The 144,179-nt window shown below is 37.7% G+C and overlaps 1 protein-coding gene across 1 annotated transcript; it reads right to left on the bottom strand.

The window, feature by feature from the left end:
- Window positions 1-60,479: 60,479 nt before the first annotated feature.
- SLC1A3 (solute carrier family 1 member 3) lies at window positions 60,480-124,211 on the bottom strand. The gene is made up of 10 exons (XM_064735266.1): window positions 124,088-124,211; window positions 122,018-122,292; window positions 105,247-105,384; window positions 80,216-80,420; window positions 78,590-78,632; window positions 69,995-70,290; window positions 67,741-67,974; window positions 65,776-65,970; window positions 64,255-64,389; window positions 60,480-63,034 (listed from the first exon to the last, which is right to left on the bottom strand). Exons 2-10 carry the CDS (start codon window positions 122,196-122,198, stop codon window positions 62,830-62,832), a joined length of 1,632 nt encoding a protein of 543 aa, XP_064591336.1. The 5' UTR covers window positions 122,199-122,292; window positions 124,088-124,211; the 3' UTR covers window positions 60,480-62,829.
- Between the last annotated feature and the right edge of the window lie 19,968 nt (window positions 124,212-144,179).

The raw sequence follows: 144,179 nt of genomic DNA, 5'->3' as shown, positions 1-144,179 counted from the left end.
AGGTAAGATGGTATGGGGTTTTGACATACAGTCTTTCCCAACTGCAGTTGCTGGGAGTTTAAAGAAAATTGTAAATTTTGTACTTACTTTTTAAAATAGTGTCATGCAAAGAGTCATTTAGCTGAAATTTCCAGGGTTTGTCTTTTTTCTTTACTATTCCTTTTTTCTCAGTTCCTGCTTCTCCTCAACTCCAAGTGGCAGTTCAATGTTTTCTAAGTTCAAAGTTTTCTAAACAAAATAAAAATATGTAAAAAACCTTATCATCTTCTTAGCCTCTTCAGTCTATCACCATATGAAATACAAGAATTATCTCCTAGGGTCACAGTACTGGATCCCTGTGTTGTTTACACAGATGTTAATGCCTACAATTAAACATTTTCCTTTCAGTATCTTCCATCTTTGACAAATTTTCCAGGTCAATATTCCTTCTCAGAACCATACTTTTCCTTTCTTTTCTTTTATTCTTGGATTCTCATAGGATAATGGCCTGAGTCATACTGAACCGTATAGCAAGAGCCATTTACATTTTCTAGGAAGAAGGGAAGGAAGATGATAACTTAAAGTAAGTGCAAGACGAAATCAGTGACTTTGCTCCAACTTATTAAAGTTAATCTAAATTATTAATTATTAGGCCTTCACTGGTAACCAGAAACGTGTGGAAAGACTTCTGACAGAAGAAATCTTTTTGCATGAGTGCAGGAGAGCTTTTTCTAGAAACCTCCCAAGTGATATGAATGGATCTACAAATTTGAGTTTCTTGTCTGCTTAAGGCCAGGCAACGTGAGTTACTTGTGCTGGTATTTGACAAATCATGAACACTTATATCATAATTTCCTTTAACATACTAGACATTAAAATATTTAAATTTATTGCTGCCGCATGATTTCTTGTCTGAAAAGTGTTTTGCACTTTCAGTTTATGTTTCAACATCAGCCCTGGCTATCTAATCTGGAAAGCACACATGGTGTACAACTGTAAACACGGTCTTCGAAAGTGAAAGTAGAAGCAAAACTAATTTTGCGAAATAACAGCAATAAAATGCAAGATTTTGATTAGAACAAAGTGCAAGTGAGTAATGTCTGATTTTGCTTAGAGTTGGATGAGTTCTTTAAAAAAAGTGTAAAGTAGGTTATTGTATTCACCTAGTGAATTTTGTTGCTTGCTTGTCTTCAATCAAATGTAGGCCCTTCCTTTTCATGCCACAGAATGTTGTGAGCACTGGGAACTTTTGAAGTGGTGTTTGATTGACCTCCTGACCCCTCTCTAAGTAGAAATGTGCTTTTTACTCTAACACTACAGTCTTGCAAGATAGCTGCAGTTCTTTGGGGTTTGTGTTTTGTTGTTTGTTTGGTTTCAGGTTTTGTGGTTTGTTTGGTTTGTGTGGTGGTGCCCAGGAAGTTCTACTTGAACAAGAGGAAGAACTTCTTCACTGTGCAGTGACCAAGCACTGGAACAGGTTACCCAGAGAGGTTGTGGAGTCTCCCTCACTTGAGATGTCCAGGCCTGGATACAATCCTATGCCATGTGCCTTGCTTGAGCGGGGATGTTGCACTAGGTGACACACTTCCAACCTGACCCATTCTGTGGTTCTGTGAATGTATATGTACGAAAATGCACAGTTAGGTCAGGAGAAAAATTCTAAATGCTGCATTGATCTGTGAAGATAAGAATGACACTATTTAATAGCTGAAGTCTACTGGAAGTACGTAGCTCTGCCCCATTAAAATTTTGAGAATAGTTACCATGTCCCTCAGGAGAAAAACTCTAAATGCTACATACATCTGTGAAGATAAGAATGACACAATTTAATAGCTGAAATCTATTGGAAGAACATACACTATGATACCTCTGCCCCAGTAAAATTTCGAGAATAGTTACCATGCCTCTCTAATGTCACTGAAAATATTAATATAGCTTTTAAATATTAGCCCCACTGGATGTAAAGTTTGTCTTGGATTCAAATTTTCCCTTACTATTTCCCTTACTATTGCATTAGAGTTACTGCTTTAATGTTACAAGAAAGGATAAGTGTGAGAAATCTTTCTCTGTTCTTTGAATGCTTACCCCATAGACATGACTTTTCCAGTAGTTCCTTCTTGTCCTTGTTTCAGGAGTTGAGTAAATTGTGCCCAGTTGTTTTATTTCCGTAAAGTAATTAGGCCAATTTGGTGGCTCATTAATTTTCAATAAACCCATTATTTGTGATGAATCTTTACTCCAAATGTCAGTTAGGGAACAGTTTCTAGTTTTTCACCTCCAAACATGACATTTATGATGCTCAAAAAAAGATATGCTGAATGTTTTGATCCAAGGAGGCAAAAGGTTAAAAAAAGGTAAGGTATCCAGAGCTCCTAGGCTGTTACTTTGAACACACTTAGGTGTAAATTCCAGCCTCCTGCCTGGAAGTTAGTTGCTCTCTGGGCACAAAGATTTAGATAAAGCAGGTAGCGTGCGATCCTTCAGTTGAGGTTCGGTCACTCACGGAGCTCGGGAGCTGTGGAATCGGCAGCAAGGGCTCGTCTCCACTAGATGGTGATACAGGAGCAGCTCTGGCTTCCCTGTTTCTGCAGCAGCAGCTTCGCCTCCTGCCATTCGCATTCCCACTCGGGAATAGTCCCGTGAAAGTACTTTTAAACCAACTTCTTCCTTCTTTTTTAAAAAATGGAGACTCTGGTAAGATTTTAAAGAAGGTTGAAGTTTACAAAGCGAAAGGAACTATTCGAGTCCCTCAGTGAATGTGCACAATTTATTAGGACACTGTGGAGGAATATGTGTTTCAGAAATTTTACATTCTAAATGGCATGAGTTAGACAGGCTTTTTTCTACCTCAAAAAGAATGCTTTAATTCAGCACATAGCAATCTATCAATCCATGCACCATGAACGATTCTCTGGAAGATCTTAGTTATATCACAGGCATATCTGTGGAACTGTTTTTCATTTGTAAAGACAGCAGCAAAAGTTGAAGCTGTGAATATATTTGAAAACGCAGGTGGGTAGTTGTATCAAAAATACATAATATAAACTTTAGGCACCTGGGTGGTTAAGGCTGTGGGAAAATAATGGTGAGCATGACATGTAACTAATAGCAATTTAAAGCCTCACACTTCTTTCTCACCTGTGAAACTTCGAGTTTTTTAAATAAACAGGTAAAAATCCTCCTCAAATGAGCAATTTTATAAGTTGGACTGGTTGCAGAGTAATTCCTCCACAGTTCTTGCTCCCCAGTGGTTTCCATGCTTCTTTCTCTTGTTCTCTGCCTGTTATCTCAGTGCTTACTCTCCAGGCCTGATTCTTCAAAAAATATGTGGATTATCTGAGCTGCAGACTGCAATCATGAAAATATAGCAAATGGGAAATAGAAACACTGAATAATAAGGTTAATTTGGAAAGCCTTTTTTTGTTAATTATTTGTGAGGGGCTAAGAAAATTGCTCAGAGAGGTTTAGCAAATAAAAAAATTACTTCACTCCCTACACCAAAAAATTTAAATTGGCCTTTGGCACTTTTTTTTTAATGCTCTACCTAGTTCTCACTGTAATTTCTGCTTCTTATTCAGTTTCTATCTTTATTTTTTATTACTTACCATAGTGTTGCATTTGAGAAAGAATAATTCAAAAGACATCTAGACAGACCCATGAAGACCAGAAAGAAATAATGTTCCAGAGTTTTGTTTCTGAAGTAAAGGATTTTTGGAACCACAGTCTTAGACACCAGATTTCTAAATATAAAACAAACAGATTTAGCAAAGGAAAAAACAAACAAAAAAATGGAACATGAACTGTAGAGCAAGTGGGTTAAAGAAATAATAAAGTAACAGCATTAAAAAAAAGTAGTTAGTATAGAAATTTGTTAGTGTTGAGCAGATAAGTGATTTTTACATATTTTTATTATGTTTGTCACCTTCTGCCAAATTCATTTGTGCCAGGAATTAACTGACATTAGAAAATATATTTAGTGAAATGTAAGAAATCATACAGAGCATTCTGTGTATTTAGAGTTGGATCCATGAAGATTACATGTAATAGAAAAATTAAGACTTGATCTAAAATGGTCCAAGACATTTGTGGGAAATTATTTGACTTTACGAAGCCAAGTTCATGCTTCTCTTTTATTATTATTTATCTACATGTCTATTATTTGTACTTGTCCATGTGTCCACTATTTGCAGGTTTCAGTATCATTTTTACTGCAGTATCAATTTGCCTCTGGTGAACATCAGGCTTTCTAGACTGTAGTTCCAGGTACACTGGGAAAAATTTTATGTTAGTAATTTTATTTCATGATAGTTTTGTTGTGATGCAAGAAGAATGGGAGTTTTACAGGTGAGAAAAAGAAAAATTATTTAGAGTTTTATCTTGAAATAAGCAGGTAATATCAATTCAACTAAAGTGACAAAAGTAATGACTTTATGCAAACTTTATACAGAAATGCACTGAGGAGCAGTCAAAGGCATTTAGAATATAAATCACTAATCCTTGTGATATGTAGAATTGTTGTTATGTAGTTATAATAAATAGCAATGCTGTCACTCAGGACTAAAATCTAGTTTATTCTCTTCTGCGATATGATTTGAGTCCCCATCTTTAAGATGGACAGATGTTTATTGCACTTTTTAAAAGTATTCTTACAAATTCCATAAATACAACAATGAATTAATTCTCTTCATATAGTGACTATTCTGTTGTACATCTAGATATTTGGATGAATTAAGAAACCTCCCTATCATGTTTCCCTCTTAAGTAGACTCACTACATGCAATTGCACACATCATAATTTTCTTCATCAATTAAGAGAATCTGATAATCTGTTGATAATATTCTGTCTTCAGTGGTAGATGCACATATTATGTATTTCCATTTTCAAGCCAAAGCAGTTTTTACTACTACTTTTGGCTAGCATTGACAAAGCAAATTTTTCCATTGAAAAAAGAAATGGATTAGAATAAAAATAGAGCTGTCTGTAAAATGACTGTGATATTGCTGAACTGGCCACTGAGAAAGGGAAATATCTTCTTTCAGACCCAGTCACTGTTACCCGTTGAACTGTGTTGGTGCAAAGCTTGGAATCTTTCCCCCAACAGTGTTTTGACTTGGCAATTTCAACTACCTATAAGCTATATAATGTGAAATTTCTAGTTAGAAACCTTCAGCTCTGTTTTATGAGAGCTACATTCACATTAGAGTGGTTCACTCATGTCTCATTTTAACCCCTTCCAGTACTTTAACAAAAACTTCCCTTTTGTATCTTCAACACTCCTTGCTGGGTGTGGCACTGCCAAATTCTCTGCTTTAACTCCAAGGATCTATCTCATTCATTTATTTAATCTCAGCAAATTTCTTAGGTGCCAAAGTCTTACTCTTGATTGTAAAAAAACCTGTTGTGCTTGTATGAAAGAGAATATACCTGTTATTGTTTATAATAGTTGCTTGTTAGTACAGAATTCCAGCAATCTGTATGGACAATGAGTCAGAAAGCAGCCCCCTCACTCTAAATAGCTTACAGTTTAAATAAACAGCCAAGGCAAGAAGGACTGAATGGGAAAATAATGGAAGAGCAGAACAACTGAAGAGCTAAGTTGAATGCTTATTTTGTTACACTGTTTTCTCTTAATTTTGTTACTGCACCTCTCCTTAAAAATGGAGAGTATTTTATTATTTTTTTTTAACTGATAAGGAGATCTGACTTCCATGGGCCTTTAAGGCCCACATACAGATATTAAAGAAAAAATAACCACCAAGTAAATACATTTAACAAATTATTATTTTGATTTTGGAGAACAAATCTGTACATGTTAGTCGACCAATATTATTTCTACAGATTGTTCTAGTGCGCCAGCAGTTGCTTTACTGTTCACTATAAGATTTTTTCAAAAGTATAAACTCTTCCAAATAAACTACTGCACTTCTAAATTTTGTCTGTTTCTGCTAATACAATTTTGTAACAGATTCATTCTGATGATAGAAAGTTTCACAGCAAAGGGTGAAAACAGTTTACAGCTGTCTTAAAGAATTATTTAGGGCCTGTGCCATGCCCTAAATGGATAAAACTGCAAATACAAGGTCCATGACCAGGACATTCCCAGATGTATTTCTATTTAGGGTTGTTCTTATACCTAGACTCTTCTGTAATCATATAAAAATTATGAGGAAAGCTTCACCCAGCAAAGTCTCAGGGAAGGCTAATGGTGCAAATGCTTCTTTCTCTCTTGCAAAGATAAATCACTCAGCGGGCAAAGTACAGCCTCAGCTGGAGTAAAAATGTTTAATTTGCATACTGCATGTCTGCAGTGGTGAACAGTCCACAGAATATGGAAGAACTATGTGTTATGTCTTTTACTCAGGGAAAAAGCTTATTTGAAAATTGTACCTCTTAGTAGCTACTGCAGACAGTGTGATTTTTCTCTATCTGATCAACAACAAAGCCTAATAAATAATAACATACTGCTTAATTTTCTGTTTCACTACTGAAGTGTATATCCTGCTGGGGAATTTTGCGGCTTGAAATCTGGGTTTTCAGAGAAAATTCTTGCTCATAGTTCTGCAACCATTTAATTTTTCTAAGTTTCCCTATTCTAACTCTGAGTAGCTGGTGCATCAGACATAAGAGGTGTACTGTGCTATTACTGCCAAATCATATTATTTGTCTCCTAAAGTGTTCACAAGCGATTCATTGAATAAGACATAAAAATAAATACAATAATTTACACAACACATAAGAGTAATATTCAAAAACAAGATGCACTTTCTAGAAAACACAAATTTTAAATTATATTAGTTAAATATCTTACTAAGACAGCAATTAAATGAATCATCAAAAAAGAACAAGAGACTTAAAAGATTTTCTTGTTCATCTATAGATGATCTTAAGGAAATTTTAATGTATGTAAAATGTACGTAAATACCAGACAGTCCATTAATTTTTTTCTGGTATTATTTAGAAATACAGGCATAAAAACTAATTAGAAATATTTTTTTCCTAAGGCAATAACGATATAATAATATAAATACACTTTGACACTGGGATAAATATCTGGTGATAGGGTAGCAATGATATTAGCTCAGCTGGACAACTTCTCAGCATTATTGAGCTGCTGAAAAATTTTGCTTGTAAAATTTGCATCAGATACTTCCTGTTTTTAGAAAGGTTCTATTACCCTTAATATTATTACTTTTAACATTTGTTTTAGTGCTGTGTATTCACTAGGTTTCAAACCCATGCTGTCATACTACACTATCGGGAAACCCAGTTAGTAATACATCCACTTGTGAAGTGAGAACAAAAACAAATTAAGCAGATAAAAATCATCTGTTTGACGTAAGAGTAGTTAGGTCTCATGATTCAAATATGAATATAGAATATGAAACCTTATTAGGAATGACAATCAGAGAAGAGGAGTAAGATATTATTTCATATATTGAGGCACACAGGCTTGCTCTGAGTGGCAGAATCTATGAAGTGCTGATAAAAGAGAAAAAACACAAAGGTGCTTTCACGGTCAGGATGAAACATCAGGCAAAGGTGATGAGGCAGATGAAATAGAAATATGCTGGAAATAGAAATAGATGAAATAGATGAAATATGCTGGACTTTAATAGAAGTCCAGCATATAACAAGATGCAAAATATTAAAATATTAAGGTCTTGAAATGTGTTGACAACATTGCTTTTTCAGCCTTAAGAAGGAAAACAAGGTGAAATGCATCTGACAGTGAAATTGTCAGCATAGAGTTCTGACAATTTGAAGATGAAAAGTAACACTGATGATTGTGTTAATGAAATTATAGAAACCACGATTTCTGGGATGAAAATAAAAATACTATTAGCAAAAAATCCTATAGTAAAGGATCAACGCAGAATAAAAATCTCAGGATGCCTTAGAAAAAATATTAACAATATTAAATACAGAAATACATTAAAGTGAAGAAACTTGGAATAATAAAACAAAAAATATAGGACAGCAAATTACAAATTTGCAAAGAAGGGTGAGAGAGTATTACTAGCTATCCTGAATATCCATCAGAATTGCCATACTACAATCCAATAATCAAGCAAAATGTTTAGATGTTTAAATAAAAATATCTTCAGTAAGATATATGAAGTAGTATGTCCACTGTGTTTGAAACTGAAAAAGACTAACATGGAGTAAGGTTTTTTTTCAGTTTTGATGACTGTATTTCATTAAATTTTGGACAAGTTGAGAATCAGCAGAGAAAAATATGCTGCAAAACATGATGCAGTAAGAACAAGCTGCTGGAAAACATGATATGCCTAACATCTTGAACAAAATGAACTTTACAAAAATATGAATGAACAAAATAACATAAAATTAATTCTGGCTGTACAACCAAAGGTAGGATGTCTTGTGTTCAGATATGTAAAGTGTATCTGAAAATGGGAAGGCAAACACCAGTGTTTGTTCTGAGACAAAATCAGAGCTCAGTTTGCAGGAAGAAAGATTTATGTTAAGCATAAGAGGGAAAAAAAAAAAAGAAAAACAAAGCCAGTATTTTCACAATTTGATAATTAAATACTGAAGTAGATGGCCTGGACAGACTGTAGTATCTTTATCACTGAAGATTTAGGAACAGGTGCCATGAACAGTTTAGATCTTGTATTTGGGCAAGAGAATGGACTAAAATCAGTTTCCTTTCAATTCTTTCTGATTCTTATATCTTATATCTCCTTTACAGAATGAAGCCAGCTGTGAGAAAAAGGCACGGAGATTAGCAGGGTAAATGAAGATAGTTTTTGTCTGAATTATTGTTCTCTATTAATGAATTTAGAGATCCGCACTGTTATTTTAAAAATAGAAGATCTGTAGTCTCCAGCTGGAATATAAGTTTACAACAAAGAAAAACCAAATTTAATCTTGCTAATGAGCAAGATGATAATAACTTTGTAATAAATAATTGTATTCTGGAGCTAATGGGATTTGTACCTTTTGGAATGTATTTCATGTAGTTCCACAGTAACAAAAGGAAGGAAGGTAAAACCTGAACTCTTTTTAAGAAGGACTGATTTGATGAAGTCCTTTTATTTAAAACCCTTGTGATTGTACGTCTTGTGAAGTGATTAATTTCTAAGAATCTGCATCAGGCATCAGCTGCAGTGCATGACTTGTAGATGTGAGCCCTAGGCACTGCAATGACTTCTTGAGCCTTGTCTTGACTCTGGGACTACATTTAAAATACTGAACTATGTTAAATGAAATTTAAAAGATGGAGCTACAGTTAAGAAGCCTTTTTTTTGCCAATTACACTGCGTGCATTAGTCAATAATAAATTTTATTGCCTTTTAATGGTTTGTTGGTTGGTTGATTTTGGTTTGGTTTGGTTTTTTGGTTGTTTGTTTCCTTTTTTTTTTCCCCTTCAGACCACAGCAACTCATAGATGGTAGAAGTCTTTCTCAAGTTGAGAACTGTAAGGGGTTTATTAACAAAAGTTGTTTTGATTAATTTACTTGCTTTTGGTACTTTCTGTAACAGAAAGCTGTGAGCTACGTTTCAAATGCTATGAGGGTGGTGGGATAGCATGATGGTTTAGGGACATAAGCAAACATGAAATTTTTCATGAAAATCAGGGTTGTAGATTTTTAACTGCAATGATGGTGGTGCTGATGACTATATCATGTAGGTGGGAATTGTAAGCAGCTCCCAATTTGTCTGCCTTCCTTTCTTATGTGTTTTGGGTCTACTCAATTTCAGATAACACATTTCAGTGACTTCTGTCTCTTAGTTAATGGTTATGATTATCATTTTGGTCTGTGCATTTAATGCATTTGCTTGATGAGTTGTTCAAAAATTATAAGGGGCCCAACCCAAAATCCAATACTGTTAGTAAAAATTTCCTGTGCACTTAAAAGGAAATAGGGGTGGGCTCTAAAGAGGCTAGCATGGCTTTCATGAGCAGCTTTTGTTCCAACAAGCTGTTACAGTTTTGCTCCTATGTCATATAACACAATCTTTGTATGTTTGTGATACTAGCAAAGACAGAGAGCATAGGGGTCGCCTCCAGAATAAAAACTCACATTTTTCAAACACATGACTTTTATTTCTGCTACTTAACATTTTCCAATAAAAGGAAATCGAGACTAATGGGATTTTATTTCTTTGTATATTTGGGCTTTTAGCTGTGGTGATCATTTGAAGAAGTCATCTAATTTATTTTGTACTTTACTTTTCGCAAATGAAGAGAATATACCTTGAATATATTCAAGGATATATTCCTTGCTCAGGAAAAACATTTTCTATAGAAATGTAGATACCAAATGCTGTTATTTTATCCAAATGAAAGAATTCTCATGTAATTTTAATGAAACTTTTAATTAATGCAGTAAACCCAACTGCTGCATATCTCTAGAAGCAACTGTCCTGCTTCACTGGATTACAGATGTATAGGAAAGGTGATTTCTGTCTTCACTTCATCAACATTCACAGTCTTTTTTGTCCCACAAGCATCTATGCCTTTCAGGTATTTGCTTTGTCTCCTTTTGCCCCTGAGAATGGAAAAAATCCTGTGACAAAGCAGTTAAATAGCTTTCTTTCACAATTCTTCTCCATATCATTTCCCATGACATTTACAGTAACCATATTTTGCTCATTTTCATCCGCAGTTCTATAGATAATTTTGTGTATCTTAGTTAACTGTTACTTTGTGGTTCCTTTCTTTCCACTAACCTTATATGTTTAATTTTCTTGTAGTAGAAGATGGCACTTCACTCTTTTTGAGACAGTTAATGAATTTTGGCTCATTATTTAGTGCAAAGGCGAAGATTTTTCTGGTAGAAAACCCAGCTAATAATAGTAAACAGGAAAAGAGATACTTTGTAGGACTTCATGCCTTACATAATTTGAGTATCTGATCTGAGAACTTAGCTAATCCTGTTCCTTTGGGAGAAGATTCAGTGTTTCTTCCAGGGACAAAGTTAGCAAGCTTGGGTGCACTAATGCTTAGTTACATTTGATTGCAATTAATATGTAAATCCTTAACTTGGGTATAAAAATAGTTAGTATCTCTGGAAAATGACGTTTTTGTAAGTAAGCTTTGGCAAACTTTATAAAATTGTAATTTCCCTCACCATCTCAATTTTCATATGTCCAAATGCTTTTAACTTGTTCTTTCTCTAAAAATTGCTTTTTGAGTCACTATTCTACTATTACATCATTATACTGATTTAATACACATTAGAAAATCAATTTAAAATGCATCTTCATTCGTTTTTTAGTTTTGAAGCAACCGACTCACTTACTTTTGTTCAGCTTTGCACGTTGGGCTCAGAGAAGGCTGAACCAGCTCCCAAATGTGGCCAAAATGTGATGGTCACACAGTCAAGAAGAACACCTTTCCTCATTGCCACTGATTTCACTGCTCTGCCCTGTGTCCCTTCTTAACACAGATAGCACCTGCTTTATTCTTTGATGTGTTTGTTCTTGAAGGAATTATTACTGTTGGATGTAACACAGTAGTTTATGAAAAAATATGGTTTCTTGTAACAAGAGACAAAAGGAAAACCCTTACTTGGAAATTATCTGAATCAGAAGTTGGAGCAATTAATCTTTTTCTAAAGAAGTTTTTCTTCTTTAAATTAATTTTTAAAATAATTTATTGGTGTTTAACTAATGCTATAATTTGTTTGAGAGTATTATTCTAATGTTTTCCAGTTCATCTTTGCAATAATTCTACTTTGAAGAAAAAACAGTTACAGGCAGTCAATGAGGGAAAAGGAGACTGGAAGGCTGTGAGCTGAGGGAAGGAAAATTTCAGCTCCCGAATTCTTATGTGTTCCATTGGTGTATACTCACAATTCTTTTTTAACTGAAGCAAGATAATTAATTTTGACCATAAAGTACCACAATTTTCATCACGTCATTACATTAAAAATATTAATTATAACATCATATATAGCCAAAGAACAACCATTTAAAACACTGTATTTTACTGTAGAACATAAATTTCTGTTTTTCTTGACTGGTTTACAGTGCTTTGAAGTCCTCTTGGCATGAGAGGTACTATGGAAATGAAGACGTCAGTTTTTCCTTCTGCTATGTATTGGCATCACAGTACACCTACACAGATGTGATTGGGATTGTGGGATGGGAAACAACATGCCTTGAAGTTAAATTATGGAATCACTGTCATGACAAATGAGGCTATGAAATTAATTACTCTGCATGTTCAATAATGATTTTCTAACACACAAAGTATGATTTTTTCAACATAGTGAAATTGTTCTGTTTATTAGCAGCTTGAAAATGTTACTTCCTAGATGTAAGTTCTAAACAAGAAAATATTATTTTCAACTCAGTAGGCAGAGGCAGAAATCAGCTCATTTTGTTTAGAAAAGACAAGAGAAAAGTCAGGGGAAAAAACCAAGTAAATAAACCTTTTTTTAAAAAAGAATAGAATATACTGTATTATTCACAAAACCCCAAGCTATTTTAAAGTGTTGAAATACTACAGACTTCATAGTGGATTTTAAAACAGAAGGTCAACCCAGTCTTAATTGCAGGAGTTTTTATCAGTCATTTAACCTCTATCTGTGGCAGTTGAGAGGTGCATTCATAACTTTTCTCAAACACATCTAAACCAGAAGGTACTTTCTCCTGTTCCAGCTAGGTAAGAGTGAGTTCACTGGCCGTGAAAGGCGTCACCATTAGTGTGAAACGTGATAATGTAAGCAAATGAAGTAATGCTCCTTAGATTTCTTTAAAACAAGAATAGAGATCGTTGCATCACAGGCTGCAGGGAGAATTTTGCTAGAAATTATTTTAGTATTCAGGATACAATTTGGTGAAATCACGAAGAAAAGGTGTCACTCTCTTCTTAATGAGAAGTTTTGCTTCAAGGGCAAAGGAAGGTAGGATGTCAAAGAAAGTATAAACCTCTGCAGCAGATATATTCCTGACTATCCTCAATTCAAAGGCCAGCCAGCTTGACTTTAAGTAGATTCTCATGTAATCTGTAAATAAAGTTAAATTCACAGTAATTTATTAAAAAATGTTACTTTTTGCTAGCAGTGATGGGCAATTCACCTGATAATTCTATATTTTAAAAGAGAGGTCTAGATATGTGCTCTTTGTAGATGACTATTCCAGTTAAGTTTGCCAATGTTTAATCCCAACTGTTTTTTCTGATTGCTAATAAGGTTTTACTAATAAACACCTCAGAAATTAAGGTTCTAATCTCTCACAACTGTATTTTATCTCTCATGTCTGAGGATTAATAGTGCCTTTGAAACATAGAAGTCCCCCAAAAGTTCTGTCATGCAGAATCTTCCTTGTGTCCATTTGTTTGTTTATCCTCTGGACTACAACTTAAACTTCTGGATTCATGTTGTTCACTTCTGCTATAGTCCTCAGTCATTCCATTACTTCTTATAGTTAACCTTGCAACCTTTAAAAGTCCTTTAATAAGCTCTTCCTAAATTTTGGGAAACAAACTACCCAGCTATTTGAAGACACTTAGCTCAAGTAAGTGTAAATAAATAAACTAAAACATTGGTTTATTTAATCTTCTTGTATTTTTTAGAGTACTAAGGTTCGTATTCTGAAAAGGGAAATGACCTCTTAGTTTTTAAAGACTATAACATTTTATTCAAGAAAATATGATCCCTGAAATATAAGTTGAAGGTACAATGTACAATCATTTTCTTCTGTTAATCACTTATTTAGGGAAAACTCAAAAGTGAGGGTGAAGTAACATCATCTCTGCAGCATTTCACCTCTACATAACAGTTTGAAATTTCCTCTAAAATAATTGTTTACTGGTTTTCTTGAAGGTCAGTCCTATTTCTTCCTACCGTCCCACAATGGGAACTACTGTACACAACCACAGGATAACAATGGTCTCTATTCTCCCAGCAGTTACCAGGGAGACTGAACTAATTAAGAATCATACACATTGGAAGCACTTTCAGTTAGGGACTGGGAAAAGCAGAAATTGTTCCTGAATAAAAAAAATAATAACCATATTTATCGTCATGAAAATTTGAGTTTGCCTCACTAAAACTAGTAAGACAGTTTTCACTCTGGAATTTTAGGTGTCTTACCAACTTTTCTACTGGTATGACACTTGTGCCAAAAATTTTGAAAAATTTAATGAACTTCAGGTAAATATCATGACAGAACTTTGCTTTTAAGCTAAAAATCTTTGACAGCTTTTGATCCTGGTCATGGTAACCAGGATGACCAAAACTCCATGAAATTCAGTGATGTAAGTTAGGGCCCTGAGAGCACATTCAGAACACAAATGTACTTGGTGATTATGGTTATGGTTTTGTATTTAAATCCGCTGAAGATTTGTGTAATTTTGTTATTCGAGTGGAATGTTTTATATCATCACATTCATTGAGTGGCAGCTATCCTAACAACAAGAATGTTAGGAAGATTTTAGTTGGTATATTTTAATGTGAGTTACATTACAAGTGAATTACATTACATTACTAGTGAACATTTTGCAATGTTCACTTCTTCATTCTGTAAGCTAAGAAAATGGCATTATTCAAAATTTTTTACAGCAAGCTAGTATCTTGTAAACACCTAGTCTTTTGAAATAACTCACCTAGCTGATCAAAGGAAGCCAGCTGGTTGAATTTTCCTGGGTTTCAGCAAAGATTTCTGAACTGTCTCTCATGGTATCTTCCTGGAGCTATCCTCCAGCTCACAGCTGAAAAAACCATCATGCCATGGGTAAGCAACTGGCTCATGGTGGGGCACAAAGGGTTACAGTGACTGTAACAGTGACAGTACAGTGACAGTACAGTTACATCTTCGCAACTTGGACACAGGGCTGGAAGGGATACTGAGCAAGTTTGCCAAAGAAACAAAAATGCGAGGAGCTTCTGACTTCCTCAAAGGATGGAAGAACATGTGAAATTCCCAGGAAATGAGTGGGCTGGGCAATCACAAACCATGTGAAATTTAACCAGGGCAAGTGAAAGATCTGGTGACTCTGGTTGTGTGTGTAGCCTGGGGAAGGAGAGGCTGAAGAACAGCACAGTGGAAAGGCACCTCGGGCTCCTGGACAACGGCAAATTGAACACAAGCCAGCAGTGCCCTGGCAGCCAGGAGGGCCAGCCCTGTCCTGGGGCATCAGGCACAGCATCACCAGCCAGGCAAGGGAGGGGATTGTCCTGCTCTGCTCTGCACTGGGGCGGCCTCACCTCGAGTGCTGGGACAACTCTGGGTGCCACTGCATAAAAAAGACATTTTGTAAGAGTCCAAGGAGGACAATGAGAATGGTGAGGGGTCAGGAGGAGAAGCAGAGTGAAGAGTGGCTGAGGTCTCTTGGTTTGTTCAACTTGGAGGAGACTGAGGGAGACCTCACTGCAGCTACAGCTCCCTCATGAGGGGAAGAGGAGGGGCAGGCACTGATCTCTGCTCTGTGGTGACAGTGACAGGACCCAACGGAACACCATGAAGTTGCGTTGAGGAGGTTTAGGCTGGAAAATAGAGTTTGTACAGTTCTACACCCAGAGAAAGATTGGGTACTGGAATCAGCTCCCCAGGGAAGCGGCCACAGCACCAATCCCGGACAATGCTCTGTGGCACAGGGTGCCAATCTTGAGGTGTCCTGTGCAGAGTCAGGAGCTGGACTCCACCATCATCCTGGTGGATCCTTCCAACTCAGAACATTCAGTGATTCTGTGAAATAATGTTGAGAAATGGTTTACCTTTCTGTTTATATTCACATGCATCAAAATCTGTAATGCAAATAAGCAAATAATATTTTTTCTGAAGATTCTGTAGCTGAACCTATGGTTCTGTGAAGGAAATAATTACTAATAATAAGATAATTTTATTTATCAGCTTCTTGAAAATTTCGAAGGCAGTTAGTAAGTGGGTTTTTATTGTATTTAATGATGCAGACAGGAAAAAGGGCTTCACCTTGAAAATTGCAAGGAGAAACTATGTTGAGACCTGCATGCTGAAATCTTGAAGGCAACAATCTCAGCACCTGAATAGAGCATTAGCTTTCTAATCAGACAAGATTAGATGGGAGTTCAGTGTTGAAGGTGTTGAAGCTCCTCATGATGGTTGCGAAAGTCTTCAATTTGCCTTACGTGAAAATTGATGAAGAAATAAGAAGAGGTGCCATACTTATCACACAGAACATAACTATTTCTTCTCAAATCAATGGCAATATAGGTGTTGATACCAACAGGAGAACTGAGTCAATATTCTTTGAACAGCAAAATTTCTTCATAGAATTTCTTTTATTTTAATGTAGCTGGCACATATGACTAAAAAGAAATAAAATTTACAGGAAATTTCATGGACCAGTAAAAATTATCTTTGATCTAGGGCCACAAATATGAGGAACAAACTAAAAATATTTTAGCAAAAAAAAAAAAATTCTGGTGTTCTGCATTAAAAATGCAGGACAACACTCTCTCCAAGTTTGAAGGTGACACCTGCTTTATAATCAGTGTATATCTTGTAGTATTTAAGCAGAGGAACATCAGTTCCAGCAGACTGCAATAATATTGAATCAAATTAGCACAATACTAACCTGCTATCAGTCTTAACTATGAAAAGAATCTTGTGACATCTCAGCATCAGTTATTCTTCTGGCAAATAATTTGGATTATGAAGTACTGTGACTTTTTGGAGGGAATACGGTGTTCTTTAGGGGATTGGTTGAGATGCTTTGTGTTTATACATTTTGCTGTAGAGCAGAAAGATCAGTTAATTTAAGTCAATAAGCTTTACCAATTAATAGGCACACTGTATGAGAAACTAAAATGTGCACTTGGTTGCTGAAGAACTGCTCGATTCACAATGTACCAGCAAATACAACACAACATCTGGAAAATGTCAGGCTATAAACTGAAGCAGTGGAAACACCGAGGATTTCTGGGTGTGTTTATGACATAACTCTTATAGGTGAGATATGGAGTAAACTGAAAGGAGACCCAAAATCAATCATATACACTTTCAGTTCCTGTTACCCAGCATGTCATATTTATGCAAGCACATATGCAAAATCAGTATTATTATTTCATTTCTTCTGATGTATCTAGGCCACAAGCTAGTACCCTTTCTGTATAACTGCATCATTGCCATTGTAATCACAAGTTAAATTCTACTATTTTGGACAACAGCTGACTGTTTTCCTAAGTACTCTTCTGTGGGTGCAGAACACTTATTCTCCATTCCAGTCCTTCTCAGACACCATCTCAGTAGTGTTTCTTTCATCTTCATTCATAAAGATGCAAATATTGGACTTTTCAGAAAGCCTAACCAGCAGTGAGAAAGACGCTGAAAAAATTGTTGTGATTCAAATTGTGCTCATCTTCCTCTCCTTGGTTCTGAAAAAAAATCCACCATGAGTTTCACTGCATAGTTTTGGTGTTCTACAGTTGGAAATGTAACAAGCTTCTGTAATAAAGGACTTCTATGCTTTGCTTGCATATATACATTTGCTCTGCTTATTTGTTTCTGTAGGATCAGCTGGGCTACATGGCAGGATATACTTAGGAGTGAAATCTTTTGAGAAGTTGGACAGACACATACGGGTAGAGCTCAAGGTCCTGCGAGAGATAAATTTTGCTAATTTTAATCACATTAGGCTATCTGTGCTATGTATTCTAAACCGCAATATTCAGATGGAATGATGTTAGTGATTTATACCACAAAAGGCTGTGCTAGTTTACCTTTGTATTCAAGATCTACATGTGATAAGGAGAAATAAGCTACTAGGATTATAGCAGTAAACTGTGAGAATAAGATTGCTTTTTGCCTTTGTCCACCTGAGAATTACAGAAACTATCTGATTATTGCACATGTTGAAATGACTTACAGCTATTAAAGTGAATCATCCTTTCATGTGGGAGAAAGAAAATGAAAACTGAAATTATGCATGTGATGAACACCTCTCATTTGTAAAATATTTACCATTTGTATTTGCTGTTAACCAAATACAGCCATTTGGAACAGCAGTTGTTGGGCAAAATTCAGTAGAGGCCTTTTATTTCACAGCTACTGAGAAGTTCCAAGCAAGGCAAAATGTTTGAGCAGACGACAAAATGCTGCTGAACACCTTCATGGCATGTGTAGTATCTTCTGACTGTTATACTGGTTGTCTGTTCATAATTCTTCTGGGAACATAATCCTGTTCCCTGATTTTACTTGGCATTACCTTTCCCTTTTCTCTGCCTTGTTTTTCCCTTCTCCTGCATCTACATGTTTGCCTGCACTCGTGCATGATTTCTTACTATCCAGCTGAGCAGGGTTGAGGATTTATATACAGCTGGTCAGGAATCAGGATGTGGTTTTTTAAAGTCATTATGTGTGTTTATCTTTTCAGGGTGGTAAATCAGAGCTTGTGGGTTGCACTGGAAATCTGATAGATGTATTCTGGTGTGATGAAATAGGGCTACATAGGAGAACAGTGCCTGCCAAACTTCTGTAGCTTGGGCTTTCACCATTTACTTTGCAGATTCAAGATCAATTTCTCTCACAAATGGTTGCTCATTGCTCTTCATTTTACAAATACATGCATATAACTTTCAACATACATTGTACACATGCATTTAGTTTTCTGAGAACTAAAGCTGGAGTTTTGCCATGTCTCTTTACATCCACAAAAGGTCTTGGAGAGTGTCTTTAAGTCAGTTTGTAAGAAAATTACTGACTTGCGCTGGAATAAATGGATCATTTATAGGAGCCTCTCATAGACTCCCATATTGAGCTTGAAAAGTAATATATTTAAAAAAAAATGTTTATTAACTTTTTCAACCCCCACAGAACAACAGATACATCCAGGTTGGAAGATATCTTCAAGATCAAGTCCAATAACACTACCATAATCACTCCTAAACCACATCCCAAAGTTCCACATCCAGATGCCCTTTGAACACTCACAAAACCAGTGCTTCCATCACTTCCCTGGGCAACTTATTTCAATGCCTAACCTCTCTTTCAGTTTTAAAAATATTTCTAATATCTAGTCAGAACCTCCAAGTATTAACCTTGGAAAGTAGTATTTAACAACTTTCATAAAATGTGCTTAAATCCAAAGATCAAAAGAAATTGTGGCTAAGTGCATAGTGCACTTACTTGGGATGATGAGGCATCCTGACCCACCCACCTGAATAAGAGAGTGCCTCTGCAATAAAATCTGTGGGAAATTCTGAGCAGAGGATGTAAATTGAAGCTGCAATATACATTAACATTGAATTTGAAATCAGACTTTTAAAAGGGCAGTGCTATTTCTTTGATGCTTGGGCCACAATACAGTTATTGTGGTGTCTATAAAGATGTCACTTTCTATAGGTGTCCCTGAGATGGACCCAGGCATATTCAGAGCTGAACTGAGGTAAATTGGTAGAAATGAAAGGGTCCCACACACATATGAATCTCTGAGACTTGTACAAGTACAAAAGAAATTGCTTTCAAAGAATATATCAGAATTGAAGACAAAAGCAGTTTCAAGCTTGTTATATGAAAAATTTAAATAATTAACCAAATTATCTTTGAATTTCTGTGTAACAACTTAAAAAGATTCTGCCCTTGTCAAGCATCCCAGTGGGAGAAGCATTCTAGGAGTCCCATGTTCTCCATTTGTCTGCCAAAATAAGAGTATCCTATTTTATTGATAATTACACTTTTTGTTACAGGGTAGTGAAGACACTTTCGTTTTTGTTTTTAAGTGGTTTACTCTTCCTTATAATTAAGTGTTGATTAAAATACACTTTATATTATGCCACTGTTTCTTTAAAGAGTGACACATTAGAGGTGGGAGAAGCCCATAAAATATTGACAACCTGCTTTGATAGGATCATTCCTCTAGCCAGTTCCTTTGGTATCAAAAGGCCATTAATTTTTCTTTGTTCAGAAGTCACACTGTAAAAAGGCAGTGCACATCTACATAATACACTGTAGGTTGAGAGCTTAAAGAAGGCATACGAGAAACAGACTTTGTTATTATTCTCTTAGAAAACACAGCTTACTGATACAATGTAGGAACCTTCTTGACATTCTCAGCTGGATAATGGGGATTTCCCATGAGTAACTAATTTTTCTGTAATAATTTTTTATAATTACTCAATAAGTGATAATTTACTCATTATCACTTTCTGTTACATTTATACATCTTCAACATTCTGCATGTGCTAGATACAAGATATTTAATTTCTCCGTCCCCTTCCCCTTTTGCTGTAAGGCACTGTTTTTACCTTCAGACAAGATACTATCCTATTGAAATCCTAATAAAGATACATGAATTTGGGTTGTAGACTAACCTTTCCAGACATTGATAAGGCTCTGATTCAGTTACAGCATAGTGGAGACAATCTACAAAGATTTGTTGGCACTGTACCGACACTGCAGGAGCTGGCAGAGCAGAGGAAGGAGGTATGTCAGTTTTCCCACTCACCATTCCGACAGCTAGGCAGATCACAAAGAAAATGTGTGTGGGTACTCAGGGAAAGAACTGATCCTGATGTGGTTGCTGTGCTTGTATCCGCCAATAATTTCCTACATGAGCTTGTCACTCAAGGATGACATTTGTAATACTTGTGAGAATTTCTAATTAAGGTCCGAAGTTCAGCCTTCTGAGGGGGGTTAAATAAGTCCTTGTCTGCAGAAAGCTAGATGGAGACAAGAATCTAGTATGTGTTTGTCTTCTACAGCTCTTCTCATGATTCAAATGGTCCTTAGCAAATTTGACTCCTTGCCTAATAAAGTCCTGTAACAGCAATTCTGGGGCTCGTGTGGGCTGCTAGAGGTCCAATTCCTCGTGTTCTTACCACTTTTTCACACCCCCAGCCCATTTATGGGGCTGTGTAACTGCCCGTGCCTAGCTGTCCACAAAGCAGGTACTTGTAACCTGCATTTCTGAGGAGCTGGCACAAAGTGGTACAGCCTCACCAGCCTGATGTGTGATTAATGCCTGTCTGGACTGTGCCTTGGAACAGGCCTCTCCTCTGTGGGAAAATCCCCAGGCTGTGGTATGGAGATACCAGCTTGAAGCTGGGCATCTTCACATACACTGACAAATATCAAGTTCAGGAAACTCAAGGCCAGTAATGTGTTTGCAAAGAATATAGGGATTCATCTTACCTCCCAGTTATAAGCTGTGTGAGCTACTCATCAAGGAGCTGAACTTAAACTTCTGACTGTTTAAAACAATTTGAATTTGTAACATAGGGAACTGACATCAAGGAATCCAAGGATGTAGGGGAAGGGATCCTTATTGCCAAGCCACCAGTATTCCCACTGTCATTGTTTTGGCTGTCAGAAAGATTGGAGAGGTTTAGAACTAGGCCCTGCTCTAACAAGAGTCTAGATTTCTTTAGTATCTATTATGGCATCCCAAGAGCAATCCTATTCAGGAGAGCAGATCCTGGCTAGAACATTTGCAGCAGGTAATTGCAGGCTAGACACGACAGCCTAAGGAACATTAGAGCATGCAACTCCAAGTCCCCAAGTCCAGTCCATGAATTTTTAGAAAATGTATGTCAGATTACCTGACACAATCTGCAGGATTCAAATACCAAATCTATTTCCCAGAATGAATCCAAAACTCCTTTTCTGAAATGCTGAAATCTGGCAAATCATTTTGAGTGAAGTTTCCCATGAGACTTAGGTATTCATGTAAAAATATAATACATAGGAAAGATGGACAGGAATTTGGAAATAGGAACTACTTGCAAAGACAGTAAAAATTTTATTTTACAAATAAAATTCTGATAGTTTTAGAAAAGAAGGTATTTGCCTATTTAAAGCAGAACATGAAATAAAAGTGATTGGCTACAAGGACAAGTGTCTTTCATTAAAAGATCTCAACACACACAGAGGTGTTAGGCAAGAACATTATGTCATTTTTTTAATGAAAAGAATGCATAAAACCACTAAATTTTCTTTGGAGTTTTCCAAGAACTGCAGAATTTTTACTAAGCAAAAGGACAAAATCCCACTAAGCCAGCAGCAACAAAGACTTGGCTGGTTTCTTGACAGAGATAGGAAGTTCGACAGAAGAGAAGCTTGTGACTCCATAAATAAACTAACTGAAACTGAAGTAGATGGTTTCGGTTGTCATGATTTCAGTGGAGAGATTCTTCACTTTTGAGTGGAAAGGTTGGGGTAGGAAGATGAAGCATAAAGTACTTACCATTCCAGTATTTACCATCACATCTAGAAGCTGCTTAATTACCTTGTACATGGTACAAAAAAAAGCTTTAGTGACTGGGTGATTTATATAAATCAAGGTCCATTACAGATGGTTTCTCCTACCCCCATGTATTGCAATAGAATATAAAAATAATTTTGAATATCTGGACTTTCACATAGCACCAAGAAGGTAATTATATTATTTTATTATTATATTCTAGGTGTCAGGAAGAAATGGATATGCCTTTGTGTTTGCTATAGTAGTCAGATTGTTATTAAAAATATGCTGCTGGATTGCTGCACAATAATTATGAGAAAGCCAGATGAGTTGAGGATTATTATAGACCTGAGTAATGTCCTTAAATTTAAGCATTACATGATGAAAATTGTTCAGGGAGAGATTTTAAACTCTGTATGCCAACAAAAAGTTTTGATAGCATTGGTTATATGTTTAAAAAGGTTAAAATCACAGGAACACAACAGTTTTCTTTGCTATTTTTCCATTTATGTCACTTTCCTTCAGTGTAGCCTTAGTAGTAAGGCACACTGATATAGGTGTTTCAAAGAGAAAGTAATTATTAGTGTGTTCTTCATTCATGATGAACTTGGTGACAGTGGTGGCCTGTATAATGCTGTGGTAGGTATGAAAGAAAAGAGCTTGTCAATGAAGGGCAGCAAATGCCAGACAGAACTGAATGAGATTAATTTGAGACTAAATTATTAAAAGGAGGCACGAGAGAAAGGTGAGGGTGTACATGTGCCAGCTGAGAGGAAGGTTGTGAAACCTTCCTGATACCTAAAAGCATATTTCAGTTAATTAATGCTTTAATTGCTAAAGCTAAATGTTTCCCTTAAAATTTGCTAGAACTAAATGTTTCCCTCAAAATCCTTGGACTGACATTACAAAAGAAAGTGAAAAGGATGAGGAAGAGAAAAGCTGGAAGAAATAATGTTTTAAAAATGGACAACAGGAGTGTATTCTGAATTTACTTCTAAATGAATCCTACTATCTTAATCACATGCTGTCTGGAACTCCTTTTTTAACATTGTCTACTTGTGTTTGAAAAATGCTGAATAAAGTTTTAAAAAGGTTGAAACAGGAAAACTTTCAAGTGGTTGCTCGGGTCTGAGGTCATTGGGAGTTCCATATAGTCTTGTAAAGCAAAATCTACATTTTAGAGAATGATAACACAATTACAGAATTGATTGATAAATCTGAAAATCAAGCACAGACAGAAACTTGTGAGGCATATTTTTGACAAATGACAAATAATGAAAACAAGGAATTGTTTTAACAGGATTGTGAAGGTAATACTACCCAATACACCCAAGTTTTTAGAGCAAAATTTGAAAATCTCAAAAGAAAACCACATAATGATGCAATATGAAGGTCTTTAGAGAGAAATTGTAGATAGTTGCTTAACAGATGATTTTCCAAGCAGCTGGAGACAGGGTAATATTCTGGGGTTAAAGAGATGGAATTGCCCACTAAAATGGCATTCTGTACAAAGTGACATTCACATTTCCTAATTCCCAGGAAATTGTTCTAAGCCTATGTTACACTCACAAACCACTTCAATTCCATCAGATTTAGATAGTCAAGTCAGAAATTTTCTGTAGCTATGAATGATTCAGATTTATTGGTCTGATTTCTCTAATGGATTCTTATCTCTTCTGACAATTAAACTGGGTAAACTACTTGAACACTGGAATAAAGGTGTGCTGAAAATTGTTCTTTAGAATTTATGTTTGCCCTCTTCTGAAAAGGATTCAGGAAATCAGTCAGACTTAAATGTTTCTATGTTAGAAATATGCTTTTATGTTTACCACTAAGACACCTTTACAGCAGTGAGCCACCCTTAAAACTGGAATAATTGTCATTTTCAGGGTCTTGTTTAGAAGACTTTCTGAACATCAGAGTCATCCTTTTAACACCCAACTTTGCCTTTGTTTACAGTATCTACACTTATATCTGCACATAGCAGTATATCTACATACATCAATATAAATGTATATTACGGTATCTACAAATACATCTAGAGAGATATCTGATATTAGTGAGATAAGCCTCTTGCTTCTCTCTTTTTTTAAAAGCTGAAAATACCACTTTCCATTTATTTGAATGGAATCCACACAGTGGTAAGGAAAATTCAGGGGAAGAACAAAGATTTTATTCTGGGGTCTAAGGTACTCACTGCAAATACTCTAATCAGCTTTTCCCTCTGCAGCAGTGTTTGGATGTGAAACCTCTCCCCTTTCTCAAGTTTGCCCTTCAGAAGTGCCAATGTCATGTTCCTCCTTATTTTTTAGCTGTGTATTAGGCAGTGCAAGTGTTCTTGAGGAAGGTTGTTCTCTGGCTGATGCCCTCCCTCTCTGTACCACGATGTTATGGCAGCACGGTGGGGAAGCACTTCTGTGTTTGGATACATCAGGTGCATCCTAATGCAGATTTTCATGGTTAAACTGCTTAGGAAAATAGCACAATGCACAGGGAGCACCAACAGAAATAACATGTTTCTTCAACAGACAGGGTATCTGCTGCTGGTTTTTATTTTTCACAGCCATGTGTGCTATAGTACCACAGTATATGCGTGTCACACGCTCTCCTGGCATTTTGTAAATTAAATGTTTATAAATTTAAAACCAAAATTTAAAAGGTATGTCAACATTTATCTAAATGGTAAGCAGCCTACCACGTCCACATCAGTCCTCCACAAAGGCAACACTTTAATATGCTGTATGCAGGAGAGTTTTTCAGTGAAAATTCTGCTTTTGGACACTGTGCCATCTCCAGGCAATGGAATGCCATACCACTGACAAGTCTGGGTGTTTGCAAGTCATTTGTGCTGGGAGAGGAAGGCAGTTTTGTCATCTGAGTTAAATGAAAGAGTTAAAATGTAGTCTTGATCGATAAACATGTTGAGAGAAAAATTGACAAGTATTTTAAAACCCTGCTTTGTAATTATAAGCTATTCTATAGGATTATATCTAAGCTAAATACTCAGATATTGTAGACAAAATTTCCTCTGTAGGTTCAAAAACTTTTCAGAGTCCTTTTGTTTTCAATTATATATATATATGTTTTCCTTTCTATTATAAGAGCAAAATCTGATATGCTTTCAGGGAAAAAATAAGATTTTAAAGAGAAATACTGAAAAATATTTTATTATTTTTGCTATTTTATTTCAAATACATAGTTGATTTTCTTTCAATTTTTAAGCTAATTTATAACTTTCTTGAGAGTCAAAAAATGACTGGAAGTTGTTTCTTTCTACCAATTGTAATGAAGGCAAAGCACCTTTCTTAGGGAAGTAAATCCTCAGGTGCCTGCCTGAAGCTAGGTTCTTTTTTTTACAAGGGAACAGAGGAAAAAGGGGCTCAGGAGCTTCCCCTGCCTGGGGCAGCTTGTGAAAATACCAAGAAGAATTGCAACCTTTTTGTGGATGGGGCTGGAAGAGCCTGCTTTGCATTCCTGATCCTTTGGAATGATACAGAAACTATGTTTAAACAGATTAACTCTCAGTGTTACCTGAGAACCATATCAATACTTGATCTATGCTGATAAAGAATTAGTCAGTACGTAGAAATTACATTATTTTAAGTACAATTCTGCATTCCTTACTAGAATGATAAAGATTTCGTGACTAAGTTGAAATCTGAACGAGAGAATATGGACTTTAAATACCTGAGGCAGATGTAGGGTGTACAATAAAAGATACATTTAAAAATAAATTATTTTAAGATTAACAGGAAAAATCTAATAGGTGTTTAAAACTGTTAGTTTGTATGAGTCCTAATAAAAAAAGTACTTTTCACATTTTAATGTGTCTCTTTTTAGTACCTTAGTGCAAAATTGAAAACTAGCAATTAATCAGAACAAGAATACCTGCAAGAAAGATACTAACAATAGAAGGTTTCATATTTTCTTGTGGAAATTTGATAATTGGAACTTTGAAATGCACACTTGAGATTGGGATCAGGTTTCCAGAAGAAGAGTCGCATGCAATTTGGGCATTTGAAATTTGGAGAAGAAAAATTATCTATACCATAATGTTTTGAGTATTAACACAAAAGTGCAAGGTCTGGTTCAGTGGAAACTGATATATGTGTTTGAGTCCATGTACTTTGCATGGGCTCAAAAAAGCTTATTCATGATAGACTGGATTTATTTTGCTTTGCTGGATTAAAGGCAGTACTAGAAACAGCAGTCAGAGTTTTTGCAAAGTCAGGTTCTTAGATAGGAAAGTAGGTGTTTCCTACAGCATGATTGTGAAGAATAAAAGTGAGAGCTGGGGAAAAAAGAGGAAGGTTGTTCTGGGTTTGGAGATGTCATTCCTGTCATGTAAATATCCAACATCCATAGGTATAAGCATTTGTAGTGGAAAATGTTAAGTTACTGGAAATCAGAAAAAAGCTTTGGAACAAGAGACTACAACAATAAGTGAAACTACTTTGTAAGAGAAAAACCAGAATACATGACAAATCAATAGAAAAATAATTTAATTATACACCCTAAGTTTCTGTATTGCATTCATAAGAAATATTTTCTCCTCCTCTTCCTCCTCTTTTCTTTTACACTTATGCTCCTTCTTGCTTTGCTTCTTTTTCTTCCTACCAAATAAATATTATTTTCTAATATGTGATTGTTTTGGCATAACATGCTCCCTATATCATCTTAGTAATATATAAATTACTATACTTACTGAAGCTTTATATTAATTTTCTTTGTAAACAGGAGTAAAAAACATGTATTGAGAGATGGATAGACATTTGGAAATTAATGTAAAATTTAGAAATTATTAAGCTCAGAAGAGACTAGATGGAAAGAATGCTGTCAGCATGCTGGGGGATGCTTGCTTCCCCCAGAAGGATAAAAGCTGTGGATCCTGAAACCAGAGAGCTGCTGCTATAGCCTTCCACTTCAAAATAAGAGACACAATATAGAATGCTTTTATGAGGTTAAGTGCTGTGTTTCCTGCAGACTTGAAGCACAGAGGTATACCTGGATACACCCAGGAACAGTGGCAAAAATTGCAGAGCTTCAGAGGCACCACAGTGTGTGCTTTTCTGTGATTGCAGCTACCCCATGCTTCCACAGCCCGTGCATAGAGGCTGACATGGAAATGGCAGTCCCTTCTCTCCTGAAAGTTAGCTGCAAATCAGAATAGAAAAGGCTCTATTCCTACCGCTCAGCCTTCTCCATGAAGAGTGAGGTTTTCCCAAGCACTTCAGGCAATATGAGAGCAATCACAGAATTTCAAAGAGGACAAAGAAGGCATTGAAAAGGGGAGTGAGGAGAGCTTCAAGAACACTGAAAAATAAATGCAAATAAGCTACATTGACCTGTAGAATAAAATGAAGTGATTCAGCTGCTTCTACAATGTATTTTTCACTTCTGAATTGGGGTCTGAAGAGAGGGGCTTTTCAGAGATTTTTGCTTCTGTAATGTAGAGCTTTGAGGACCAAAAGGAAGTGGCATGTGTAACATCACTGAAAACATTATGGTAAAAAAGATATGTAAACATTTTATTTCATTGTGAAATAACTCTTTCCAAGTACTTGACTTGGGATAACAACCTCCTCAGCAATGATTCCAGAAGCTGCTCTGCCTGCTAGATTTACAAGATTGTTTCAGTACTCAGAGTGGAGATTTTTGGTGCATAAAGGATCTGACTCTCAGGGGAAGTTGACACAGATGCAAAAGGTAGGAGTCAGCTCAAGTCCTGATAATTTTTCACAGAAAGCCATGCTCTGAATTGCTCAGGCTGAAGATCTCATTCTATATGAAGACAAAGCGGTGATTAGGAGCGCCCATAAGGCTTTCATAGGTGGGAGCACAGACCCCGTGAGCAGTTTCTAAAAATACAGACCTCTGGTAGTCTGCAGTGCAAACTAAACACTCTCAAGCTAGACTGCAAACAGTATTTTATTGTTTGGTTTTCTGGCTGGAATTGTCTTTCATTGTAGCTAGAGTGAAATTATTTTTCCAAAATGCAAGGATTATGTCACTGTTACAATCTTCTACAGATTGCTTGACAAAGCAGTTACAAAGAGAGCATGGAAAGAAATGTGTATTCCTTTCTTCCACAGGGAGCAGGGAAAATAATCTAGAACTGGTTGGAAAAGTAAAGTGGAAACTTTACTTTTTTCTTTCTTTGATGTCTTTATAAAAGTCACATCAGACCAAAAGTCCAGTTAGAGCAGACTGCTTTAGTTCCACTGAAATCAAAGGCATAACACAAAAGCCTCTGCCTCTGTGTATAGATATTGTCAAAGAGTCTGCTCTATTGTTTAGTTGTTTGATGCTGTTTGCCTTATATGGGTGATACACACAATTTACTCTCTTCCCCTGCCCCCTCGGTGGTAAGGAATGAACCTACACAGCCCCTGAAGGCAGAGGCAGTGAGAGATCAGAACCTGACCAAGTGATTGTTTCAATCATTTGCAAATTGTTCCACAGTATTTATTGCTTTTTTTGGAGTTTCTTGGATCTTCTTTCACCAGTCTTAATTTGAGATAATTAACATTTAAGGAATAGTTTATCAGATCTTGTTTATTTGTTTCAGAAGTTTTTCTTGTGGTTGGGGTCCTTTTCTATTTAATAAGTTACTTTATTTGTAATATTCTCTATAACAAATGTACATTGGTTTACTTAGTAGAATCAGTGGTTAGCTGCTATTGTATTCTGCCTGAGTTTGCTATACCATTCTGTTACTTAGTATAAAACTACTCATTTTAAACAGCACAAGACAAAATTGTCACCTATAGTAGGGTATTAAAATATCCTAACAAAAAATTGAAAGCTTACCCTGATGAACTTCATTGTCTTGAACTGTTAGCTTGCCCATTACCTCGGGTGCAAAAAACAGAGAGATGCAAGACATACATAACTTTAAACTCAGTTTTCCCCTCTTCCTTCTCTTCTGTCTCTGTCTTGCAGAAGATAAAAGATAAAAAAAACTTACTACAGAAATACAAGCATCTCAGTTAAAAACTTCTGATGTTACAACACAAGCAGGAAAAGACTTTGAATGAACTTCCTGTTCTGCTAGTTTTCTCCCAAACAGAGACAATTTTATTAGGATTTATCAAGATGAAGGATGGAAGAATCTGGATCTTATCTAGTTTCAAACCAAAGACTTTACTGAATTAATTAACCTTGAAGATACTATAGTGAAAACCTAAACCATGTATTAAAGCATGTCTACTCCAACATTTTATTCCAACATATCAAGGTTTTTCAAGTAAGATAAATAAGGAGAAAATAAGCAGCAACTAACTTACTGAGATAATAGCTGGATGAAACATTTATTGCTGTGAAATGAGTCACACAGGAGAGTTTCAGAAGCAGAACCTGAAAACAGGTCTGTCTTCATATATATGGTGATTCATTGGAACGTTCAACTGATCTTTAGACCTTCTAAAAGAAAAAGTGGACTTTTTTTTCATTAAAGATATGACTGTATGAAGTTATAAAAAGAAACTTTTTTATTAATTTATACGAGATTGACAATATACGGAATATTTTCAAAAAGAAATTATTCAAGTCAATTGGAAAACCTGATGGAATGGGATGGAAGTATTAAAAAATTACTATCTGCTATTCAGTTTGTAATAACTCTAATTATTATAAATTTTTTAAAAATATTTGTTGACCATAAACTTCATTCAGTATGCAATGCTTTATGCATCTATATTCAAAAAAACATTTAACTTTGGAGGAGTTCAAATAAAATCTTAGTGAGTTAAGAGAGATGACACAAGCAAGACATTTCTATTCAGTTCTTCCTTTCTTAATTTAATAGATTTTTTCTATAATTAAGATAGCTTTTACACGTTTTTTCATCCATAGGTCTTAGAGGATGTAATAAAACAGTATTATTTATATATATATAAATATATTATGCAATTAATTACATGGAAGACATGCTTGGTCAATCACAAATTACTGGACTTAATATAATGGTCCCTTTGGCCTTTAAAATCTTGGTATATTTTTACTTAGTTTACAAATGAAGGTACAGAGGATGGAAATTAGTCACTGAGACTGATGCAGAACAAAACAGAGCAGAGATGACACATCTCTTTTTTCTGCATTGAACACCCTCAATCTCTTGCAGAATTTTGACAGAAATTGTGTGTTCTAGCAAAAGTTAACAGTGTGGCTAGGGTGCCTGGGTGTCATGGACAAAATCAGAGTAGGTGCTTCTGCTTATGGAATTAATAACTCTGGGCTGGTAATCAGCACTTGTTGCAGTGCCCAAGTCCCCCTTGGTCACATTTGGGTTGCAGATCAATAAATTGGAAGCCCATAACTACTCAGCAGCCATTGCAGTGGATGAACAGAACATTATTTTCTGGCAGGAGAAATTTTCATCTGTTGTGCCAAAGGTGATTGCAGCACTGACTTTATTAAGTTACCTGAACTCTATCAATCTGTCTAGTCAGTGACATCCAGAGATGAACTTTGCTATTGTCCACATATATGTGCATATTATGGACTAAATATTGTGTACCTTTAAAGATGAGTCCTGGTGCTACCCTGTGCTCCAGATAATCCTTTGCACACAACTATTTTCCAATAGGGATGTCCTTCTTTGCCCATTTTAGCTACTACTTCCACTACTTTTCCCATTTTTTTTAGGGAAATCCATGCTTCTCCATGTGGCAGCTAACAGGCTACACTAAAAGCCAATTAGGCTTTTAGGATGCTTTGTGGCTAAAGGGGAGAGTTCAGGTTTCCCAGGTGCTCCTAGTATGAACATCAAGGTACAAAATTCAAATTGTCAGAAATGGTCTTTGTGAGAGGTGGGCTTATGCATGTAGATATTTTCCTTTTCCTCTTTGTCTTTCGGCTCAGTAGAAAAAATGCACAGAAGTCCTTTTTATAGTTAATTATTATTGCTCTTTTAATTAAGCAGTAACTATTGTGAAGAGATATTAACAACTTGAAAAAATTGCCATGCAAAGTAACAAAAACAACAAAAAGTCTGCTGAAGTGCTGCACTCTGAAACTTAGCTGCTTAATTTGTTGTGTAATTTCCTCTATAGTAAAACTCTAAATTGAAAACAACTTTCTTAATAATTTTTTTTAAACTTTTTTTAAACTTTTATTTTTTTTGTTTTGGGAAAGGCTACAGAAATTTAAATAAATCACATATAGTTTGCCCTTTTCTGAGGTAAAATTCCTGTCCAAGTATTTGCAAAAGATAATCCCCTGAGGAGCAAAAGAGAAGTCTCTCACTGAGTTTAGAAATCAACAAAAGGTATTAGTTAATTCAGAAGCTTATAGAAGTAGAAGTCTTTCATGATGAATAAATGAATAAGAGTACCTTTTATGTCTGAATAGAAAATTAAGTACCTTAAAAAACTCTGACTTCATTGTCATGTACGTTGGTAACTGAGAGATGATCCCTTTAGACTGTTTTTCAGGTTGTATAGACCAAACCTCCAGTGTGGAATCAAAAAGGAAATAATTGTAGAAGACAGCAATTGAAAAATCATTGTAGCTTCTATTCATTATAAAAACTCGTCTAGCAAATATTCCATCATGTCTCTTGTGGACTTATTGGTTTAGTGTTTTAAATTGCATTTGATGCAGAATCACCTGAAGGCAGTCTGTCCAGATGCAAGAAGTAACTGAGGGACCCCTGTAATGGAAGGGGAAGCCTACAAGAGATGACAAGATATGGAAATAATTTATGCCACTTGTTATTTGAGAAATAGCTTACATCTAAAATCATATTGCAGCTCAAAACAATCACTAATGGGAGCACAAAGCTGTGCCTGTCAAATGTAGAATGTTCCTCTGCAAACTTATGGCATTGCTATAGACCTGTTTGTCCTGTCCTTCATCCTGGTTGTGCCTTTTCATTCAGTCATCCTTAGCAAAACCTTTTTGACTGACTCATCACAGCCAGTCCCTATGCTTTCTCAGCAAAGCAAAGGTCTGTGTTTTAGCTGGCTTGCCGCATGGCTGCTGGGCTTTGGTCTGTTTGCAGAGTTCTTGCAGGCAGGGACAATCCAACAGTGAATTGGCTCTGTGGAGCTCCTGGCTGGCCCAAGAGCCATCCAGCTGACTCCATGTGGAAGGCAGACTGTCCCAGAAGTGTAATGGACAGACTGTCCCTAGGGTGATACTTAGGGTATCTAAAATAAGCATTTTAGACACTCATACTCTCTAAAATATTAAAATGTTCATAAAGTCTTAGCTACTCTCCAGTGTACTAGAAATCAGGATTATGGAATTATTTCCATTAGTAATGGTTGAGCAGTGGCACAAAAAAGTTCTGGTGAAACAGGATGACATTGACAGGGAGGAATAATGCAAATATATATCTACTTGATGTGTTTAACATTTAAAAATATTAATAAAATATTGCTGCTCATAACATATCCCTGTTATCTGGGATCCATCTGTGCATTTCCAGCAAGGAAAGACCTATACAACCTCTCCTATACAACATCTCCCAGACTCATCTGTTGGCAAGAAGAATGTAAAACTGGTGGAATATATCAGCCTTTTCTTGCTTAGTAAGAATCTTTCAATAATTCAGAATAATTAAAATACACATTCACAGCATGGCTACACTTTCAACTTCAAATTCAAATTAATGCTATTTGGTTTTTAAGATGATTCTCATCTCTGTTAACCTGTGGAATCCAGCACACACTTTTGTTGGTGCAGTGAATTTTGTCAAGATGTCTGAGTGTTGTCAAGATGTATTCCACATCTAATTGTCAATTTTATTTTTACTTAGTATCTCTAGAAATATTTCCATTCCTCTTCCATCATTTCCTCCTCACTGTGAGATTTAAGCACGGGTGAAAATTAAGGCTATCATTTACAAGTGAAAAAGGTGTGTGGCTCTTGTTGACGCTAGAGAAGAGCACCCATTAAAATGTTCCTATGTGCACAATACAAAGCCTGTGAAAATACATGCTGGTTAGGCAGCTGGAACATTTGCAACATCTTTGTAACAGCTTAAAAATTTCGTTACTCTGAATGGGAAACTATGAAATCTAAACATTTAAATCAGGATATGCTGTAAGCAGGCTTGGCCATGTGACTCAATCTGTTAAAGCTCAATATCTCTTTCTTCTGGGTTCTAAATCCAAATTCTGTTAAAAAAAGCTGTGGGCTACCAAACACCACAGGAATATTTCAGCAGTACTGGTCTAAGGTGTTCTGGGAGATCAGGCAAATCACTGCCATACTTTGTCCCTCATTCCCATCTATACTATATATATCCTTTTCCATTGCATTTTATAAAAATCTTTTTTCTAGTAAGAGCTACATTTCCTATATGTTATAAAAAGGAAATACCTTGCAACTACAAAAATATTGTCCCATTACATGGAGAAAGGTCTTCATTCAGTGTTCCTGCAACACATTACCTTAGTGATAGGACATGTTGCTAGTTAGTTTTCCCAATGATCCCTAGGATGTGGACCTGAATATTTAATCCTTAAAGGGAGGATTAGAGTCTGAATTTTCAGTGATAAGTAAAAGAAATTAAATATTTCCTTGATTCTAACAGGCTCTTCCATGATACTCAACAGTAAAAGCAGTTTTGTAGCAAGACCTCTGCAGTTCTCCAAGTGGTCATCCAGATTTCTGCTCAGGTAGCCTGGAAGATAATATGGACAGAATTCAGATATTCAGAATTCAATTGACAAATCAGAAATCTTTGCTGTGGCATCGAGGATTTTCTGTTACCCATGAAAGCTGGAAAGCCTTGTTCCCACTGTAGAGAGGTAAACCAAAATGCTCATTACTGTGTTTACATCTGGGCCACAGCCTGAGGCCCTTATTCAAGGTGAGTTTGTCTAAGGAGTAATTAAGGGCTAAGCTGAGAAAACACTAAAATAACAGGGAGAATGAAGCAAGTTTTCTAAGCCCCACATTTCCTGTCCACCTTATGCCAGACCAGCAAAAGGACTTGTTATATTGGTCACATCTACTTTTGTAGCTTTCAGCTTTATTACCGCTGACCAACTCTTTATGTTAGCCACAGACGAAATTTTAAGACTGGCAGGTGCAAAACATTCCTTTAACTATGTTACTTAATAAACCCCAAACTGAAATGGTTTATGTCTTGTTGCTCTTGCTTTGGAAATAGCTTAAGTGCTCAGAAACTCTGTACTTAAAAAATATCCGGTGCATGGATTGCAAACAGTGCAGGGATTATTTTTCTTCTCTAGCACACTGTTATTCCATTTGAAATTAAAAAAAATTTTTGAAACACACTGGTAGACCTTGTGTAATTGAGTTTTTTGAAACGCATAATCTGTAGTTCCATTTAGCCTAGCGGTTTCTCATTAAAAACATTATTTAATGAAATGTTTTCAAAATTCGGTTGGAGAGGGGGAATCTGATTGTTTGGACATTGTTATAGCCATGTTAATGTGCTGAAAACATTTAAAATAAAAGCTCCTGATCTTGCAGGCATTTAGAGAGAAATATTACCTGAGATAACAAATGCCAAGGCTTGCTGCTGTTGCATGGAAAGTAAGGAATAGATATGCTATTGCTCTGCAAAACTCCAAGCTAATTTGTAAGACAGATTCAGACAGAAAATGTGTACTTTTAAAAGGAACAGAATGAGCTGGATCATTTTTTCATTCTTTCACTCCTTTGTTTATGTGAAGTTCTGAAAGGAGAAGTCTACAGCGCAGGCCTATGTGAGAGATTCCACAGGAAGATGTCTTGGCCTAGAGGTCACTGAGTATCATTGCTTTTCCCTTTTCAGTCACAAATGACACAACACAACTCAGCAGCACTCTAAGGCTGGGACTAAAAGAGTGTTCTAAGAAGAAATAGGTACAGTTGGGTTGTGGAAGTTTAATTAAGCTAAATTGATGCCATGGGAGAGCCTTAGAAGTGTGTTTCTTAAGTGCTTACTCAAATATCCTTTAGGGTCTGTCCCTTGAGAGATGTGGTGATTCTGTCAAGACTTTGAAAATATATTGGGAGGGGTAAACAACATCAAGGGACTTAAACACCAGCTGGTACTTACAGCAAAGCAGTTAAAATCTGAGATAACTCATCGTTTACGACTGCAAGTAGAGGATTTTTGTAGATTTAAAAAATACTAGTTTTGAGCAGAAGAAGCTGGTAAGGCTTCCTAGTTCAAGAATGATTAATTTATTTGTTATAAAAACAGGATTTCAGAATGAAGGTAAGTCTTTCAAATAATTAAGTTCCTAAGTGAAAAAGCAGTTGAGATCCTGTGTATGTCTGGTCATACTATTTGTAGTCCTAGTGTATTTTTTGTAATTTTACATAATTGTCCTCTGAAGTGTAGTACAGAGAGTTACATAAACTCAAGCCTGAGCTGCCAATTGTATTAGCTGTTGTGGGACATGCACACCTCCCCTCAAATCAGCACAGTTTAGGTGATGTTTGATTCACTGCCTGAGGGATTGCTAAACTAGGAGCTACAAATACATGGTGTGTTTGTATGTGACTGTAAGTGTTGGCTAATTTTCCTTTCCTGCCAACCCCACAATCTTTCTGTCACTGACACATAATCTGTCTTGGAGGCACTCTCCTCTCCTCATACTGTGCTGTGACTTGAGCTCTGACTACTGCAAGGCTCACTTTGGGAAGAACTGTGCTTGAGTGGGACAGGATCGTGGCCACATTCACAGATAGCAAGTCCTGAACCTTTCAAATTCTGGTGATGGGCTCTTTACATGGAAAGAGCAGGCAATGATGCAAGGTCTAGACCCCTTTCATGAATTAATGGTCCACAATAAGTGTCTTTATTTGGCCCTAGGTGACCAGGTTATGGGAGACCTAAGACATACTTCAGGAACATCGAGTGCTTCAAGTTAGGAAACTGTAAACAGCGTTACAGATTTTTCCTCCAAACAGACTTAAAAATTAATAAAAAGCAGGTACTGTCAAATAAAATCTTACAAAATCAATAACGTGTGCAAGACGTAGGAGTTGTGCTCTGTTGAGTTGTGAGAGAATTCCCATTTACTTTAACTGTCCAATACTGCACCCCAGAGGTGAAAGAGCATTGCCAACATTCCAACATGAAAGAAACCAAAGCACAATGCTCCAGTGCACTTTTGGCCTTCAGTGCTTACTTTAAGCACCATTGAGGACAATTCTGACCATTCAAAACCATTCTGTGTATTGCCATTAAATTCCTGATTTGCATTTGAGAATTGATAGTGTGCTTTGTTTGGGACAAAGGAATTTGCACCTGCAAGTGCCACTGCATTGCTGGTGAAACCCGGCTGACTGGTGCCAGATGGTTAAAAGTGGGATGGGTCAGTAGGTTCTCATCGAAGTGAGTCCTGAGGATGTATCTCAGCTCTGTTTTGACACCTGCCCGAGTACTCAAGCATCAATAAGCAGTGGAATTCCAGCTAGACCCGTGTTTGTAAATCACTTTCATCTTTATTCCCCTCCTCATCACATACTCTTTCAGGGCCTCTGAAGTTTGCTGAGTGGAACTGAAAGCCAAAAGGAGCCTGGAGGCCAGAATATAGGCCAAATTCACATTTGGGTCTCAGCAAGTTTGTGATGTTTCTGTTGTTTGTGTTGCTGGATTTAGCTGCTCAGAGACAGATGTGTTCTCCAGACATGGCACTGCAGACTGCTTGCAAGGCTTGTTGAACCTGGTAGTCTGTGCAAGCTCTGCCAAATCTGCTGGAGCTCAGACAGTGACCAATCTAGAAGCTAAATGCACCTGCGTTACCCCCAGAATTAACTGGAACACATGTATCATACTTATTAAAAGTAATAATGAATGCACATTACAAATAAAGATGAAGCAGAGCCTCCTGATGGGTGTGATTATGGCTTGTGCCAAAGAGTTTCAGATTACTTTTTGTGAAAGGACCAGTGCCATGTGAAAACAATGCTTTTAGCAAGGCCAGTAGTAAGTGTTGTTTGGAGAGCAGAGCAGGTAGTGGCAGAGGTAAATTTTTGTTCCTAGGTCTTTGATTCACAGTGTGACCTTGGCAAAATTAGATAATGCCCCTTTATTTTCTCAGGCGTTTTTCCTCTTTTTGAGAAATAGTCTTCTTAAATGGAAGATATCATCTAAAAGAAAAGTATCAGCCCTGCTGCAATTCTGTTGTCTTCTATTGTTCTTTTGATTCTCTCTGGTGAACATACTTGCACTGCACAAAGCTTGCAGTCATTTTCATTGTCTGTCTTCCTTTTGACTGACAAGCCATTTTCTAGAAATGTCTGTCTCTACAAAATAAGCACTTACTATATCTGATGTTCATAAAGTGTGGTTAATTTTACCAGGATTTGGGAGCCCTGCAAACCTTTGGGTGGGATGTGGCTTCTGTCCTCGCTGGTAGCATCCTATTCCTGTACCTTGTGTTGCTCATTTTATACTGCATGCATGCAAGTAATCACTTCCTAAGTTTCAGGGAGGGATGCCAGCCAGGTCTTTCTGCCTTCTTAATCAGATAAGTATGAATGTTGCCACACTGAAACCAGGGAGAGTGTAATTTCTGTAATAGTTTTCAGATGTGGGAAAGTAGTGAGTTCCTTCTGGAACTAAACAGTCTCAAATGTTGAAGAACTCCAAAGTGCGGCTTTTGTTCATAATCCTTGGTAACCCTGTGGTTTCAATGTAAGAAGCTGAGAACTTGCTTCTGTCATGGATATTGGGGTAAATGTCTTCCATTCCTCATTTGGCCTAGATGATTTTAAGTGGATAGCAAGACTGGCTAGATACTGGTTTTGCATAAAATTCTATTTTCTGGATTAAGGAAATTCTGCCTTTAAAAACATCCTCTTACAAATTAGCCTTCAAATGGTATTTCTTTATAATTCACCACTGAGTTTTATTTAAAACCTAAAAAGTAAGCAAATTACTTGGAAGGAAAATGACATGAAATGGAAAGTCCAGACTTAATTTTTTAAGAATAAATATAATCTCTGAATTTGTCCACTCTTTTTTTTAGGTATTAAGTACCCTGTAGCTGTCTCTCCCTCCTTTTTGAACAGTTACATATCAGCCTTCTCCAGTTTAACTGAATTGTCAGTTCTTCAATACATTCAGCTTCTGGTTTATTCTGTGAGGCAGTACTTATATACGCAATATAAAGAGATGCTGTATATAAAATTCTTGCCAGCATAGTAAAGACATTATGTGCTGTTATAGCTGATTGTAACATATCAACAGGTGTTCAGAATCAACTGAGGTTTGCCCTTAGTTACAGTCAGTTAAACACTATCCCCTGCCTGAAAAGATACCAAAAGATCACAGTTCCTTCTCCTTCTAGATCCTCAACTTTACGCCTACCTTGGAGTAAAAATTCAGTGAGTTGGAACAACAAGAATGTTATTGATGCTCTGTGCTCTTTCTTGTAATTTGCTTCTGAAAAGGATGCCTTCTTTCACATGTTCTGGTTTTATCTTTGTAATTTTTCCTTTTGTGCACTGATGCACAACGCAGTTTCTTCCTTTTTTTGAAAATTCAAGTGGTGAAAAAGTTGAATAAATGAGGTAAGGCATTTAAGTTTTGTTAAATGGTATTAATATAGAAGACAGTTTTAGAGCTCAAGGTTTCTTCCTAATATAAATTGTAAAATCGAGCGTATCATATTGCCCTCTGGTGGTGAAAATCCCATGCAATGGGAGTTTAAAATGCCTTTAATACCATGAGGGAAATACCATGTCAAGGAATTAAATTGACAAAACACAATTATTGCCACAATGATATTACAGTTCCATTTTAAACAGCATTTTCTGCTCTTGTTGAATACAACATCATTCAATTGATAGAGATTTGGTTGGAGCAATTGCAAATATAATTTTGAGATAAAGAGTAGTCATTTTACTATCTTAAAAACTTCCAGTATGATCATTTGTCCTTATAGCCTTGCAGTATAATCATTTACAAGAAAGAGTTTGATTTTAAACAGAAGATAACAATATAGTCATCTTTCTGACTACACAAACAGCATGTTTGCAATAAAACACGAATAGATATAATGAGAATAGTTTTCTGCTATATGTATAAGGGGCTATAAACTGTGGTAATCTGGTTTTTGCAGATAGTTTTCCATTCTCTAGCAGAACTCTCTACAGATTGCAACTAGAAAGTCAATATTTTAAATGTACTCACTTGTACTTCCCTAGAATGCATAAACAGAAATAAATGATGAACAACCAACAATAAGGTGCCACATTTCACAACAACATGCATTTTTTACTCTGCTGTGAAACTGCTGGAATGTGCTAGGCTCTGCACAATGTTAGGGAGCAGGCGCCTATCACTTAAGCAGATTACATACATTGCTTTCTGTGAGAAAACAAAATAGAATTTCCTCCTTACTAGTCAATATATAAATTTTTAATCTTGCACTTGTGTATTTTGACTTATTTTCTCCAGGCAGTGGAATTTTCTTTTTGTGAGAAGAAGAACCACAGACAATGGTTTAAAGACATCTGAACATGGAAGAGTTTCAAAACATCTTGCTCCTAAAATCACTCCTGAATGTCCAACTCTGATGGAAAGTGAGACCATCGAGGCAGCCAAACAAGGCTCTGATCAAAGAGATGCCACCTCCATTTTGCACATAGTTCAGATAGGAAATAAACTTCAGATAAATAGCAAGCTACTTTGGTATGCCTAAATATGAAAAGAAAATTAATGTGTCATCTAAACGAAACCTCATTTCATCTAAATGAAATCTTTAAAGTGGAAAAGTGTGCTGGTTGTCAAAACAAAAAAAGTGTGCTGTGTGTCAAAATCTGTACTTTTGAGGTTTTTCAAGTGGGTTTTTTCATTTGTTTGCTTTTGGGGTTTTTTTGGTTGGTTGTGTTTTTCTTGTTTGTTTGTTTGGTTTTTGGGCTGGGTTTTTCTCCCCCTCTCCCACTGTTTTTTATAAATATGTATTTCCAATTTGACTTTAAAATTAGAAAAAATGAGATGAAACTCATGCAATACTTGTGCCTGCAGTCAGGTTGGAGGTTTGGAGTGGAATGGACTCCAGTGTATTCGGGGTTTTGTCTCTTCTTGGGTCTCTCACCCATCCAGTCACCACAAACTTTGTGGTGGGGATACATCAGAGCAGCCTCCCAGCAGGTGGAGGAATGGAATTCTTGCATGCCCTGGTGGAGGATGCGAGCACCAGCACACGGCTGCTGCTCCTCAGCTGTTCCTCAGCTCTCACACACAGAGTCAGCCTAGGATTTGTGCTTTCCAGGGTGCTTCCAGTTCGAAGGTTGAAAATCTAAAGGCAATGGAAATAATCTTGAAGTCGCGGGGCATTTTCAGGGGAAAGGAAGGTGTGTTGACATTCCTTGTAAAGCATCTGTGTTGCAATGTAGCTCATTTCCTTCTCCCAATGTTACACTTATTTGGGTAGTTACAGAGTATACCTGAGGTAGGCTGAGGAACCCAGCAATGTTGCATCAGATGTAACTAGGAAAAAAAAAAGTATCTGCCATAAAGATAAGCTGTTCGGTAACTCCGTTGAGATTGTTTGCTTTAATTTGGAACATGTCAGAAGAGACATTTTAGCCGGTCCAACACCTTCCACACAGGAGGCACTTAGCTCTAATGGAAAGAGCCCAGCAGCTGAGCTGCACCATTACACAGAAAGCTCAAGTAAAGTTGATTTAGTTGAAGTGGTAAGTGCAACAGTAGACAAAAATAAACAGCTAACTCAGTGGCAGTCATTTCTTTTCTTAAACATTTGCGTCCTGCTTCCTCTGTTTTGTTTCCTCTCCTGAACACTAAGCACCGTGGCTGCCATTCGGCTTAAAGCCAGCAGGAGATTTCCACTGTACAACAACTGCCTATATTCTCACCACTTGGCCTCTTGTCATTCCTCCCTCCTTCCTCACTCTTCCTTATTTCCAAAGAGCTTTGCTTGGCCTGCTGAATGCTCAAAGCTTTGCTGGCTGCAGAACAGGGGAGCCTGACCCAGCCCCAGCCTGAGAAACAGCAGTTCCTGAAGGGCTGCAAATGCCAGCTGCCCTCCTTGTGGCCCCTGTAGCATGAACGTACTGCCTTGTGTCTCATTCCAAGCCCAGGCGGCCCAGGATTTACTGCAGCATGAGACTAATCGTGCCTATGTGTAGAAAGGCTGGGGTCAGAGAGATCTGTGGTAACAGGACCCTTTGAAAAGTCCAACAGAACAAGTAAAACCACATTGTTTGTTTCCTGCTCTCCTGGGATTTTGTATGGCACTTGCACTGTTTGGGTAAGGACAATCAGTTTGACTACCACCTTTTGACGCTAGGAACGACTTTTATTTTCTTCAGCAGCAGTGCAAGGGAAGAACCCGTGGGCTTTTCCACAAAAGACATATTTGATGCAGTGAGCTGCATGCATTGGGAGTGATGCCTGCCCATTTCTCCTCTTTATGCTGTAAGGACCATGCATGCTCAGAGCCCAAAGGTTCCTCACAGAAATTACGTGGAGACCCAACCTCAGTGGACAACCTCCTGTAGAGTGCTAGCAGCCATTACTCCGTGGGGCTAAAGATCCCAGAGCTGAGTTAGAAGGGGATGACACAACAGCAGGAGCAATGAAACAAGACACAGATTAATCCTTTCATCTGATCTGAAGCAGGCAAGCAGGCTCAGTCTGACTGCATTGTACAGAAGGTTATACAGCCAAGAATTTGGATTATTTATTTTTCTGTGTGTGATACACACGTCTTTCCTCTAGGTGTCTTGCATGGGTCTTCTCCCTAGTGGAGAAGCTAAAACTTACAGTTAGTAATCTGGAATGGATTGTGTTGGATCTGATCAAACTTTTAAAAAATAATTGTCCCTCCCCATTGGAAACCAGTCTCTCTGTAACATTCTTACTTCCACGGACTTGTCTGTGGTGTATTTTTCCTGGGGAGGATGCGAAGAGTTGGAAAGGAATCTGGAGAAAATGTGTGTTGTACATCAAAGGAATTACACCCTCTTTTTTTAGACTAGACTGGAATCATTCATTTGGAAGTGACATACAATGATCATCCAGTCCAGCTGCCAGACCACTTCAGGGATGACCAAAAGTTAAAGCCTGTTATTCAGGGCACTGTCCAATGCCTCTTGAACATTGACATATTTGGGGCATTGACCACCTCTCAAGGATGCTGGTGTTTGACCACAGTCCCACTAGAGAAACACCTCCTGATGTCCAGTCTGAACCTCCATAAGGCAGCTTTGAATCAGTATAGTCCTTGATTACCAGTACAGTCCTTGATGCCCTAAAAAGTCTTTGCTTTGAAAGAAACATTGTACAGTGACATATACACAGAAACTGGAAATTCTAAATTTTGTCAATTTATGTAAAATTTAACTTCCCCATTTCTAGATGCTGCCTATCACCTTATTCTCTGATGCGTTGAGCAAGTTTGGCAAGAGGTGTCTTTTTCTCTCAGAGCTGCAACTCTGTTGAGTAAAGTGATAAAACCAGTGTCTTAAAACTGCTCTTTGGCTCTATGAGTACATTTGTGTACTAGCATGGGTTTGTCAGGGCTCTTTTATGCTAATTCAGATTATTTGTGAATTTCATAAATCTTGTTTCTACAACATAAGAACTTTATAACTCCAGTGAAAGCTTTACCTGTAGTGAAAAAAGGCAGATTCAGCTGTTTTACCTTACAAATATTGTGCACTCAGAGCACTCAGACAGAAGTTTCCTGTAGTTCACACAGTGTACAAAAATCTGCTTGCCTTTGCCCACAAGAATCATATAACTAAAATGTTGATCTAGATGCAAAGTGTGAATTGTGTTTTCCTGCACAAAGCCTTGGCAAAGGACCTTTCAGGACAGTTAGACATGGAATTGAAAAGCTAGGCATAGAGCTGCACTGCAATAACTACAGATTCACATTGGGTCCAAAATGAATTTTAGTTTCTCTGTTCAGGTTTTCTAATAAGAAAACCAAACCCCCAAGGTGATTTTCTGTGTAGCTTTCAATCCCACCATCTCTCTGATGTGAAGTAGCCTACAAGATCAATCCTGTACAGAGGCTGACAAGTAGAGACAGAATAATGCTTAAACCATTATTTGAACAGAACAGCTGATTAAACACCTCTCAGGGCAGAATATAGACTGTAATCCCAAGAAAATCAACAGAGGTTGAAACTGAGCTGGGCTCTAGGTGAACTTGATGTTCTGTGTTTGGAACATTCTAATTTCTTAATTACATGAGATGCTCTTAGCTCTAAGCTGGCACCTTTTGGTGATCTGCATGCCTCCAGGTCCTGTCTTCATACTGATACATCACAAACCAAACTGAGTTCCTCTGATCCACCCTCCTTGCATACATTCATTTCTCTCCTTGCTCTCTCATGAAGTTCATTGATCACATACTCCCACCCAAACCTCTGTATCTTTGTTTCCAAGACATTGCCGAGCATTTCCAGGCATTAGCATTACCACTTCACTACTATTTAACCTTTCACTGGCCCATAGAGGTAGGGGCTGGCTTTGCTTTGCTTTCAGGACTTGTTGTTTCTGGTTCTGAGCAAGGGATGTTCCACCCAGCTGATAACAATACTCAGAATTTGAATATCACCATGTTCTGTTCTGTGGTCATCCCTACTCTTTGCCACACCAGCCACTCCCTTGGCTCAAAATCCCCCAGCCCACTGTTATTTTGAATTTATGTTTGTCCAAAAACCCCTCTTTTGCTCTGCACCTTAGGTAATTTTAAAGGCACAGCAAAGTTTTATCAGGCTTTATGCATAATTTAGATTATAGGAGATTAATGGCATCTCCCATCATATGTGGGTGCAAAGTTGTTGGATGCTTGGGGTGAGGCTGACTAGCATGAATACATCATCTGTTGTTTCTTAACATTTAATTCTGAAGCCAGTAATAGGGTATTTTATCCCCCTAGGGTGAGAGGAAATGCTGCTGGAAACACAGACCTGCTGAGGTCTTCAGGGACATACAAAGCTGTATCTGCTCCCTTGGCTCCTATATGTCCTGCCACCCTGAATGTATCAAGGTCAGAATTTGCCAGGGGCAATTTTTGTGGTGATGAGGATGGTTGCACTGCAGCAACTCCCTGTCTCTGCTGTTTGTTTCAGTTTTCCCGCCTTGTTTGTGTTTTGCTTCACACGTTTTCAGGAACAGAAGGGCTCAAATTTATCTCCAATGTTCAGAAAGCATTTCACAGATGCCAGTAATATCTCTGTTGCTATTGTAAAAATGAGTTTTCCACCTCTGTCAAACGTGGCATAATCAGCATTCCCAGGGCAGTCCCACCAGTGCTGGCCTCTCCCAGGTGTCAGAGCAGAGAGCTCTGCCCTGCTGGACCTGCTCACTGAGCCACCCCGTGCTACATCTGACTCATGTATTTTTATGCTGGTTGAACAATTACTCTTTGAGATTAAAAGATTCCAACCTATGCATGGCACAGATTTCTTACTCCAAGTCAACAATAAATGTTGGATGCATGAATCCTGTATGGACTGGAAAGGGAGGGGTGGGGTTGCTTTGTGGAGCTCGGTTCCCACATCTGATGATACAAAACTTATAAAGCAGTTGGTGCCAGAAGCTGGGTTTTCACAGAACAGCCAAAGGTGCCATGGAAGAACTTCTCTGAGGGGGAAATGTGGCTGTAAACATGATTTGGACACAGCAATCTATGAAGAAAGTGAGTTATTTACTTGAGTGAGCTTGAAAGGGTCAGACTTAGCCAGACTTGTTGTTTCTGGCAGAAATTGATTCCCCAGGTGAATCTAGAAATTTGCAGATTTAGACAGCATAATTTAGCATATCCTTAGCCAAGAGAAATCTTCCCCACCTGATCTCTCCTGGTATAAATGCCACTTACTTCAGTCAGGAAAACAGAGCAGCTGTGAAATGTGCAAACAGCCTCTTCAGATAGCTAGTTACTTATTGCTCAAGAGGACAATAAAAGTTTCATGGAAAATGTCAGGATCCATGCAGAACAACAAGCTCACTGTGCTGGCTTAAGAAGGGATGCTGTCACATCTGGCGTGAGGGCTGTGTCTGAGTTTGCTGATGTCTTTTATAGGCAAGTGCCCTGTTGTGAGCAGTTGACTGGTTGCTGTGGCCTTTGGAAGCACACAGGTAGATCCTGCACCTTTAGTCCAGTGCAGGTCATAGCACAATATCCTATTGTCTCCTCACCACTTTGCAGGAGTTGCTCTGTGTCCGAACCAAGATGATTTATTTCTCTTATAAAATCACTCAGGTGTGAACTGAGAAGGTCATTGATCATGTGAGGGAAATTCAACATAGTCCACTGCTGGCACTGACTCTCTGACAGAAAATGAACATAGTTACATTCCATATTCTTTCTTGTGTTGAAAGATGTCCTGCAAAATATTACTGCATTCTCTTTCTCACTTTCATATCTCCCCTCCCTTTTTTTCCCTCTTCCTCTGCCTGACACTGAGTTTTAATGAAGATATTGCTGCCAGTAAGATGGTGGGTATATTTCTTTCATGAGCCTGTTCCAATGTGCCATTTAACTACTCTACTATTTAATTTTTTAGCCTCTGGATAACAAAGTTATTGGTATTTGACTAGTTTTTCATCCTTGGATTAAAATATAGCAGTAAATACAACGTCAGGTGCAAAGAGGAACTTTCCTAAGTACTGGGATTTAGAAACTTGGTTTGTTTTTTTTTTTTTCCTTTCCCTGAGAAGTAATTACTGAGGTAAGTGAAACTTCTGGGAACTGTTATTTCAGACTGAATTTTAACTGCTTGCTTTCTAGAAGGGAAGATATGAGGCAACTGCCTGTCTGAAGGGTAAACAAGAATAAATATGGAATACTCAGTGGAGGACTCCCAGGGAAGGCAGAGAGTAAAGTGTTAATGCTAGGTTTTATGTCCCTTACATTTAGGTAACAAAACGTTACATAACTCAAGTGATGGCTACTATTCTAATCTTTTTATCTGAGACAGGGCAACCTCCTTCCCTGAGGAGATATACTCAAAGGACATTTCAGGTCCAATTTTACTTTCCTTTTTGGAGAGAGAGGTGTTTACAGCCCTATCACTGGGAAAGCAGAGCACCAGTCTTCAAGAGTAAAATATACTGCAGTCCCTGTGGTCATTGCTGTGAGACCATTGCCATTAGACCTGGCTCCTATGGTGTGACTGTGGGGGGCAGGAGGGGAGGAAAATCTGATTGAATTCCACCCTGAGCTTTTCATTACACCTGAAATGAGTACTTCTGTAAGCAGTTAAGTTCAGAGTGTGACCCACAGCGATCTCAAACTATGCAATTGGACTCGGAAATGAGTGGAAAAAAGCAGCTGAAAGGTCTCGCGGCTTTCTGCAAGAAGGTGCTTTCAAATAGGACAGATTCTGAATTCTCAAATGACAAAGAGAGAGAGTTTCTGTCGCCTTTTAAGCTGCAAAAACCAGAGGCTTTTCCTTCTGTCTCGCCAAGAGAGTCCAGGTTCCCAAAACCCCGTGAGACAACCTGTCACTGTTTAACATGGAGCGTCAGAAAGGGGGAATCTTGAAAAGCTACCTGGGACTGGAACACACCCTCATTCTAACCTGTGATTGTTGCAGGACAACATCCTTTCTAGCTTGTTTCTTTTAAACACAGGGTAGCAGAAGGTGAGATGAGAGCAAATGGCTGAAATTTCCTGTCACTGAGCAGCACAGGAGAGTAGGGGTGGGGATTGCAGCGTTTGCTGAGACAGATAAACAGAGGGGTTAATGTTAACAAGTGGCTAATAAGGTACAGCTGCCACCTGGGGAGTGTCTCTTGCATCAGATACTCGGGCACTTTCATCGTGGCTGCTCAGACAGCAAGACTGGAATTCGAGCCTGTAAACTGATGCAACAATGCTTCTGGAGCTGGCAGCAAGGGATTAGTTTCCTCTTCCATGGAAGGGAGTGAAAGAAAAACTCCAAAACATATAGGCTAGTATCTGAATTAGAATACAATGCAGACCTCAAGAATAAATCAGTGCTGCAGAAAAATGTGTGAGATAGATGAAATTTGCTGTCAAAATTATAAACTTTATTATGACCTTTAAAAAAACCCCCACAACTAGAAAGAGCTTGTATTTTACTAAGGCTTGTACTTGGGGAAAGGCTTTATGGGAAAAACATTAGAAATCCCTTCAGCACAGGGTGGGACATCTTGGAGCATGACAAGGCTCGGGTTTCCCAAGAAAAGTCCCTAAGTGTTTATATTCTAAATTTTTTTATGTGAGCATTTTTTTATGCACAATCTCCTGAGCATCTCTTTTGTATTGCAAATGGAACCATGGGATCAAAGTATCTATCTTATCTTACATGGAATTATGAAAAATTTGTGGGCAGACACTGTTACACAGCTGCTGAGCAGCAATTTACAGGGATCTCTCTCTTCCAGAAAAAACAGGGTACTCTGTGACCAAGCAGGCACTCATGGCTGGTTAGCCCTGTGATGGGTTCTTGAAGGAAGGCTGCAAGTGTGAAGTTGTGAATCAACTAAAATCTTATCTGAATATTCTTTGAATAGTTTTGACTGCCATAGAAACTGTTAGACATTTTGTGCTGTTCAGAAATGTAGCAAGTGTATTAGCTGCCTTATGAACGATTTACAAAATGTAAATTTTCCTGTGTTAATAATAATTCTTTTGAAGTAGTAACCATGAAGTAGTAATAATGAACTCTGTACAGTGATTGAATAGACTTACCTTTTCAAGTCTGTGGCATCAGGGCTTCAGATATGTAGAGCACAGGAAAAAAATAAATACTTCACATGGACAGCAGGTCCATCTATTTGATCAGTACCCAGTTAAATATTTACTTCATAATAAGGCTCATTTTGTGTATATTTGTATGAGCACATATGCCCCTGTGCACTTGTTGTACAACAAATATTCACTGTAGTAGTTATCATGTTTCATTCATGTTTGAAACAGGAACTACCTGATTTTAGGTAAAACATAATAAATAGATTGCTATATAAAATTATTTTATTGAATAAATTAGAGAAAATCCCTGAAAGATATGAAATAAAATGCACACTTGTAAAACATGCTATTGAGAGGGGCTGAGATAGTGGGGTTGTTTGAACATCAAGGAAGAAGACAGCGAAACAGCCATAGTCCATCCATGTAGAAAGATTATTATAGAATGTTGATCAATAATTTTCTCTCTTGTGAAAAAACCAAGATAAATCAGCACATTTTGTTGAAGAGAGGGCTTGGAATGAACAGTAGGAGGCACTTCTAACTGGAGTGTTACATTGGGTTAATTGTGATGATTTTTACAGACATGCTGGTTTTTGAAAGCAGGTTAATCTGTAAAAGACAGTGTTGGTTGTGCTGATCTTGTCCAGACTGCACAGATCCCTCTGAAGCCCCATGGATGTGACACCAAGCCCAGGCTGTGGTTGGGAGAATTAAGCCTTGGCAAACCTCAGAAGGAAGTCAGAGGAGATGAGGCGAGATGAGGTGCGGGGGCTAAGTGAAACAAGATAAAAATGCAGTGTAAACTCATGAGGAACAGATCAATCCAAACTTGACACATAATTTTCTTTCTAAATACAAGTAATTTTCTTGACAAGAATAATTTACTGGATCTCTTTTTTTTTTTTTTAATATTCAACATAATATCTAGTCTTAAAGAAAACTGTTAACTGCATTGAAGACGATTTGTTTGAGCTGTGCAGGAGTTTGAGACAGTTCTGAAGAGGAAAAGAGTGACATTGAAGGGGAGGGAGGTACTGGTGAAGTATCTCATTTGCAGCCAGTCAACAATTCTGTTACTGACTTTGAGATAAAAAGAATTCAAGTACTGATGCAATGTAATGAAATTCATTTGAGCAAAGTGCAAAGTCATTGCTCTTAGGGAGACATAACAAGGATTTCTGCTATATATTTGGAGATAATTAGTTGAAAATGTTTAAAGGATGACTGCATGTAGACAGAATGAGATGCTAGTAAGACAGCAAATGAGATTTTGAGGTGTGTCAGTAAAGTATTTGGTAGCTATTAGAAAGCATAATGAATAATGAATAATGGTTAGTTGTGCATTAGAAAGAATAATGGTTAATTGTGCATCCCAAACTTCATCTGAAATACCATTTGCAGTTTTGGTCACCTATATGCAAGAAGGGTAAGGACTCAGAAGCGCAATCAGGGGAGCAGAGATACATGGGAATAATCTGAAAAAGTTTGCTTAGTCCAGAAAAAGGCTGAAAGGAAAACCTGTAAGTCAACAAGGGAAGTGAGAAGAGGTACTTACGTGCTAAAAAGCATACAGAACAGAAACAAATAATTATAAAAAATAGGATGTCAAAAGGAAATTTCTAACCATTGGGTATTTTAATAAACAGCTTCCTGATTATAAAGGTGGAGGTAAAAAGTGAAATCCTAACTGCTTTCAAAACAGAGCTTGGCAAATTCATGACAGGAGATATATGGGTTGCTATCAGTGGTAGGAGGTCTCTTTCTTCCTTGACTTCCTGTCCTCCATTAATAAACAAAAATGTCTTTTGTTTTCCCATGCTGCTATGGTAACTGGGATGAGGGCTGCCATCCCGGATCAGACCTCCAGGGTCCATCTCATTTGGTAATTTACTTTTGGCAACAATCGCAAGCTAAAGTTTCAGAGAAAGTACAAAACTTCTAAACACAACATGTAATCTAATGCTCTCCTGGGGGATTTCTCTCCCACTCAGCATAAGGAGAATGGTAAATGTCCTGAGGGAAAAGAATTTCTACTTCTAACAAAAACTTATATGTGATTCTATCTGTTGTGTGCAAGAAAGTTCTTTGTGTCTTTATAAACTGGAATTTTATAAACATGGATTCAGCAGAATCCATGGAAACTCCTGGATTCTGCTGAAATCTTCACCTCAATATAATCTGAAGTAACTAACTGCAATGTGTGAATTTTCAGCCTTTCATTTCATGGACTGCAACATTACTTCTTCATTGGAGGAGGACATAAATGACATATCTTCCTTACACTTAGTGGAGGTCTTGGCCTCCTAACTTCTTTAGTAGCACTCCAGTTAGGTCTACTCCTTCCTTTCAGCTGGAAGTCTCTCCTTTCCTCCAGTACAACTTCTCTTCATAGAATCACAGCATCACAGAACACCCTGAGTTAGAAGGAACCCATCAGGGTCACCAAGTCCAACTCCTGCACAGCACACCCCAAGTCTCACCCTGTGCTGAGAGTGTCCTAGAAATCTGTCAGGCTGGTGCTGTGACCACTTCTCTGGGGAGCCTGTTCCAATGCCCAGCCACCCTCTGAAGAACCTTTTTCTGATACCCAACCTAAACCTCCCCTGACACAACTTCAGGGCATTTCCTTGGGTTCTTCACTGGTCACCAAAAACCAGAGATCAGTGCCTGCCCCTCCTCTTCCCTCATGAGGGAGCTGTAGCTGCAGTGAGGTCTCCCCTCAGTCTCCTCCAGGCTGAACAGACCAAGAGACCTCAGCCACTCCTCACTCTGCTTCTTCTCCTGACTCTTCAGCATCCTCACTGCCCTCCTTTGGACACACTCTAATAGCTAAATGTCTTTTTCATGGTGTGGCACCCAAAGCTGCCCCAGCACTCGAGGTGAGGCCGTCCCAGAGCAGAGCAGAGCAGGACAATCCCCTCCCTTGCCCGGCTGGTGATGCTGTGCCTGATGCCCCAGGACAGGGCTGGCCCTCCTGGCTGCCAGGGCACTGCTGGCTCCTGTTCAGCTCACCATTGACCAGGAGCCCCAGGTCCCTTTCCATGGCTCTGCTCTCCAGCACCTCCTTCCCCAGCCTGTCTGTTCATGGAGGCCTGTCCTGGCCCAGGTGCAGTGTCCAGAACTTGCTCTTGTTAAAATAAATGTGGTTGGTGATTGTCCACCTCTCTAATTTACCAGGTTGCAGGGCCTCTCGGCCCTCGAGGGAGTTTTGTCTTTCTTGAAAGGCTTTTTTCCTCTTGCATAGTTTTTGAACTGATGTAGTGAAAGACAAACAATTCGGAGTTCTTATTTAACCCACTGGAAAAAACCTCCACAACTATTTTCTACTTTTATCCATCTTTTCAGAGTTTGGACTTTTTTGATGCTGCATTTCATACTGGCAGTTCTTTTTTTTTTTTTTTTTTTAGAAAATTGTAGTTAAAAAAGATACTAATTCCTTAAATCTGAATAGTGAAAAGTGAAAATTAGGTTCATAAATTCTGAGCTGGATTTTCACACATCCCTTGTATTGAGTGCCATGTCCAAAGTAACACAATTAGTCAGGAAAATCGGTACTTTTACTCCTTTTAAAAACAAGGCAACCATGTAGAAACCACTATTTTGCTGGTCATGTATCAGGGTTGTCCTTCCACAACACTCTTATACACACGAGGAATGCCCATGGCAAGTAATTGTCTTAAAAATCAATTGATATCTCCATACTTCATTTAAGTTTTTTGCTTCACTTGAAAGGTAAGCAGAATTCAGATTAAAAGACATACAAATAATTTTCAGAGGAAAATGCTAGGAAAGGTCATAAGCCTGTAGATTTTTCTCATGACTGAGCACATACTATCCAAACAGGAAACTCGATGAAAAGCTGTCCGGAGCTGCCGACGATGTTTCAGTTTGGGACCACTAGGTGTCAGGCAGAAAGCAGAATTCACCCTGCCTGAACAACCGAATTTCATCCTGGCAAAGACTACAAATCCACCTAAGAAGGGATGTGGAAACAAGCTTCCAGCTCTGGACTTGCTTTATCTGCAGGGCTGTGTGTCACATCTACTGCTCAAGATTCATTTGCACTTCTCTGTGTTGTGCAGCTCCTGGATAAAAGCACTCTGCAGGAAGCCTAGCCTCACTGGTTTAGTGAGCTTAAAACCACAAAATCTCTAGCACGTGGGAGCTTACAAATTCTTGTTCTAGCTGCTTCTCACCTCGAATGATTTCATGACACAAGGATCGATATCTACTGCCCAGTGTCTGAGAGGGATTTCCAGGAGCTCTCTTGCTTAACAGGCAATGTACCTGAATGTACAAAACCCATCCGTCTGAGCTCCAGAAATAAGAGTCAGGAGAGAAAACTGAGTAAAGGAGGAGAGAGACAAAAAGGGAAAGAAATTAAATGAGCTGAGCTGCTATCCTTTGTACTCTGCTATAAATCAGTGCTTTGTTCTGTGATGTCAGCTGAAGGTATGTTTAATATTGGCTTAAGTCAGGCCAATTAATGATGTCTGCAAGACTGGATTATAACTATTTACAATCCCCACCTGCTCAGGGGAGGAAATCACAAGTCTCACATTCCCATACACTTGGCACATTGGCTAGAACTGCAGCATCACATTATGTATGCCATTTCTATATATCTTAATGCTAGGTTTTCTAAGTAACCTCCTTTTAATCAAGTGCTTTCAAAGACCTGCTAACCAAAGATGAAAATCCACAAAATGTTTGAACAAGAACGTTAAAATGATGATTTGTGTTGGAAAGTAATAATAATAATTTAGTTTATTAAAAATAGTTTGTGTTAATGACATTTTAAATGGAGCTTTTCAGCAATTGGTTCTAACAGTGCTTTCATTAAGAGATTGATTACTTCGCCAGGTTGCTGTCTTTTTTTATCTATTTACTTTCTCCGATCAAAGGAGTGGAATGAATCTGAAAAAAAATCTGGCTTCTGGAGAGGTTTTTTTCCCACAGTCCCAATATTTTTATGAGCTCTTTATGAGAATTGCAAATTCTTTAAGAATATTGCATACAGTGGAGGAAACATAAGAATAACAAAAGTAGTGCTTTGGGAAACTGCATGTAAATGAGCTGAAGCCCCCCTGCTCCAGACTTTGAATTCCGTCTGGATAAATGGACCATCTGGAAAACAGCAGAGTATAAATTTACATCCTGCTCCACTGGATTTTCTGAAATTGATTAAGGAACTGCAAAGCAAGAGATGAGAAGATGTGACATTTTATTCAGCATCTCACCTGGTGTTTCTTCCACAATGGTGCTTACTGGGAACTCTTGGGAGTGGGTCTTGCTGCTCCAAGCCTAGAGGAGAGGTCTGTGCTTGGGGAAGTCATGTCAGTTTTGTAAAAGGTTTAACAAAGGAATTTTGGAACATGCTGCAAAGGAGGAGGATAGCAGATTTTACACATGAGCACACACAATATCACAAGTGGGAAGACAGAAAATAGATTTTCCTGAAACATAGAAATCATCAATTTGCAGCTTTCGGGAATGTGTCAGTGAAGTGGAAAATCACTGAAGGAATTACTGTGTCATAGAATACTTATTAGCAGATAACAGAATGAGCTGTGCTATGATGCCCAAATTCTTGCTGCTGTTGGACAGATGGAAAAAATGAACACATTAGAAATCTCCTGCAAGATCAGATCACTGTTGTGTTAAAACCAGAATTTTCTCACTCTCCTAGCAATGGAGACACTGTTTTGTGAAAGCATGTGAGCTGCCACTTCTCTGGGTGGCTTCAGTACCTTTCAAAGCTGTTGTATTAAGGGTGCTGGGGCTTGTGTCCTTCCTTAGTACTACTCTTTTAGTACCTCTTTTAGGCCTGTTTGTGAGTGTATGTAATCTCTTTTTGAACCTGTTGATGCTGTTGCCTCAGAGTTCCCTACCCACTTTGTAAAGCTGTATACTCCTTAACCAGTTTAAATTCTGCTTTAAAGTACTTGCCCAGTTCCCCCTGTGACTGCTGTTGTTTGATATGGTGATTAACAGTTCTTCCTTTACTTTATCTGTTTCCTTTTTGTATTTGTTTTACTTCATCATACAGCTTCTGCAGTTAAGAACTTTTTTGTATCTCCCAGATTTTTGCATCATCTCTTGTGAATGTTTTGCTTTGTGTTCACGTCTGTGCAGCTCTCTTAATTTCTCTGCATCCTCCTTGAAACATCCTAAGGGATTTGAGGTGTGTACTTCTTCTTCATAATTTTTCTTCTAGGTTGAGACAGAGTAAGGATCCATCCTGAACTAGGTGAAGTGTCTGGGAGAGGTGAAGGGTCTGTGGAGCTAAAGCTGAAGGAGAGGCCGCGTTCCAGAGACAGCAAGGAGACAGAGAAAGAAAAACAGAAAAACCAAGAGGTCAATCTGCCCCCGACCTAGGAATTCCTCCGATAAAGAAGAATTAGTGCTAAGTGTCATGCAAGATGAATATGTATGAACTTATTGTGAAACTGTATGCATATGCATTTGGAAGGGGGATAAAAGGAGGTCTGAAATCTTCAGGGGTACGCATGCCCTTTTGGGGAGTCTTGCGTCTGGTGCGCGTCGTAATAAAGCATACCGGGCTTTACAACTTTTACAAGTTGTGAGGTTTCTTCTTTTCTCTGCAAAACAAGGTTTCTTCTTACCTAGAAGAAAAATTATGTCCTCTTTTCTCCTTGTTCTGAGTGCCTTGGCTGGTGATTCCCTGCATCTTGCTGCTTTATTTTGGCTGTTCATTGATTCCAGCAAACAGCAGCAACTCTGAGATTCTTATTTTTAGTTTTGAGTTCAGCATTTTGTAGTTGCCATTTAGAATTCTTTTTTTTTTCCCATAAGGGCACAATTTTGTATTTTTTTGTATGGGAAGATGACCTGGAATACTTTCACCCATTCAGATTTGTGGGCCACTTCTGGAGTTTGATGCCATTGTCAAGGAACACAACTACTTTAGAGAAGCAAGATGTTACTTTATCACTTACAGAGATTGGCACTGCAAATTTCTTGTCCAAGGAATTGACAAAACTGTTCAATAAAATACACACTATAAATGCTTCTTACTGAGAAGTGTTAGTTAAATGCCACCACTTGTTTCTCATCTTATAACAGGGTTTAAATTCATGGAGGACCTATCTTTCAGTTCATGGCAACTTATTTCCTCTACTAGCCTTTGGTGTAGGACATTTTCTGGCTTTCTGAAAACTGAGATACTTGCATCCACTGGTGCAACTAGTTTCCCTCCTAGGGCACCCAAAGAAGTCCAGGAGGTCCCTGAGACAGATTTCCTTGACACAGATTTTCTCTCTGTTGGAATCCTGTCGGTTGCTTGGCAGTATTTTCCTGTTTGCTCATGTTCTGAGTGGGTTTGTGTTAATATCTTACCATGGCAGGGAGTCAGAGTTGGTGCTCTTGTTCCCAATATCTCCCCTGTACCCTTTTAACCTTTCAATTCTCCCTCTCTTGTGTTCACAGCTGAGCTTATATTTGGGGAATGCTTTACCCACCAGACTAAAGTACACTGTGGAATGTAATGAATTGAAAGGAAAGAGGAAGCAAACTAAGCTTGACTGCAGTTTATTGGTGATGGCTCTGAAACAGAAGAGCTGCTTTGTGCTGGCAGGGAACAAAGTCCAGCCCATGTTCTTGGAATTATATTTGCAATTTTAAAATACTTATTTGTATTTTTAGCAGACAGTGCACTTTTTGATAATTGTGGAGTTTCATAGTAGTTTGATAAATGCTGAACTGTGAAAGATCTGTTGCCTTTACTAAGATAGTAATTGCAAGAAAGATCAATATTTTATGGACTAACTTTGGAAGGATGTAATTTTAATAGGATTCAGTATTACTGATACCTAATTTTCAAACTCATGACCTGAATCCTTTTGAGCCTGTCTTAAAAATAGTAATTTTGAACTCTTTTTCTTTGTGCTCTGGTTCTTTGTGTCATGGGATGTTTTTAGATGGTGCTAAGTGCTGGAAATGAATCTGAAGACAGTGTAGGCTAAATTCTGCCAATTCTGTCTCCAGGAGTTTGCAATACACTGCTAGTACTGCAAGTATTGGCCATGCTGCTGGTTTGTAAGGGAACAGCTTAGGCCCCAGCCAGATGCCACACAGCATTTGCTTCACAGAATCACAGAAGTGTTGGAAACCTCTATGGCCATCGAGTCCGACCCTTAAACCAGCACTGCCAAGTCCATGGCTAAACCATATGCCCAAGTGCCACATTCACACTGCTCTAAAAAAACTCACAAATGGTGACTTCATCACTTTCCTGGAAGCCCATTCTAATGCTTTACAACCCTTTCCATGAATAAATTTTCTCTAATATTTGATCTAAACCTCCCCTAGTGCAACTCGAGGTCTTTTAATCTCATTCTGTCCCTTGTTGCCCAGGAGAAGAGACCCCTCCCCTTCCACAAGCTCCTTTCAGTTGTAGAGAATGATAAGAGCAGCCCTGAGCCTCCTTTTCTCCAGGCTAAACACCCCCAGCTCCCTCAGCTGCTCCTCACCCTTTTGACATGAATTGTATCTAAGTACACTCTAAACGCTTCAGCAGGGATGTGATTTGGCAGGTACAGATTCCAAGTGTGCAAATCTACTATTTTCATAAAACCTTGGGGTACATCAGATTACATGAGAGAGCCTTTCAAAGAGAAACAGCTGAGACTGGAAGGCAGCTTAGTACTGTGTGAAATCTGCTGTTCTAGCAGAATAGTCCATACACGCAAGGCAATGTTTTGGGAACTTTGGCATGCATTTTCCCCAAGACACTTTCGTCTTGCCTGAGAGATGCTCAAAGAAAGCAGAGACAATGAGCACGAAACCCAAAGAATCATTGTGAGAATGACAGTGTTACACTAAACCTCTCAGAGGCTGTGTAAACAGAGGACAAGATGATCGAGTATATCCTTTATGTGAGTAAGCATAATAATAGTAATAATAATAGCAACAACAACAAAATTCTGCAACTGAACAAATGTTGAATGCGGCACTCAATACATTAAGTGCTGTGTTTGAATGATCATCAGAGCCTTTAGCTTAATTTTCTTACTTGGACGCAGAATGTGCCTTGTAAGAAACATTTGCCACACGATGGCAGCATAATCCAGCGAGACTGTCCTTGCTGGGAAACTGCGGTTTTTGGGCTCTGATTGTTGCGGAGCCACAGTACGTCTCAAAATGAAGCGCTGGCAGGCGCTGAATAGCTCCTTTGCGCTGTGCAGCCTAAGTGGCACAGTGGGTTAGTACTGTCGGCCTTTTCTTCTGGAGACTCGGGCTTACATCCTGGCCGAGCCTGCGAATGAAAGCAAGCTGGGTGGTCCCGTCCCAGTCCCCGTTTGTGCCTATCACAAAACCACCGAGCAATTTGGCATGGCCAGGGGCTGCTGCCTGGGAGAGGAGCGGGGCTGGAACAGGACAGGGACTGCAGGTTACGAGCAAGGCGAACTGCAAGACCTGTGAGGGGAAGAATGACGGTCACCATCTGCCAAAGTTACTACTGTTATTCTGAATATATTTGCTTGAAATCCAACTCAGACCATTATTTTATCCTTCTCTCTTTGCTGCTCATGGTCTTTTTGCCAGTGGAAGGAGCCAGGGAGCACTACATGATTTGGCCTGTTCTTAGGTATAATTATGAAGAACTAATTAATCTAATTTCTGTTTTGAAGAGAGGGTAGAGTAAATTCTTACATTCACCCACGTAACTAGAGCACAGGAGATGGAAGGGCAGGGGTACTACTCAGATCGCCAGGGTCTGGATGATCCCTGAGATATGGCCCAGGTGTCTGTGCCAGCCCCATTGGACAGGCTCTCCACAATCTCAGCTCCTCTGGAACCGCTGCTGCCAGGGCAATACTGTTCCCATGTTTGGTCAGGAACCAAAACTCAGAAAGGCTGAGTCATGTTGAAAACTGAGAATACTCCTGAGACCCGAATCTGGGTATGTGAGGACCTGTTGTGGGGGACCTCTTGATGGAGAAGCTGAGAAAACAATGAGTAAAGCCATGAGAGCAAGTGGGACAGATGGAAAGAGGAATGTGGTACTGTAGAAAATGGGAAGCTGATTCAGATTTTGAAAAAGAAATGATGCAGAAAATGAACACAAGTTTAGGAGCTAGAGAAATAGTAACAATAGTGGGCAAATATCAGTAGAGAGTTCATTTTTTATCATTTTAATCAAGTATCAAAGCTCTAAAACAAGCTAATAGTACAATGAAGAATAAACTCTAAGTAATTGGGAATACCAGAAAAATGTGCAATGTCTGGAGAAAGGAAGTTGTAAAGAACAAAGAAAAAGCATGAATATAAAAATATACTGCTGAAAAATGCAGTTTTTGAGGCAAGTGCTTGTGAAGCTGTGCCAACTTCTATAAATACAATTGGCTTTAAAGTGAAGAGATATTATAGAAAAGTTGAAACATTTCATTCTGACATTTTCCCAACAAAATGATTCAACATTCTATTTCCAAGTTCAGTTCATTTTACAGCTGAGTTTGTTTTAATTTGAAATAGAGTAAAAGCAATCTAAAAGTGAGATAGGTTTTTTTTTTTTTTTAAGAGCCAAAAAGTTGTTTCAATGATTCCCTGGAAGAATTATTCTCCCCAGTTTTTCAGTTCAATCACTGAAGTGAAAAATCAATTATTTGTGCAGCCCTAGTTGTGTAATGAGGCATGTTCAAGAGAAACTTTGGTTGGAGATGTGGGTACTCCTGTCTTAAAATTTTGGAATTTTAGATATGTGTGTGTGTCTCAGAGACACCTGAGGAGCTGGGTTGGGGGAAAGGGGAAAGGAAAGGGCTCATCATGAAGGATTACATCCCCTGACTACTGCTCTCTGTTATCTGTAGAAATTTTGTTGCCTCGCTGATGCTGCAAGCCTGAGTTTCCAGTTTTGCATGGACATGTGGAAATCTTCTTCCACCTTATCCATGCTTCCAGGCTAAGCCAATCCCTTTGGAAAGAGGGAAATCCAGGTAGGTAGTGATCTCTCAGTCAACCTTAAAATTTTTGTCATGTCCTGGGGAATGGCTGATCATACCAGAACCAAGCTGGTCATGCTCTGATATCCCAACTAGGACACTGTTGATCACATGAGAAGCAAGATAAACCATTTCTGTTGTAACTTTATTAAAACAAGCAAGGGTTAGCTGAAAAAAGTGCCTTAAATTTCTGGTCTGTTGTGCCTGCATTGGAACACAAATGTCACTTGTGCGAGTTCAGTCCTTCAGAAGAAACACTCTCCTGTGCCAGGAGTTCATTTTCCACATGCATGACCACTTTGCTTTTCACTGGCCACACACCGTTACAGAGACATGAATTCTTGCCTGAGAATGGCAATGCTGGTTTGTACCGCAGCTTCTAAATGAAAATACTGCTGAAGAGTTATGGAGTAGCAGAGATCTCGCTTCGACACGAGGGCACGGCAGAGCCAGCAAGGCCACTGTGCCACTGACATCTCCAAGTGAGAGGCTGGAGCAGGGCCAGAGAAGGGCTGGGGAAGGGTCTGGAGGTCAGGTCGTGTGAAGGGTGTCTGAGGGAGCTGGGGGTGCTTATTCAGAGCAGAGGAAGCTCAAGGGGAATCTTCTCACTCTCTGCAGCTCCCTGAAAGGTGAGTGTAGCCAGCAGGGTTTTGCTCTCCTCCCAAGTGGTAAGTGACAGAATGAGAGGAAATGGCTTCAAGCTGAGCCAGGTTGGGCATCAGGAAATATTTATTTCTTCACAGAAGGGGTTGTCAGGTATTGGAACAGGCTGCCCGGGGAGATGTTGGAGTCATCATCCCTGGAGGTGCTCAGGAAGAGGATGGACATGGCACTCCATGGTCTAGTTGACAAAATATTGATCAGTCAAAGGCTGGACTCAGTGGTCTTGGAGGTATTTTCCAACCTAAATGATTCTGTGATACACTAGCCCTCTTTCTTCACACTCTTTCCATCATGACAGTAGCTCCAGAGACACAAATATACCTACCTGGATCCGGTGAATGAAAATGCATGTAACTAGAAATAAAATTGTTAAAGGTTATGTTCATGTGCCCTGTAACGCCATGCCTGCTCTGAAAGTTTTTCATCTCCAATTTTTTTCACAAAAATTTGTTTACACTTAAAGCACCACAGACGTACTGGTAGAGGTCAGTTTGGTGTTTTGCTGAAGTATGTTCAGGAAGGCAAGACTTCTCCCTGCTGTCCCATTTGCTCCAAACAACACAACTTCCCAGATGCAAGTGGTTCAGCTTGAATCTTTTATACCTTTTCAGTGCCTCTGATGAGATATTCACTTCCATTATATGATAACTACTAGCTGAAGGTTTTGCCAAACGAACCCAGTATCATAAACCACTTTCATGGGCATAATAGTGAATTGGCTATGAAGGTTGTAATGTTACAAAGCTGAATTTCGGGTTGGATTATCTAATTATGCTTTTTTTGTTGTTATTGTTGACTTTGTGCATTTTTTAGTTTTCTGGGTTTTTTAGATTATTCAGACATTAATACACATTTATAAACTTGAATTTGAATGAACTTTGGCAGGGTAAACACTGGTTCCTTTAATTCTTAATGTTTCTGCCTCCCACCATTTACTTCTTTATTTTTGATCATGAAACTGAGTAAGTATTTGTAGTGAAGAAGCCCTGTTCAAAGCCCTGCTGTACAAAATGGCCTGTAATTCCTGAAATCCCATACTATGAGTTCCTCATCTCTGGGATTGTGCAAAGCTTATGTTACAGAGCCTTTGAAAGAAGTCTAAATCACAATAAGAGCAGTAATGTAAAACTATTTTTATTGAAAATACATCTACAAAGTAATGTTTCTCAATCCACTCTGGGTGCATACCAATGCAGAACCAGTGAGGGATGGGGAAGGGAATCTTTCTATAATACCTGATTTCCATAAGAAACAAAGTTAGTATAAAAAAGATCACATTCTTTGTGACACAATTCATTTTTCTCAGCTGATGTCATAGAAAGACAGCCTTTTACATTGTCTTTGCAATGTATTTCCAAACAAAATCTTAGCAAAAATTTAAAATGTTATGCCATAAATTCTACAGTTAATGTTTATACACACATTCTGAATACAGTATCTATATAAAAATATCTCTAATTATAGATCAGAAAATGCCTGTCTGTATCCTAGATTTGCATTCTGTTAGCAAAAAAACCAAAACAAAACCAAAAATGAAAAAAAACAACCCATATTTTCTTTCGGTCATTCATTTAGAGATTCATTTAGAGCTTTCTTGGTTTGATGCTCAGTAACCTATATTAAACTCTGCTCACTTCATTCACTTGAGAGTTCTTGCTCATATTTTCTGAATTACTCAGCTGGAGAAGATTGACAGGAACTTTCAGTCCCAAAAAACCAATCTTGCCGGGGAAAAGGTTTGTCTTTGACCAGCATACTAACATTTACCCTACAGTTATTTGTACACCTTTTTGATGGACTTTAAGTGACAAATGCAACATATTGAATGTTTTTTGAATGGGACAATGCAAAGGGATCCTTCATTTTTGTCATCAGAATTATTTTGGCAAGGGGGCAAATAAAGAAGAAAGCTGAATATTTCCACAAAACAGATCATTGAAAATTATTGTGCCTGTCCATTTATTATTTCTCTTGCTCCCAACTGCATGTTCACTATAAAACTTTCTGGTCTAACCTCTCTAATAATGCAAGGCAAAAAGGAAAAAGTACAATTTGTATTTCTAGAAAAGGACTTCTTCAGGGAATAATCTTGAGCAAAAGAGCCACTGTATTACAAGTGCATTGTTTTCTTTTTTTCATTCTTTCCTTATCTATTCCCTGAAATTTACCTACAATATTTCATTTAAAATTCCTTTCTAATTAAAATTTCAACATATATTATAGTATTTTTTATTATTTTTCAATTTGCATATATTTTCCTAATAAAATACGAAAACATCCATTAATTTTATTTTCTAAAGGCTTTTATCTACTTTTTCAGGCGCTACTGGTAAACTCTCTAGGAATTAAAAAATTCACATTAAGACAGGGAGCCTTCTCCAGATGGCAAAATGTAAATCCAGTTCGTACTTCTATAATTTATTAGTGGATCATGAATTTGGGAGGTTTCCAACCAGAAAACCTCTGCTGGTCTCAGGGATTCAGATTCAGAATGCAGCCCATTTAGGAGCTGAACATCTCACCCTCTGCACCTTCTGTGGAAGGCTGGCGTTGCCTTCTTATAATTGCTTATTAAGTAGCTCATTAGTGCATCCAGAGCGTGCAAATTTTTTCATCCAGAGATGAAGACACATTTTCTGTCCCAGACCAGGGCCTTGCTCCTACAAACACACACACAGATTGTTTAACTGGGTTGTGATGTTGAAATTAAGGGAGCAAATCCAGATTGGAAGTACATACATGAATATGTAAATGCTTGCGAGTCAGTGGGGGCCAACTAGGCTAAATTTTTATAGAGATCAGCTGAATCTAATTCAAAAAACTGTCTAGATAAAATAACTTTCTCAGAAATATTTCATCTCAGCTGGTAAAAGTGCTGATTTGGGGGTATTTTCTTTTCTTTATTTATATATCTTCCCCCTTTTTATCCCCTCGATTAATCTCCTGCTTTTTATTTTCCTGCTAGTATTTGAACAATAATATAACACTAGAGAAAAACAAAATCAGATAAAATAGCAAAAGTCCTGTTAATTTACTTAGCTGGATGCAGTTATCAAGTTAGAAGGGTTGATTGTGTGTTTATAGATGTTAGGAATTTCGCAACAGGTATTTAAAAAAATAAAACCATTTTCAGGTTCTGTTATCTTTTTTTACTTTCCAGTTCATAAAAAAAAAAGAAAAAAAAAGATTCACAGGACTGAGTAACATATACACAATCTCTTTTTTTATCCCCAGTTAGCATATGTCTAGCAGGACCAGTGTTGTTGCCTGTTAATTTTTTTTTAAGTGGGAAGCCAACATATACCATGATCGCTGCTAGTTTGGAATGTATTTTCATTAATTCTTTCCAGTGCGAGCATAAAGGGAGAAATCAAGGAATGGATGAAGTTGGTGAATTCAAGATATAAATCGCCGGAAAAAGTGTGTGTTTTCCCACACTTGCAGTGTTGAACTCACGCTTTCTCTAGCCTACATCTTGGTTTCACTATCTATTGGTTTCTCGTTCTCGTTTTCTTGCGAGATCAGTTGGTATGGTTTCTTCATCTCATTCTCCTCTATCACGGAATTGCCCATCTCAGCATCCCTGTTCTTCAGCTCATGCCGTGATAAATGTTCCACAATTCCTGCTCCAATGGAGTCTCCCAAGACGTTGGTGGTGGTACGAAGGCGATCCCTAGGGAAAAGGCAGTGAGTGACTCCATCCCTTGCTCAGGGAATCAAGCAGACTAGGTGCTAAAATGGCCCTCAAATAGGTACCAGGTGAGTCACCTATTTTGTATACACTCACTTATCTGAACTCTGAATGCCATGATTTCTTCTACAGGCATTAACAAATACAGTGGGATGTGGAGTCACAAAATGTGTTAATACTCTTAGCAACTTCACAGCAAGAAATGGTTGTGTGATGAGGATGGAAAAGGGAGCATAGGGCTTCTTGGAGGCGTTTTGATACTCTTGGGTATCAAGAGTTTGGGTTTGTATCCTCTAAACCTGTACGCCAGCAAGAATTTACCTTGTTAGTCTTCGCCTTGTTTTACCTTTACCTTGTTTGTCTCCTGACCACAAAATATGGTGTGTAATTTAGGGTGGAACTGTGCAGGAATGACTCAAATTAAACCACAAAAACCCAGCAGTTGCAGAGGGCAGCTTGACAAGGAGTGATGGGCAGTGTCAGTAGGAAAGCACCCACCTACATCAGGTGGTTGGATAACCATTTGAAGGCATTATGTTCTGATAACAACACAGGGAACCTATTTCAGAGGTCACTTAAGAAGATTGAAGGGTGAAAGCCCCCAGAAAGGCTAAAAAACAGGTATTAGATGAAATAGAGCTTGGAAAAAGACTTCCTTTCATTTATTTTCTGGACCTAAGTATATATATTTAAAGGTGCCTGTTATCTTCTACAGATAGATGAATGGAAAAACTGAGGGGCAATACTTTGTGCTGTCAGTTACACAATTATTTTTAATTTCTGCTTTCATGGGGTAAACAGATGAACTTTTCCTAGATTAGATAGTCAGCAAGGCTGCAATGAATTGGTTGGATCTGATTCAGATCTGAGTCTGATTTAGTGAAAAGTTTTCATTGTCATTCTACAAAAAATTAAAGAATAAAGCAATTCTTTGCATATTTAATAACAATGTGTCTGAAAGTTTTCTTAGTATCTGAACAATACAGGTTTCTATGTAAAATCTGCATGCAAAAGGAACCATAATTAAGCAACACCCCTCACCATCTGCTCTAAGAAAATAACTCACCAGCAAGAAATAGTGATTCTTTTTAACACTTGTTTCCAGCTGCCTTCCAGAGCAAAACAGGGCAGTATAGCCACAATGTGCCTGGCTATTTCACTTCTGAATGTGGTCTAAGCCTTTAACAATAAAAAATACTTACAAGAACCAGTCCACTGCGATGATAAGAGTGATATCATCTGTAGGCAAACCCACTGATGTGAGCACAATGACCATGGTGACCAGTCCTGCTTGAGGAATGCCTGCAGCCCCAATACTGGCAGCTGTAGCAGTGATGCTGCGCAAAGAGATGACAAGAACAATTAACTAGTTTCTGCAATTAAACTGTAATAAAAGCTCTCCTTATCATCTGTCAAACTTTAAAATCAGACATAAAGCAGGAATGCATTTACTCAGTATTAAATAAAAAGATGAGCCTAGAGCCTTATCTGAACACCCTGTAGCTGCAGGGGACTATAACCCTTGATCCAAAGTGTTTCACTAAACCTCTATCCAGAAACCTTGAAACCTAATTTTGTTAGTGATAAATTCCCAACTAGATGCCAAGGGCCACAAAAAACCATTATAGTTACCTGTCCCCACCCATTGAAAAAACTCTCTCCACAAGCTCAAACATGTTAAAAGAAAAGCTGAGGAGGTAGTTCTGTCCTGGCAGATCTAACACATGAACTTTTGCTCTCTGTCCATCTCAGTATAACTTCATGCCAGGTGAAGACTGTCCTCCAGCAGCTGCTGTTCTGGCATCAGAAAACAGAAAGCTGCCAGAAACCCTGAGTCATACAGTCCAATGACTTCACAGAAATATCCTTGTTCACACCTAGTATAGGGGGAATTTGTTTCCTGAGGTGGTTTGCCAAGGAGCAGCTCTAGTATTAATGAAAGCAAAACAATTTCCTTGGAGGGTGAAGGCAGATTTTGCCTTAGGTTAATGAATATTGAAATAAACTGGTGGGTTTTATGGAGCACTATATCTGGACTTTCTGTGCTCCTATGTGATAGATATGCGTCTTTTTCCCACAGTGCCCTTTGCTGACATTCCCTTCTTCTGAACAAATACACATCACCCTTTTTCCTGAATTGTGATAAACAAAATGAAATTAAGCAGATCAGTCATTATTGAATGCTGTAAGTAGTGGGTTGTTTGCTGTTATATTTCAAACAAGAAGGGTTGTGTGCTTGAAAACATAACCTGTGTTCACCATTTCCATCAGCCAATGTAATAAAATTGTGTAACTGTTCCTTACACAGGAACCTGACGGTCTTCTGAAACCAGGGAAACACATCCTCCTCTAGCAATAACACTGTGATGGTTTTATGCTTCAGCTTTGTACATGCATTATAAACTACCTGGTACTCATTATAAGTCTGTAGGTCCCAACAGCTGCATGAGGTCTTAAGAAAGAAAAATTTGAAACTAATTAAATTTGGTACTTGTTTGTCTTTATTAAAATATTAACGGGTGCATCATGTTACAGTTTTGCTAAAAGTTTATCTAAATGAGAATATGTGGTGAGGGTCCTTCTGTGTGAAGATGTAAATTACTGATAATATGATACTGTAGCAGTTCTTGTTTTTTCTAATGCTTTTGTTTAATCCCACTTAAACCAGGAAGGGGTCACCACAAAGGTGCTTTTTTAAATGTAGGTAACAGTGGTTTCCATACCTGATTGTGATAATCTGCCCAAAGTTCAGATCAAAGTTGTTGACCTGTGCAATGAAAATTGCAGCCAAAGCCTCATATAAAGCAGTTCCATCCATATTAATTGTAGCACCAACTGGGAGTACAAATCTTGTAACTCGTTTGTCCACTCCATTTATTTCTTCTAGACACTTAAATGTAACAGGTAGTGTTGCAGAACTGAAACAGAAAGAAAAAGATAATATATAATATAAATTCTGCGAAGACGGAAAGAGAAGAATGTCACATTATAATCACGAGACGATTCTGTCATAGTTCTTATGTGATCCACCAGAAGAGGGTTTGTTTTTTTAAGCAAATACTGAATTTAAACATTTCTAATGGTGAAGGTTCTCCTAATGCTCTTGGAAACTTTTCCCAGCTGTTAATTACTGCTACTTTCTATGTAATCCCTAATCTGAATGTGTCTAAGTTTAGTGTTTCATCACAAGGTTCTTCTGCCAGGCACAGGAATCTATCTAAAATTCCTGCTTCTCAGTTTAAAGTCATGGAGCTGTGATTGAATCATCCCTAAGCATTATTTTCTTGAAGGTATACCAGTTGGACTATTCAAACCTCCAGGAACAAGCTTGTTTTCTCTTTTTGTTTGTGGGCTCTCCTGCAAAGAGCATTTTGATTGCTGGTTACATTATTTGACCACCTTTGGGCTAAGACCAGTAGGCAGCTAAGCCCTGCACAGCCACTCATTTGCCTCCACACCTTGATGGGAAGGCAAAACAGAAAGGAACAGTAACAACAAGAAAATGGAGGGGTTGAGAATAAAAATGTTTAGTAAGAGTGGGTGAAGTTTGAAAGGAGAGCAGCAGAAAATAAAACAATACAAGTGATACTTAGGCACCACTCCCACAGAAGGACCAGTGGCCAGCAAGTTCTGGAGTAAAGTGTGGCCAGCCTTCCTAAAATCCTTTTCCCCCTTTCATTGCTGACTATGATGTACGTACATGGAATATCTATTTGCTTACTTTGGTTCATCTGTCTGGCCGTGTGCCTTCCCAACCCACTGTGAACCCCTCAACTCACTGTGGGGGCAGAATGAGAGTCAGAGGTCTTGATGTTGTGCAAATACTTAGCAACACCTAAAATGTCAACATGTGATCATTGTTGTTCTGGCTAAAAATAGAGAACTTGACAATATATGAGTGGCTATGAAGAAAGTTAACTCTGTCTGAGCCAAGCCTGCATCTCTTCATCTGATCATGCCAAAGTAAAGAGGTTTTCCAAGACACAGCAATTCAGGTTACTTGACGCCAGTGATTTCTAAATACTTAGCAGACTTTCAGGTCTTTGAAAACTCTATTAATATTGATAAAATACTGACCAAAAATAAAGAGGGGCTGTGGAAGACTGTGTTAGAAAAATATCTTAGCTAACAGCCATCTTACAGTTGAATTAAAAATGGTTTTAAAATCCACTTGCAGTACAGTATGCAGTCTTGCATCAGCCTAGGTTTTTATTCAAAACAATCTCAAACACCAAGGACTTGAATTTAGCATCACAGAGTATCTGACTGAAACCCCCTGTCTTTAGGACATGTTTTTAAAATCTACCAAAAATGGCTGCTGTTTTATGAAAGGTCAAATGGTATCAAAATGTACACTTTATTGTGATGCTTTTTTCTGTCATAGATGCAAACAATTTTTAAAATTCACATGGCATAACTGACCTTCAAGAGCAAAAGTGGCATTTCTGTTGTAGGTTCTGTATCCATAATTTGCTATAGGGATTTTAGGCACAAAATGTCAGCTGCCAATAGGAATCCCTTCAGGACTTTTATGTTTGCTGCTCTATTTTGCCATATATATTCTTTGCCAGATCAATCCTTCATTATTAAGCCATTACAAACTACTTAGAATATCAAACATTAAACAAAATTGCTTCTTAAATCAGCAATACTAAAAAAACATACGGCTTTAAAACATTTTGTTATACCTGGAAGATGTTCCCAAAGCTGTGACTAATGCCTGGATCAAGCCTCCAATAAATACCCATGGGTTCTTCCGAGTGATCACGAAGTAGAGCAGAGGTAGGACAATGACAGCATGAATTAGCAAGCCAATGATAACTGTTACAGTGTACATGGCAAGCTGACCACCAATCACACCCATATCTTCCATCTCAACAATTTTCCCAGCAATCAAGAAGAGAATTCCAAGTGGAGCATACCTGCAATAATCAAATCAAAACAGCATTACAAAACAACGTAGAGATTCGGTCCCCCATCCATCCTGTTTGTGTTTATACGCACAAATGCAGACTTTCACTGTTAGGATGCTCCTATTCAGGAGCAGTTCAAGAATTTAATTCTTCAACTCCTAACAATTTGACCTGGATTGAATGACAGCAGTGAGTGTCTTTGGTGGGGTTCTGTGGATTCAACATCTGGTGAGGATTTCAAGATGCCTTTTGGACAGGTGGGGAAATGAATTCTCCTTGGAATTCAAGTGTAATATAAAAGCTAGTTTAGGCAATCCTATTGTAATTCTGCCTGTGTGAATGAAGGCCCAACTGATATCTGTGTGTACTATATCAAACACCCAGTTCTATTCCAGTGTTGTTTCCCACAGGGAAAGGAAGTTTCCTTGGGGAAGGAACCCACACAGAAGTCTGATAAGTTCTGAAGATTTCAAGCTGCTTCTGATGCCTAAGATTTTTACCTTTTTGTATTTTTCACATAATTGCAGCTTTGCAGCTTTGGCTATAGCTTCTAACATTTTTCCTACCTTTCTTCCCTACATTTAGGAACAATAAGCTAACCTTATAATTGCATTCCTAAATATTGTTTAGCTTTATTCCAAGAGGAGTACAAGGGTGTTCTGTTTTCCAACTGGAATCTGGACCAGACATATCAAAAGTGGGGCAAAAGAAACCTCTAGACTGTTTCCAGTGAGGCAGGACCCCAGGAATAATTACCTAACCAAATAATCTTTTAATTGGACCGTGTATGGTAAGTATAATAACAGGCTAATCATTTAAAAATTGTAGAACTAATATGCCATGTGTGACTTTTGACATAGTGTGTACCTGAAAGGTTTCAACTAAAGATTCGCATTTATATTCACTCTAATGTTTTTGGGAAGGTCTGTCTATTTTCCCGGCATCAATTCTGGCTATGTTACATTTCATCCAATGGGATGATATATTCATCACTGTGAAGTCAAAGGCTGGCTGCACAGGTGGGATGAACTGCTTTTGGCTATCAGGAAGCACAGCTAGAGGTGAAGAAGAAATGGTGCTGAGCATTAAACTCAAACATAATTCTGCTGCAGCAGTAATTTAGGTACAGCCCTACTCCTATAAATGTCCTCTTGCCTTCTCACAGTAAGATACCATGGAATAGAATCTATCCATGTATCTCAACTGCCCTTTATGTGATCAAGTCCCTGTGGAAACTTATCTGAAGCCACTGCTTTAACATTTTCAATGTGCTTGTGGAGGACAAAAGATTTTAGTTAATGGAGCAAATATACTTATTTTTGGTTTCATATCTATTACGGCAGTATATATGTGTGCTCCTCAACAGACTCTTGCAGTTGATTTGGTTTTTATCTGTAGTAAAGAAGGCAGCAAGACATAATTTCTTTTCAAAGTAAGCTTCTACCTGGAGAATAATGAATCATAATTTTTGAGAAGATTTCATACCTTGAGGGAAAAGGTATTTATTTACCTACTGAACACAATAAAGAAAGCAGGAAAATTATGTGCATGTGTGAGCAGTGCAGCTACAATGCAAGGATGTACATGTAAACCCCACAACTACAGGAACCAGTTGTGTTGGAAAATTATGATAACAAGGTCTTGCTGTGTAGAAATAAGGTTATGGGAGAGGTTTGTCAGTTTCCTTTAATGAATTCAGATTAGTATGTAAGGAAACTTCAACAGCTTACTGCTGTGAGTGCTGTCTTTATGAAGACATAGAATAGGTCTGATAAGGGTAGCAACTTCTGCCATAAACCCTGATTTTTCTCATGTCAAAAGTGAAACCTACTGAAAGAGTTGGTATGTTTGGGCAGATTATGGTCACAGAGAGTTACAGCTCTTGGGTCCACTCATGAAAAAAGTTCCAAGGTAGATACAATCTTATTGTCTGACTTTCTGCCAAATGGATTCTTGCTACCCAGTGCCTGACTGTGATGAAAAAATATTGTTAGTAGCTGGAAAAGGAATTTATCGAAGAGGCACTTACCACATGATTAGAGCTACCAATCTCATGATAGCCTCATTAAGGCTATCAAAGAAGTCTTTCAACGCCTGACCTTGCTCCCTCATGCTCCCAATCACCAGGCCAAAGCTTATTGAGAACACCACCAAGCCAAGGGCATTCACTCCATTCACAGAGCCTGGAACAGGAACTATCTCCTCTCTCATTCGGGTGAGAGCTTCCATTGCTTCTGACACGTTGCTTATTATGGAAGTCACTGTGGACGTGTCGTTGGGTGGAATAGCTACTTTAAACTTTCTCTTTTCATAGTTGGTTTTGAACTGTTAAAATGAAAATAAAAGAAAGATAGAAGTTCAGTGAATCATATCAAACAAAGGTTAAAATCACAAATTAAATTATTATCTAAGTCAAATGTATTATGATGAATACTTGGTTTTCCTGACAATAACAAAAGTCCTATTAACTTCAAAAACTAAATCTTCAGCTTTATCTTCTGGAAATAATTTTCTCCTAAATAGACTGAAGTCAAAGAAGCAAATTTGTTGTGCTCCTATATTCTGTAACAAAACTATTGACTCTTAATTTGCCTTTTATGTAAATTGCCATTTTTCCTAACAACAAAATTCCAAGTGTTTATAGTCCTTTTTTGGCTAGTGAGAATATTTTCTTGTGCTCTGGACTTTCTTTATTTCTTCATCTTTTTGTATAAAAAAAATGAGACTGAAGTTAGATTAAATATAACATACCTCTTTTTTCTTTTGTTATGGCAAGCCATTAGTTTGTTTTGCAGAAAAAGTCACCACATTTCTTAATTAGAGAAAGGGCTACACTTTAAATGGTTCCTTTATGGAACAGACAATTCACTTTCTAAATCTCAATATGGTCCTAAATGTCTGTTTTGAAAACCAGCCTTTCACCCTGAAATGTTTTTCCAAAGAGAAATTTACAGCCTGAATATTTCTATCTGGCTCAAAAAGCCCTGCAGCTCTGTCCTGGTTAAATTTTGTTGAACACAAAAATGCATACTGAATATCACTAGGATGTTCCTCATGTGTCTCAGGATCTTAGTCCATTAACGCAGCAGAATGTTGGTGTTGAGGTTATTCCACAGCTTTGGATTTTTTTTTCCTTTTTTATTCTTTTTTTTTTTTTGGACCTACCAGGAAAGCTCCAATTATCCTTACTGATATCTGGAGACCTGTTGAATGCTTCAGAAGTACTTGAGTGAAATGAAGCAATTATGACCAAGCTGGGAAACCGGAGTATCCTCATCTTTCAACACTAGTCTGATTTAATGTTACTTCCTGCACCTGAATAGTTTTATGCACTCCTTCCCCATATTTGAGGTACCCTTAAAGGCTCTAAGTCTCTCAGAATGTCAAATAAAACCTGGTAACTGGACATTTATGGAAGGTTTCTGAATAATATGTAGCAGAACCAAAATTCTTGAGGGTCAGATGCTCTGGAGTTTTGAATGAAATTTGCTAAAATCTTTCAAGATTTGGGCTGTACAGAAGTCAGCAGAGAGCTGTGTGAGCAGTTGGCTGACAAGGAAAAGCCCAGTTCCACTGCCTCACCCACTCACATCCAGCCTGTGATAATTCTGGTTTGATCCCTTAGTGAGACAATTCTACTCTTTAAAAAGTGTCAGGAATCTCACCAAGCAAAAAATGTCACCATTTCTTGGGTAAAGCCTGGGGCTGTGAATCAGCTCAATGGCTGTTGAATTGTCAGAGAGGGAAGATCACAGAGAATGGAATTATACAACCAGGGAAGAAGGGATGGGGATGTCGTTTAAGTAATATAGAAGTATTAAAGTGTAAATGGAAAAGTAATATAAGTACTCATTAAAGTGTTTTTTATTCTGTCTTGTCAGGAATGTCAAAATACTGCCTAACAATTTACATCAAACACCATGGGTTTTTTGGTTTTTGGTTTGGTTTTTGGGGGTTTTTGTTTGTTTTGTTTTTCTTTTTTCTTTTTTCTTTTTTCTTTTTTCTTTTTTCTTTTTTCTTTTTTCTTTTTTCTTTTTTCTTTTTTCTTTTTTCTTTTTTCTTTTTTCTTTTTTCTTTTTTCCCTTTCCATTTCCCTTTCTCTTTCCCTATCTTATTCTCTTTCCTTCTCTCCAGGTGTGGTAATTTTGTTACATTTCTATTTTTATTGCTGTTTTTCAATAGGAAAAAAAACCTTAGGTGCAAATTCATTAATGCAAATGTCTGTAACTATTTTGCATTTGCAGGCACACAGATTAGATGAAAGTAGGAAAGCAAGCTGTTTAATGAGTTCTGGAACAATGAGGTCTGGAATTAAAGCCTAATTTCTCATGAAATTTCCTATTAATTTCCCACTTTCCCTAGCACATCATAACTTACTTGGTTCTGAATCCCTTCCATTATGCTCAGCTTCTTCTCTCATTCCTACCTGGAAGGTCAAAAGTGTGGAATCCACGTGGCTACAAAATTGTGGTGGGGGACTGAGGAGGTGTTGGGAGCTATATGGGACAAAGTATAATCACACAAAGATTTTACCTTCAAAGACCTGTGTTAGAAAGAATTTTAGGTGGTAATAAGAATATGTCTTCATTTTATAGTCATTCTGCAATTCTGTTGCAGCAGGAACAAGCCTTTAATTCATTACTTAAGTCTCTTTTGGGGTATAATATGGATTTTAAGAACTCACTCAGTTAAGTCCTTTTCCATTTCAGCCACAGAGATGTAGGTCTTTTCTGTTTGCTGACTTATTCATCAGATTTAAGTATTCAGAAATATTGCTGCAGAAAATAATAGTCTTTCTGGAACCCCTTCCAGAGCAGAGGACAAACAGCTTATTCAGAGTGAGATTCAAAATGTTAATCTAACCAACAGAAACCAGAGCAACTTTATTTCCCCTGGAATATTTACTTGAGCAGCTCTTTCTTCCATTATATCTGACTGAGCACCAGGAGATCCCTGTGGATTTTCCTGCTGTGGATCTGTCTTAGGCACAAAGTTTTCTATCAAAAGCCACGAGAAGTTTTGTGGTGAAGCAAAAGAAATCAAGGCAAACTAGACACAGGGAACACAAGGGAAGTATCTACTGAGGAAAAAAGTGTGAGGTGTTGGTTGAGTTTTATCCTTATTATTGCCTTTTCAAATTACATGAAAGGCAAAACATAAGATTGCTTGGCCACCTCAAAACGTATTTTGTGTGTGTGAAATGGTGAAAACGCCAACTGATCACAGGGAGTGACTGGATGAAGGCCCACCTTCAGGATGTTAGAAATTGCTTTGAAATAGCTGACTTAATAGCCGGGTTGATTATTACTGCTCTGCAGAGTAACTGGTGGTAAGAGTTAATTTTTTGAGCTTTTATGATATTCCTATTTTCAGCAGATCTCTATCTCAGTGGCAATCAGTTATCAGCTTTTAATGTACCTGAAACTGACAGTTTAATTTCACATTGTGATTCTGCTGATTCTTGTTCCTTTGCAACTTTCAGAAATAGAAGAAATTAGGCAAAATAAACCACTCATTGTAGCCTTAAGGGTCTCAGAAGAGAGAACAGAGGTCCATACACTGACAATATGTGATGGGCTAGGCAATATCACTGAAGTCCTATAATTTTGGGAGGATATAATTTCATTAAACCTCCAGGAAGAGGTATTTTTGCCTGGTAAAATTTTAGATGCAAAATACTCATAATTTTTCCTTAAATTAATGTACTGAGAACAACTGAGGAGTAAGACAAATGCTATTTGAATGTGTTAATTTGAACTGCCTTCTATGAACCATCATATCTGCAAGCAAAATGCAAAAGTAATTAATTTCTGGACTTCTTTTTACAAGACATGGTGATAATGATCAACTGGAAAATTAATTTTAATTAACTTAGCTTACTATGAAATAGACAATATAGATTTTGTATTGAATAATATGATGAATCAGTTGTTTACACTTCGGTTATTTTTCTGATTTTATTAGTGATACAAGATACCCCATCATTTGACTTGGATATATTGAAGGACTTTTGGAGAAGCAATATTATAACCTGGCAGCGGCATATCCCATTGGTTTAACTTGCATAAAAGGAAATTGCAATGGTAGCTATTCTGAAAGTTCATAATTCACTGTCATAATTTACTCTGTCATTAGTACTGTCTGTGCTAAGTCTCTATGATGATGCAGCATTTGGTGAATAATGATTTTAAAAGTAACCAGTTTGCTTAAATGCAGCCCTGAAAAATTAAAAAAAGATAGAGATATTCCATCTTCTTCATTGTTTTTTTTTTCCTTGCTCTCCATATGGATACGTGTGAATGCATTCCAGATTTTCTGCATAAGAGTTGATGACACAAGTCATAATATATCTTAATCACCCCAAATTATCATGAGGAATAGACACTATATATTAGTTAGTATTAATTTCTGGATGCGTGATTAACACTTACAGTTCCCTTGATAATGACAAGTTCAGGAAAGAATATATAATTTAAAATATCTCAGAAGAAATGCAGTTATCCGATGCAGTTCTTTAGGCTTCAGCTGGCATCAAATTCTACCCATTCACACCAGAGTGACCCTCACCAAATTTTTAGGTTGATTCTGTTTCTCTTGATTTTGCAAGTTTGCTTGTGTTTCTTCTGCCCTTTGATAGACCTCCAGAGCACAGCATGAAGAACAAGATACTTAAAGCAGTATCTGCTTAACAAGCAGACTGCTCGCCACTGCTCAGCCCCAGGCTAGACAGCATTTTTTAATTTAGCACAGAAAGAGAAATGAAGATATAGATCGTGGCCAGAGCTGAAATATAAACCCAAAGATTTCTTTAGATCTCCCTAAACTGGGGTGAATGCAGGGGCATAGAGAAAAATTTGAACAAACTAATCTAATTTTAAATAAGTGTGGAATACTCACCTGCAGTCAATCTATTCAGATTCTCTTGTTGCTCATAAAAATCACAAAAGCCTCATGAGAACTGTGCGTAGTGAATGTCGTGACAGGTCATATGAAAACTTCCATCATCAGAAAACATGTTATTTAGATTGACAATCTGCTGTTCAACAATCAGCCTGAGAAGACTGAGGTACCCAATGAGTTCTTTGTCTCAGTCTTCATTGTCTGGCATATCTCCCCATAACTCTCAAGTCCCTGAATCTCCAGGCGGAATTTGGAAGAGCCACGTCCCTCCCACTTTAAGCAAAGCTTTGGAATCACCTAATGAAAGTGAATGGATGTGTACAGAACATGAAAAAATGCATCCCAGGATCTTGAGAGAACAAAACCACTCTCCATCATATTGAAAATTCATGTCAGTCAAGTGGGAAATGGAAATACCTGGGAAAGAAAAGGTGCAAAGAAGGAGGAAGAGGAGAAGTAAATGAAAAGGGAGGCAGCTTGGCCTCTTGTTGGGAAGAAACAGGAAAGGGAATCCAAAGGACCAAACAATTGAAAGAAGAACAGTAGAAAATTTAGGAAGACATTTCCTAGGTGAGTCCTAATGTTCCAATTTCCCTCCAGGACTTTGTGTCCCTGCAGCAACCTTATAAAAGCATTGCCAAACTCCACTTAAAATCTCTCCCACTCTGGTTATGCTCTCCATTTAATTTCACACCTTCCAGTGGCTTCCAGTACAAACTAGGAAAGAAACCTGCCTAAGGATGCTGCAAGACATAAAATGTGCACATCTGATCTACCCAAATATGAGATTTAAATGTGCAGTGTATATTCCTGTGATGATTTCCAGGTGTGTGAAGCTGTGGTGTGGTGTTACACCGTTGAGTGAGGACAGCTATGAGAAGTACTGTGTTCTGACCTGTGTTACACAAACAGATTTGTACCAGATGGCTCATTCCTCTTCACAAATCTTCTGAGAAACATATGAAATAATGGATGGAAACTTTTGGAAAGAAAATTGTGGGGTCAGATGTACAAAATCATCTGGATACCTAAGAATATTGCACATACTTGTAAGCTAAGATCTTTTTTTAACAAATTTGCTACAACAAAATAACTTCTATGTAAAAATCTAGGGTTTGGTACCAAGTCCAAAAAGCAATGGTATGACAAATTTAAAATGCTGGTACTTCAGTAAATCTTGGTAATGTTGCTGAAAGTCAGTAAAAATCTTTCCCTGAATACATCCAGTTCTTCTAGATTGTTTTTTCAAAACTCCCTTAGGCTTTAAAGCACATGAGAAATACAAGGTACTTAAATGTTAACATAATCTACAGGACATCTTTAATTAAGAACATGGGATTAGTACTGCTAGTTACTGAACCAAGTTTTCTGCTACAGTAGAATACTATCAAAGTAATTCTTTAAACTGTATTGGAAAACAGCTGAAGGGTTCCTATAACTCCTAAATGAAGATGTTTTCAGGAATTCAACTTTAAATTGTATAGGGTTAAAAACATCACTAATTTCCAGTTTAAATTCGGTAATAGTGATTTCCATTTCTTTTTGTGTGTTTTTATCTTATTTAGCTCTGTTCCCACTGGTCTTTTTTGTACTTGAATAGTTTCTCAGTAATTTTTTTGCTCTATATGTTGTACTCTTTCTATAATTCCAGCAACTCCTCCCTGCACTATGTTCATTTTGCATGAATCTATGAATGAAGAAAACTGAATATACTCGTTATCCTAAATGATCACATTCCTCTGGCCTTAGTTCGTGTCTTGGTGTTCTGTCACTTAATGTATATCCTAGAGCTGAACTGAACATTTTTGGTGTTTTTGATGATAATTTGCTATGTCAAAGAAGAAATTACTGTAACTTCTAAAGGTTTACTTCACATGTGTTGAAGAGCTACTAGGAGGTAACCAAACATGCCAACATGTGCAAGAGCTGAGTCATTTGTTGATGTGACTTTATAGTATTGTGTTGTGCCAGGGTCTTATCACCTTCTTTGGCATTTTTTGATATCCCAACACAAAGTGCTTGGACTTTCTTGTCATCTGTAAATTTTACTGTGTGCATCTTTTGGCAATGTCATTCATAAAAATATCAACTGATGTACTCCCAGGCCTTCAGCAACTTCCATTGCTACCTCCACAAATTTTAAAATTCTTGCAGTCCCCTGTGCAACGATTGCACTTTTGTCATCTTAAAAACACTACTGTTTCTCAGAAGTCAAAAAACCCCCCAAAAAAACCAAAATAAAAAACTTCAACCAAAACAAACAATAACAAAACCAACAATGAAATGGAAAAAAAAAAAAAAAAAGAAAGAGGAAATGAGCAATATTATGGAAGAAAGATGGTAAAATTTATGTTTCAAAAACCTTTGTGGTTTTGGTAGTAGGTTTGTTTTGTGTATTTTTCTTTTTTGTTTATTATATAGTCTCTACTTTTCCCTTTAAGGCATTTATGGCCTTCACTACAACCGAGATCAAACTAATGGCCTGTTATCTGCTTCAATAATTTCCCAAATCTTTTTGAAACTGCAGTGTGGGAGACACTTTGATTGCTTTCAAGAGCTCTAGATAATAACTTCCAAACTTGAGAGATTTATGAAAAATATTTGCTGCTACATCCATAACTTTAAGCCCTAATTATTTCATTGTTTTGAGATAAAGATCATATCATTCCTGTACTTTATTACATTACATTCTTTGAATTTATTTCTAGTTTAGATAGAGACTTTTGCCTTTCTATACTGCTCTTCTGCTTCTCTGTACTGAGTTCATCAACATCCTTGCTGAAGACAGAGGCATGGCATTTGGACCTGGCTCTAGTTTGCTTTTTAATCTTTAATCAAGAAATCTTTAATGCAGAAAGTGACTCCTTTTTACTGGTTTCTGTTTATACTGCTAAAGATAATGCAACAATTTCTTTTCAATTCTTCAGCAAGATGTAAGTCAGCTGGATTTTGGAAAGTTTATACTTTATGCTCTTCTCGACCTCCACATTTCGGCTTTTTTTATTGCTACAACAGCAACTGGTAAATATTATCAGTTCAAGATTATCTGTGAGGTCAATATGAAGCAACTAGATTATGGAAAGACACATTCTAGGTTTCATTGAATCACTAATGTCTTCATTTTAAAAAAACAATGAGACTGTTATTTTCTCCATAGTACAGCTAAGAATAAGACGAGGCTAATGATAGAGGATTTTGAAAAGCAATGTAAAAAAAGCACTCCTAAGGACTTCTACTGTAGGTGACAGGAAGATCTTCATTTGCTTTTTTTTGTTAATGTCCATAAATTTTTTTCCTCTGTTTCCAATCTATGCATATTTTTCATGTGGCATCCTTGGAAACCTTCCAGTCTTTGCACAGATGGTGAAAATCTCAGTATCTCCCAGTTTAACACAACACTGTTTTAGAAAAGCAGATCCTGAATTCACTCTAATGGACCTTGCTGCCAACTGATGCATTTGACATTTTGAAAAAAGTAATTTTTTGATTTGCCAAACTGTGTGGGTTTTCTTCACTTCTCCTAACAAACACTGCTGTCTCAATATGATTGAAAACAAAGCATAGATTGAGGTGGTTTAGTTCAGGGAATTCTTTTTTTTGACATCTGGCAGCAAATGTAAGTTATGTTCCTACTGTAAGTAGATATTCTTAAGGCAAGCATGGTTACATTTAATTTCTTACTTCTTCATGTTCTATTTGGAATTTTAAAAAAATTTAAAATTACCTGCTTAAAGCAAGCTTCCACCAGATTTGGAGGGAACATATTTCTGTGAAAGAGAAAAAAAAGAACATGAGAATAATATGGTAATAATTCCTTTAGTAAGGACATAGCTAATAAAATAATTGGAGAGTTAATTTTTGAGGAATCCTAAGAATAATATGTGATTACATATTCAGTGAGTAGAGCTTTGCATGTAGCATTGGCCTGGTTAGCTTTACCAGGATGAAATGTAGGATTGGATAGGTTCTGGCAATTAGAATCTCTGTATTCAATGTTGTATAACAGGTCTGGTTATGGAGAAGTATATTAGCTAAATTACTAAATGTACAAAGCTCTATGGGCTCTCATTTAATTTTGTACTTATTAATGCATTATGAATCCAGATTACTAAATACTTTAATAATATTTAATGTATTTTGTGTTCTCAAACAATTTTTGCATTTATGTGGTCTAGTATTTAATGATACTTATTACTTGATTTAGTCTTGTTGAGGTTATACCCAAATCTTTCTGAAGTTTGAGTATTCTGTAATTATAATAATACATACACGTGTCTGTACATTTGTTGCAGATAGGGGTTTGTTTGTTTGTTTTCCCTTGTTTCGTGAAATTCTGAGGGATTTAGAAGCAGTCTAACTGAATAAATCTTGAGGAATCTGAGTGCAAATCTCTTCATGGAGGTTTCTGTAGTCCCCCTTTCTGGCAGCGTGATCCTTTCTCCATGTCTCTGTATTCTCCAAATGGGTTAGTGGAACACAAAATTTTGGTGGTTGTACCTGTGGAAAAGCTCCTGAGTTCAAAACCTCGGCTTCCCTACCCCCTGGAATGTATCTGTGACATATTAGCTCTGTAAAATAGGTACTGCAGATTCTCCGAGCAAGGACAAAACACAATTTTATGTCTGTGCGCTCTGTCTCAAGCATTTTACTTGCCTGTTCCTGAAAGTCATTTCCCATTCATATAAATGGAATAAATTGAGTAGATGCACCCAGATTGGTGGCTACAATTCAAATTTGAAATAAATAAGTAAATAGGGATTCAGGTGAAGTGAGAAAACTGTTGTAAGTTGGAAGAAATGGGGAGGAATTTGATAATAAGGTCTGTGCTATGGAAGGAGGAAAAAATACTGATGCATATGGGTATGTGCAGATAGCAGACAAAGGTCTTTCTTTTGAGAGAGAGAGAGGAAAAAAGAAAGAAGGAAAGAAAGAAAGAAAGAAAAGAAAGAAAAAAAGAAAGAAAGAAAAGAAAAGAAAAGAAAGAAAGAAAGAAAAAAAGAAAGAAAGAAAAGAAAAGAAAAGAAAGAAAGAAAGAAAGAAAGAAAGAAAGAAAGAAAGAAAGAAAGAAAGAAAGAAAGAAAGAAAGAAAGAAAGAAAGAAAAAGAGAAAGAAAGAGTCTTCCTTTTAGTATTAAAAGCAATTTCTTCCCTTGCAACTGCTTGATTTGGAAATAAATCCATGTATCCTTTTTTTAGCATTGTATGGGTTAGAGATATCGATATCACACAGTTGAAAGGAATTTGGCAACTTTATGCAATCACTGTTTAAAATTCTCTACTTTTGTTCTCTGTGAGTCTAACGTTACAATAGCTGTTGGTACAGAAAATGTGCAATATCATAGCACACGTACCTGATTAAATCAAGAAAGGCATCTGCTGCTGTCACTTGTACAATTTTGCCTTCTCTGTGCATGTTTTCCTTCGTACCTTTCCCGGGGTGGATGATGACCACAATGATTATGCCAATCAGCACAGCAATGATTGTAGTGCTCATGTAGTAGACTACTGCTCGGACTCCCATCTTCCCTGAGGCTTTGCTATCCAGGGCAGCAATTCCTAGTGGATTTAAGCACAACGACATTCAGCTGATACAGTTGTGAGCAAAGAGTATGAACTAAGCATGATGAAAATGGTTCTGTGGGAAGAGTTTTAATGATCACACTTAAAACTACCCAAGGCAAGATATCCTTCATTTGCAGCTCATACTGTCATTGTCATAATCTTAAAGTCAAGATTATTGGTCTGATGCAGTGTGACACTCCCCATATTCCAGTGAGATAATTCATGGTTTCTGATCAATGTAGTTACCACAGTCTGAAAAATATGCTGCACATAATTTATAATTGTAAGATAGAAAAGTGAGTACTCTTAAGTAATGTTGATCATGTTTGCAACAATTAACATGTATGAAGAGGTTTTCTTTAATCCTCAAAGGGCAACCTCAGATTACCTCTGTCTCAAACCATGGGAGTTTAAAACAGATTAAATGCTGCTAGCCTGTTTCAGAAAATCCTTACCATTGCATGAATAAGCCTTTATAGCCTTTCATAAACTTTGCAGAACTTGCAACATTAATCCTAATTCTTGGCTCTATTTGGATCTTCTGTGAATATTAGGGTGCTCCCTAGGGCATCTTCTATAGTGTTTGCTCATCAGATTGCACTGATGAATGGCTGCAATGTGTTTTCTAATAGAAGGTGTAGCTCTGCCAGGGAAAGAGCTCTGAGTCTCTGAGAGAGAATGTCTCATGATGGCTGTCAGAAATGGAAATGCCCTTTCTATTTCCAGCACATGCAGTTAAGTCTCATAGTTCTTCTCCTTAAAATGTCCCACTCCTCCTTTCTTTGGATTCGCCCAATCTCCATCAGGAGGGCTGTGCCATCTGCCTCAAAGCAGTGCTCGTGCTTCTTGTTGCAATCAAGCTTTCAAAGCGCAGAATGAAAAATGGGGTTAGAAAAGGATTTTTAGCTTTATTATCTCCTCCTATGTGGAATTGCCTAGTCCATACTTCCTAAGATTCCCTACACATTTATAGGGATGCTACCTTTGAACATATAAAATATAAAAAAAGCTGACCAACTTCTGCTTTGGGTGCCTGTCTCAGAGGAGAAAGCATTTAAAATAAGGCAAGATGACCACAGGAATAGTATGGAAACTTGAATCATGGCCTGGCAAAACTAGAAGTTTTAAAAATTATTGTAGATATACAATACTTGGAGCTCCAGTAAAAGCACTCTAGTCCCTGATGTGGCTGAGATCAAGGATGTGTCCCGGGCTCTGATCAAATCTCCAAAGTATGAAACCAATCACATGCTGTATACTTATGCTTTCAGTTCAGTTTTTTTCATTCTCTGCCCTTTTGGCAGAGACCATTAGAGTCAGTAAGATTTGTACCCACAAAAGGAGCTGCAAACAGACATCACTAGATTCACACACTGAATTGTTTGGTTTATGTGTGCGCCATTGTAGTGAAAGAACAAAGTGTCCAGCAAGAAACTGAGCATGGAAATCCAGCATTTGAAGCATTTGATCCTTCATTTCTCTACTCAGCTTTTCAATCTGCAAAACCGTATTATTATGTTCATCGTATGTTTTACATTTATGATTTGAAATGCTGTGAGGAAAATGGTAAATACTAGCAAGTTACAAATAGCTTTTCAAGTTTTACAAACAGGAAGTCCTGTAACCCTCTTATTTGTGGATGGAAGATTGATTTTATTTTAGAGTCCTCAAGTAAAGTAAATATGAAATAATGCAAATGCTGTTAGCCAAAAAAAGAAATAAAGTTAATAATTTTTGGGAAATTTAGAACTGCTATCAAACTGCACAGCACATATCTCAGACACTTGTTACAAATTTTATTTTTAAAGTATTAATATGGCACTTAAAACATAACTTACAAAGTGAAAGATTGAATGTTTACATACTAGTCCAGTCAATTTAATTTTTGTAGATTAATCAGTTTCTTTCTTTCCTTTTCCTTTCCAAAATAGCAACAATGGTCTATTTATTTTTTCATTTTGGATAAGACCATTTTTAAACTTGTTTCACAACCTGAGCACAAACAGTTAAACTGTACAGTTTAGTAGGAATGTTTGGACATGCAGAGATTTTGAACCAGTCAGCTCCCAACATTCTGCCATTAGAGGCTGAGCACTGTCATTCTTAGACGATTTGCAAGCACACCTGCCTGCACTTTAACCAAGCCTGATTTTTTTTTTTTGTACTTCACCCCTTATGAAGGTTGAGCCTCCTACACTCCAAAAGTCACAGGGAGTCACTGTGGGGCAGAAAGGATTGCTGTTTTGAAGAACTAGATATTTTGATCCTGATCTTTTTCTCGGGTTGATTCTGGGGTTGAGTGCTGAACCATGTGCGAGCAGAATGTCAGGGAGCAGGAGTGATCTCTCATCTTTGCAAGCTGCTTTCCAGCCTGGCTTCCCGGGGTGCCCTCTGCCTGGGAGTCCATTGCTCCTTGTTCTAGGCTGCCCAGTCTCATTCCTGCTCTTGCTATCAGATAATTTATTTCTCAGCTTGGACATGGGGAACAGCAATTCCTCTCTTCTTGAGCTGTGACTGCTTGTGGTATGTACAGCAGAAAGCATTCCAAGCAGAGGGATGACAGGCCTAAGTATGAACAAAAGCTGTGTGAGGGGGAAACAAGTGCTCACCTCTGCGAGCCCTTGCTGGGGACCTGCTGGGCTCTCTCCCCTCCCACTGCAATTAATGGGAACTCGGCAAGCTGCAAAAGCTTCCAGCATGCCAACAACAACAATTGTCTAAAATAATATTTAAAATCCGTTTTTAAAACACGGGAAAACAAGAGGGGTTGTTTCCTTTGCATTTTAAGATGTTGACAAGACTCCTTAGAACTGAATGTGGCTCTGGAAAGGTCCCCAGAGCTTTCATGCGCCACGAAGCATTGTATCCTCAGTGTGTCTTTTCACAGTCGGCCAGCAAAGCCCCCATTGTCCCATTGCGGGAGATGTATGTGCCCCTTTCATCCTGCTCGCTGCTCTCTGCTCCTCGCTGCTGGCTCCAGCGCCTCTGGCTCCCCTCTGCTCTGCCTCCCCTTCCCCAGGGGGCCTGGGAAACTGCGCCGTGCCGCTGGTCCCCACGCACAGGGATGCTCCAGGTTGCCAAGGGGATCTGGAGCGGAGCCCCCGCAATTTCTCCCAGCGTGTGCGCTCACACAACATGAATGGGAATGATTTTTTAAGTGCTGTTGGGGAGGAGGGAGGGGGGGAGGCTGGGGAGAAGGAAGGGGAGAAAAGAAAGAAGGGGGTCGGCATAAGTGTGCAGAACTGCAAAGCCCCCCCCCCAGGCTTTTTACCCCATCTTCTTTCTTCACCTACCCCTTCTCTCTCTTGGGAAGTAACACTGTGTGTGAAATAAGGACATGAGAAGGAGTTCTCCAGAGCGTCACAAGGCAAAGCACTATTTTGTTGCTTAACAAAGATATTAGTGAAAATGAAAATATTTCAGAATATGGGAAAGGCAAGGAGAAGATAAATATATAATTAAAAGAGGAGAAAGAGAGAGAAAAGATGCGGGGAAAAGGAGAAAAAAAGATCTAGTTAGGAGGACTTTAACAGTTCTGAATTGTTAATCTGGTAGTTTTGATTGCTCATCTGACTTGATCACTGTTGTGTAAATTGGCATGAGCTATTGATGCTATGACTCATCATGAACAACTACTATATTATGAATATAGTAGTAGTATATTATGAATATAGTAGTCACAACATTATGACTACTTTTATGTCAATTATATTTTATTTATGATTTTCTATTATATAGAATTCTAGGATTCACCAAATCCATATCAAAAGCATGCTGCACATAATCTATGTGTAATATTGGATTATAACAGGGCACACTAATGCAGAGTGGCACACTAATGGTACTGTACTCCTGGAAGATCAAGCATAAAATACACTGAGCATGTTTTCTTTAGATAATGTTTAAGACAAACAGCTTTGAATCTGTTTGTTCAAGACCAAATTCCAAGGAATTGTTTTAAAAACTGCAATGTAGAACCTATGCTAGAAGTCCTACAGCTTCAGAATACCAGAATACTTTCTCCCTTTAATTACCACAATAGAATCAATGGAATAAACTGATTTGTGCAGAACAGTCCAATGTCCTCAATGAGCTATTTCAGTCTGAGATTGGAGTTTATGCCTAATTTTCCCTATTACACTACTTGAAAGTTTCTACCTGTAGTATTTTCCTTTTTTTTTTTAAAGAAGAATTAAACATATTACATAATTAAAAGCAAACTGCTTTCTTCCCACAACAGTAACTGGTCAGCAGCTGGTATGCCTGAAGCTCTGTTTCTGTGTGCAAACTCCCAGTCAGCAAAGTATCCTTGGGTTTATATTTGGCTCCAAAATTAATCACTAACAAATGAGAGCCCATAAATAGTAGCTTTTAAATAGGATCTCTTTTCTTACACTCCAAAGTAAATAGCAACCCTCTGAGGAAAAACAGTCATTATGTAGGATTGATTCTAGTACTTTGGGTGATTTTTTCTTTCCTCGGGGCAAGAAAGACTGACACTGGGAATAGAGGGTGTGCATGTGAGCATATGCATTTATGCATGCCTATAATTTTAGTTTGAAAATGGTTAAAATGCTCAGCCACTGCTTATCATATTAAAAGTCCTTGTTTCTGAATGTTTTTGGTGCCTTTTAAAAACTTCTGACAAAACTAAGCAGTTTATGTATTTGATTTCCTACACTAGAATTATTGTGGTTTTGTTTTCCCCCAGGGCTTTTAGATTTTTGTTTCTTTAAAATGCATAATGCCTTTTGATGCATAATCATAAGCATTTTAAATATTTTCAGTTGGGGCTGAAATGCCCATCCAGGCCAACTAGACCTCAGGACTGACCAAAAATTAGAGTTGTTAATGGCATTGACCTCCTCAGCACCCAACACCTCCGGGTCAGGATTCTGACAAGAATAGCAACATGTTGATGAAAATGCACAAAATAATGAAGCAGTTCTGAATGAGCATGTAGAAAAATCTGTCCATTCTGGTCCTTATACATGCTGACTTCTTGAAACAAAAAAAAAGAGGATTCCTATGACCATGATGAATTCTTTCCCTATTCAGCGTATTAGAATTGAATTGATGGCACTTCCTTGCCAATGGAGATTTTTATATAAATTCCCTTTAGATGTTTTGACCTAAGTTTTTATACACAAAACATTATGAACAGAGCATCTTTTTATTCCTAATTATTTTCCTGTTTACTTTTTTATGGTCTCTTCATTAGGAAATTGCAGTTGCTTGTTAAGGACTCCTATGGTGGAGCAGCAATAATGGCAACTGTTGACTCAGGAGTGTTGCCCTAATTTTGTTTCTTTAAGGTTGTCTTTCACTCTCCTAATGAAGCAGTCTCAAATGGGCTACTCCCACCCCCTACATCCACCAAGCACTGTGTGATGAGTAAACTCTCAGTGTGAGACCATGAGAACAATCCCTTTTGTGTATGTTGATGAGGATTTGTGGAAATTAAGAACACTGTGCAAGGTCACGGTAAAATATGCTGACAGAAAATTTGTAAGGAAAACAATTAGTTAGGTAAAGGCAGTGGAGGTATTGCCTAAGTTTAATTAACATGATTAAGCACTTGAGTTTTATTCTAATAGCAGCTGAATATGTCCTCTGTAGTGCTGAGCATTCAGAGAAAACAAAAGTTAAATTTAGGCCTTGACATTTGGGCCCTTCACAAGATTAGGTACAAATTTTACCCAAACTCTAGATTAGAGTTTTTAATAATGGTAACAGTAAAATAATAAAATTGCAAAGAAAAAAGACAGGAACATTTACAAAGAACTATATGGATAGATGAAGTTCAGCAATATTAACTCAATATGGCTAATGACTTCCTGAAGCCACTTAAAATATGTGTCTGAAACACAGCCTTTTTTGCATAAATTGATAAATTGCTCTCAAATATCAATTTAACTAATCTTTGTTTAGATATGAATTTTTAGATAATGCAATTAGATATTACATTAATTTTTTCCAGACCTGTTAAGAACAGTGGGCAAATAGAGGAAAATTAGCAGTTGTATTTGATCCAAAATTATGTGACCGTGAATAAGCCAAGCTGACTAATGAAACCCATGGCTGGGATATAGCAATGCAATTCAAAGAGCCAATTAAATGGCTAAGAGTGGCTCCTAAATGAGTAGCCTTGCCCCACAGCAGCAATCCTGACCCATCCTTGCCTGAAAAGTATCAGCTTTGGATTTTGTAGGGTTAGTTTTTTCTGATAATTTGTCGTTTTGAATTACCCCAGAACTGTGTCATGTGAACACCAGAACTTTTACATGGGAAGCAGAAGGAAAGTGTCTGGGGCAGAAAACTAGCAAACACCTGCTTTTTTAGCTACAGTTTATTCCTTAGAAGGAGAAGGTTTATGAAACTCTGGCACAATAATGCCTGAACATCATTGAATGTTATAAATGGAAGAGGTCCAAATAATCTTTAGTGGCTTTACAGTGAGTTTTACCTTTCAGCTAACCATGAATAATAAAAGACTCTCTTGTTGTGGTTCATCACTGAGTAATGCTCTTTCAGTAAAACAGCTTCACTTTATGAAACTTAATCTTTTGTGTGTGCCTGAAAGTATTTCTTGGGCCATCAAGTTTAGCCTTCTAATACAGCAGAGAAATACATTCTAGAGTATTGGTTAAAATGTTACTGAGCTTGAGGTTCAAACCAATAGCAACTTTTATCCCAACAATTTCCAGGTTTGTATATTCCACAGCCTTACTCTCTTTTTAGTTTGCTTATTTCAGTGGAAAAATAATTTGATTGGTCAATGTCCAGATGGAGACCCATGATGGATGGTGTCCCTCAGGTGTCTGTATCAGCCCTGTTTGACATTCTCAACAATGACACAGACATTGGATTGAGAGCAACCTCAGTAGGTTTGCAGAAGACACCAAGGAGAGAGGGGTTGGACATGCCTGAGGAACAAGCACCTTCTAGTACATAAAGGAGGTTTGTAAGAACGATGGGGAGAGACTTTTTAGTGAAGTCTGTTACTACAGGGAAAGGGGTTTATGGTTTTAAAGAGGGCAGATTGAGGTTGGACATAAAAAAGAACTTTTTTACAATGAGGGAGCTGAAACACTCTCGGCCGGAGAGATGGTGTCCCTCCCATCCATGGAAACTGTCAAGGTCAGGCTGGAGAGGGCTCTGAGTACCCTGATCTAGCTAAAGCTGTCCCAGCTGATTGCATGGGGTAGGACAAGATGACCTTAAAGGCCCCTTCCAATGAAAACTGTTCTACATTTCTTCCTTTAAAATTCTTCTCTCAGTGTGAGTCACTGAGGGCAGGGAAGAATTTCATAAACCTCCCCTTTACTCTGCTTGCTCTTGCTAAAGTATTTATAACAATGAAGTATAATACCAGGTAAAATGAAACATGTCAATATAAAGCAGTGCATCTACATAGTGTTAATGATGCTTACATTACTATATGAAAGCTCCTACAGGATTATGCTCTTCTGTTCTGAAAAGTGTAGTTGGCTTGCTTTTCAGGTTTGCAATATAACAGGATACATTTGAAAAACCAGTAGGAAAGCACATTTCCTGAAACACATCTGCCTGAGAAGGACCCTGCTGCGGGGCTGTTGAGATACTCATTTAACTCTTCGCATTATTCTGTCTTTTGCTCACAGTATTGGAATGTGACAAACAATATGCTTTTTGAAGGGAAACTAGGGAGTAATTTATCTTCTTTATGTGTGCTAAGCAGAGCAGGAGGGAGATGCAAGCAGGGATTCACAGCAAGCCATGGAGCAGTGATTAGTAACAGCTGACAGTCTCAAACCAAGACTCTCTTTCTTTGGTTACTTCATTGTAATAACAGAGTACAAAGAACTGACTGTCTTCAAGCCAAGAATCAGAGACCCAGGAACACAGAAAATAGCAGCTCAAAATTTTTTTTGGTAACAAAACACTATTGCTACCTGCACAGTGCAATTCTAAAAAGACATCCTTTTATGCCCAGACACTTTAACTAAGCTTTCCTGGAAATGAGATTCTTATGTTGGACATAAAGCTGATTATTTTCTGTGTAAGGAGTGAAAGAAATAAGTATATTTGTTTATGAAAAGGCATAATGTAACATGGTAAATTAGTTCAGTTTAATCAGGAAACAAGTTTATTTTGGTAGCTGATAAGCCAAAGCACATTCAATTAGTTTAAATCCTAAAGTACATGTTGTTGCAAGACTGAAATAAATATGGTCGTAGTTGTGCGACTTTTATCCTTTTCCCTGAGGATGAAATATTAGTTTTCATTTATTTTGAACGTATTGCCAAAAATACCTGCCTTAAGCATGAAATGCACAGCATCCTACTAAGTGATACAAGCGATAAAATTACCTTTGCTTTCTGGATGGTGTTGAGCACATTACTCAGTGCTCCATAAAAATCCCTAATGCAATTTCTCAAAATACTTGTGCAAACTTTTAATTTGCTGAAGAGCTGGTCTGAGTTTTGGCAGACTGTGTCAAGAGCTCTTCACAGACATGTTTTTGTATGTGCAGCACTTATTAAACAACATTCCACAAATGTACAGTGCTTCTTTTATCTGACTGGCTCTATACAGTGTGGTGAAGCTGCAAACTATTTATTCTACTAAATCACTCCTGATTTACGTTAGTTGCTGCTGAAAAAATAGTGAGAAATTAAAGGTATCCATAAGTAGCTGGTAGTGCAGTCTAGTGTAAAAAATAATTTGCTTTTACATCTTGGGTATGTTAGAAGTGCCTGAAGAGACACTTAGATGAACTGCTAGAAAAATGGACACAGTTTTAGTCAGACTGGTGCAAGATTTAAAGAATGGGAAATTAAGCTTCTCCCATAAAAAAAGAGAGATAGACATCTCTGTTTGTGTGCAAAACTGCATGGGTTTTGGGGCATGGGATTGCTCTCATCATTAACTGGTCAGAGCTCTATGCTGGAGACATCACCTTCTCACTTAAAATATGATTCAGAATTGTTGGCAAACCTGTTCTTGGCTTCTTCACTGAAACTTCCAATAATAGACTCTGTTGCAATGGTAGTATCTTACTTGGATGTTTGTCCTCTAGGATCTGACATGAGTTAATTTCATTTTATAGAGTCCATGCAGCAACCATTGTTTGAAAGGAAGCTTTGCCCAGTTGGATGTGACTCGATAAAGAGTTGAATCAATGGTAGTGTGCAACTAATGCATCTGGAAACATCATAGCCTTTGGTTTTCTGCTTGGATTTTTAATTTTAGCACAATTTTTAAAACATTGAGAGCACTGTTTGTTAATTCATCTATACTAAGATAATTTGGAAACAAATGGTGCGACGTTGCCTTTAGGTGGGTATGAGACGTGGCTTTTTTGAGTAATCTGAAGTTCCACTTGTAACAGTTCACTCACTAAAGAACTTTTCATGGTTTTTGTTGTTGCAGTAGCTACAATCTACTCTTGCAACAGTTTATTAATAATAAAAATCGCCCTGCTTTGTTGTTTTGTTCATTTTAATAAATCTTGTCAGTGATACTATGCCGATTTGTGCATCTGTGTCCAACCTAAAAGTTTTAAGTGTTTGTTTTGCTTTCATCTAGCAGTTGATTCATCTGCTGCTGTTTTACCCATTGATCTCCCATGAGCTGCTCATGGAGATAGTGGTTTTTTTTGGTGTATCTTGCACACACTCTGCTGGTGTTTACATCTCCTCACGAACCTTTTAGTTTATTACATTGCTCCCCGTATGCCCTGCATTTTTTTCATCCTGTACTGTTTTAAAGCACCCTGTATGCTTCTGTGGAGCATCTTTGCTGACTTTTCTTCTTTCACACTTCAAGTATAATTTTAACTCCCTCCAAGTTCAGTTGCTATCTGCACTGTAGCAACAAAAATCGCTTTCAATGAAACTCTGTGGTACCACTGCTATTCTGCTCCCCACAGTGATAAGAGTTAGCTCAGTTATCTCTCTATGACTGATCTTGGTGTAACAGCTTCACAGTCTGCAGAGGTTTGTCCTGAAACACATTATACCCAAGCCTGTGCTGACATTTGTGCAGGACCCAATGTAGTGATGCCTCAGTTCCTCTGAGAGCTCAGGCACAAATTAAGGTGCGCCACTACACAGCATCTATTCATGTCAAAAGGAAATACACAGAGCTCTTTCATGTGTCTAAGTCATTTTTTGAACTAGAAACTACAGAGCAGTAACTAATTACACAATACAAACTACTTTAGGATCCTTTTTTTAAAGAATCACAAGAACTTGCATTTAGCAAAAGAAACAATGCACATAAACTTGTTTATTAAAAAAATCCTGTGTTGATAGAGAATGTAGAAACAATTTGATGCTTCCTTTATCATATATAATTGTCTATTTAAAGAGAATGGTACCTGATACAGAAATTGTTAGAAAAAATTTTGTATAGATATGATTAAATTTCTGAACTTGTAGCTTTTTAAAATGCCACTTATAATCTGTTAGTTAATATGTTAATAATAAATGAGAATATCCTAATGCATAACATGATAGCATTTTTCCTTTTTTTCATAGGAGTAAATCAGAACCTAACTATACTCTAAATTCACCCCAAAAAATTTAATTAGCAACAATCAAATCAAGTTTAAGAAAAAAATAGCTTCTATTTGTTAATTTAAGGTCCTCTGGTAATATGTGATATGAATACTAAGGAGTTATTACTTTAGCTGCAATTAGTCTATTATGTTTTCAATTGTCATTATAATTTGGAGGGTTTTTTTCACAATTCAGTAATGATGTTAAGGCTCTTCTGAGAACTCATTAAGAAAGTGTGGAATTGGAGTTTCATGTGAACAGGCTTTTGTTTTCCTTCTTTTCTCTCTTTTGTTTCAATGACCTCTTGAACTTTGGGTCACTGATTCAGTTACAGCCTTGCAAGATCAAAGACGTACATATTTTTCTTTGTATTTCTTCATCTTACAGACTTGTAGGAGGGAATGGAAAGAAGTTAATACTTACCCTGGAATGCCTGACAGTAGCAATCAGTACTTTTTAATAATATTATTACACTCTTTTCAGGATGTTACAGTGCTAAGTACAGATGAAAAAGAGGGTTTGGCATCCACAATTCAAGTGCTATACAATTGCCATCTGGACACTATCTGCTTGTTGGCAGGATTCAGAATATGAATCTCTATGACAGGTCAGAAGTATCAAGAAAATATCAGCTGATTTCAAACTAAACACATGAAAGAGAAGAGAGGGGTTTTTTAGGTTACCCTTATTGCTGGACTGTGGTGTTTTTCAGAACGGAAAACTAACCCTTTTTTTTAACAAACAAGTAATCATCCTATATCAAATTTGAAAGGTTTATTTTCTAATGGATGATGGTCCTTTGCACAGGTTCATTGGCCATGAGACAGATGTTAACCAGGCTTAGTAAGAACACATTCTATAACTTGGTTTTCAGAGTCTGGGGAATTTAAACATAATGGAATTGTAAAATCTGGACAAAGCTGATTTTCAGTGCAAGAATGAATTAGTGCATTAATGAAATAGCCATTCTTTAGGTGAACTCTTGACCAAAACCTACTTTCTCTCTAGCTCTGAAAAGAGACTATATTCACTGGAGAAGCTCTGATTTTATCTAAGTATTCAGAAATAAGTTAGAAGTGGGTGGTGAAACATCAGAAGTAAGTATTCAGCTTTGCATGTGAGTAAAGAGAAAATGAGAGAGCTGTTTATGGTGGGAAGAATCAGACTCATTATGTTAGCTGCAGTGCAAATAGTGTATTTCTAGTGTTATGCTGTACTTTTGTTTTCTTATCTACCACCAGTAAGGAGCTACTTGTACTGTTGTCTAAGGATGAAAAAATGGATTTATCTGAAAAAGAGTCGATCCTGTTTAAGTATACAATTACAACAAACCAAGGTCTCATTCTGAAAATGCGATGAATTGAGGCATATAAATAAATACTATTGTTAAAGTACTTAGTCTGAAAATCTCTTCACAACTTGTGATACACTTGAAGCCCTTCAAGATCTTCAGTGAAGTAGAGAAGATGAATATTGCTGGAAGATTTACACCAGATCTGGTAAATCAGGAACTAGAAGTCATGTTCTCCAAATACTGGAATACTGGTTTTGGGTAAATCCCAAAATTTTCCAAACAAGTGCTCTCTGTATTGTGACTCTTGAGTTTTCGGAATACAGTTGGGATCTATTTGTGAGCTTCATTTTACAACCAGAGGCCCAGAATTTAGTTTGCTTTGATTTTTTTGCTTCCAGAGATGATGTTTCTTTAAGAATAACATTAAGACCTGAAAGCTTCTGTTGGCACAAACATTGAGTCCTCTTTATTTGCATATTAATTCCTCAGTATTAGAATTGAATTGCTATTCAACTGTGTGAAGCTGTAAAGAACTTTATCTTTTCCTTTCTACATGACAGTAGTTTTATCTCTCTTTTTTGTCCCCACAAGTCTCTCTCTATTCCAGTAGTTTTTACTTGTCTTTGTAGATCATCATTTGTATATCTTCCTTTGATAGACTCCTGTAGAGAATAGGGTCTTTTCAAGATGCTATTGATAGAAGGAATGCACAGAACTTCTGTGTCTGATAATCCAATGAACCAAAATTTCAGAGCTTGTCATCCCAGGTGTCTTTCTTGCTAGTTTGCTGGACATAAGTATGCCCACACTAGCAGGAGCTGAAAATGTGGGGAGTACTAAACTGCTTTTTATTTACAGAGCATGCAAACCTCTAAGGAATTAATGTTTGCATTGATTGGACATGTCCCTCTTTCCTTTGGAAATACTGCGCTTTGCCACAATGCACACTTGTTCAAAATCAAAACCACTAAAGAAACAAACTCTGTTTGTAGTGGGATACAGTATGGGTAAATGAGGATAGTATAGAATGTAATCTTACCCCCTAAAGAGTTGCAGCTGAACCAATTACTAAAGATTAGGGGCAGGCCTGATGACAACAGGCCACACCTGTGCCAAATTAGAACAGTGTGATAAAAGAGTGGATTGGTGGGAACAGGAGTTAGATGATTACAGCAAGGAGGAGTCAGTGCTTAGAGGAGCTGCCTGGGGGAGACATTGAGGAGGTCTGAGGCTCTGGCAATATGGAATCCTTGCGCTATAATGATAATAGAACTCTTGATATATAAGACAACATCTGTTGACCTGAGGAACAGTCAGACAGACAACTCAAGAAAGGACTGCCTTGAGGACAGGTAGAGGTCTGTAAATTTATTTTTAAACATTTCTGGAATCCAAATGGCACTTGCTACCTTGCAGAGACTATTAGATGTGATTTTAGGTAAGCTAGCTTTGCTGTGGTGTGTATCAGTGGCATCATTCTGTCAAACCTGGGAAGACCAAGTCCTAGAGGGACTCAAAGGAAAAAGGCCATGTGGAATAGAGAAATGTGGCACCAGAGAGGTGCAAGTGAACTATCCGATGCAGTGCATGGAAGTGGCAGATTATGCCCAGACTTAGCTCAAACTGATGCTTTCTGGGGTCAGCCACCATCACAAAATCCCAGTCATTTCTGGGGTCACCAGAGCTTCCCACCAAACTTCAGCAGGGTAAAAGTGGAACCCCAGGCTCAGCTGTGTGAAGAGAAACAGATCTGACTCTGTGAGTCTGAAAAAGTTTGCGCCAAGAGACTTTGTACCCAATTAAGGGAGACTGGCAACTCTGAGAGGAGATTCTAGGCTGCAGTAAATACTTTGCAATGTTCATGACTGTCTCAGACATTCATGTGGAGACAACACTGTAACATAGGAATAAGGAGAAGGCATTCTACCATTCTGCCAGCCACATCTCTGCAAAAAGTTAAGAACTAGGGAAAGGAACTATGATACAACAGGAAAGCAATTCCTATCAGTGAGGCCAGCTCTTATATACTCGCAATGATTATCTTTTGAGATATTCTCCACACCATGTACAACAGCATCATTTATATTTTGGTACATTTGTTTCTCAAGATCTGGACAGGATGATATAGAATGTACTCAGAAACAACCTATAAATAAAGGAAAAAATTATGCACTACCTGGAATGTCTGGATGAAAAGAATTCTAGCACATGCTGGAAGTGCTTTTTCACTCCCTGACATATAACTCAAATCCCACATACTGCTGGTCCTCAATTCTATATCTAGTCTCAATAAATTGTTAGAGATTTTTGTTCTGAGAGTTTGTTTTTTCCTTCTTATTATCCACCAGTGAGAGCTGTGACCTGTGGCTAGAATGCTAGGATGAACAATTATCTGGGAAGCCTTCCTCCTCATCCAGACAATCCAACGTGTTACTGGAATCCAGACCCAAAGCTTGAGTCCTGTAAGCCTTGTAGTCCACAGTGGCTCTCCTCATTTTCCATTGCTCAGAATTCAGGAATTCTGGATTCTGAGCAATGGAATTTCCACCAATGCTTTCAGTACCTCTGCCTCCAGTGATGGTGACAATGATGGATCTACCTTATAGAAGTTTATAATCCAGATACATGTTTGAAGGACAGTATGTAGTAGATCCAAAAATTACCTTCCAGAATTAAATAGAAATAATATGTTATAGATCATCAATGGTTAGCTATCAAAAAGCAAAAAAAAAGAGTAAAAACAAGGCTAGAAGAACTAATGATAGTATATGTTTTTGAAAGTGACAATGTTCTGCAAGTTTTCAAACGATCTGTATAGTTGATGCAATTCTTCAGAAAGTACTTTGTGCCTTATCACATTTCACAGTGCTGATGAAACAATTATATGTGTTACTTCTCCTGGTGTGCAAGTACTTCCAGTAATATCCTTGGTGTTCCCAAAATTCAGCCTCAGGAATTTTCTTCCTTGGATTCTTTCAGTTTTCACAAGCAGCTACAGCAAAGACAGACTGGCAAGGAAGAAAATATGATGAAATTGTGCTATATTTGAATGTAGGAAAGGAGGATGTGGATCACCATGTTCAAGGGAGAGTTGAGGAGGTGAAAGGAGTAGGAAAGGGAAAGCTGATAAACCCTGAAAGAAGCCTGCATGTAGGTAATTATGCCCACATTTTCTGGCTCTTTGTTGTTATATTTTGATAATGTGATAGTGGCTCTTACACTGTTGCTATTTGTAAGTTTCCCAGAAGGGGAATAATAAGGAGCTACCAGTTCTGTAGTGCATGGTGGCTTGCTTTGGCTGTTTTATTTTGAAGTCCAATTTCATGCCAATGGAGTGAGTTAATGTCTGGGTAAGGTGAGATGATTCTTAAATCCTGCAATTGTTTGTTTCCTTGGTTTTGAACTGGTTCTTGAAGAGCTGTGTGTGCCATAAAGCTGAAACTCTATACAGTAGTCAATGCCTCGGAGTAATTGGGAGGTGAAATCTTAGCAAGTGAGACATACTTTCAGTCTGTAAAGAAATTCTAAGGAGTGCAAAACCAACATAAAACTATGGGACAAAAATTAGTCCAGAGGTTGTCCAACCCATTTGTCTTCACATTTATCTGGCAACAGGTTATTACTGAAGGACTAAGAGGAAAAGTAAAAGATAGAGTAAATTGCCCTTGTTTGCCATCCCTGCAACAAGGGAGCAGTGGGATCTAGGGCCTTGCTAAATTGCTAGTTTCCAAATTTATTAGCCAGTGATAACTGTATCTGAAAACTCTTTTAATTTAATTTTAATTTTAAACTATTTACTTAATTTAATTTGATTTTAATTTGAAGCTATTAACATAATTGAACTGAATTGTGTCACGTGAAAAAGTACTCCCTTGTCTTTAATAGAAATGCATGCTCTTGTTATTTCTTAGGACACCCTATTTTTCCTTTATTGTGAAATACAGTTAGAAGATAATAGTAATAGTAATAGTATTAATAATAGTAATAATAATAGAGATAATAGTAATAATAATAGAGATAATAGTAATAATAATAGAGATAATAGCAATAGTAATAATTAGCCACTGCATTATAGCTTCTGCAAGGAATTAATGATTTCTGTGGACTTTTACAGCAACTTCTGTGCCTGTTTTTTTTCAAGTCAAAGAAATGAAGTCTGTTTAATTCCTCCCTGTCTTTCACTGGAACTTCATTCTAGCCCTGTCCCCCTCTCTGGACTGCTCGCAGGAGTCTGAGAACTCTTGTCTGTCCTAATGCCCACTTGAGAACTCCTGATTAGGTGTAGCACATTTCCCTTTCCCAGGTGTATTATTTTGCACTTGCCACCACTCTAGTTCACCTGTCAGGTTATCACATGCTCATTCATTATTGAAGACATCATTCTTTACAGTTTCAGTATTCAATGTCCTGAACAAAATGCTTGCTCAGTGTCCTAATTCTCAAAATGCTGAGAGTTGGTTTTGCATTTTGGACATTTTGCTGTACAAAATTTCTGTTTACTAACTAATGTAACTGACTTTACAGCTGATTTTTAATATTTTTGAGGGGTTTTTTTTGTGTTGCAGGTCTGCTGTTTTTCTGTAACCAACAGAAAACAGTTTGTATTAAACTCAAAAAAGTGCTTTAAGTTTTCCCTAATACATTTTCAGTCCTTCTGCCTTTGACTGAAATGTTAAGAAAAAGACAATGTTGTTTTACAATGGTCCACCAGTGCTCAGGCAAGATGCTTTAATTTTTATGTGTTCTTTCAAATAGTTTTTGCTTTGTCAGCAAGCAAAGTATTGATGTTTTGCATTTGAAATAAGATGTAAAAGCAAAACTAAATCTTTGTGGGTGGGAGGTTATCCCTATTGTTAATTCAGCTGGAATCTCATGCAGAATGCAAACTAAATAAAAGTATAACAACCTGTTATTCAATACTTCGGGCAGCAGCTAAACTTTAATTTTGCAATGAAGTTTAAATCAGCCTTCAATTAAGGACCACTAGCTAAACTGAATTATTTTAGAGGAGCTTTTAAGTTTTACTATCTTTAGTTATTGTAGACTTTGTTCATGATCACCCCTGCTGTTTCTGCTGTTCTCACAGACCAGTGCTGCTCTGTACTTTCTGCTTTTGAATGCTCTGTGTCCTGCTTAGGTTTTCTCTTTTATGGTATAATCAAATTTTATCTTATGCAGACTCTGATTTTGTGTGGGAATTTAATCTCTGCTGTTATTTCATTTTAATTCTTGGTCAAATCTGACTAAGAATTCACTTAGAATTGTTCCCATAGGCTCTTGTTAAGATAGATTTTTGTGTATTCCATATTGCCAAATTGTTTCAGAAATGAGTTAATATTTATATGAACTTTTCTGGAGTCCTTGCTTTTAGCATTTGCATAGGTTGAGATGTACAGCAGTTTTTGAGGAAGATGTTCTACCCAAAGATATGTTTATTGTACAAATACTTATGACATTTCATTATGATTTTCTGGCTTCCATGCCTTGTAAAATGCTAGGTGTAGTTTATTTCCTAACTGATTGCCAGCACACTCAGAATCTGAACATAATTTCTTTAGAATTTTTACACGAAAGTTGATGTTTCTAGATGCTGAATACTTCCTAAACTGCCTTTTTTCCTTCTGATTTTTTTAAGTGCAACTGCCTGTTATTTAAACTCCGAATTTAAATTTAAAAATATTTTTCCAACATATTTAAGATTATGTGACATAATTATGGAACGTTTATTGCTTAATAAAGAGTGCCTTAAAACTGCAGAGTGTAACAATTTAAGAAGGTCCAAATCTTGTCACCTGTGGGTACCTATAGAAGTAATGATTATTAAAGACTATATGCCAGACTTGATAGACACCTGTTTTATACAGAAATACATCTACTGAAGGGAAGGTCTTTAAAACAGTTTTATTATAGAGGAGTGCTTGTATATTTTTAGCTGCTGTTGGCCTAAATCTAGTATAAAGATGCTATTTTCAGATGAAACTGTTTCTGAACTTGGATCAGTATTTGTAATGTTTCTTCAACTGATTTTTTAACCTGACAGGATATTCTGTTTACAAGATGACTGGATCTCTACTAACTTTGCAGTTTATATGTCCACACTTTAAGACAGTCTCTATTTTGGACACACAAAAATCAAAGCATGACTTTTCCTTTATTTTCTCTAAGTATGTAAATGTTCAAATTAAATAACTGTCATTCAGTTATGTAAATTGCATATGCAAATATCTATACGAATGCATGAATTCATTTGTGCGTGAAATGTACAAGTGCATAAAACTAAAGCAGCCATGTAGTTCAGCTTTTACAATACTGATGTGCTTATAAAGCTTTGGGTGACAGAGAAAGAGCAAAGAGTTGCCTTGAAAGAAGGTAAGTTACTTTTAAAATAATATTTTATGCCTTAAAAGAAAGCCATAAATGAAAAAATAATATACCCTTAGGATATCCATGAATTTGTTACTCATAGTAGGCTTCATACTACATGTGTATGGAATTCCTCTATAGAGATATCCCAATACAAACACATAGGCAGTTCAAATTCACTGACAATCCAAGTGCTTTACTCAGAGAATTTATTAATTCTTCTCCCTATAACGGGAGTAAGCTGAAATGGATGTAAAACTTTTTACTGATTTGGTGGGTATTAATTATTCTGACTTCTAAAATTCTTTCTATGGACCATCAAAAGTTAGAATTTTTGAAAAATCAGAAAATGTGCCAAATTTTGGAATTTGGAAAATGGGTTCATTGCTCTGGTGGCTAGCTAAACTGGCCAAATACTGCATAACTACTTCTTGGTTTTTGTGTATGAACTATATTAACTGAATCAGGAATGCTGTACTTCTTAAACTTTTCTTAAACACAGAAGTGTAAGACTGACTTTTATTAATGTTTTTACCTTCCAGCTTAACTGTGAGTGCAAAGACGTTTCTCAGGTACTGGCTATGTGTCTGTTCTGCCAGAGTGAATTACAGGGAATTACTGCTAGGTCTCTCATTTTTTTTTTTTCCTCTGGGAGAGAATTAACTGGCTCCACAGGTCTGTTCTGCCTGAATGAGAGACCTTCCATCTGTTGAAATTACCATAAATATTGTAGCTGATATGAGACAGCACCTGGGGCCTTGTAGTGGGTGACAGACCTTTTTCCACAGTGCACTTGTCAGCCAGCAGACAGGAGAACACAGGAATTTCTTAGAGACTTCAAGCAGTGTGGGTCCTGCTTCAACAAACCTACGCATGTGCTGCTTTCACAGCCCCTTTTTTGAAGGGATGATGCACAGGTCCCTCCCTGTTGTGTGCTCTGATATGAAAGGTTGAGATGAGCAAATTCAAAATTCTGGCCCTTTACGTTTACTGGTAATAATTTATTATGATAATAGAGGAGATCGCTATTGTCAGAAAAAAAAAAGATTAATATAGGATAGGGGTTTGATATGATTGATATGATTTGCAAATAATTTGATATGATTTGCATCTAGTTACTCGTCAAGGGTCATTTACTTTCTCATTCCAACATTAAAAAGGCAAATATAAAACCTAATATCTTAAGTTTAATAACATTAGACTATTTTCTAGAATTATCTCTTTACAGAAGGTAGTGTACATCTGCTTTCTGGATGTGGGAGCCTGAGTCACTGTGTCACAGTCCCCTGTCATACACCCTAATTTAAGTCCATCATTGTAATTAAAATAGCTATATGGATCTGCTGTGCTATCCTCCATGCCTTTACTAAAATTTCCATCACATACAATCGTCTTCTTTTCTGCCTAATATCTATAAAAAAACCTAAGAACACTTCACCAGCAGTCCATCTGAAAGGAGAAAGAAAGCAGAGATGCAGAAGGGAAATATGATTTTCCTAAGGTTATATGAAACGTCACAGCAGTGACTTTCTACATTTTACATCCACAAGGAGCATTTGGAAAAAAATGGCTCTTCTGCAGTAGAACATGCTCGTGTCCAGATGCTGCATTTTTCCTGACTTAGGTAAGGGAGCGACTTGGAGGCTATGTCAAGTTCAGTTGTTTGAACATTACCCTTGTTCGTTGTAGGCAATTTTAAGCAACTGCAGCTACCACTTGTCTGTTAATTGTGAACCCTGCGAGTGCTTTGTTTTATTACTTCAGTAATTTTGTGTGTCTTAGTTTATCTCATTGACAATAAACACCTTATTCCTTGCTTTCAACAGGCACCATCCATTGCATTCCTTTGATAGCAAAACTGAAAAGCATTGTATGCACTTCTGAATTTGCTTAAGAACATTCCATCCATGGAAATCCCAGCTTTCTTCTCTTTGGCAACACTTTCCATAGTTTGTGCAGCAGTAACTACTATGAACATTTTCATAGAGTTTCAGGAAAAATTCCTGTGTCTCTGAGTCTGCCCCAAACAAAATCACTTGTGTCTCCTGCAGTACTCAGTGTTGTTGACTGTATTGAAACCCTACAGAGGCAGGGAAGTTTCTGTTTCTTCCAGAATCCACAAACAATAGCTGCATTATTTGAGTTACAAAGTTAAAAAATTTAAACTAAGATATTATACAAGGTACCTATTAAAATGCTCTTCTTCTTTCAAGTAAATTTTCCATGCTCATTCTTTTAAACTGTTTTTCCACACAGCCTTCTCTTTTTGGCAGGGGATCCATGGTCTGTGTTTGTACAGAACCTTTCACACAAAATCCTGGTAAGTGGTTAAGACTTATTTGCTCCGTATTAGTGTTACCCCATAAGCAGTTTGGACAATCAGTATTGTCTAGTGCACAGTGTGTTGTACTGGGCTCACAAATGGGCTTTTTGCTTGGTTCTGTAATTGCTGTATAATCCTTGTTGAGCCAGCAGACCTCGGTTTTACTGTTTCTATACTCCTATTCTCCTTCCCTATCTTGATGTATGTTAGTAAGCAAACTGCAGACTTACTATTCTGCAGCGTGCAGCAAAAATTAGTGTCAGGTCTAGAATGGGCTTCTTATGCTTTGCTATGATTTACCAGACAAAGATATTTGAAATAATTGCATGGAATTTAATACCAGTTCACTTGCACTTAAAAGCAGTTGTCCCTGTAAAAGTAAATTCCAAGCTCTTGAAATTTTGTGGAAGGAGAAGAAGTCTATTAAACTGAACCATGTCTAGAACTGTGCAAAATATCTGCAAATAACCCTCACAAAATTTATCTAGCTTTAATATTTCTCACTAATATTATGTTAAAACTATGCTCTTCATAAAGACTCTTTGTGAACCATTTTCATGGAAGGGATTTCAGGAAATAAATGGTTTTGTTAAGAGAAGATACCTCATTCTGACTGCATTATATTCAGTCAATAGCTGAAACATGCAGAAAAAATCTGTGGGCAGTTTTAAGGACTGGACTTTCAATTTCATTATCATCTTGGTGTAACAGCTTAAAAATGTTAATGCATAGTGCTCTTATTGCTGGTGCAATTTTCTCTGGCTTTGGCTATTTCATGATGAGAACTGCTATCATATTCATATATATTTGTTTTATATACCTTTTAGGGACAATTTATATTTTAAAATAATTGTGTAAAGCAATTTTCATATCATATGGTTCAAGCTGTAATGAAACGAGAAAACATAAAATATTTTTTCTCTTATAACTGCTGCAAATTCAAAACAGAAACAGAGCAAAATTGTCAGCTTTGTGTTTGTATAGGAATTCATATTTAAAGTCATATTTAAGACCTGGCCATAATACAATCCAAACTGGAATTTATTATTTGGTTGTTTACATTTCCTCTCATATACCATGTTATAATCTTGCCTTTGACTTTATATGAGATTCCCATTGGGAATGCTGATGTAAGAGTTTTCTCATTTTAAAGACTGTAGACAATAAACCCAACATAGAGTATGGAGCTGGATTTGTGTCTAGACCACAAAAATAAATAATATAGGCATGCATATAATAATATTTTCCTATAAACATGAAAAGATGGTGAATGGTATGCAAATCACCTCCATTTTCTCCCAAGCAGACGTTAGTACATGCCTGGTAAAACACACGTCAGAAGATAGAATCTCATGGGGAAAGCTGCACACCTGCTTGAACCACAGGCAATGGGGGTAAGTCATAAGGCAAATGTGACTAAAAACCTCTGAAAGTGATCCTGCAATGCTTCTTTCATGAAATACAGAAACCAGGGTTAAAGAAATGTGAGTGGATTGACTTCATCCTGCATAGTTTATTGGCCTGAGGTCTGTGAATAACCATCAGAACTGTTTATCTGAATGGCACAAGTCCTCAGTTTCTCAATTTATCTTTTATTTCTATAACAGTGCATTAACCATTAGTTGGATTTTATTGTTCTAACTTCTTTGACAATCACAAAGTTGGCAAGGGAATGTAACCATCCCCAGCCTATTTCTAATACCGCAGAGTCCATAATTTATGGTTTTGCCACAGTTACATCCATCACACTTGCATAAATACAAAAGGAAACCCAGGATATAATTTCTAGGAGGCACTGTTGCTCCTGCAAGCAGCAACATATTTATTCAACAACTGAAAGAAACAAGTATGTTATCAGGATGAAGGCCTGGAGGAGTCACTTTGAGATTAGTTAAGAGGCATCTACTTTGTTTGCCACAGAAAATACAGGAAATAAGAGATTTGCCTTCAATATATTGAGTAGTCTGAAGACTAACTTGAGAAGTATAAGACTTTAATCCACTGAATTATCCTATGTAAAAAAAGAATTTAAACATGCATAAAATTGCACAGTATTACACCTGCAAAAGTTATATTTAATTATTATATTTATATTAACTAATGCCTATGTGTCCATTTTAGTATGAGAGTTCTGCAGCAAATATGTAAAAACATCCTTCTTACAAAAACAATTTGTATGCTAAATGAGGCATTGTTCAGTGTAGAAAGGAGTTTTTTTCCACAAGTTTTAGAATAATATGGAAAAGTATTTTATTCCCATGAGAAAGAGTACAGTCTTGCAGTACTGAATGATTCTCGGAAGGAAATTAAATATGCCATTTGTGAATTGCATTGATTTTTTTTCTGACTGCTGCCTACCCAACTAAAGAAGTTTAAAATGTTGTTATTCACCTTGAAAATTACTCTCTACTTCAAAGGGATCTCTAAGTATAATCCACTTAATATCCACTTAATATTACAAGGCACGTGGATGATAGGAGGGCACATCTTCCGAGTAGAGGAGATTTCTCTTTGCCAAAGAGAATTTGGCAATTCTCTTTGCTTTTCTATAATAAAGAAAAATTGTTATAAAAAAAAAAAAAGAAAAAAAGAATAAAGGGCTTTAAAGGGAAAGAAAAACACATAAAAAGAAGGGTTTTGTTAGATTCCAGAGAATGAAGATTCTTTTCAGAATAGGATTACTTAGAAACTAACTTTTCTGATATTTCACAAAATCTCTCCTGAGAGCTGGTGACACAGCAAATGAGATGGTTTCATCAAAAGTCCAGCTCCTTGTGATGCTTGTGATGCAGCTCCTCTAAGATGAGTTTGCTGATCTTTACCTGAGCAAAGTTTTTCTACTTAGATTATTGAAAATCATTCAAATCCCTGTATAGGACTATCTGCTTAGTTTCCTGATTTACTTTGAGCTCTCTCAGAGAACCAGTATGATTGCAGAGTTTATAAGGACTTGAGAACTGATCAGATATATTTTCCTGAAATAATTCATCCTGCAAAATTGAGCAGCAGTGCCAGCTCAGTCAACCAAGGCAGTGTATTTGTGTTTTAAATACTAGGACTGAGCAGTGGGTGATTTTAATTGAGTTCTCCAAGCTGTCTATAGACTAAAATCCGTACCTTCCTCTCTTCAGATAGTTGAAAGAAAGAATACATCACAGGTGTATCCTAAACATCCATAACAAATCCAAGAGGTCTGCCACAAAACTTGGGAATGCCAAGGAATACATCACCATAAGGAACTAAATATTGTATCACTAGTTAGAGGAACAACTTTGTAAAGAGCATTCAAAGCTTGTTAGAGCTTCTGACCAGAAGACAACAAAACAGAACTGATGGAATTAAGTTTCTTCCAGACTTTCCGTGCAATCCCATCTATCCCCTATGGACACAGGCACATTGGAGTGTGTCCAGAGGAAGTAATGAAAATGATCAGAGGACTGAAATATCTCTCTCGTGAGGACAGGCTGAGAGCATTGGGGTTGCTCAGCCTGGAGAAGAGAAGGCTCCAGGGACACCTTAGAACTTCTTCCAGCACCTGAAGGCCTAAAGAGCACTTGTAGTGTTAGGAGAGCAAACGGCTTAAACAAATAGAAGGTAGTTTAGATTAGATATCAGGAATAAAATCTTTTACTGTAGGTGTGATGGAGCACTGGCACAGGTTGCCCAGAGACCTTGTGGATGACCCATCCCTGGTGGTGTCAGAGAACAAGCTGGATGGGGCTCTGAGCAGTCTGCTCCAGTGGGAGGTGTCTCTGCCCATGGCAGGAGGACTGGAACCAGACTGGAACCTTCCAACCTAAACAATTCTATTACAGGATTCCATTTTTTATAATCTATTGCTGGAAAACCAGGAGGCAGACAGATGTTTTGCATATCTTTGGTTACAGACGTGTGTTATTGCCCACAATCAAGTTTCAACTTTCTTGGGTTTTGGCACTGTGTTTTTGAGATATGTTATCTTTGATAATAATAGGACACTGTGGAGGAAATACCTGCTCAGATAGTAAAAGAAGAGAGTGGAGTACAGAGTCAGCTTCATAGCAGCTGCATATAGTAGCTTTTACTGTTAGTCTGTCTATAAATTTGGAAAACCATCTTTCATTTTGTCTGTATATTAATTCAAACCTCTTATTACATTGTCTCTAAAGCAGCAATAGCAATGCCATGGCTTTCTGCAGATTATAACACTTCTAGGACATAGGATGTTCACTTTTTAGATTTTGGTGTGTGCATCTTTGTAAAATTATTCAAGAGAGGGTGTGTGGGGGTGTATTTTGTTGTTTTTTCTTTGTTTACCTGTGACTAAACTGGATACAATTAGTGGCAGGACCAGCATCTGCAGCATCCTCATGAGTAGTTCTCCTGGAAATGAAAAGTATTTCACTTCCCGATAGCTCATCTTATATGATCGAAGAGAAAATCCCAGGATTACACCTGAAGGGAGGGAAAAGAGATATCATTACTCAGTCTTTTAAAGAAGCAGTAGCATCTGAACATGAACATCTGTAAAGCATCTGAAAAAACATCTATACTGGACATATCTAATTGTAACCTGTACTATTTACTATGCTGATTTACTTTCTCTGGTATCATCTATGAGTAGCCCTCCTGAAAATGTTAAGTTATTGCCATTTAGGAATGGTGTTCCCAATTTAGTGTTCCCAGTGAAACACTGCAAGCCACATCCCACTTGCTCAGCCCCCTGCTCCCTCCCCCTGTGGTGGGATAGAGAGGAGAGCTGGAGGCACAAAATGTAGACACCATGTATCGAGGCAATAACATTTTACTGAAGACAGCAATGAAATAAGAAAACGAACAGTAATAATTTTAATAACGAATCATGGAAGAGGTGAATGATTCACAGACGAGTGCTCACCATGCAGAAATCCCAAACATGCTCCAAGAATCAGAAAGGGCCCCTTCCCCTGACCCCAAAAATTACATCAGGCTTTATAGAATAACCCCTGGGTCCTGGCTGTGCCCCCTCCTGACTACTGCAAAATTAACCCTCTCCTGGCCAGAATCAGCACAGTCATTTAGAATGATTTTTGTGCTGCTATTTTTTTAAATCTGGACTGCCATCAAAGGCACACCTTGAGTGCTAATGAAAAGAAGCAATCCCTGCTACTGCAGCCAAGTGTCTTGAATTCTGAGATTTTGAGTGTAATCCTATATGCTATGCATATACGTACTAGCTACCAGTCATCAGAAGTCTTGTCCATGCCTGTCTACTCTGTGGGCCTGATCCTACAGATGTGCTTCAGATTGAAGGAGATAACCAGGACAGACATATTTGAGAATCCCCTTGTGGTTTAGTCTTTTCGCAGTCAAAAATGAAGCAGGAGGTAAGCATCTCCACCCATGCCTACCTTCAGGAATACTGACACTTGCAAAGAAGCAGATAATCAGCGCTGAAAGGCCTTACTGGATGATTAAGTGGTGGGTTTCAATGCCTGAGGGACAGGAGCAGAGGAATGCCTGGAGCCATTTATCTTGCTGGGAACAGATAAATGATACTTGAGATACATTTACAAATGGAAGTCATAGGTGGGCTCATGTGTGGAAAGCTAAACTTCCCAGCTACAACTTTGAAGATTTTGTCCTGCATTTGCCACCAACTGCTTTGTTTGCATATTTATTTAGTTATTTGGTCAGCTGACATGACCAGTTGCAATTTGCAATTGTTAAATGGCTTGGTGCCTATCTGATGTAGGACTGCTATACCCCGCCAAATAACACAGGGCTTTATCTGGAACACATTAGCCATACACACGGTGAAACTCAACTATCTCTCCTCTCCATTCAAGACTCCATGTCCTTCAGCACTGTCTGGTACTGGCATTTGGGTAAACTGTGTGCAGAAAGCTGGATCAGACAATTGATCCTGCTGCAAACCACAGTGGGTTTGCAGCAAACAAATTTATTTTACTGGGTTAATTTTCAGCCAGGTCAATTCCCTGATGCAATTATTTTGTACGGCTACACAGGGGTTGGTGCCTTCCCTGGTAGATATGTGCCTCAGAGAAGAGTGGGATTGCTCTTTTTGAAAGGTAGGCAGACTCAGGTTTCATAAAATGTGCTATGACACTGCTCCTCGGTGATATTAGGCAGCAGACCATTCCAGATCCACTCTAGATCATGTTAGAACTTGAGTACATCCTGAAAATGCTGCTGATTATTGACGTCTGCTGGTGAAAGGGAGCATCTGTAACTCTCAATTTAGTGACCTCTGTTTGATCATGATTTAGGGACTTCAGCAGGTTGATTAAGCAAGAGGAGTCCGGAAATGTCTTGCATAGAACAGAAAATAGAACTGTGTTCTAGAGAATAGTGTTACAGGATGGAGAGAAAAGTAACTAAGCATGGAGTTGGTGTTATGGAAAAGAGTGGCAGGACTAGAAGGCATTTGTTTAGTCTCATTCATGTTCTGTGGTCTCAGGTAGCTAAAGTGCATTTTGCATAAATTATTTTTTGGGGGGTAAAATGACATAATTAAATGCATAGAAGAAGGGCCCCTGAATAATTCTTGTTTAAAAGACCTGCCTGAGAGTTTCCCTTCTTTTCAAAAAAGTTTTAAAATCTGCTGCTGAGTTACTCATTATTTTCTTTTTTTATGAGAAACACATTTCTCAGATATAAAGAATCCATCTGGACTTTTGTTTCTGCACTTAATGAGCACTACATTTTGACAACTGGGTAACAAGCAAACAGAGCTAGGCTGGTTTCTTACTTAGGCCACAGTTCTGCAATTAGTTCCACATGAATTAATCCCTGCACTAGTACAAAGCCTCACTGAGGTTGGAAAGGGTTTCTGAGGCTGCTATAAGAACTAGTCCTTATGCTATGCTATAAGGGCTTGATTATCTATTCCACTACCATCCAAGCAGCACAAAGTGGCCTGAGATGGCTGTGTGAATGAATATTATTGGTAGCGAGAGTGAGTTTCTAAAGTTCCACGTAAACCTGTTGAGCCAAAAATTATTGGCTGTTTTTTGTCCTAATGTGCTCTGTGCATAATTACAGGGTTTCCCAGCACTGCAGTTTACAGAAAGAATTTCTGCAATGTGAAAAGAAATGTGCCCTGGTAGTGTATTATGTTGAAATGGGTCAACACACAACAACTACTAATTCTTCAGCCTTAACCTTAGCACTGCTATTGATCTCTATGCAGTCATGCCCAAGACATGAGAACCTGTCTCTGACTCAGTTTCCCTGCTTGAAATATAAATACAGCAGTAGCTGTTTCACAGGTATTTCTGAAAATTGGTTGTGCTCACACAGAACAAGAAGAAATTCAGACAAATTATTTCCTCCTTGTAGGGTTTGATAATAAATGCATGATTTTACCAGTCCCTCTTGATTTTGGAATAAATTAAGATTGAACTTTATTTTCTTTTCCAAGTCTGAATAAGTAAATAGTGGGTATAATATCCCATCTGACAAAGTATAATTAACAAAATTCTTGAGACAGAAAACTCAAATTTGGCAAAGTAACTTTGTCTTTGAATTAGCTTCTTAGAACCAGCATTCACAGGCTTCAAATGGCGAGATAGCAGCATACAATGATGATGTAAAAATAGGCACAATGGCAAAGCATCAAAATAAAGTCCTGAACCAAGACCTAGTGGGAGGTACTAAACCTTTGGAAGGGGTGCAGTATTCCAACAACCATCCACTGCTTTGTGGGTGGCAGGAGCTTTAGTGCTTCACAACCAAGACTGGGAAGATTACATACTGGAACTGGCCTTTCTCAGCAAAAGTTTCAAGTTTCAGGTTAATTCTGAAAATTGTAATGAGACAAAGCCCTGTGTGAAACAAGCTCCCACAACCTGTTGTGCAGGTTTCTGTGTACCCTTTGTAATAGAAAAGATCAACTAATCAACACTATCAGAGCCTGACTTCTCAAATGGTTAGTAGTGTACCATTTCTGCACTGCAGCAAAGAGTAGATTTATCCACAGAATTTGGGCATTTTCTGGACAAAAATCAGTAGTGCCTGTTTCAGTTAACACAAATTCTATACATGTGTTTAGTGTATAACAGAACCATATTGTTAAATAATTTATACAGTTTATAATGAAAAAGCAAATTAGCTTAGAGTTATAAAAGGATTTTTGAGGTGTTCTTGATGTAGCAATAGTTAAGTATATGGAAAAATTTATTTTTCCACTATAGTGATAAAGTTAAGTTTATGGAAAAAATTATTTGTAGATGATCCTGATGATAATCAGAACAATCTAAGAAGCCAAAATTATTGCATTGAGTTTATGTTTTTGTGAATCAAAATGAAATCCAAAATGAAATTCAATATGTATGAATACAGTGAAGAGAGGACTTCAAACTTGCAAGGAGCAGAAGGTGGAAATAATTCTGGCAGTTAGGATAATGGGATGGAAATGGCAAAATAGTACTTAGGATTTGGAATTCTTTATTCCAAAAATAGGACTATATTGATGAATGGCCTATGATCTTCACTTCTAGTCACTGGGTACCAGAAAGAAAACAATTAAATCTTCATGTTGGACTTTAACAACTATGGGTATGCTTGTATGGCTAAAAAAAACCTACACAACCTTCTATACAAAATGTCTTTAACGCATTAAATTCAAAGTGTGATGAAGTAAGCAATAAAGTCGGGGTCTAAGTTATTGAAATGAATTCTTATGAGAATTCATTTCAATAACTGGTCTCAATCTTATTTCAGAGTTACACAGGAAATAAGACTGTACAGTTACCTCAAACTTAAACTTTTTTACAATGCCCATGCTGTCTGCTGCATGTTCAAGCAAGAAGTGCAGAATTCTGACAGTTGTACTTCTCAATTGACCAAACATCACTTAAACATTTCAGGAGAAAATTACTATTTGTTATATCAATAATGGAACAAGAGCTGCTTTGTCCTTATCAGCACTTGCCAGTTAAGCCAGAACATACCACTAAGAGTTATATACACTTCTGCTCTTTACTGTAAATCTCAGAACACTGTTAAAGGAGGTCCATATCAATATCCTTTCCCCTAATATATGTGGTACAGAATTACTTCTTCTTTTCCAGTAGGAAATAGAAAACTTCAAAACTAACTCGGAAAAAAACCCCACTTTATGCTGAGTAGAATGCTGTTCTAAACTAACAGCTGTTAATAGTTCAGTTCCCGAAAACCTTGTAACCACCAAGCAAATAACATTTTGTCCTATAACAGCAATTGGGCAAGAGCCATGAAGGAAATCAGGCTTCTACGAGTTTAATGGGACATTGTATATTTTTGTTAGCTCCACAGCCATTTCATTTCTTCATTCCTGCAGAGCTCCGGAATGACTGCTTTTGTTCTTTGGGTCGTTTGTTATTGTTTAATTTACCATTTTGTTCTGACACCTTTTCTTCTAACAGCCAGCTTCAGATAAGTCCACAACTGTATTTACTTGAGACAAACAGGTAAATTACTTTTCCAGTGATAAGAAATACTTCAAGTTGCCGGCAAAATCTCTTTCTTAATTTCTTTCCTTGCTTGCCAGAAGAATCACCCAATTTTCTCAGCCTGACTTTGATTTTCATAATTCTTGTTTCAGAATTTTATATTGAATCTTCACCCCCTAGTACACCTGGTGTATCACACCTGCCCTTTCCTTGCTTTCTGGTTCTCCTTATGTAGGTAGGAATGTGTGTTCCCTTTGAAACCATTTTATTGAACATAAATGCCAGGTTATAACTGCGTGATGACTCTGCAGCAGAGAGTTTAAGGACCTGTGCTCCAAGTTGCCACATTAGAATCTATATTAAAGTGGAATATGTGTTGATTTGGACACAAGCAGCTACCTTTCTTTTGTCTGAGACATACTCTGAGTGCAGTCATGGGAGAAACAATGTGGAAGAGCTAGATATCCTAGACATGACAATCCCAGAAAAGATCTGGGATCTGCAAAAAGGGACATGTCCGAGTAAAGCAGGTTAATAGCAAAATAAGAGTTATGGTGATGTCAGAGAGTTATCCACTGCATCAGAAGAGAAGTCAGGGTGCAGCCTTTGCTCAGGGGCCACAGGAGCTCACAGATGTGCGGGGGAGACACAGCCTCAGGAACACCTGAACCTGACCGTGAAGGTTTGCTTTGTCCTGTAAGAGAGATGGTTTTCCCCCAAAAACCCACACCAGCCTTCTAACAGCAGTATTCAGTTTTACAGTTTGCAAAGATGCAGAGGCATTTTATCATAAAAGTGTATTGTGGACATTTAGAGCTAGATTAACAGATACGTGGGCACTCAATTCCCAGCTCAGTCAAACACTCTGCCCAGCTCCAGAGGAGCCTGAATTTCTGACACATCTTTATATCTACAGCTATAAAGCACTTGCATGTTGCCTTTATTTGCAGACACAGCATCTCCTCCTTGGATTTTGTGGGCAGAAAACATGCAAGTGGAGAGGGGAATCTGAAGCTGTAAGAACTGATGTAACAAAGCAATGAGCAAAAGCACCATTTGACCAGAGGCTGCCTAAACTGGATATAAAATCTGAGGACAGCTTCTGAGTGCTGCTAAAAAGGCTTTTTAGAAACTATTGAAATTTGTCCTTTGCTATTTCTTTGCTCTAGTGTTAGACTCATACACTTTTTCCCTTTTGTCTCTAGTTGTTTGGCTCATTTGCCTGTCTTCCCCAATTAGGAGGTAATTTTGTTCCTTTGAGAACATGTCCAAAAAAATTGTTCTCATTTTATCCAACTTCAACTTCTCTGTTTGCCTTTAACTGTTTTTAAAATTTTTTCACTTGTTTTCCTTGAACTGTTTATGCGTTTACCTCTTGTTCGTAATTGATTTCTCACTTTTTCTTTTTAATATTTAAAAATTTTTATTTCCAGACAAGCAATTGCAGGGCATTAGCAGCAGATTTGGAATGAAGAGTTTTCACTGCTGGCACTGAAGCAGACTGTTCTTAATGGAATAGGGACATTATTCATGATTTCATCCTCAGACAAGAGACTTCATTGAAAGACAAACTATGCCTAGTTTATATACTCTTGCTAGTCTCTGAGCTATATTAAAAAAATACTTTTAATGCAAAAAATAACAAATAATTCCATGAACAGGAATAATATCTTACTATGCATATATAAAAACTCAGACATTCACAGTATCTATCAGATTATATTTTATGTATTATTGCTTAGAATTAAGGTACTACTCTGTGCTTTACAAAGTTACTATAATAGCTGTTCCTTTCATGCTTGGCTTTACTTTGCTGCTTCATGTTCATGACTAAAGTTAATGTATTTACTCCTATAAAATATAGATAAAAACAGGTAAGAAAGCTGCTCTCTCAAAGTTTAGAGCATACCTTTCCTGCTTTACATTTCTTTCTTTACTCTTTTTCCTTGGCTGCAAGTTGACATATTCCTTACCAGCACTGAATTCTACTTTTCCCTACTGTGGTTTCAGCTGCTCATCCATATTATTTTGTCTTTTTGACAGTATAGCTGCACAAAGGAATTGCAGACTGTGAGACTGAGACCACTCAGGACCAAGAACTTTATGCAAACATTCACAGACAAGAGAGCTCTATTCTGAGGAACTTCTGGCATAGTTTGACAGATATCTTGAAGCTGGATATGGACAGTTGTTTTTTTTTTTAATTCCAGCTTAGACACACATTACAAAGAGTTCATTTTAGGCTGGACTATCTTGATATGCAGTTAAGCACCATCATTAGGAGGACATTCAAATTATGCATACATATCCCTGTGGAGCTAGTCCACCTTTTACTTCCTACAAAACCACCTGTTAATTTAGCTTAGCGCTGATAGTCTAAGTCTGTAAATGACTTGTTTGACACTGCGGTTTAAGTATTTTGTTGAATCAAGATATGGGCATGCCAGGACTATCTGGATCATGGAACATATGGCAGACTTAGTTAAAAAATTTCTTTTTTGTCCAGTATTTTGCTGAGACATGCAAACAACCAGGATAGACTGAGAGGCAGCATTTCCCCTTGTAGAATATAAGATTTTTGCCAAATCAGGTGTAAGCTTCACCATAACACTTTTTTTAAATGTTTGATTTTTTCGGTGAGTCTTTTCCATAAGAAAATCAGGCTCATGGCTGAAGTTCATGGAATCATGTCACCATTTCCTTAAAAAGATATCTGGGATGCTTTCAGTCCCTCGCTGTTTGATTATGAGCCACTTCATCCCTGAAATCCTCAGTATGGCTGTGAAACTATTCACAAATAGAACCCTCCATCTATTTCTTTTACTTGCCAACAGCCCTTTCCAAAACATTAATTTCCAGAAGTGTTTAATTTCGGTCGATTAAAAGGATGTATCATGCCTTACTTTTTGTGAGTTAACTCATCTTGAAGATACATAGTAGCATATTTATTAATTTAGACCCAGCCTCCATACAGGTAATGACACCTCTTTTCCAACTGTTAGGTGTTATGCTGAATGGTAGAATTTCCCTATCTTAAAGGTCACAAAAATGGCACAGGGAAACTTGCACCTGGAATAATGCTTAGTTACACAGTAAGTACCTGAGTCCAGACTATGACCTTTTAATTCCCTCCAGATAAAAAAAGCTTTGCTCTGGAAATATATGAAGTTTATGGGCACTACTCCATTTGCTTTAGAAGACTCCTCAGTTCTCACCCTTCTGCGTGTGTTTTTCTCAGATCTGCCATGCCCTAAACATCTATTTGCCTAATTCCAGGCTAAATCCTGAGGGACTAGCAACTGAACACAACTGTCACACAGAATGCACAGAATCATCTGGACACAATCCTTGTGTCCCCGTTTTTGCTCCAAGGGCTGCTTCACAGCCTGGGGCTCCCTGTTATAGGTGAGCCTTTTAGTCATTGGGTTAACACAATGCTGCCTTTTGCTCTCTTGGCATTTGCATTCATCCTTAGAGGCCTTACATTTCCCTCTGCCTAAAACCACAGCTTAGACAGGAATGGTGGAGTTGCCTTCTCCTGCAACTTGCCTTTTGAGAGGAAAAGAATAACCTAGCTCCTCAAGTGCTGCTAGCAGCACTCCCACCTGGACTTCTGCACCTCCACCAGGTGAAAATGTCTGGCATGGTGACTCAGAAAGGAGTGGGAGTAGGAATGCAAACCTGTTTGTTTGTTTATTTGTTTGTTTGTTTAACTGCCTGTGTTCCTCCTGGAAGTTTTGGGAAGCTACATGCTTAGGTCATGGGCTTGTGCAGCTACCCAGCTGTGTCTCCTTGCTCCAGCTCATGTGCTAAAAAGAGCTCTGAGATTTAGGTTCCATGGTCAGCTTCCTTTGCTTGCGTTTTGGACTTTGAAGAACTTGATTGCACATCCATATCTGTTTAATATATGGATTCCCAAGTCAAAAAAATTTTAAAAGACATCAAAATGTATGTAGTAGACTTACTTGTCAACTACCTTTGGTTAGTACTCCCAGAAATTCCCTGATTATTGGTCCTGTAATACAAAGGCAATTCTACTCTTTTACTTTCATTTAGCCCTTGTGCATGGTAAAACCAAAGCACTTACTAAGCCAGTTTGAGGGGCCAGATTATGTTGCAGCGTAAATGATGCTTAAAATTGAAGCCCCATCTTTTATAGATTTTGTTTTGAATAAACCAATTTACAGTTATACCAAGTTACAGTAAAAGGTGAAAAACAAGCACACACTTTGTAACTCTCAAGCTCATTTCTATTTATGGTCTTATATCCATGCCAATAGAATATATATACACATGCTAAATTTCAAGCAAGATATTGCATTTTTTTTTAATGCAGAGAATAGAAAGAGAATTCAAAAGGCGAATAAAACTCATGCTAAAAGAAAGGATGTGGGAGAATAACCAGGAAATATGAGTAGCAGTAACATTTTGTTACTATCCTGATTCTCCTCTGATCCTTGTGGCTTTCTTTGCCTCTTTTCTAGCATTTAACTATTTTCCTTTTCACTGTTGTGCAGCTCATCACACCTATTATTTTACTCTTTTATTTTAAAAAGTCCCATGAAACCTAGAACGAAAATAACTTTCTCTTGTATGGATTTTAAAGGGTTACACACCATGTGGTTTCATTGTGTTGATTGAAAGTGCAGACCCTGGCTATACAACTTCAAGTCTGGTGGGTTGACATAATAAATGCAATAATCCAGCTTTTACTAAAATTTCTCTGAAATAATTTCCATTTATTCTTTTACTATTTTCCATAGTTTATTCCCTATTCTATACCATATACATATTTTGTATCCATTAATAATTTAAGACTTCTTGGTGAGGAGCTTAGGTGTTGTCTAATATATGTTGTAGGCACCACAGAATATTCTGTGAACAGCAGAGATGGAGAAATTTATATGGGAGACAGAAATTTCTTATTGCTCCTTACTAAGCACTTTTTAAACACCAGTTGCACTGCCTTATTGCTCCAAAGCTCCAGTTAAACTGAATTGTAAGATGCTGTGAAAAAAAAAATAAATTATGATCTATGCTAAATCCCATTGAATCACAGAACCAGAGGCTGGAACAGACCTCTAAGATCACCAAGTTCAAGTCTTAGCCCAGCACTGCCAAGCCCACCACTAAACCATGACCCAAAGTGCCACATCTACACAGATTTTCAGTGTCTGCAGGGATGGTGGCTCCATCAGATGCCCTGCTTCCCAGGGCAGACTGTTACAGGGTTTGACAGCCCAGTCAATGAAAAAATTTTTCCCAAAATCCAAACTAGACACCCTCTGACACATCTCCAGACCTTTTCCTCTTGTCCTGTGAGAAGAGGCCAATCCCCAGCTGGCTAAGGCCTCCTTTCAGGGAGTTGTAGGGAGTGAGAAGGTCCCCTGAGACTCCTTTTCTCCAGGAGAAAAGCTGCTGAAACCTTTTCCTCAGCTTTTCCTCACAGGACTTGAGCTCCAGACCCTTCCCCAGCTTTATTGTGTGTCTCTGGACTTGCTGCAGCATCTCAGTATCTGCCTTGCTGTAAGTTTACTTATCATAAGATTACTGGGTTTTAATTAAAAATGAAATTAAATATAAAATTTTAAAGGAATGCGCAGCCAACAGAAGGACTTTAGAGGATTGTCAGAGGATATGCACAACTACTGTGACTACAAGGATTATTTAATGAAGCTGGTGGTTGCAAAAGACCTGATTTTCCTTCAACAAGGCATGAAAAATAAAAAAAAAAAAAAATTAGTGTGTCTCAGCTATGGATCTAGATGTCTATGCTACACTACAGCACAAATTCTCCCAATGCCTGCATTTTTATCTTAATTTTTTTTTAGCAGCCTTTTCAGCATCTAGAATATCTAGCCCCTTTGTTTTTTTTCTTTTTAATATTGGATTTATCAGTAAAGTTTTTCAAATGCACTTAAAGATAAGAATTTCATAAAAACATTTTTTCTATGATATCATATAATCCCTTGAAACTTTCAGATGCCTGGCTATTTCAAGGAATTTTGTCAGAATTTTAAGCTAAATGAATATTTTCAGGAATTAATGAACAACTGAACATACCATCTTCAGCCACACCTTCATTGTGGCCAGCTCAAAAGCATTTCATCTCCAATGACATCTTGGTCTAGCTTTAAAGTGCCAGTAAGGATCTAACAATGTTAAATATTTATTCAGCATACAAATCACTGGCATCTTGCTTATGATTTTGTGCTGCCTTCCAGTCACCACAGCAATTATAGTCCCTGTCTACTGAAAAAATGGAAAGGGTTGGCAAGCCTTAATACCAGTTTATTCCATGTTTATGTGTCTTTTCTGACCCTTTCAGGACTTACACGAAATTTTTCTTGAGAATCCTTGAGATAACTACTGTTTCAGTTGACCATACTCTAATGGCATTCAGAGAATTTTCTTGTAAAATCTCTGAGAAACCACATCCTAAATGCCCCACACTGTTACTGCCATGCATTTCACCTAGGAGAGCTTTGAATTTTGATTTGTTAGAAGCATTACTATGTAGATACATTTATTTTTAACTTCTAGAGAGAATTTTGAGGATCTCAACAGCCTTTTTTCAATCTGTATGAAGCGTGGAATGAATGAATGTTTCTCTGCACTGTTTTATGACCATTGAGACATTCTGCTTTTGAGCACCACTTTGCAAGTCCACTGATTAGACAGTTTAGAGTGTTAGGATAGAAATAAACTGATATTTGGCTGGTAAAGATTTTGCATCTTTACTGAGCATTTATGCACAACTGTTCTCTCCAGAATGCTTAATTGTTATTCATGAGGTAGCCAAGTTTATTGTTGTTACTCTGTGCCATGTGTGGCAGTTCAACAACCATTGCTGTTTTATTTCAGTAACAACAAAATGAATTGTGGTAAGAAATGTGGATTGTGATAATATATTAACATTATTTTATTTTGCTGTTAAACTAGAGTACTGTTTGTATTTCACAGTCTGACTTTTACTGGTGTCTTCTTAATGGCAGAATTAAGGTTCTTTGCATTTCTATACTTTTTCTTCCTTTTGAAAAGAATAATCTCTTTTGGAGCTTTAAGTGTCACTCTGAGTTTTATGGTGCATGTTCATGCTTCTTTTTCTTCCAAAATTATAGCTATTTTATACTTAAAAAAAAAAGGTTTTGATTAGCAAATTGTTCATACTATTACTTAGGAAGGTTTTGTCACTCAGTGAGAAATCAGTTGCGTTGGTAAGGTTCTTTAGGAGAGCCCCGAGACAGAGTCAGCCTCTGAGTTCAGCACAAAAATAATTAATTTCTCTTTAACTGTAGCCAACAGTCTTGATTTTCTTGCATATATCTTATCTCTTTTTTTTGTATAATCTCACTCTTTATGCTTCAACTTATTCTTTTACCTAAAACTCAGGTCCCACAGCTGTTTCTCCATCAGTGATGGATCTTCATTTTGTTCTCATGCAAATTTTACCAATCCTGCACTAGGATTTGACACAGTGTTCAATGTCAATTTATAGTGAAGTCAAATACTCTTCTCTGGGTATGTCAGCCTCACCCTTAAGTGGATACAGAAATCTGTCAATAGCAGAAAAGATGGTGCTTCAACACACAAGGCTGCTGTTTTTGTGGGAATTATCCTGAGTTTTGTCCACCTGCCTGTCACAGAACTTGTACCTCACAGGTCTTTAAGCTGTTGTTCAGACAGGGAGTCTCTCGAGATGGGAGAATCTCGTACCCTGTGCTGCTTTGCGCAACTTTTCACTGTTTAGATATTTTAAGGTCACTGTGGGTGTTTTGTCTTTTGTGTCACGAAGGATCCTTTCAGGGCTTTATTTATCTCTTTGCTTTTTCTCTTCAAGGAAAAGGGGCAAGGCAAGACCTCTCCCTGTTCTTTTAGCTAGATTTTTTTGGTAAACACTGGAAAGATTTGGAATCTCCCACATGGTGCGTGCTCTTGCAGAACAGAGGTTGTCTGGGTTTATCTACATTTCACACCTATTGTGAGATTGCTGGCAATTACAGAAGCCTGGCTTCAATGACACAGCCAGACCTGCATTCCCTCTTCCTTTGGGGAAACAGGGAGTCAGAAAACATGGATCCATCCCCCTCCTCCTTGAATGTCCCAGCAGACAACTGCAACATGTATATACCCCTGGCAAAAGGATTTTAGCTAGTGAATTGGAGCTCCATAACTAAGCAGAAACTCCTTTTCATAGTGTTTGCTTCACAGCCTCCTCTGTTTCAATTAAAACAGCATTTCACTGCGGGCAGCTTCCAATGATCTCTGCTCAGCAGTGCTCTGTATCTCAGTCCTGTCCTTCAGTACAAGTTCAGAACTCACAGCAAGGTTCTTTGGCATTTAGAATCCTGCCAGAGTCTGGGTTCCTGTGCCATTTTTGAGAAAATAGGATGTGAGAATGAAGGCTGGCTGATAAAGGAAGTGTATCTGAAAGGAAGGAGTTTTTGGGGACAGGATGATGGTTCTGAGTAGCGTGGGAGAGCCTTAGATTTTGCCAGTAATTTGGCTAGCACTTCAAAGTTTGTGAGACTTCCTGCAGATTTTCCATGAGCCACCATGTTCCCTACACTACCCTCAAGTGCTCCTGGTCATTGTGATATTCTCAATTTACCAGTAGTCAGCCTCAAAAATTTATCTCACAGGATTGCTCTCATCTACTAAGTCTTGGCAAGATTGACTACAGAAAATCATAATATCTTTATGTGAACAAGAAAAATGTGAAAAAATTGCATCATAATTCGCTTCTTACCTATGCTTTTCTCCAAGTTTCTTGAAGGGCTTGAGAAAAGTTTAAATTTCACTAAAAATATTAAAAATTTTTATGACAATGCGCTAGACAGACCCCACCTATGCAGAAGGTGTAGTCTGAAGGACATTCCATGCATTTTTATGGGAATAGGGAATAGTTCTAAGTATTTTTCAACATGAATTATAGCTTCTTGGATCTTCATCACTATGTTTTTAATGAGTAATTGGCTTAGTATGGTAACAGCTAGTGAATTTAGTTTAGAATTTAGTTTAGAATCAGAGTAACAACAGATGGCTATATAAATGTCTGTATTTCTCCTTGTCATGTGAATACCAGAAAAATCTCAACCTATTTGCAAAATATCTGTATACAACAGAGAGAATTGCAAGTTGTAGTTTCCCACTTCATAACAAAGGGCAAGTTCCCACTTCAACACAAGCTCAGGCCCCCACTATAAACTACAGTACTGGAACTAAGATAAGATCCTGTGCACTTAACCTCTACTGAAATCAATCCTGCTCAGCAAAGAAATAGGAAATGCTCTATTAAAAAAGGTTTTTTCATGTTTATCCCTTGGCTAAAGAGATGTGAAAAAAATGTATCTGAAGAAATGTTGCTCTCTCTAAATAAAATGTTTTCTTGAGCATGGTGTCTATGAAAACTTCTGGACTGACAGCTCTAAGAATTGTCATCTGTCTGTTAGGTCACAGACATTAAACATTATTTCTTGTAAATGATTCAAATCTGGCTTGAGTATAGCTTGGTTTCCACCTAGACATCCAAGCACCTCAAATGGGAGAGACAGTAGTGCTAATTGGTGGGCTAATTCTGCACCACTGATTATTGTCTCCTAGGGAGGGGATCAAGCCCACCATCTAATTTTCCACAGACCACCAAACGACTGAATGATGAGAACATCTTAGTCCTTGCCAAACTAGACAGATGGAGTTCCACCACTGAGTGTTTCCCAACCACTTCAGCCATCTGTTCCCTACTTCTGAGTACTTCCACAACAGCAAAAAACTCTCAAAAGCCCCAAATATTACATTTTTATAATCGATTAACCATGAAATTACTGCTCTAATCATATATAGGTACTGCAAAATTACACTAAAAATAACAGATGTACGAAAATTTTTGAGCATTTTGTGATACTAACAAGATGACTTTTTCTTCTACATGTTATGCTAGATATGTGTACAGGCTCATGAGCAGAACTGGAGCAGCCAGCTCGTCCTAGACTGCACATTTTCATCAGTTCTCCAACTTGTGTCCCAGTGCCAATTGATCCTCTGCTGTAGGTGGTAGTGGAGTAGTGGGCAGAGTGTCAGTAGTTACCTAAAATTATTTGGAACCAGCAATAACAGCAAAACCACTTGTCCAGTCCACATTTCATTTCCACATCGACAAATCTCTGGGTGCCCTACTGGACGTAGATGACAGAGAAAAAATTGCAAAAAGATTTTTTTTTTTTTTTCACATGCTGTCTAGAAAAGTAACAATCAAAGAATTGTGTTCTTTGTGGTTGGACAGTGTTTCAAAACTAGCTTGACTTGCTCTGCCTTTTCTGACCATTGTAGATAAAACACCTACTTTTTTCACCATGACATTAATGGGGATTTTACATCTATAAAATTCTTAGTTAGGAATTAAAACACTTACTATAAAATGTTATTTTTAAATATCCAAAACTGAAGTTACTGCTTTAGCAAAGAAGTACTTTATTTTACCAATAGGCAAATCAATATAAATGTCTCCCAAGAAAAGACTATCAAACCTGAAATTAATTTGAAATAACAATGCTGATGTGGTATCAAGCAACAATAATGGTAGAGCCCTAAAATTTCAATTCCTCTAAGAGTTGCAGAAACACAGCAAGCAGACCTACATAGAACAGCACTAGTAAGGACATTAGGGCCTACAAAGGAAAAGGATATAGACCATTATCTTTAGGTGATTACATATGGTTTTTCATCACCATCATGATCAGATTCACAATTTTATATTTTAAATGGGTGGAGAAAGTGAAACCCATACAGTAAAGCCATTAAGTTCTTGCTCATCCTGCAAAGAGTGGTTATTTCATGAAATATGGTGTCACTTTGATAATCTCTAATTAAAGAAAAATTATCTTAAGTGATCATGTGATAATTTAAAGAAAAATTAGTTTTAAAAATTGCATGTTTTTCTCAGCAGATTCTCTTTCTAATGCTAATTCAAAGTATGTAGCAATATTTTGGTGCATTCCAAATCTAAAGGCTGTTTGATGTACTGGATTCCTCTCAGTATACTCTTAAAAGGCATTTAATCAGGTGCTATCTTTCAGGCCTTTGAATAAGTAACACTGCCATTGATGCCCGAATTGCATCTGAAAGATGCATGTGTAAGATTGTGAGTGGCTGAGGGAGAATAAGCTTAGGTTTGCCTTTATCAGGGGAAAACTGAAAAGACTGAGGCTGTATTTATTTCAGGCCTTCACTTAGAAATGTCTCCTCATTTCGTTCACTGAGAGTTTCTGTTCTTCATTGCAGAGTGTTAATTTTTTGATAGTTCAGGTGAATAAATGTTGCTTCCTGAGCATTTTGCGGCAACTGGCTCTGGTAGGAAAAGATACAATTGAAAGCATTCAATTTTGTTATTGTATCTGATTCTTTAAGGGAAGAATTCATAAAACAGCTATTCCGGTTGGTTTTTCTCACCAAAATTCTTCTTAGGAATTACTTGAATAATTTAATGGCTCTTCCTTAAACTACATGAAGCTGTCAAAGCCAAAACTCTCCAAGCCAGAACATTCTTATCAGTGCAGAAGAATTTGGAAACTCATTTGTAATGCAAATCACCCAGTCACATCGTCATTGTCAAATGCACTGGAGAACAGAATATTCCTATTGAACAAATTACTCACCAAGAATCACAGCAACAACGGTGAAGAGCACAAAGGCATTCCTCATTAAATAACTTTTAACATCATCCTTTGTTATGCTCTGCACTTTTTTTTTGGCCAAAAGAGTACGTTTCCGGACTCCTTGTTGAATTCGCTCCATCCTACTTCCAGGTTTTGGGTCTTCTCCGTTACCTTTAGTCATTTATCTTGCTGAAAGCTGTCTTTTATAATTAATTTCTGTCAGTATCCCTTCAGAAAAGTGGAGGACTCTTTTCAGTGGGAGTTACTGGAGAGACCTGCAAGACAAGAAATATCAAACACTGCAGTAAGATTTTAGGGGAATGATTAGCTATATATTTACATAGAAGCAAATATTCTTCATGTTTCAGTAAAACTTGTATTGTTCTTAATATCTAAGCAGTTTTTGATGCAGAACCTCAATGACTTTGCAAGAAGGATTACATGGATGATCAGTTAAGAGTCCCATGTCTTCAGACATGCACTGCTGTCATGCTCTAAAACCCAGGAGTAACTTTTTTTTAATATTTGCCATTGATACATAAGTGTAAAATCAGTACAAATCATAGCAACGTAAGGAATAAGTTGCTCTCTGTCAGGCTTGCTCTTGTACTTTTTATCAGGCCATTATTACCTGAAAAAAAAAAATCTAGCTCACCTTCACATTAACGATTGAAGAGAAATATTTTGCTCAAAATGGTACATTTAAATTGTTCTACAGTTCAAATGTTTTCAAATGATTGAATGCATTGTCTCAATTCTTTCTTTTCACATGGAAAAAGGCAGCAGCAATAGTTTATTTATCCCTCAACCACTATTTAGAAGCAATGCCTTTGACAGCTTTATGTTGACAACATTCATCTTTTAGCTGTATAAACTACTCCAAGCACATCTGTAAAACATCAGAAGTAATATTGCACTTAACTTGTTGCTTCAGACAGCAATACCAGCTCACATTGCAGAGTAATGCTTAGCTTGTCCTGATAGCAATTATGAGCATATTTCACAGAATCACAGACTGCCCTGAGTTGGAAGGGACACATCAGGATCATGGAGTCCAAATCCTGGACCTGTGCAGGACAACCCAAGAACCACACCACGTCTGACTTCAAGAAATCATGCTCTGAATCAACCTTAAAATGTTTCAATATCAAACGTTTTTAATTAAGAATATTACTTTTTCTTTTAGATGGTGTGGGTTTGTTTTGATGACTGCTGGGTATGAGTTTGTTTAGTAATGGAGACTCCTCAAAGGTATCTTCCAGACTGAGAATACAGTTTTCTGAAGTTTTTGTCAATATACACTGGCATGCTTTTTAAAAAGTAATTATTAATGAATAAATGGATAGACCTAGGTGTTTCTGCTGAAATCTGTCTCTGTTTATAGAAAGCTCAACTCTAACACCTCATTTTAAATAAATTTAGTGCCAAAACACTTTTTTTTCCCCGGAAGCATTTAAAATATAAATACACTGTGGTTTCAGCCAGCACGTTTTATGCAAAATCGCATGTTGTAACAAGTTTATTTTGGTGGATTTTGATCCCTGCTTTTACCATATGCTTCAAGACCTTTCACTTTAGCACTTCAGCGCAATATCCTCCCTGAATTTTAACAGAACGCTATAAACTGCGCTGCTTTAAGGAGTGGAAACAGAAATTGTGAGATCTAGCTAAATATTTAAATTTAGTAAGGGTTCTACCGTGGATACGACTGCTGTAGGGAAGCGGAATTTTTTTTGCCCCCCCCCCCCCCGACCGATTAATGTACGCATTAAAAAAAAAAATTAAAAAAAGAGAAAGAGAGAAGAGGAAAAAAAAAAAAAGGGAGAGAGAGAGATCGTTCGCAGTGCCTTTTCTTTCTTTCCAGGACGTTCAGCAGCTAATCTGTCCTGCACAATTTACATCAAGATCAAGGAGGAGCATGGGCGCAGCCAGAAGATTAATCAATCAAAAGACGAATCGATTAATTAGGACACAAAGGCACAGAGTGAAGGATGCAGGATGCCTCCCCCCGCTGGGACCCTCTCTGCAGGACAGGGCAGGACAGGAGGGGACAGGACCGGACGGTCTCACCTGGTCGGGGCTCCGCGTCCCCGGCAGCGCGGACGGGGCAGGGGCGGGCGGCGAGCGCGGACGGAGCTGCGGAGCCGGGCGGGCGGCAGGGGGAAAACTGACATCTGCATGTGCTCCCGAGCGGCACGGCAACTTACTATCCCTGTAACTTAAGGAAAGGGGAGGAGACTGCAGGCCCAGCGCCGGGGAAAAAAAAAAAAAAAAAAAGACAAAACCAACCCACCGCGAACCGCGCATCAGCAGAGAGAGAGAGGGGAGGAAAGCGGGGCTTCTGGAATATTGATTAGTCTTGGCACGGTGAAAGCAGGGTCACTTTCTTTGTTTTTTCCTTTTAGACCACTTTCACGCTTTGTCAGTTCAGCTTCGTTAGAAATGCAAAATCAGGATCCGGGAAGAATTGAAGGATCGCACACACACACAGGGCAGGGGAGGCTGGAGCGCTTCTTCCTCAGACATCCCAGGCTGGACATCTGAAAATCCTGAACATAATTATATAACGCCAGCCCTGTGCTTTTTAAAACAAGAGATAAAATATCTGAGCATGCCACTTTGCTCTAAAAACAGGCATGGTGCGAAAGCTATCCCGTATTTTCTAATTCTTAAAGACAGCTATGCAAGATCTACTCTTCCCAGGGTGGGGAACCAGACATATCTTTCAGAAGCAACTGGAGTTTTATCAAGGAAAGAGAAAAACACGATCAGTTGTAATCCTTTGTATGTTTCTTGTAGATATTCAAAATACATAGTAAGACTTGCCTCTTGTTTGGCACTTTAAACTCACCGACAGCAAGCCCCATTCAGCCTGTTTCAATAACAGAGCATGAATGAATGAAAAGTATAAAATATCCACTTTTGAGAAATAAGTGGCATCCAATTTTCCTAGCATTTCAAAGTATGCGTTTTTGAAAAGGTATTTGTTGATGGGAATCAGGGGAATTCCCAAAGAACTTTCCTTTTTAGAAAAACACTTTCATTTTAAGCATTGGTAATGTCAGGTTAAAATATTCCATAATTACATTTTAGTGCATCTTTAAAAGGATTGAAAGTATTTTCTTAAAGACAAATATTGTAAATCAAAATGTATATGATTTTATGTTAAATATATAATTCATCTCTATATATTCATCTTTAAAGGTTTGTTTATAAATGATGATGATGATATTCAAATTATTTTCCTGAAAAGTCATTTTAAGTAGACTGGAAAAGATCCATGTGCAATACTCAAAAAGAATAGATAGGTGCAAAATAAAATTAAGATAATTACTTCCACGTAGTCAGAATGATGGTTTGCTGTAGTGTTTTTCAAATTGAATGTGATTCAAATAATGATGCATAATGTAGAGAAAAAAATCTAAAATCTAATAATTTCAAAATTTTTTATGATTAATGTAGGTTTGAGATTCATTTGTGTACCATGGAATCTTGCTCTTTGGCGTCTAATTTAAGAAAGAAAACATCTAAGTCAACTTATTAATTGACTTTTAAAATGAAGAAAAAACATTGACAGCTTATGTTGCAAAGACAGAAACCCATGCTGTATTTTCTCGCACCTGGCATCTTAAATGTCTATCTCATTATTATTTTTCATGGTGCAGTTTTTAAATACTTTCGCTATTTTTTCTGTAGATGTGGACTGACCTTTTAATGAACCTTTGCCCTCTAGCAATCTGCTTATTTGATCTTTTTTTTTGAGCATGGCTTGCTTTCTGCAAAACCTCCCATCTAGTCCTGCCCTCTGCTCATATGAATAGCAATGATACACATGACTTAATGGGACAGGGCCAGGCCCCTATGAAGTGATCCAAAAGTATGTAATGATTTAATGCTTTCATTAATACTGACTCCATGAGAAAGGAGAATAATCCTGTGAGAATACTAACTATTCAGTGAGACAAAACTAAAATAAACAATAATCAGTAGGAGAGCTCAGCTTAACTTCAACAGTGATACTTCCATTATCTCTCTGAGAACAACAGATATTATTACACACTTCTTAAATAAACAGAATATGAAGAGCTTTTATGGCAATATGTTCCAAATTTTCTGTCTTTTTTCCTTTCTCCTTCATCTTCTGACACTCATTTATTTTATTGATTTTAACTTTCAAGAGTATTATCCTTTACATTATAAAACCCCATGTATTTTAGGTATCTCTGGATAGCAAAAAAAAGAGTCAAGTAAGTTCATAGCATGGTGTCACTCTGCAACACAGGTAATTAAAATGGAATTTCCCTTTATAGATACAGTAGATTTAACAGATTTAGTATGCAGTATTTAATACTAGGACTAGGAAAAATTTAAAATGTTATTGGTAATGTTCTTTTACCTGCAGCATTTCCAGCAGTGTGAGTTTCTAGGAAGACCAATTTAAAAGTTAGACTCATTGTAGATTTTAGACTGGATCAGCCAAGGCAAAAAATACAGAACAACTTTGTTATGTTTTGTAGAGTGACACAGAGGGGTAGCCATCAGTGCAACCACCAATTTTACATGGATGAAATAACCTCTACATGCTTCAGGTGGTCGGTTTTCCTCATAAAAACTGACAAGGAATGACCTAAGGCCTGGAAGAGCCTGTCTGTGTTGACACACTAGCTCAGCACTCTAATCTGTGCTTTGGGTTCCAGCTTCAGCCCTTCTTTGGCAATGCCCCAGGTAGCCTGCGAAGCAGTGAAGTGCAAGTGCAGGGCAAGGGCTGGCTCTGACCTGGACCTGAATCCCAAGCAGGGTGGATCCAGCCAGCTGAAATCGTGCTGTGGCAAACCCAAGCGCTGTGCGGTTGTGGCTGACAAAGTCCGTCACTAAATGCACTTTGCACAGTATCTCAGTGCCTTTGTATAATAAGTAAAGGTATTAGAGGGGAAGCTGCTGTTCCAACACAAAGCATTGTTATTTTCAGCTGACAAGAGCTATCAAACAAAAACCCAGGGAAGCCAGTGGTAGCAAATTCAAAAAGTGGAAAGGAAGCAACCAATTGTACAATCCTTTAATTTCCCAGATAGCAATAAATGTGGCATGAGACTGCATGGATCCCAGCTGAAATAAACTTCAAGATTCAAAGTAACACAAGTTTCACATTAATTAGACAGCAATATTAATTAATGCTGGCTGAATATCTGAAGTGTTGAGTTCTACTTAGAAGCTCAGTGAAATACTGTTGATATCATAAAGGTAAAACGGGAGTAAAATTGTGAAAGAATATGTTTATTCATGGTAAATGGCATGCCAGGATGTCCCAGACTTCAATTAAGCTGGACAAAATAAGAAAATATATTACTCCCTTTCAAGCTGCAATCCAGCTTAGAATTGTTTATTACCATTATACACTGTTGTATCAGTGAAGAAGCTGAGTCTCTAAGAGGTTGAATTAAATCCATACAAGTCAACAAATATTTGGCAGAGCTAAGCCTTAGGCTCCTGAATATTTCCACAGGATGATGGCATGGTTTTCTTTCTGAGATACTTGGTTGGCTCTTGCTCTTTTGAGCATGCTAAGATAAGTAGGATAAATTGAGGTTTAGTGTTTGTTTCTTTTCAAATATCAAAGGGGAATTTGATGAATACCTCCATTTTGGCCAGCCAAATGTGAAGCAGCCAAATTTTGTCAGCATGTGCATTACAATCATCAAAAAACCCCATGGGCTCTGTTCTGTTGGCAAGTATGAAGGGCTGTAGGAAAAGATCTGCAGATCCATAGCTGGTTCTGAGTACAAAGTTTGCAGAATCTGCACAATGCAACATTGAATTGGTTCTAACATCATTTTGTGCCCTAAAACACATTTTAGACTTATGATCAGGTTTTGTTTCTCCTACAGGAATCCAGTCCACACCTTCTAGGACCACTCCATGAAATAAATCAAGCATGTCTTGGTCACTTCTAGAGGAAACTGCTTATACTGATTACACTGAATTTCACTTTATCTTTGAGATTTTGAAAACCATTGGTCAAGTTCACTTTTCAAAAAAAACCCCAAGTCACTGTTAAAATGTTCTGTTGATGGTAAGGATCAAATTATTTTAGAAAATGCTACTATTCTGTCAAAAAACATTTGAAAAGTTAAGTTTTTTGCCTAACATAGGATGAACGACTTGCTCTACAGGCCAATCGAATCAGCAGGACTTTGATTTTTCAGTGATCTGTTTCTGTGTTTCTATTTAGTGTCCCATTACAGTCTTAACATTGCTCACTCAAGCCAGCCAACAAATCCTCCTGCATTTCGAGGTCTTGTGCCGTGAGAATAAATGTGATTTTATGCTTTTGAGCTCTGTCAGTAGGCAGTCGGAAGTCACACACAAAAAAGGCGGCATTCCTTTTCTGCTCTGTGAAAATTCCCAGCAGAGAAACACGAACCTTTGGTATCTCCACTCAGCATCATGGGCTGTCTGAGCCTTAACACACACTGTATGTCTGACTGCAGCTGAATAGACAACCTTGTTTCCTTTCAACACAGGGCGTCAGATCAGCGCTCACTCCTGGGAGAAGGGGGGAGGGAAACGAAGTTACACCAGCAGAGGATGTGGCTCGTGAACTTTTCCCCTAACTGCCTTATCAAGGATGTGAATGTCTGTACGTACAATGGCGCGATTCTCACTGAAGAATAAGCAAGGTTGTCTAGGAAGGATTGGGGATAGGATGGGGCTGTGTCATTGTAAGAAATCGAATGGGATCTCGTCGGTAGCTGATTGCATTTCAGATGCAAACGCCTGTACACTATGGCTTCACTGGCTTTCCCACAGCCAGTGGCGACCACTTAAATGGGTGCCGGGGGAGAGGCAGGTTCATTTGAAAAGTTAATGCTGCATTGTGGCTAGTTACAAAAGAGCATGGCATTGGAGCCAGAAATTTGCTACCCCCTGTCGCTCAGGTCCCTCTTGGTTTCCTCTTCCCCATTTCCTTTTTTTTAAAAGCCTTTTCTCTGATCAGCTGCTGAACTTCAGTAGCTTGTGAACCGGCAGAGCTTCTGAGAGTGCCCTGGGGATGCTCCAGCAGAGAGCACTCCCTGCCACGGGCGCTTTACATCCTGACCTCCAACCCCTGCCTGCCACAGTGCTGACAGAGCAATGGTCCCACATGGGTCCTCATTTGGGATAATGGCATCATTTTTGGGTGTCCCACTGGCTGAACTGTTTTCTGTCTTAATTCCCAAACTTGCTGTTGAAGAAGCCCCTTTCTTGGATCCTGTGTTGTTTATATTGGATATTCTTTAAACAAGACACAGGCTTATAATTAGCACATGTGCTAGCTTGTACAACAGATTGGTCTCAGATTATTTTTTTCTTTTCCTCTGCCTTTTTTTTTTCCTTGACATGTCCTCCTTACAAAGCAAAGGCAGAAAGGTGAGAAACAAGACTAAAGAGACATGAGCATTTCTGAATTAGAATATGGTATTATCTGCACGAAGCACTTTTCATAAAAAACATTGCTTTTCCTTTGACATTTTTGTCCATAGTTATTTTTATAATGAAACAATAATTTATCAGCTGTTTAATACATCCTATTATTAAATCCTATTTTTTATTAGTATAGCAAGTCAGATAAATACAGAAAAAACCACTCATTTGTATGAAGTTCATTTAAGGAAACTAATTTATCTGGAGCAGTAAGCTAACATGACTTTTTAAATAGACATTTACTACTATGGAATCATAATTACTGCAATCAAGACACACAAAAATCTTTTGTAAAAATAATTATAATTTAAAAGCATGCAGCTCAAAGTTGCTGCTATAATAATGACTATAATAGCAACTGTTTAGCATTTGGACATTTTTTTGGCAGGAGGGCTTTGCATTGTTTATTGTGAGAAAGAAACAGGCTCTGAGAAAACATGCAAATTTTCAGCAAAGGAAAAAGCAGTATCAGGTTTGCAAAACAGAGAGGCAGAAAGTCTGTTTTGCTTCCATATCTTTAGTTCACATAGGCTAGGATGATTTAAAGTAATTGGGTTCTTTTAGAGGATGTCTGTTTAATATACTACGGAAGATCTCAAAATATCTGTTTCATAGTATCCCTGGCATCCAGACACTCAGGCTGTGTGGTGATCAGCATTTATTTTCTTGCTGTGTTTTTCATTCTGAAATTCCATTCTCTGTTGGGATCCAGAGTTCACAGAACTCATTGGTAATCAGCAATTAGCTTAAAACAGGAACTGTCCTTTAATATTTATTACTTATTGTTCTTCTTGAAGTATGATCAAATGCCTGTCATCAAATATATAGAAAAATTAAGTATTATAGTGTGGACAAGTATGTTTCAAAGGAAAGATGGCATGTCACTGGTATGATATATTACTTCAATTTTTTCTGTCAGCACTCATTTCCTTACTCAGCTTCTGGGAGGATACAAATACTATTGTTGTACAAAGAAGTTCAGATCATTGTAATTAAATATTAATTACAATCACAAAAAAGATACATTGAATCCACATTTTAATGCCATCTTTCTGTAACAAGACAAAGGATTGATACACTGCACATTGTTTTTATTTAGATTTCTGTGACATACAATGAAAGCTTTTCTGACATATATTATAAATGCATCTATAGAAAGAAAACAAACAGTAGTCTTTTCAGTTGGACCAGAAATCGTTAAAAGAAAGATATAAATCAAATCTCTCTCCCATTATACAGCAACCTATCCCTCATTTACAGATTCAGTAGTTGCTGCATATCAGATTTGTTTTCGTGCTGTCAATTACTCCATCCATTCTGTTTCATTCTAAACTTCTACCCCAAGACAAGTTACCTTCATGTCCTTGTCCCCCCTTGCCCTCTTTTCCTTGGTAAAATAACTACTCCCCACATTTTTGCAGGTTCACTGCTTTCCTTCTCCATTTACTTCCATTTATTCTATCTCCAGTTTTAGCCCTTAGCCCACCATTAGTTTCCTTTGAGTCAGAGAAAAATTACTCAGAACAGGTCTTGTTTTAATTTTAATCAATGGATCCAAGTTATGAGGGAAAGTCAGACCTTGGCCCTATTTGATTCTTAGATGCCTATTCCAAACCACTCCTTATTCTACGAGCTTTATTTGGGTAGTTTGTAATACTCCTTTTTCCTCTGTTCACTCATGCTATTTTCTCCTTCTTCTTTTCCTGTCATTTTGTTCTTTTTCTTTAGTTCATTGTATCTTCTTTTTCACCTTTAGCTTTTACCTGTGTTCCACCTATACCAGCTCTCAGTGGTTTGGGAGGCTGTCGCCCATCCTGATGTGGATCCATGGAGGAGTTTGTACCATAAATGTGTAGCCTGGGCTGTCTTACAGACAGTGGATATGCACTTGCATAGCTGCATGCTGAAAGCTGGCTAGTTGGAAATCTCTTCCTCCTCCAACTAAATAGTGATAGAGAGTATGGACAGCGGAACAGATTTGCCTTCTAAACTGCAAGGATGTCAGCTCCTCCCTTCCAAACAGAAGTGCCTCTTCTGCCTACAGACTGCGTGCAGAAAGGAAATTATTTTAATTAATTTGTTAAACCAAAGGGAATGTCAGAGCGAACAGCCAGATGCCTTTCAAAACAAAAACGTTTAGGCCAAAATAAGGGGAAATAAGAGACAATGCTTTTGAAAATGCTGCTTTATACAAGCCTTTCACATGGCTCCAAAAATGTCTGTATTTCTTCCAGCTATGTCTACCACCTAGTGTTAACTTCAGAATGGTGATGTGTTGGGTGCTTTGCTTAGCCATGCTCTGAATGGTTCCCATTCACCACGAGTCTCAGCTCACTCCATATGCAGGCAAAACTCCCAGTGAAGACAATGCGAGTCCAGGTCCCCTGACTCACATTTTGCTCAGGCAAAACCCCCATTGTCCAGTGATTGCTTTGCTCAATGAGCAGTGATTCAGAAGTGTTGAATAGGAACCCAGTCAGCTGTGCTTTGATATTATTTTCCTGATGATTCATTAATTCTGTAAAATCATTATAAATGTCTTTGTAGAGTTATCCAGTAATTTTTGTTTAGACTGTTAAAAACACATCACCTGTGAGAAGAGGGCATTTTGGGAGAAGTATCATTAAAACAGTATTTTTTCTGAGATCTGAATACTTATAAAGTATTTGTTACTCCTGACTTCCTCTAGGTCAAGGAATATGAGAGCATTTAATTCTTTGATCAGGTTCCTGATAAATTATTAAAGAGTGAGTTCCAGTGATTCAATAACACAAAACAGGAGAATAAAATGAGATATGAGTGAAATGAGATTATCACATTCAGTTGTTTTTGTCATGCTGCATTCAAACAGTTTAAAACAAGTTATGAGAACCTTTTAAAATCACAAGCTATTAAAGTCTACAGTGGTTCAGTAACAAATGAGACTCAGAACTCCTGTTTGCACAAACATAAACAGTTGAAATCCTGTTTGACTGTAGGAATAACATTTTACTTTGATGGATCTATGTGGATACCATGAAAATAAAATATGCTTTGTCTTAGGTTAAAATTTTTAATTTTCTATTTCCCCTGTTTCATCAGGGATGTGACAGGAGCCTCAGTCCTTTCTTTCCTGACACCTAAGGGCTTTTTTAATGTGGTGCAAAATAAGTGTAAATGCTTCTAATTTCCCTTCCCACTAATTTCATTGAGTGAATTGTACAACAATGTACTACAGAATTATGCTTTATATAGATATGTGGCATAACCCTTAATATATTTGATTTTCATTACCAGAAACTCCAGGTACCCTATCTAACAGTGAGTCCCATCTTCCACAGAGAAGTTCCTGCTCTGTAAGGTGTGGGACCAGTGATCCAGAAAAGGCAGCTTTCCGCCTGTCACAGAACTTTTCTTTGTTCACATTAAAAAGATTTAGCAGATATTTAGTAAAAGCCCCTCAAAGCCTCAAAATTTACAACATAGTGCAGGGGTCATGAATCACATTTTTTTGTGTTTCAGATGGATGCATTAATAGAGACTGTATTAATCAGAAATATCTAGATAATTTGGAAATCCATTTTTTCCAGTAATCAAGGATGGATGTCATCTAGGTACTTGATTTCCATCCCCAATAGTTTTGCTTTCATTTGGATTCTTGTGTCTAAAGCATACTTTAGACATAGTAGAATGTAGAATATTTCAACACTCATCATCCTGCTTCATTAGCTCTCTGCTGATTACTCTTTTCATTGAAGGGTTTTTACTTACTTTTAACGGCATTTTGAGATGCTTTTTCTACACCAGATGTAGTCCTTCCCTACTGCACTCTTGTAGTTGATGCAAGTTAAGGACTACAGGCCTTCTTCCCATCCCAAATATTGATTTCTTCAAATTTCTTCAAGAAAACACAAACTAAGATCACAAATTTCCATACAAGTTTAAAAAGTAAAAATAAACACAGGCTTTTTTCTACTGTGTCAGACTTTTTTCTGAACTTTTTCCTCTGAAGACACATTGGTACATGCAAAAGGACCTATCCCACCTCTTTTCATAAGTTATCTTATGTGTGTTGCAGCCCTTAAATTACTCTCTTTTGCTACTGTGATTATGTAGATTACAGTAAAAAACTGACTGAAGAGGAGCACAAGAAATCTTCTAGGTTCCTCTTGAATTTTAAATTTTTTAAAAATTTACTGCTAAACTGCCTTTCATAGGGCGGTTTCAGGTCTGGATTGCTAAGCACTGTTAGAGGATTTACAGTCCTATTCATTTTCTGAGAGCTTCCCCTATGGGTCCTGAAGAAGGAACATATCCGGTTCTTACTGAAGGGCATCAGGTCATGATAATACCCCCTCCCAGACTCACCACTTCAGAACTTTTCTGTTCATTCTGGTACTTTTAACACAGTACAGTATAATAGGGTACTCGTACATCACTTCTAGATGAGGTCTTAGCAGCCAGAATAAATAGCAATCTTCATGTAGCAAGATAATTTCTGCCTCTCTTTTTTCTTTGGCTTTTCTCTCTCTCTTTTTTTAATAGCAAAATAAACATAGTCTTTCAGTTATTTTCAAGTATTAATTTTGAATTCCACCACCTGCCAAAATAATTCTGAGTTAGAAGGTTATGAGGTAATATTTAATCATCATAAAAAGATAACAGAAGTTGTCCATTCTTCTAGTAGAGATGAATCAACACATTTCTACACTCAAATGTTAATATCACTTGCAGATAAAAGTTTATGATTTTACTTGGTATAAGTCAGCATCTGTGATGTGTTGAAAGCTAGATGTTTTGAGAAGCTGTCACTGTGGAGGATCCTGTGAAAATTTTGCCAAGCAGATGATTTCAGTCTTGTTCTGAAGATATTCTTTAATCTGACAAAAAGTATTAATGTATCCACTGATTACTTTTGGGCATTTCTTAAGATCTTTCAAACATACTTTTACCATCATGAATATTCTGTAGGTGGCCATTTGATTACATTACTTGCCAGAAAAAGTCCACAGAAGACAAAACTTTCCTGACATCTATATTTGCCCTTTATGAGCCTGCAAAATTTGCAATTTTGTTTCAAGAGCTACATGTGGCTTTTGAATTAATCTTTGACCAACTAGTGAGATGATTGGAATATAACCTGGGCTGCAAGGTCATCTACAAATTGTTAGGAACGTTCCTATTTCAAAACCCTTTGTTGCTTTGTAACTTGGACCAAATCACAAAAGCATCAGAGACGGGGGGCAATCAAAGACAGGAAGGTGCAGCTGGTGGTAGAAATGTGGTCGGAGCTGAGAGAAGATGACCCTTTAAATCTGCCTCTGCCTGTCTCAACCAGCGCCTCAGCTTAATTGGCATAGGACAGAAACATTTCCAGAGAAGGAAAGGATGGCTCTGCCTGTTTACTTGCCCCTTCCTCCTGCTATCAACCGACCAAAAAGATCCTGAATGAAACATCAGTGAAATCTGGATTCTGCCATAGAATGAGCGCAACGCTGTGATTCTAAATCCTGTCTTCAATATTCAAAGAACCTCATATGTGCTAATCCTAAAACTATTCTTCTCATGCTAATGTCTTTGAAGCCTTTCACTCTCTGGACAGGAATGTTAGTTCTACCATAGGGCAGAGAAAGCAGACACAGTTTTACTTGGAATTAATGAGAGCAGCCAGACCTGAGGAGGTTATGTCCTGCCAGCATTGCAATACTAATAATATCCTTCTATTCCTGAATTTGTTCCAAAACAAACAATCAAAAAAGAGCCTTGCCCCTACTAACACTGCTTTTTCCTTTTCTAACAATATATGTACGATCATTCCCTGACTTTTTTTCTACACTCAAGTGTGTGGAAGTCAGTACTTGCCCTCATTTCTGAATCACAGGAGTGCTATGTAAACCACAAAACTGGTCAGTGATTACACAAGTAGAAAAGTTCTGAACTGATGGATTTGTAAGAAAAATCTTAAAAGGGATCATCAAAGAATAAATGCATTAGTACCACATTTATATTCTATTTCTCTGGTTTATTTACTTAAATTGACTTGATCATGACATTTGGAAACTATTTTTTACATATTTTGAGGCTCTCAGTATAGCATTCTGTAGTATATCTGAACAAGAGTCTTGCAGACAGGAAAACACTAATTTCTCCCTGTAGGCATGCCTGCATTTTAACACTGTAAATTCTAAGAAGAGTGAAACAAATTTATTATTAGGAAAGTTTAATATTGCAATACTTTTGCCACAGATACTCCAATAACATTTTTGGAGAGACTACTCAGAATAGCTACAACATCACTTTTAAACTAGACATTCTCCACAGTACAGAAAATCTTCCAAACCTCTCACTTCCAGCATGTCAATCCATCACTGATTATATTACACACATGTAAAACTTGAGAGAGAAATCTCTCAGCTGCATTTTTGCAATCTCATTAATGCCATTCTGCCTTTCTTTTTTATACTTGCCTCTCGCCTTTGCTCACAAATGTGGTACTGAGTGAAATCTTGGTATGAATCTACAATGACTTTGCATAGTTAAAGTGGTTTTGTTTTCCTATTCTTCATTGTTTTCTTGATAAATCTGCACTTTGATCTTGAAGCTGCCTTACCCCTGGCACAGCTCTCATTCCGGTGGTGCCTGTGGATTCTTTGTGAATGAAGAGTAGAAAGTTGAGTTTCTAAGCACATGAAAATGTGAGAGTTGCAATTCAGATGAAGACAAGAAAGTTGATGTTTGGTTTTCAGAAAAATGTGTATCCTCTGAGCAAACTTAGAGAAAAAATCATTACATTTCACACATCTCGCAGCAAGAGCTATTAATTTCTTCCCAGATCTATTGTGAAGAAATTTAGTATAAAACTTAGGTGCAAGTTAGCTGAAAGAGTGAAACTGGATTGAAACAGCTATCCTGGTATTTCTCATCATTATGATATCTTCTATCAAAATTTAAAAACAGGACAATCAAAATGACTTTAGAAAAATATCTGTTTTCTGCAGATCAGTTTCAAATTGAAGTTCTAATTACATTATAACATTGAAAACAGACAATTCAAATTATTTGCATTTCATTTGCCTCACAGGTTTTATGTGAAATACTATTCCTACAGAATGCAGCCTGCTCAGTGGCAGGGAGCTGGTGACTGAGGGGTCAGGGAGAGCTGTTTTTCTGGAACACTGCATCACAAGGGTACATTTTGGATACACTGTGATAACTGGCATACACCATAGTGTATGGAAATAAAAACTGAAAAGGCAATAAGAAAAAAAAATAGATATTTTAAAACTAGATTTCTCCTTCTGGGATCTCTTATCAAGTTGAGAAAACATATTCCCATCAGCTGTTCTGGGTTTAGAAATGCTTTAATTTTGATGGAAAAGGCAATGGGATCCCCACAAAGATCTTTTTATTCAGAGCATTTGCATTAGGATAATAAATACAGCACTTACCTATGGCATGATATGGTTGTGCTGCTTCTTATTTTTCATTCCATATTTGTGTTTACAAAGGTTGATATGTTGGCATAGCAGGAATCTTATGTTTGCCCTCCAGCCATATACACTCCTGGGTCATACAGGCAACCACACTGAGAGCTCCCTGGTAGCCTGCCAAAAACCTCAATCCTGCAATCAAAAGCAATATTTTCTTCATGGACAAGAGGTAATTCAGTCTCTGTGTGTATTTGGTTTGGTGCTAGAGTGATGAGCAGTTTAGAAAACACTCTGTATTTGCATGGTGATTTCATAACTCCATATGGGCAGTGGAGCCAGAATGCTCCCAGGGATTTGTGTTCCAGGTACTTATTGCCATGACCATGGCATCTGCAGATTCTGCATGTTTAAAAATCCACATTTGACGAGAGGTTTTGTTTCTGACTAGGAGGCCAGCTTATACTGGGCTGCAAACAACTACAGCATCCTGTGTGTGCTAAATTGCACCCGAATTTAGCGATGGCTTCCTTGGGCTGAGATTGACGTCCTGGGAGATGAAGGACAAGGAGGTCTTTTAGAAGAAATAGAAGGAATGTACTTCGTTTTTATATGGATTTAACATCTGATGACAAATGCTGAAGAGCCTCACCAGACTAAGCCTGATGATATCTTGTTGGGATGGCCTGATAATGAAGTGAGATAAAGCATCTCAGAGAATCCAGATAGCACCCAGATCCCCAGGGCAGGTTGAGCCTTTTGTGTCATTTAACCACAAAAGAGACAGACTGTGCCCTGAAGGGCTTTCTGTCTAAAGACATGGAATAGAGTAGGTTGTACCAAACAAATCAATTTGTGGGGGAATTGGCTCTGTTGTAACATTTGCATGTCATGCACTCTCTGTTTCTTCTCCTGAGTCTGGAGACTGGGGAGGAAGTACCTTTAAAATTAATAAAAGGATGGGAAACAGCAACAAAATCTTTATAGCTGGAAATTTGCCAGGAGGCTGAGGCCTTATAGGGGGATTTGGTGGAAGATAAAATAGGTCTGGTTATTTATTGCAATTTTATGAGGCAGGCTTTTCAAACCACAACTATCATGGTAGAGGAAGTTTAATTGTGTTTAGAATTTTGGTGATAAAAGGAAAAAATAAGAGATATAAGGTTCTCAGAGCAACAGGTATTATTTATGGTGTCATTACTTTATCAACTTCAATTACTGTAAATTAGCCCGGACCTCTGCTTTGAATTGTTGGGATTTATTATTTGAGCTGGACACGTGTGCAAGTTTCCCACTGAATCCTGTGAATTTGTCTCGATTTGCCTGAAATGTTTTAAAAGGTGGTTGCAGGAAAGCTCTGCTGGCAAGAGAGAAAGTGTGGCAAACCCTGGGAGGGGCGCAGCAGTGAGCAGCCAAGGACAAATAGGAGCTGCAGCAGTGTGAGCTGGCACAGCTGCAGCCAGAAAGGTCACACAGCTCCTGTGTGCCCTGAAATATATCTGCGTACAAGCAGGTACAGGAACGTGGAAAAAGCAGCAGCAGAGGAGCAGAACAACCTCACTGCCTGCCCAGTGGTGCAGATGGCACAGTTTGGCTCCGATGTAAACTTCATGTTTTCCAGACAGGGCTCAACATCTTCCTACAGTCACACTGAGTAAAAAGCTGGGGAGACCTGGCTGGCATTCGTACTGTGCAGGAATTTAATATCATATAGCTGTACTGCTAGAGTTCAAAATTTTTCTGTTTTCTGCTGTGTTAAACAAATAGAACAGAGAACACTTCCCTACTGTTTGCAGAGATATATTTCAACTGCAGTTTACTAATATTTCTATAAGAGACTCAGGGTGGAAGATGGAGTGCTAATTTTTTTTCCCTGTTTTTGGAATTTTGATGCCTTTGTTGTACCATGGAAAAAAAGTACTTTTCTTCAGTACTTGTGATATTGTCTTTCCTTTTTAGTAGTAAAGATAATTTAATTTCCTTTTGGTTGGTTTCTGCTATGCAAACACAGTAACTTTTACATAACTCTTTATGATGGTGACTCTAGCAAGTGAATGCAATGTGTCCTCATCTTTGTTAAGCTTTTTTAGTTGACTGTCATCATTCATTTTTTTTTCACACTGCTGTGACTTTGGGACAGCTGCTGAGCATTTTTTGGTTCCATTGATAGGTTTGCACACCCTATCTACCTGCATTAGCCTCCAGGGTTCACTGTAAAATGCTCATAAAAGGCAATTAAGCAGACTGGGCATATGAAAGCTTCAATAATAAACTCTGCTGACCTTTCTGGACGGTGCATCTTTGATCATTTTATCTTGATTTTCTCAACAGCTCTTTTTCTCAGAGTTGTTTTTTCTTGGCTCTTCTCTTGGCAGAACAGCTGCTTCTCTCTGGCCACTGGGTATGGCCTTATTTTATTTATTCTTGCCTTTAACTTTTGTAGGGCAGCCAGATACATGGGGATGGGTGTTATATAACAAATACAATAAATAAATAAAGCCCAATTTGCAACGTTTTTGCTGTCCAGAGTGAAAGCTGTGGTCATGGAGAAAGGAGTTCATTACACAAAAATGCCCTGTTTGATCCTGTTGGGGCAAATGGCTAAAAAACAGGAGGATAGTTTGAATATAAAGCTCGAAAGCTGAAAAGCAAAACTAGGAGAAACTCAACTGGTTTAGGAACAGCTACTAGACTTGTTGAGTGATTTTGTTAAAAAACTAAATTTGAAGCATAGAATATCTCTTTAGACTAAACAAGTCACTGGATTTAGATTTAAATTCCTAATCCTTCCAAATTTTAAATGGTTGAAACTCAGGTTGCTGCTGGCAGTGGCCACTGAGAAGCAATGCCAGAGTCTCAGTGTACTGTGGAAAGTTGATTATGCAGAGCCAAAAGACTGATCAAGGATTCACGCACTGCAAGCAGTCACTGAGTTTATTTGAAACACTAGGAAAGATTTTATAGTGTTTAGAACTTTAAAAGAGTTTGAAAGAGGAGGTCAGCAGGGTCTGTTTTTGCAGTAGGCTCTGGGGCTTGAGAAGAGGCCTTTGCTAGTGTTGCCAGACTTTCCAGATGCTTTTAAAGACTAAAGACTTTCTTCCCAGCTTTCACCTCTACAATAATTCTCTTGCCCTTTCCCCTACCATTTCCCATTTTGCCCTTTCATTAGTCCCTCTTTCTTTCTTCCCATGTCATTACTTCTCCCTGCTCCTTCTCATTACGTCTCTTCTCTTCCCATTCTTATTACACTCTTTACTCTTTGGGATCAAATACTATTTGTATTATTTTTTCCCTAGGGAGTAAGAGCTAAGTTGCCATCTTGAGTGGAGAGTGTCTCCTAAAGTGGATGGTAAAGTATAAGAGATCCATAAATGTTTTACTTAAAATCAGAGTAAGAGAGGCCTGATGACACAATTTAAGAGTACTGTCCAAACAGAAGCTTTGCTGTTGCTGGCCTTGTAACTCAGTGTCATAGATAGCTTAATCTCTCTTAGAAGCAGCATATTTTCACAAGATATGTTAGTGTGCCCTTGCAGAAGGCCAACCACATTAACAAGATGACTTTTAGAGTGTAACCAGAATGTCAAAGGAGCCCATTATTCCCCTTTATTTGGCACTAGCTATACCTCAGTTGGACTGCAGTGTCAAGCCCTGCACTCCCAAGTGTGAGAAGGACATTGACACGCTGGAGAAGTCCAGCAGAGAGCTGTGAAGCTGATCATGGGCATGGAACACACGTCACATATGAGGAAAGAACTGGGGCAGTTCTGCCTTCAAAGGAGGGAAAAAAAGAGGCAGATCTTACTGCTCTCTTGAAATATTTCACCTCTGGGGGGGTGTAGAGAAGACAGATGCATTCTCTTCCCAGAGGTGCCCAGTGGAAAGACAGAGGGCAATGAGCACAAATTGGACAAGGGACTTAATGAGATTTTTTTAATGAGGTGGTGATAGACTTTGAAATATTTGAAATATTTCAAAGTCTATCACCACCTCATTAAAAAAGAAAGGTTGTGGAGTCCCTGTCAGTGGAGATATTCTAAGTTTTACTGGACAAGGCCTTGCTGCACTAGGCCTTCAATCACACTGATTTGTCATTGTGATGACGCACGCTTGTGTTGATGGCATTCCCTTAGAAGTCATAACAGGATGTAATTTGGGCAGCAGCATACTTCAGATAAAAATTACAAGCCAGCTAACAAACAATAAGGGGGACTAAAATGACCTTCAGATACCAAATTTATATTTTGCTAAAGTGAATGTAATGTTCTTTAAAGATGGCCTGAGATATGCGTCATTGCAGAGTAGACTCAAGGCTTCTTCAATCCCTGCCTTGAAATCCACCAGGACAGACTCAGGCACTAGGCTGTAGACCACACGGTATGTATTCATGCTGGAAGTGAATTTCTCACACAGGCACACAGTGGCTTTTCTTTTGAAAAGTGTAAAACGTGACATATAAAGAACACCAAAGCAAAGATGTTGCTGATACAGGGAGAAAAAATACTCAGAACTTGCAGGGCAGTGGTGCATTACTTCTTGCACTCCAGATATCAATATTACATAGTTCAATCACTATTAAAAGCATCTCTGCACCCCGTTAGTAAACTTAAAGCAACTCAAGTATTTGATGAAGGAAAACAATGAGTCCATTTGGATCTGAAGTCACAAAAGAACAAACTTGGAGTAGTACATGCAATTCCTAAATATCAGAATTGGGCTTGCATGATGAAAAATTTTTAGAGACAGATCTTTAGTATATACAAAAATGATGCTCTGAACACAACCAGTTTCAACAGGATTTAATTTGAAGACCTTTGCCACTTTATTTCCTTATGGTTCCTGTTGAGAATTTAGCTTTAGGAGATAGAATTAGAGAGTGTTCTGCTCTGTTTTTGTAACTGCGTAAACTCAAACTTTATAAGGGAACAACCTGGGAGAAATCTGATCTTGTGAATAAAAATGGTTAGGAAACTAGTCATGCCAGCTACAGGAATAATTTGGTATTAAGATATCCTAATTCAGTGGTCTAGAAGGAATTCAAATTACTGGGCAAATTTGGAGAAGATAAGAATGAGATCATTTACACCCACTTCTGTGCTGCATAAACCCTCAGGACAAATTCTTTTCTTCACTCAGAATTTCCATCTCTGAATAAATATTAACTTCATGTTCTCTACTTTTTTTCTCCCCCTTTTCCTCCCCTTTTTTATTTCTTTTTTTTTTTCTTCTAAGGACTTCGGCACAGGGATGTCTTGCTGTGGGTTCCAAGTGGCCTCAGGTGAGAGCTGCATAGCTTAAAGTGCATCTGGAATGCAGAGCGTGTCAAGTTTGGACAGGTAAATAATTTTGGTTTAAAACATTTGATACTGCAGATGTTGCTTAAAACAAATGTAAACATTCAAATTCTGCAAAAATTACACTTCTTTTGATTTTCCCAAAGATGGGGACTAAAAACAAAAGAGGCACCAATAAAGTTTTTTAGGCTTCCCAAACATTGGAACATTGGAATGATTCTTGTCCTGCAACCACACTTAGAGACATGAGAGATGCAAAAAATATTATTTATTAATGCTTGAAATTTATTTCTATTCTGTCTCATCTTCTTCTGAAGGGGTAAAATAAGAAATTGTAGAATCTGTGACTTCAGTATCTGCATAACATGATTAAAGCATTAGCAATGACTACACACAGTCATTTTATTTACACACAAATTGTTTCAGCTGAGGGTTGTGTGTGAAAATGCAGGAAATGCCATTACTAGAACTCAATTACTAGAAATCACATCCTCAGTGACATTTAGAGAATCTTGGACAAATATTTCTTTTCAGGCTTTTCCTTTGGTCTGAAGTTTTCCTTTGGTAACATGAAAAACAGGTTCTTTTATTTTGCATTTGTTAGCACTTGGATGTCTATAAAGACTCCTAACAGTAAGTAGGCAATGGACTGAATGCCTTAAAACCTGGAGAAACTTTTTAGGACTAACTAAGGCTGCATGTTAAGTTCTGAAACTGAGGAAAAATAAAGAAAGAGATTTGGTACTCACTACTCAGAGATTTGTGTACTAAAGTAAGAGTCCAAAGAAGAAGAAGAAGATAAGGTCATAGCTAAACTCCACTGAGTGGACAGAGTAAAAAAAAAAAAAAAATAAATACATTTGAATGTATCTGCTCTTGTGTTGGGACAGATTAAATTTCTAGGCAGAACAAGCATTAAAACATGGCAGATAGCAATACAAAGTGAAATAATTTTATAGGAAGAGGGTATATATTGACAGAATTAACTGCATATATGTTTTAAAAAAATCTCATTTCTCTTTCCCACATGATTTTTTAATTATTTCATTTACCTGATGAAAACCAGGATGCTTTCTATAGACATCTTTATTGACTCTATAAAAAAACAAAGTACTTCAAACAGGCCTCACAATTATCTTTCTTCTGTGATGTAACACCAAAATAGCTCCCTCCCTGAAAATAGAGCACAACCAGCATTTTCCAATGACAAGGAAAGTGTTTAAATCACTAGATTGCTGTGCTAAAGATAAAACTACCAGTCTTTACTTACAGTATTTTACACTTTTAGGAGAAAACAATGATCTGCGTGTCAGTGTTGAAATTCTCAACTTTAGTTGTTATTGTTAACAGTTGGTGTGATTTAAGCTATACCTCAAACAGTTCTGACATTCCAGCAGCAAGTCCAGCCCAGCTCCTCTTTGCTCCCTGTATTGTCCTGCCCTTGTCTCACTTCTCTGACTCCCCTGCCCTCCTCAGTGGTTTGCACATGATGTGGGTGGGTGCAGAGACAGTGGGATGATCTAATGGGAATGCAGTTTTCCTCCCCCTGTAATGTTGGTTTAAGTCAGTTCAGCTTCCTGATAGGGGTGACTGCAGTGCCAAGAACCATTGCTAATGCAAAGGAAGGAGCAAACATCCACAGGCCAAGAGGAGAGCTGTTCTGCCTGTTAGCAGCACCCAGCTTTAGCTGCCCTTAGCTGTACCATTATATATCCTTAATCTGCAGTGCCTTGATTTCTGTAAGCCTTTGCTCAGCTTGCTGTCCAAAGTCCTTTTTTTGCCAGAATGAATTCTAGCCAAGCTAAACAGTTGGCCAGTTTGAGGGACTGATCTGGCTGAGAATTAACTTGTGGCATCAATTACAAAACTGCAAATTTTCAGCTCACCTCCATGACTAGGAAGTGTCTCCCCAGGTAAATGTGTCAGCGCCTCATGTGTCCTAGGGCTCTGAGTTCTGAAGTTTCATAACTGCAGGTTTCAGGCAGGCAAGGCACAGAATTC

Source organism: Zonotrichia leucophrys, chromosome Z (genome assembly GCF_028769735.1).
Source record: "Zonotrichia leucophrys gambelii isolate GWCS_2022_RI chromosome Z, RI_Zleu_2.0, whole genome shotgun sequence".
NCBI lineage: Eukaryota > Metazoa > Chordata > Aves > Passeriformes > Passerellidae > Zonotrichia > Zonotrichia leucophrys.
The sequence above is the reverse complement of the archived record's forward strand: the minus strand, read 5'-3'. Positions and strand labels throughout refer to the sequence as shown.

Excerpts from the sequence above, each read along its gene's own strand:
- SLC1A3 (XM_064735266.1), bottom strand. The coding sequence starts at position 122,198 with ATGACTAAAGGTAACGGAGAAGACCCAAAACCTGGAAGTAGGATGGAG. Across the intron at positions 80,421-105,246 it reads TGTATCCAGTTTAGTCACAG|GAATTGCTGCCCTGGATAGC; the intron begins GTAAACAAAGAA and ends TAAATCCACTAG. Across the intron at positions 63,035-64,254 it reads ATCGCAGTGGACTGGTTCTT|GGATCGCCTTCGTACCACCA; the intron begins GTAAGTATTTTT and ends CCTTTTCCCTAG.